Genomic DNA, 102,448 nt, shown 5'->3' with positions numbered 1-102,448 from the left:
TCCTGCTTCATCCTCCCAAAGTGCCTCCTTACAGGTGTAAGCTGCCACACCTTAATTTTTGGTCTGAATTTTTATTTTTAATTGTAAGATATACATTATAAACTCTACCATTTTACCCATTTTAAAGTGTCCTGTTGAGTATATTTATGTTGTTGTGTAACCAAGCTCCAGAACTCTGCCCTCATTAGGCCGGAACCCCACCCCCTCCCCAACCCCTGTTCCACTTTTTGTCCTTCTGACCTTTACTACTACAAAGTGACTCACAGAAGTGGAATCCCACAGTGCTTGTCCTCTCAGCTGCAGACAGGTACTTGGGTGGCTTCCACTTTTGGGGGACTGTGGTGGTTTCATATGACCTGCACACTGCCCAGGGCAAAGGGCTGGACCAGCCCAGTGGGCACCTTTTTCCTTTTTGGCCTGGGAGTGCCCTGGGGTTGAGGGAGGTTGTGGTCAGTGGGGTCCAGCCTCCCACTGCTACTGGGCCATCTGGCCTCATGTGTCCACCATGAGTTTCGAGCACCGGGTGGCTGGAGGTTTGGGGGCAGGGGACAGAATGTTCAGATCTGCAGGCTGCACAGTCTCTGCTGGTCCTTGCAGGCCCCAGCGAAAGCTTCTCTTGTCTTTAAGGGGTTCAGAGTGCAGTTGGATTCTTTGGCTGTGCCTTAGGTCTTCTGTGATCTGACCTGCTGTCCCCGCCCACCACCCATGCCCTGGGGTTTCACCAGGCTGCCAAGAGCTCCTTCCTCAGGGCCTTGGCCCAGGCTGTCTGCTCTCTCTGATTCTCTGGCCAGCCACTGCCCACTCCCACCCACCAGGCCAAACTCAGCGGTTGGGATGTTGGGAATCCCTCCCTGCCCCAGCCTGAGGCTAGAGTGTGTGTGAGAATCGCCCGTTTCTGCTTGCTTCGCCTTGGTGGGGGCTGTTCCTATGTCTCCCCGTGCTGCAGGCCTGCAGGGGTGCCTGTGGCTGCCCCATTCACGTCTGGCCCGGTGTCAGTCATCCGGCAACCATGGGGTACCACTAGGTCTCAGTAAAGGGGCCCAAGCCTGCGGGCTGCTCGCTCCACAGCAAGACCCCGTCCTGCGGACGGCCTTACCAAAACCCAAGGCCTGGCCCAGCTCCAAGGTGCAGCCCCAGGCCAGGCCCTCCCCACCCCTGGAGTCAAGACCTCTCTCCTCAGGGGCACCAAATGCCACTGGGGAGGGGTCAGCAGGACCGTAGCAGGTTGGGAGGGATGTGGGCAACAGGCCCAGGTCCCAGTGTTAGGAAGGACGAGACCCCGCCGCCCAATCAGAGGGCGTGGCAGAGCCACCAGGTGGGCTTCCTTCCCTAGCACCCCCAGATTCCAGTGGACCTGAAAACCCCGGCTCCATCACGGGCTCCAGGGCTCCGATCTGGACGGCGCGGAGGGCGAGGCCAGGGTGAGGGCGCGGGGAGGGGCGACGCACAGCGCGGGGCGGGCAAGGAGCCTCCCTCGCGCGCCGAGGCCCCTGGCAGCGCTGGGGCCGTGGGATCGTCCTCTCGCGGCGCCCGGGCTCCGGCCCCGCCCCCTCCCCGCCCCCTCCCCGCTCCGCCCCTGCTATTGGCGGAAAGTTCCGGGCCGCGCCGCGATTGGCCGGGACGCCACCTGCCCCGCCCCTTCCCGGCCCCCTCCAAGGCGGCCTTGGCGCGGGAGTCGCGCTGCGGGCGGAGCGGCGGAGGGCTTGGGGGCTTCGCCGGGGCCGGGCGGCCGGCGCCCGGGGCTGCTCCCGCCGCCGCCCGGACCCGCGCCCGGCCGGGGCAGCGGTTGTGGGAACCCCGAGCCTCCGGACGCCGCCCGCCGCGCCATGGCCTTCCCGGCCCCCGCGCTGCTCTGTGCGCTGTGCCGCGGCCGCCCGCGTCGGCTACTCCGAGGAGCGCTGCAGCTGGAGGGGCAGGTACGGCCCAGGCGGGGCGCTGTCCCCGAACTTGGGACGGGGTGCGCTGAGGCCTGGACCCCCCCATGCGCCTCCCGGAGCGCGCAGAGCGCTGGGCGGGTTTCCCCCTCCGGGAGGGTGAGGGGGCTGCGCCCAGTGGGGACCCGCCCCCGCCTCACCGCCGTCCGGTCCCCAGCGGCCTGACCCAGGAGCCCGGCAGCGTCGGGCAGCTGTCGCTGGCCTGTGCGGACGGCGCGGTCCCGTGGCTCTACCCGTCTGGGGCGCTGCGCCTGACCCTGGGCGGCTCCGACCCCGGCGCGCGGCCCGGCATCGTCTGTCTGCGGCCGGCGCGGCCCTTCGCGGGCGCCCAGGTCTTCGCGGAGCGCGCGGGCGGCGCCCTGGAGCTGGTGCTGGCCGAGGGCGCGGGCCCGGCAGGGGGCCGTTGCGTGCGCTGGGGTCCCCGCGAGCGCCGGGCCCTCTTCCTGCAGGCCACGCCGCACCGGGACATCAGCCGCCGCGTGGCCGCCTTCCGCTTTGAGCTGCGCGAGGACGGGCGCCCCAAGCTGCCCCCGCAGGCCCATGATCTCGGCGTGGACGGTGAGTGGTGGTCTGGGTGGGACTTAGGGTTGGCGTGAATGTGTCTTGTCGGCCCCACTGCAGACGGAAAGAGAGATCCAAGGGTTCAATGGGCTTGTCAGAGGTCACACAGCTGGGGACCGCCAGGGTGGGGTGGCCTTCCCGCCCTCCCTTTCCGATTGATCTCGGGAAAGAGCTGGCAGGGGCACAGCGGAGGAGGGAGGCCAGGCAGTGCAGCCTTGGACCTCTGGTCCCTGAAGGGTTGCGGGAGGAGACGGTAGGGGCAGAATGAAAGCCTTGAGCCAAAGCTGTCCGGGCTCCCTGGCCCGGCGGTGACCTCTCTCCCCTCCCGCAGCCCAACCCACGGAAGTCCTGTGTGCAGCCCAGACACCATGGAGACGCTGCCCACCTCTCTGCAGGGCACTAGGCTGAGGTCTTGGCTCTCCTGGAGCTTCGTGCCTGAGCCTGCAAAGGATAGGCTCTCATGATTCTGCCCCCTGGCCCTAGGCCAGGGACCCCAGAACCTCCCCTCCGCTGCCCCCACCTCCTATGACCCTAACTAGGCTGCTGCTCTTCAGGTCCCAGATCCGGGAAACTAGAGGGGTCCCAGATGCTGGGGTACATATGTCAGATGGGGGTTAGGAGGGCAGCCTGGGACAGCTGATCACCAGGCACCGCCTCCAGGCCCATGTCTGTGTGCCTGCAAGCGTGTTTCCCGAGTACTGGTGTCGCCGAGGGTGTGTGCATCTGCCGTGTGGCTCCCTGGGATCCCCAGGTGCCACCAGGCTGTGAGCACGGGCTCTGCTGCCTCCTGCCACCTGTGGAGCGATGGGGCCTGGGGTGCTGCCGGGAGAGGGCAGGGCCTGTCCTCACCACCCCCTCCGTATGCCAGGTGCCTGCAGGCCCTGCAGCGATGCTGAGCTGCTCCTGGCGGCGTGCACCAGCGACTTCGGTGAGTGTCCCGCCATTGGGGAGCCTGGAGCCGGCCTTCCTCTGAATGCCCACCCCAGCCAACATGCCCCCTGCAGTAATTCACGGGACCATCCACGGGGTCACCCACGACACAGAGCTGCAGGAGTCCATCATCACCGTGGTGGCCGCCCGTGTCCTCCTCCAGACACTGCCGCTGTTCCAGGTGGTGCTCCGGGGACGAGAGGCTGACCTCCATTCGTACCCCACTGCACTGCGGCGTCCACCCGGGCCCAGGCACCTTCCTCTTCATGGGCTGGAGCCGCTTCGGGGAGGCCTGGCTGGGCTGTGCCCCACGATTCCAGGAGTTCCGCTGTGCCTACGAGGCTACCCATACTGCCCACCACCGCCACCCCTGCGAGGTGGTGCTTCACTGAGGGACCAGACGCAGCGCCAGCTGGAGCTCCTGTGGGGCAGGGTGTTGGGGAGGGGCTGGTAGGAGGGAGGATGGGGGCCCACTGCTTCGGAAGTGGCGGGGACGATCAATAAGAACTCTGGTGACATGAGCTGCTGTGGATCTGGTCTTGTGTGTCCAGCCCAGGCCTGGGCCTGCCTTGCAGCTGTGAGGACAGCTCCAGTTCCTGCCTTCTGGTGGGATACTCGGGGAATGGTACCTTGTTCAAGACCATTTGGCAACTGAGAGGGAGAGCAGATGTGAGGAGGAGCTACAGGCGCATCCCCGGGAGGGGCTGTGGCTGGCTGGGGGCCACACGGAGACCCCCACTCACACAAACTTCTGCTCTGCTGTGCCCACCTGCCCCGTCCTAGCCCGGCCCTCAGCTGCTACCCTGGCAGGCTTCCACTTGCCTCCTGGGCCAGGTGCTTCCAGGGCTCAGCAGGAGAGGGACAGGGCTGTGGGGCCAAGGGTCCCTCAGGTGTGGTGGAGGCAGGTGGGTGCATGGCGCCCTGGCTCTGAGCCAGGCCTGTGAGGGAAAGGGCTGCAGTCTGGCCGGGTGCCCACGTCCCTCCGTGACCGCTATGAGCCCGCAGTCATCCTTGGCCCCGTCCCGCCCTTGGGGAAGAATGGGCCCCTCTGTCCACAGGCCCCTCCAACGTGCCAAGCATCCAGACCTGGCGAGGAGCCTGAAGGGTGTGGGGTCCCCTCTGCAGGGTCCTGCTTGTTGCCTGTTTCCGGCGGGCAGGGCGCACAATGAGGTCTCCAAGGACTGTTTCCCGCCACGGGCCCCATTGGCACCATCTCCGCCTTCCTCATCAGCCGTTCAGCCACATAAAGGGCCAGTGAGGTTTGGGACAGCCACGGCTCGAGGCCCGAAGGCTAAAAGCCTCTGGGTGGGGGTGTTCCAGGCCCCTTGGCCCTGCTCAAGCTGCCTCCTCTCACCCCTACCCCTTATATCCTGGGAAAGAGACAGCCACGGCTCAAGGGCCAGGGGACCCCTGGGCTGAGCCCCAGAACCAGTTGGCTTTCCATTCTCACCTGGGCCAGGGGTTGGGTAGAGGCCAGAGGCCCTGCCCAGGCAGGTGAAGTCCCCAAGCATCCAGGGAGCAAAGTGAGGCTGGGTGAGGGACACAGCTGTGCAGGGCCCACAAACAAGGCCCTTCCTCCACATCCGTGGATGTAGGTGCCTGGTGGGTGCATGCCCTCTGTGGACACCTGGGTGGGGCGATCACCTCCAGCACCACCCTGGGACTTCCTCGGGGCAGGTTGTCTGAAAGCTGCACATGCAAGGGGCTTATTGTTTCACACAGATCGCCTGCCTGCCGTGGGGCTGAGGAGAAGGATGGGTGAGGGGCACAGCTGCCTGTGTGTCAGTCACTGGGGCGGGGGAGGCGGGGCTCAGGGGTCATCCCACCTTCTGCTCCTCCTCAGGCTCTTGCTTCTCTCCTCTCCCAGCCAGCCAACTGGGGCATGCTGCAGGCTCAGGGACAGGACCACTCCTCTGGGCAAGCCTCCAATAATACTTGGACAACCTCCACATTTTCATCCAGCTCCGACCATTCCCTGGGCCCCATAGCCTTACACCCGTCTGGCCCCAGCCCAGACACTTCTGCAAAGACTAGAGAAAGAAGGAGCCTATGTGCCCTCCCTTGAAGCCTTCTCCACTCCTGTCTCGGGAGGCTTTCCCACGGGCTGAGCAAGCCCCTCACCTTTGGCACCTGCCTTGATTCTGTGGCCAGCTTCCTACAGCCTCTTCTGTTGGCCACACCCAAGTCCACCTGTTCACAGACAGCCTGGGCTGGGCCCTGGCTGCACCCTGCCTTCTACCCACCTGTCCCAGGAAGTACCTAAGCCTTGCGCCTACAGACCCTCCGAGAGAAAGCACTGGCTTTGCAACCAGCCGTCTTTTCATGAAACACAGGGCCACAGGAGGACCACAGGTCTTGGAGCCTTAGACCAGAGGCTTCATGCCTGCCCTGGGGATGACTGGCCAAAGTCGGTGTGGGTGAGCACATGGGCGGAGCTACGGGAGCCTGGGGCCTTGTGGATCACATACTTCTAGGCAAGTGCCAACTCACATGGGCACAGGGGCTGCAGAGTGCCCAAAGACCAAGGAGCAGCATGCCCAGTGTGGACGTGAGTGGGGAGTGCACGCCGGAGTCCAGTTAGGTGCATTTATCCAAGAAGCTTTTCCCGAGAGCCTTCTAGGTACTGTTACTGCTTCAGGTGCAGGTCAGGAATGGATGCTGTCGGCTCTCCCTCAGAGCTCAGTGCACACCCTTCCTTTCTTGGGAGGGCCGTTCCAGGCCCCCGGGACACAGGACACACTGCACTGGATGGGGCTGGGGCCAGCATGTGGGCAGCCTGAGAAACACTGCACTTGGAGGTTGGGGGCAGTGGTCTGGGGCATACCCATGCTGTCTGGAAGCAGCCTCTGTCCCTGCAGGGGCTCCCTACCCCAGCCATGGATGGCTAAGGAGCCACACCAGGGCAGGCAGAGGCAACCCCTTACATTCATGGGTGTCCAGCCCTACCCTGGGTGTGGAGGTCGCAGCCCTGCTGCCTGACCCAGAGCTCAGCTCTTCCACATGCACCTCCACCCCTGGCTTCACAAGGTCACCTCCAGAACTCAATTTTTTTTTTTTTTTTTTAAAGATTAGTTTCACTCTTTCACCCAGGCAGGAGTGCAGTGGCACCATCTCAGCTCACTGCAACCTCTGCCTTCCGGTTTCAAGCGATTCTCCTGCCTCAGTCTCTCAGGTAACTGGGATTACAGGTGCCCACCACCACGCCTAATTTTGGTATTTCTAGTAGAGACAGGATTTCACCATGTCGGGCAGGCTGGTCTCGAACTCCTGACCTTGTGATCTGCCCCACCTCGGCCTCCCAAAGTGCTGGTATTACAGGCGTGAGCCACCGCGACCGGCCAGGAACTCAATCTTTTTGTGTGTTTTGTTTTCTGGAGAAGGACGGTGATCTCTCAACGGGGGCTGCTTGCCTCCGCTGCAGCTGGGCAGGCGCCAGAGGCCCCGGCCTGTGACCTCGGCTTTCCTCCCACCGGGCTCACTGGAAGCCAGCCCCTCTCTCTCCTCTTCCTTCCACGCCGCAGATGCGCGGCACCGTCTCCCTGGGGCTCTAGCTCGAGACCGCCGGGACGTGCGCTCCCCGGGGCGGGACCTGCTTGTCCCCTTGCGCGGGTCGCCAGGACCCAGCGCAGGACCAACAGCGCTCCAGAGCGCACCAACGGAGCCGACCCTCGCAGGCCTGGGGCGGGCCAGGCGGGGCAGCGGCCGCGAGGCTGCCGTGCGCCGGAACCCGCGGGAGGGCAGCCGGGCCAGGCGGAGCGCAGAGCGCAACGGACCGACCGCGCGCGCTCTGCCGGCCACTTCCGGCGTCTAGCAGCGGCGCCCAGCGGGAGTGGGAGGGCGCAGCGTCAGCTCCCGGCCCGGCTGTGAGTGCCGCTGGGCAGGCGACCCTGAGCTGCGCATCCCGCAGCCATGGAGCAGGACGACCCGGCGGAGGCGCTGACGGAGCTGCGCGAGCGGCGGCTGGGCGCGCTGGAGCTGCTGCAGGCGGCGGCCGGCTCCGGCTTGGCGGCCTACGCCGTGTGGGCGCTGGTGCTCCAGCCCGGCTTCCGGCGCGTGCCGCTGCGGCTGCAGGTTCGGGGCGGGGCCAGCGGCTGCCGCTCAGGGGCTGGGCGGGGCCAGAGCGAGCCCCGCCCCTCGCTGGGGGTCAGGGGCGGGAGCGGCCAGCGGACTCCCACCGCCTCCCTGTCCAGGTGCCCTACGTCGGCGCGAGCGCGCGGCAGGTGGAGCACGTGTTGTCGCTGCTGCGAGGCCGTCCTGGAAAAACGGTGGATCTGGGCTCTGGCGACGGCAGGATCGTAAGTGCCCGCGCCTGGGTCTTGGCCGTCCCACGCCCCCCACCTGCCGGCGGGCGCCCTTGCCCCATCCCGTTTCCCACGCTCTCGGTGCCCACAGGTGCTGGCGGCCCACAGGTGCGGACTCCGCCCCGCCGTGGGCTACGAGCTGAACCCGTGGCTGGTGGCGCTGGCCCGGCTGCACGCCTGGAGGGCCGGCTGTGCCGGCAGCATTTGCTATCACCGTGAGGATCTCTGGAAGGTAACCTGGGGAGCCCTGGCCACCCACCGACACCTGCGAGGGCTGGGGGCCGGGACTTGGAAGCTGCTGGGACCCCGTGCCCACCAGGCCTCTCCCCGGCTGGGGCAACTCCTCTTCCTGCAGGTGAGCCTGAGGGACTGCCGAAACGTGTCTGTGTTCCTGGCTCCTAGCGTGGTAGGTCCGGGGTTGCCAGCCCGCTGGGAAGTCCCGGCCACACCCCAGGGTATTCACTGCTCTGAGGCCTGGGCCAGCCTGGGGGATGCTAGGCTTAGGGCTGGGAAGGGAGAGTGGGGGTGCTGTTTTCCGCTGGCCTCACGCTCTGTACTCTGCTCTTCTCTCCTTCAGCTCCCACTGCTGGAGGACAAGCTGCGGGCAGAGCTGCCTGCCGGGGCCCGCGTGGTGTCTGGGCGCTTCCCGCTCCCCACCTGGCAGCCGGTGGCCATGCTTGGCGAGGGCCTCGACCGAGTCTGGGCGTATGAGGTTCCTGGGGACGGAGGAAACTCCTCCTGGGAGGCTGTCTCCTCTCGGCTGCCCCTGGACCAGGCTGCTCCAGGATCTACTTCTGCCTCTGTCCCAGGGACCCCCGTTTCTCAGCCAGGCTAAATGTTGAGACACGATAAAGACTCTGTGGGTTCTATTCTTATTCATGTTTTGGTGGGGGGGCTGGCTGTGATGTGATCTGCTCTGCTTCTTGGGAGACGAGCTAGTAGCTGCCGGTCCTTGGATCCTGGGGCTTGGCTGGAGGCACAGCTCCCACTTTCCAGGGGTCCCCTGCACTGGCCAGCTTCCTCAGCCTCAGGATTTCCTGCTTGTACCTGCCCAGAGGGACCAGGCTTAAGTGACCTGCCCAGCTGTGGACGGGTCTGCCTCTAGCCCCCGAGATGGCCATCATCTTCCGTTCCAGCCAGACCAGGGCCCTTGGGTCACACCCAGCTCCCCTCCCAAGCGCCCACCTGCCCAGGTGCTGATCCACGTACTCCTGCAGCTCAGAAAGTTGCTCTTCAGCCATCGTGGCCCGGACCAGCAGCTGTGCCCGCTCCTGTTCCAGCTCTGCCTGGCATGGGAGTGTAGGGCATGAGCCGGGGCGTGGTGGGAGAGGGGCCCAGGCCAGCCCTTGCCTCCTACCTGGGTGCTGCGGGAAAAGTCCCGTAGTTTCTGGTGAATCTGGGCCCAGGATTCAGCGTGCAGGCCTCTGAGGGGAGGAGGAGGAGGAGGAGTGGTTTCGAGAGCTAGTATGGTGACACTAGGGCAGACCTGTGACTGTGCTAAGGTTCCCAAAGCTTGGAGGGGACACCTCCTGGGAGTGAATGAGAGACGGCATGGCCCCCTGTGCTCCTGTGGGCCAGCCGAGACGTTGGAGCCGTCTGTGCATGGGGGTGGCCTGGGCCCGGGGGTCTGCTGGCTGCTCAGGGAGGGCTAAATCACGGGCCAGTCCAGACAGTACCCCAGCGTCAGCGGGATGCCGCCCCACAGTGTGCCCTAAATCCTGGGAGATGGTCCTTTGGGAGCTCTGCCCCTTGTACAGCTGCAAACATGGAGGCCCAGAGGCACGGGCTGGCTGGGGCAGCAGGCACCCTACTCCTGTCCCTCAGGTCCTCCAGGTCTCAGGGGAAACGTCTCTGACATGTGCCCTCCCAACCCTCCATGTACAAGGCCCACAGCAGGCCCGTTTTCCCTCTCCTGTGATTATCAGTGTCTCTGGTACCACAGAGGGACCCAGGGGGTGGGGGCATGCCACTGAGTGCACTGCTGTGACCGGACCCTGGCCAGCAGGAGGCGTGGTGGAATAACGGGGGGACTGGGGCCCAGGTGTGGCGCACTCTGCCCTCTCCCTGCAGGCCTCCCCACACTTGTGAGGGCACTCACTGTGGCTCTGACGCTCCCCTCTGGGAGGCATCACTGGGTCCCTTCTGTGGGGATGAGAGCAGTGCCCCAGGCCAGCTGTGCTGCAGAGGTTTGTGGTGGGGACGCCTCAGTTGGCTGGACAAGGCAGGCCCCTCAGATGCCCGGGCCTGGGGTCTCTGGAGCCCAGGATGAAGTCTGGGGCAAGTTCTGGGGCTCTGTGCCCCTAGGCCAGTGTGGGGCAGCAGGTGGGCGGGAGACACCTGGGCCTGGAGTTTCTGGGGGTCTCTGGCCTCACCTGGTCCTCCTGCTGGCTGAAGTCAGTGACCAGCAGCATGGGCAGTGGTTCCAGGTCCGAGCCAACTGTATTGAAAGTAGCTTTGGGGTTCCCAGGTGCCCTGTTGGGGTAGGCCAGTGTCTGTGTGGGGCCATTCCTGCTGCACACTCAGCTTTACGGCACAGAGGCTGAGAGATGCCTCCCAGCCCAGGCGCCGGTGTCAGGGCGCGGCCCACCTGTAGGCACCCAGCAGCTCCTCATGCCTGCGGCTCAGCTCTGCCAGCCGCTTTTGATAGGTTCGGGCGGCCCGGGCCAGCTGCTGCTCACGGCCGCGGTGTGCCACCCGGATGTCCTCCAGAGTGGCTTCCAGGAACATCCGGAGGGTCGTGCTGGCTGGTCCCTGGCCTGCACTGTCTGTGCGCTCCTGGAGGTGGTGCGCTGGTTCCGCACGGGCCCATCCCCATCTTTTCCAGCCATACCCCCCACCCCAGCAGGCTGACCAGTGGGTGGGAGGGGGGCCCACGGGATGTCCCTGAAGTTGTCCAACATGCCCAGGCCAGACCGGGCTCCCCAGGCCTCAGGGTGCTCCTGCAGGGCTCACCACCGCCTCCCGGGCGCAGCGCTGCAGCCGCAGGACGTACTCCTCCTTCAGCTTCTTGAGCTGCAGTTGCAGCCGGGCATTCTCAGCCTCTGCCTGGCGGAGCTGGCCCTGGCAGCTGCATAGCACCTGGGGCAGAGGCAGCCCTCAACTTGTGTCCCCGGAATGGACCTGGATGGGCTTGTGGGGCCCCACCCTCTGGGTCTCCAAGCAGGCAGGGCAGGGCCTCACCACAGCCTGTGTGGCCAGTTGCTGCCCGGCTGCCCTGGCCTCCTCTCGGGCTCCCTGCAGCTGCTGGCCCAGGGCTGCCCTGAGGACATGGGGTGAGGCTCAGCAGGCCCGCGGTGGCTGAGGGGTTCTCTGCTCTGCAGTGGGGCCCTGCTGAGCTGTCCAGGCCCCAGGTAAGACGGCCACTCACACACGAGTCTCCAGTGCCTGCTGCCGGGCCTCCTGACGCACCAGTGCCCACTTTACTTCTTCTTGAAGCTGCCCCTGGGCCCCCAGCAGCTGTGGGGCACATAGGGCTGGTGGATAAGAGCCTAGGCTTGGGGGTCCCCTATGCTGCCCTCTCCCCTGAGCTAGGTGGCTGCACACTTACGCCGCTCCCCAGCCTCTGCTGCTTGTTCTGGGGGCTCGTGAAGTCCTTGGGCTGCACCTGAATAGAAGGGAGGGCAGGAAGGGCTGAGGGGTGGGTGAACCCCGGTTTTACTGAGCCCCCTGCTGAGGCTTCCATCTGGCCTCTCCCAGCCAGGCTCTCCATGTGCTCATGGTGACCTGTAGTCTGCGTTCATCAGAGTGTCCAGGCTCCTGGGCTTTGTCTCTGCGCCTTTGGGCTGGTGCCCAGCAGTGCCTGGGGTCAGCCTCCAGCTCCAGCACCCGGCTCTCCAGCCGAAGGATCTGTGGGACAACTGGCATGAGCAGGTACACCTGTCTGCAGGCTGCTGGGGGAGGTGAGCATTGGCTCAGCACACGTCTGGGCACGAAACACTCATGGGGCAGGCTGAGACCCACAGATGCCACTCTCATGCATTCCCACACAGGGCACATGTCTGGGGCCTGCAACCCTCTGTTTCCTTTGCACTGAGGTTGGCACATGGCTGCTCACCTCACTCTTCAGCTGGAAGATTTCAGCCTCGTGCTGCTCCTGCAGGCGGTGGGTTGTGATTTGAATGTCGATGAGCTCCTTGGAGATCTGTGGGTGGCCGGTGGGTGGCCAGGTGAGAGGTGGCATCTGCGGGGTCTGCCAGCACCTTCCCTCCTCACAGCACCCTGGCACCCACACCCACCTGCAGCTGCTGCTCCTCACTCGGCGCTAGACCTGGTGGGACCTCTGCCCCCAGGCTGGTGGCCCAGGCTGTGGTGCCCCCAGGAGCTCCTGGCAGCCCGTCCTTGGCTCGTGGCACAACCTGGAGAGGCACCACCACCCATTCCCCAGGTTGGGCTGTGGCCCCACTCCCATGCAGTCACCAGCCCTGCTCCCCGCCTGGCTGAGCTGTAAAAGTCCTTCCCCTAGCTGAGATCAGACCCACAGTACAGGGACCTGCACCCTCCTGGCCTCTGCAGGAAAGGGCAGACTCCAGCCCCATGGAAGGAGCTGCGGCTTCCCCGAGGACTCACATTCTCCACCCGCCGAAGGGGAGGTCCTGGCCTGGGGCCTGTGGTGGCTGCATGCTCCATAGTCGGGGTAGTCGGGGGGACCCTGGCCTGCTCCGAGCTGCGTATTGCCTCCACGCCTGGCCTCCCTGTGGCTGCCGCCGCCACCACAAGCACTGTTGCACGCGTTGCCAAGGCCTCTGTTGGTCCCAGGAAACTGCCAGGGCCCTGCCCACAGGGGCAGGGCGAGACCCACGGTTGTGGAGGGGAAGGACAGCTCTTCCTCTCCATGCCTCCGTTTCCCTCTCTGGGGAATGCGGCCCAGCGCTCCCTGCACATTCCCTGTGCAGATGGAACAAGGTGCGTGAAAGCACTCAACCTGGACGCGGCGACAAGCACGTGGGACGGAGCGCGCTACCCGCACGCAGGGTGCCCTGGGCCACACTCGTTGGACACCTTCTGTGAACCTTGCAGTGCTGGCTGAGCCCTGGGACGCGCAGGTGAACAAACTGGACAGATCTCTGCACCTCCGGCCTGAGAAGTGGGGGCACGGACGTCCCCATTGGTGACAGAGAACTCGGAACCGACTGGCCCAGCCCGGGCTCCTGGGGGCTTCCTGGAGGAGACGTCAGCGCCGGGCCCGGCGCCTCACTGGGCACGCGCGCACCCCTGGCTGGCCTTGTGGTCTCACAGCGGGCAGGATCCCGGCCCGGCGGAGGCGAGGCGCGTCCGCGGATCGGGGCGGTTGGCGGCTCTCGAGCCCAACGCAGCACTCCGTCCGGACCCCGTGACCGGCGGCCGAGGCCCCGCCTCCATCTGTCCGTGCTTCGGGCCGTCCGCGCAGCCGTGAGGGTGAGGCGGGCGGCGGGGAAACGCGGCTGCCGGGGGTCGGGGTCTGGCGGCGGGGCGGGGGCCCGAGGGGCGGGGCCTGGGAGGAAGGCGGGGCCTTCGGGGGCCGGGGCGCGTTCGGGAGGGGCGGGGTTCCCCTCTCGAAGGAGCCCGGTGCGTGGAATTCCACGCGAGTGCCGGGGAGTTCCTGGGGAGCCTCCAGCCTCCTCCTCTCCCCCCGCCGCGTGTTGACTGACCCGCCTCGCACAGCCTTTCCCAAGGTGTGGAGAGCGGGCCCCGCCCTGAAGGGGCACCGTGGGCTGGGGGGCCTGTTTTGGAGCAGGCACTCGTGGCCGAGCTCCGCGGCCATGAAGGTCAAGGTCATCCCCGTGCTTGAGGACAACTACATGTACCTGGTCATCGAGGAGCTCACGCGCGAGGCGGTGGCCGTGGACGTGGCCGTGCCCAAGAGGGTGAGGGCAGGCCGCGGGCGGCAGGGATCCGGCCGTGCCCCCCGAGAGCCTCCCCGACCCCCTGGCATAAGCGGTCCCCACGTGCTCTACTCTCCGGGCGTCTCTGGCAGCTGGGGTTGCTCGATTATCTCGGGGGTCCCTAAAGTTAGGGCGCCTCTGGCCTCCGCCCTTCCCCTGCTGCCTAGCCGTCCCCGCACCGGCAGGGGTGCAGTCACCGCCTGCTGGGTCCCGGCTCTCCGGGGCTGCCCGGGGTCCTGGCCGACCTGGGGCGCTGAGCGCGGCGGACCTGGCGCCCCGATAAGGAGAAGGACGGAATGGCCCACTCGGACCGTCTGTGTCATCACCATTCCCGTCCCTTTCAGCTGCTGGAGATCGTGGGCCGGGAGGGGGTGTCCCTGACCGCCGTGCTGACCACCCACCATCACTGGTGAGCGCCGGCTGGGCGAGGGGAGGCGCGAGGACGCCGCCCCGCCCCACCCGGACCTGACCTGGCCCCGCCCGCCCGTCCGCAGGGACCACGCGCGGGGAAACCCGGAGCTGGCGCGGCTGCGTCCCGGGCTGGCGGTGCTGGGCGCGGACGAGCGCATCTTCTCGCTGACGCGCAGGCTGGCGCACGGCGAGGAGCTGCGGGTGAGCGCGCGCCCCCGGGAGGGCGGGGTGGGCGCCCCGGGACCGCCCTCCCTCACGCGTCCGCCTGCTCCTCCGCCGCAGTTTGGGGCCATCCACGTGCGCTGCCTCCTGACGCCCGGCCACACCTCCGGCCACATGAGCTACTTCCTGTGGGAGGACGATTGCCCGGACCCGCCCGCCCTGTTCTCGGGTACCCGCAGCGCAGAGCGCGCCCACCCCGCCTCCCGCCGGCCCCGCCCCCTGTGCTCTGACCCGCCCTCCCCCGCCAGGGGACGCGCTGTTGGTGGCCGGCTGCGGCTCGTGCCTGGAGGGCAGCGCCCAGCAGATGTACCAGAGCCTGGCCGAGCTGGGCACCCTGCCCCCCGAGACGGTGAGCGGGCCTGGGCCCACCCCTCCTTTCCCGTGGGCACAGCCCCCACGCTCTGCACCCGCGCTGCGCCGGGGTGCAGAGTGAACGCCCACCAGAGGGCAGACCGGGCCGGGGAGGCCAGGCGGCGGCGCGAGCACCTGCCCGGCTTCCCGGCCGCGTGCGCGCTCACCGAGGCTCTTCCTCCAGAAGGTGTTCTGCGGCCACGAGCACACGCTCAGTAACCTGGAGTTTGCGCAGAAAGTGGAGCCCTGCAACGACCACGTGAGAGCCAAGCTGTCCTGGGCTAAGGCACGGCCCCTTCCCGCCTCGGCAGGAGGGTGGGGGAGGACGGGCTTCGGGGGCTCTCAGACAAGCCCCAGTGATGACCAGAGCCTGTGGTCACTCCAGAAGAGGGACGAGGACGATGTGCCCACAGTGCCCTCGACTCTGGGCGAGGAGCGCCTCTACAACCCCTTCCTGCGGGTGGCGTGAGTATGGCCGTTGCCTGGGGCCTCGGTAGGCATTGGGACCCTTAGGAAGGCATCCGGGGGCCTCGTGGAGGGCTGAGGAGCCCGGGGGAGGATGCTCATTAAGTGCCTTCCTGCCCACCCTCCCGCGTCGGCGGTGGGCCCCACGCCTCACTGCACCCCTCCCGCAGAGAGGAGCCGGTGCGCAAGTTCACGGGCAAGGCGGTCCCCGCCGACGTGCTGGAGGCGCTCTGCAAGGAGCGGGCACGCTTCGAACAGGCAGGCGAGCCGCGGCAGCCACAGGCACGGGCCCTCCTTGCGCTGCAGTGGGGGCTCCTGAGTGCAGCCCCCAACAAGTGAGCGCCCCCGCCCCCAAACGGTCACAGGGCTCTTTGACCTCAGCCAGCTGGACTCACACAAGGGCCACCTCTGGAAGCTTCTTCGAGCCAGCTGTCCAGCCTCAGAGGGTGGACGTGCATGACCACTCTGTGGGGCCCATGTGGGCCTGGAGACCTGGGTGTTTGGGAAGTGGGGTGTACCGGGCTTCTGAACCTCAAATAAAGCCGTTCTCAGTGCTGGCACACGTGCCAGGAGAGTAGCTGTTTTCAGAGGTACATTTGCGGAGGGGTGCCTTTATTAGACGTAAGCGCTAGGAGACGGGCCTGGTGGGGACCCGGGTGGGGGATGTTGCAGCCAGTGATGCCTGCTGTTGTCCTCGGCTCGCACCTGCTTTCCAGGGGGCCCGGTGGGACCAGCTCTGTCTCTCACCTTCTTCGTAGGGCTTCAGGGGAAGCCTCTAGAACTTGAGGGTGAGAACCCATCTTGTTCTGTCTCAGGCAACCCCAGGACAGGCTGAAGGCTCTCACACACTTGGGTTCATCCGTGGGCCACAGCCCAGGGACAGCGGGAGAGGCTCTGGAACCTCAGGGAGCCTTCTGCTGCCTGGGCGGCCCCACACCACCTGGGCAGAGCCAGTGGGGAGCCCAGAGGCACCTGGACTGGAGGTGATGGGGCGGCCACAGTCCTGGCCAGTCCTGGCTCCTACTTGGGTCCCAGCACACCCTGCAGCTGACTGAGAATTCTGTGGGGAGCCCTGGGGTCTTGTGTCACGCATGCACAAGGCCTCCTGGGAGTCCGGGTCCCGCCGCCCCCTACCACCGGATGCCCAGGCCGGTGTTGGCCTTCTCCACGGCATGGTACTGCGTGTGCAGCAGGCGGCCCGCGCGCTCAGTGTCCGTGCCCTGCAACCACTGCGTGTACAGCTCCTGAACCCCAGCTGCGTCCTCGGGTGCCTCCACCCGGACCATGCTGTACAGTCTCTCCACGTGCTGGAGGAGCTCCCTGCTGGGCCCGTCTGGGGCCTGGAGCTGGCCCCCGCCGTTCAAGCAGCCTGTGGGAGAGCAGAGGGCACACGTGGGCCGCAGCACGCGCCCTGGCCGAGCCTCCTGACCACCGGGAGCAGGGAGGTGACTGGGTGCCCGTGCCCCACTTCTTCCCACTCCCAGCCTGCTGGATGGCGGCCCACAGCTCTGGTCCCAGGAGGGGCCCTCGTGTGCTGTCCCTCCCGGGAGCTACCTGAGGGGCAGGCCATGACCTCCACGTAGTGGTAGGGGCAGCGCCCACGCTTGAGCCTCTGCACCAGGTTCTGGATGTTGCGGAAGCCGTAGGCCATCGCAAAGTGCAGCAGCACCTGGCCCTCCTTCTCCAGCGTCACCTCCTGGAAGTCCTTGTTCCTAGGGGCACAGACGGGGTTTGTCTATGTGGCAGAGCCACCCGGCTCCGGCCCGCCTAGAAGGGGAGGCCTGCTGGGGCCGGGAGACGACCAGGCAGCTCCCAGTGCTCCCTCCCTCTCTGCTGGGCAGGGGGAAGGACAAAGACAGACAGAGTGGAAGGCTCACTTCCATGATCCCAGCAGGTGACCTCACCCCCAGCCTTGGGCTCCCTATCTGTTAGATGGGCCTCCCTCCCCTGGGATGTCTGTGAGGCCCCGGCCCTCCCTCCTGGGACATGGCCTTGCATGCCCCACGCCAGGTACCCACCACCCTTGCCCACGCTGGCCTCTTGGGCTCAGGGTCCCCATTTCCCACAATGGGCAGACTGAGGCCTGGAGCGCTTCAGTGCGTTCACAGCCAGGAAGGCCCTGCCTGTACCCAGGGTCCCCTCCAAACCCTGCAGGCCGTGCTCCAGCCAGCCCGCCTCTGCGGGAGGAAGGCAGTGGGCCGTGTGGCCCCTCTGCCCAGAGATCCGGCCCATCCCACTGACCTCAGGGGTTTGTAGGTAACCTCAGCCACTTGGATTCCAAAGAGCTCTCGGGCCGCGTGCCGGAACACGTGCTCCAGGTAGCCCCCTGAGCCCCCTCCCCGATGGCTAGTGGGCTCCTCTGCAGAGGCTCCGCTGCACCTGGCAAGGAGGGAGAGGCCTCAGCACAGCTGTGGCTGCTGTCTGCCGACCTCCCGAGCACGTGAGCGTTTGCATTTCCAGGTGGGAAACAAGTCACAGGCACAGAGGAACAGCTCTTGTGTCCCTGGCCGTCACGGGCGGCCAGCCACTTCCTGGCCCCCATGGGGTCTCAGCCACTACTTTTTTTTTTGAAGTGGAGTTTGCCTTTGTTGCAAGGCTGGAGTGCAGTGGCATGATCTTGGCTCACTGCAACCTTCGCCTCCCAGGTTCAAGAGATTCTCCTGCCTCAGCCTCCTAAGTAGCTGGGATTACAGGTGCTCACAACCACGCCCGGCTAAATTTTGTATTTGTGGTAGAGACAGGGTTTCAACGTGTTGGCCAAGCTGGTCTTGAACTCCTGACTTCAGGTGATCCACCCACCTTGGCCTCCCACAGTGCTGGGATTATAGGCATGAGCCACAGCTCCTGGCCACTCAGCCACTTCTGTGGACGGGCTGTGGGGAAGCAGGCCCAGAGCGGGGAGGGGGCAGGGAATGCTTCTCCAGAGGCAGCGTTAGAAGCTAAAATAATGTTTCTTGGTGCCAGACATACGTACAGGCTGTCCAGAGGGGCGGGCTCCAGGTCGGGCAGGGAGACGCCTTCTTCCTCCAGCAGCTTGAACACTTCTCCTGCAAGGAAGCCATAGCACAGATGCCCTTCCACTGAGATCCCGAAAGTCAGAGAACATGCAAGCTACCTGCCTCCCTAGCAGTGGTCTGCAGTTTGGCCCCAGAGGGTCCCAAGTGTCCACCCCAGCCCATGGTGGGAGGCCAGACCCGGTCACTTCTGAAGCCCCTCTGGAGGCTGCCTGGTCCTGCCCAGGGAGGTGTGGCGGCGGGCATGGCTGCTGTGCCCATCCAGTATCCGTCTGTCCAGCCTCTTGGGCAGTTTGCTTTTCTGCCTTATACTGGGGAGACTGGAGTTGCCCAGCTCCAGAATGGGTGAGTAATGGGAGCTGAAGGGGCTGCGCTGGAGAATCGCCTCCGCCTCCAAGGACTCATTTCAGAGCCAACAAAGAGGTGCTGCGGGGGCTGATCTGCACAGGTCCCCAAGACGGGCTCCAAGGGGAGAGAAGAGGGTACGTGAGCCCCCAAGCTCCAGCCAGGGCCCCTGCAGGCAGGATCTTGGGCAGTCGCCACCTGTGCCCGGGGCTCAGGAACCAGGCCAGGAGGCTGGAGGGCTGGCTCAGGGCCGCCCGGCGTGACCACACCTGTGGTGAGGACACAGTCCACGTCCCGTGTCTGGTGCTCCTGGTTGAAAAAGTCAGGTCTGGAGGCTTCCAGCTTCTTGTCGTAGCAGGGCATCACCGTGACGTGGTAGACCTTGTCGGGGGTCAAGTGCTACGAGGAGAAAGAGACCCGAGTCTCCCCAGTCCCAGCAGGGAGGTGGCCGAGGCGCGGCCTGGATCTCAGCCATCCTGTGGCCAGGCCAGACCCCGAGGGACCACCAGCCTCACCCTGTTTTCCAGCAAGCCTCCTGCTGGCTCTTCGGATGTGTCCCCAGACGGGACGGGCCCTGGCTGTCACAGAAAATGACACTGACCCGTTCCCAGCATGCCTGTGCTCCCTAACAGCCGAGGCCAATGGAGGAGAAGGGGCCTCCCGCGGCTCAGCTCAGGCCCTCTCACTGCGTGATGTCACGTGGAACCAACCAGCCCCGGGTGAAATTCTACGTCCAGATGGGCGGGAGGGGCTGCAGGGGACAAGGGCGCTCCAGGCCCAGGCACCCCGAGGGCCACCCTCGCCCTCTCCCGCCCCGATGGCTGAGTGGTGTCAGGCTCAGATCCTGCTGGGTGCCCTCATGGACCTGGTAGCCCAAGGGGTGGGCTCCTAGCCTGGGTTGCCTGGAGCCTCCTGCTCCCTCAGCCTCAGGCCTAGCTGCCTCTGGGTGAGCGGTGAGCACCTCTGGATCAGAGCGTGGTGCTCTGTTGCCCAGCCGGAGAGGAAGGGCCTGAACCAGGAAGGAAGGAGGGCGGAGGTGTGCCCAGGAAGGCAGAACCCCATGCAGAGGACTCTGTTTCTTGCAGCCTCGCAGCCGGCGGCCAGTGCGGTCACTTCTGGCTGCTCCCCAGCCTGAGCCTGGGGCTGACCCAACGCTGTTACCTGCTGCTGTGCAAAGAAGTCCTTGACCAGGGAGCCCATGACCTGCTGCGGCGACCGGGCGGTGCTGATGTGGGGCAGGATGAAGCTGCTGTGGGTCTTCTCGGCATAGCAGATCCAGCCTGAGGCGACAGGGGCACATGGCACTGGCGGGGGCGCACGGCAGCCTCTGCACCCACCGGCAGCAGCACCACGTTCCAGGGGCGGCCCGCTGGCACAGATCACGGTGATGTGAAAGAGCGCGGTTCCTGTTCTCTCCCACCCCCGTGTGGGGCTCGGGTACAGGCGGGCACTGCCGAGGGGACCTGAGGTGACTCAGGCGGCTCCCAAGGCAGGCAGCTCCTTCTCCAGAAAAGGCCATGCGAGCCGACGTTTCTAACCTGTCCCTCAGAACCGCCTGCGTCCCCAGCCCCCACCCCACCTTGTCATTGCTGTCCATGTCACCAACTGCACGTGAGCACACCTGGGCAGGCGGAGGCCAGCACGGGCAGGGCCTGTCCTCGGAATCGCCGCACGAACTCTCGCTGGCTCTCCAGGAGGCTGAAGTTCCTTGAGAAGGCTGTGTCGAAGACGAAGTGCACCCCTGGAAGGAGGTGCCTGTGTAACCCCACGCGGTACGCCCACTCACGTACGAGCTGGTGTGTGGACCCCCGTGGTGCTGCTGGGGGTCCGTGTGTGGTAGGTACCCGCTTCCCATGCCAAAGCATCAATGCCACCATGGTGACCTCCTGAAGCCACCCTCCCGGCTCCTCAGCGTAGCTGATCCAGGGAACTGCCATGTATGCTGCTCCTGGTGACCGTCCCTAGGGTACAGCAGGACACTGCCTGCTGGACTGGCCCCTCGGACTCTGCACAGCGTTGACCCCACACACAGCAGGACTCCTGGAGCACCTGCCGGCTCCAAGCCCAGCAATTAGAGCTGCTCAGTAAACCTGCTGAGAGTGCCCTGGATCCCAGCAGGCACCGGCCCAGGGCTCCCTCTTCCCTGTGTGACCCGCCATTCCTGCTTCAAGTAACCCCTGGTCGGAAGACTGGCCTTGGACTCGCTGTGCCCCACCTGCCTGTGATCTGGAGGTAAAAATCTTTGAACTCGTTTCCTATTCGGGTGGGGACTAAACCCACACCTTCCACCTGGAGAACCAGGGGCTGCCCCAGGCTGCCTTCTCCCTGGGACACCAGCTCCCAGAGCCGGAGCACTGTCAGGCAGCAGCTGCACGTGGGGTACCTGCCAGTGTAAACAGGTTTCCTGTGTGAGGGACCTGGCCACGGTGGATGCCAGGCAGGCTGCTGGGTGCCAGGCACACAGCCCTCCCTCACAGGAGTGAAGGGTTGGACACAGTGGTTCCGGTGAAAGACACAGCAAGCACGAGGCCCAGCCCCTTCGTTCCCAGTGAGGCAGGGCAGCCAGCACCGGGGTACTGCAGCCTGGTTGGCTGGGGCCTCTCAAGACACCCAGGGTCCTCCCCCAGCCCCACGCCAGGCACGCAGGCGAACTCAGCCGAAGCTGACCTGAGCTGAACCTGACAGAGCCCTGGAGACAGTGCTTTAATCGCAGCAGCTAAAAAGTACCAGGAGGCGGTGAGCCCAACTTAGAGAAAGTGCACAGCCACCATGCAGACGTTTTCTGTTCGAAGGCGCTGCTCTCAAATGTCAAATCAAAACTTCAGGCTGAGGTCACAGAGGGAATACATAGTTCCCGTGGCGCTGAAGTTCAGGGCAGGGTGGCGTGTCAGTGACTCAGATGCACGAGGAGCGTCGGCTCACTCAGACACCCCCTTGGTTTGGAGCTGCAGCGTGTACCCCAGGTTCAAAGCCTACCTATTTTTTTAAAGAACGAGGTTAATTTCCTGGCGGTGTCTGTAGGATTCAGCTGGAACCGTGCAGCCAGCGACGCTCTAGACTGTGGCGAGACAGAAACCACAACCAGCCTCTGCTGACCGGGCGCCGCCACCTGCAAAGCCAGGGGAGACGCAGCTCACTGTGCTGGCCTCACGCCGATTCCCGGGGCCAGAGCGGCATGGTGCGACGCCGTCGGCTGGGGAGAGGGCACGCGAGCTCCATCAAGAGTTTATTTTTTTAGAAAGAGTCTCTCTGTTGCCTAGGCTGGAATGCAGTGCTATGACCACAGCTCCCTGCAACCTCCGCTTCCCAGGTTCGAGATCTTGTGCCTTGGCCTCCTGGGTAGCTGGGATTACAGGCATGAACCACTGTACCTAGCCAGGGGTGTCATTTTGTGTGTGTGTTTTTAGAGTCTTACTCTGTCACCCAGGCTGGAGTGCAGTGGCATGATCTTGGCTCACTGCAACTTCTGTCTCCTGGGTTCAAGCACTTCTGCCTCAGCCTCCTGAGTAGCTGGGACTACAGCCATGCGCCACCACACCTGGCTAATTTTTGTATTTTTGGTAGAGATGGGGTTTTACCATATTGGCTAGGGCAGTCTTGAACTCCTGACCTCAGGTGATCCACCCGCCTCGGCCTCCCAAAGTGCTGGGATTACAGGCGTGAGCCACTGCACCCAGCGAGGGAGTCATTCTGATGAGACTTAGAACCAAAGTCTGGGTCCCGACATGTTACCACCGGAGCGGACTGATAAGTAAATCACAGAGGTGCCCGGCCTCAAGAAGGCAGGCGCCACCTGCAGACACAAGATGGCGACACCTGACGAGCTGCGCTTGGCAAAGCGCGTTGTCGTCGGCTGCTGGGGTGGATTTCAGGTTAAAGCAGAGTCCCGGGGCTGCCCACCGCTTACCCTGTTAGCATCTAGAACCTTCTTCAGCTCCTCGTGGCTCTGCTGGGTGATGAGCACAGTCTCTGCGGAGGTGACGCAGCCGCTGCACGCCAGGCAGTCGTTCAGGGAGACCTTGGCCTTCTCCAGCCTGCGGGTCCCGCCGTCCTGTGAGGGAACAGAACCGGGTGTGCAGGGGCCCCCTCCACGCGAGGATGGCGGAGTCCTTGCTCGTAACCAACAACCAGCACGACTGCTAGCTGGGCTCGTGTGCCGCTTAATTGTTAAAAATCAGATTATGAGGCCGGGCGCGGTGGCTCAAGCCTGTAATCCCGGCACTTTGGGAGGCCGAGGCAGGCGGATCACGAGGTCGAGAGATCAAGACCATCCTGGTCAACATGGTGAAACCCCATCTCTACTAAAATTACAAAAAATTAGTTGGGCATGGTGGCGCGTGCCTGTAATCCCAGCTACCCAGGAGGCTGAGGCAGGAGAATTGCCTGAACCCAGGAGGCGGAGGTTGCGGTGAGCCGAGATCACGCCATTGCACTCCAGCCTGGGTAACGAGCGAAACTCCATCTCAAAAAAAAAAAAAATCAGATTATGTATTAGAAAAATGCGCATCCACCGGGCGCAGTGGCTCACGCCTGTAATCCCAGCACTTTGGGAGGCTGAGGCAGGTGGATCACGAGGTCAAGAGATCAAGACCATCCTGGTCAACATGGTGAAACCCTGCCTCTACTACAAATACAAAAAATTAGCTGGGCATGGTGGCTCATGCCTGTAATCCCAGCTACTCAGGAGGCTGAGGCAGGAGAATTGCCTGAACCCAGGAGGCGGAGGTTGCGGTAGCCGAGATCGCGCCATTGCACTCCAGCCTGGGTAACGAGCGAAACTCCATCTTAAGAAAAAAGAAAAATGCGCATCCACGCTCTAGCTTTTCCTTATGCTGTCGAAGCCGACTTTCTGGGCCGACTTTCTGGTACGACTTGGTGAGTGCATCAGAATTGCATGAATAAGGCTCCATTGGTGTCCCAGTGGAGCAGCAGCCACCCCGCCCGCCCTCAGGGTCCTGGCGGGGGTGGGGGGTGCTGGCCCCGGGGCACACTGTCGGCGCTGCGGGGCAGGAAAATGCTGAAGGTGGGCTCTGAAAGGAGAAGGCGGGAAGGCTGAGGACACAGGAGGAAGGTGAGCAGAGAGGAAGTCTGGGAGCCTGGCCCCTGCGGACACAAACAGTCGTCAGACTCGGCCAAACAGATGCACGACTGTGGTGTTCGAGTGGGGGGCCTCCGGGACATCCCTCAGCAACTTTTCTTAGACGCAAAATGCACCCAGCTACAGCTCCCCCAGCTCCTCCTGCAAGGGCAGGAATGGTTTGAACAGGGCCAGGAGAGCTGCAGGGGCTGGGACCCCCTCGCAGCCCAGTTCTCTGCTAGGCTGGTGCATCACGCAGTCACAAGCCGAGCTCGCCCTATATTCCTGCGTTGGCTCTGCGTAAAGGCACAAAGCCTCGCCTGCCATGGGGTGCTGGGCAGGGGCTGGCAGGCTCCTCCAAACCAACTGCCACTGTGCTGACAGCAGGGCCCGCCCACACCCCAGCACCTTCCAGGTCCCTTCCGTTGTGGGCCCCGGTGCTGGGCTGGCAGTCATCTCTTGGTGCAGGGATTCAAGAGATCAGGGAGATGTGTTCTAGAGTCCAAATGGGTGAATGTTTTTTGAGATGGAGTCTCTGTCACCCAGGCGGAAGTGCAGTGGAGTGATCTCAGTTCACTGCAGTCTCCATGTTTTGGGTTCAAGTGATTCTCCTGCCTCAGCCTCCCAAGTAGCTGGGATTACAGGCACATGCCACAATGATTTTTGTATTTTTAGTAGAGACGGGGTTTTGCCATGTTGGCCAGGATGGTCTCGAACTCCTGACCTCAGGTGATCTGCACCCCCACTTTGATCCCCAAAGTGCTGGGATTACAAGCCTGAGCCACTGCACCTGGCCTGAATCTGAACAGTTTCATCAGGATCTTATCATTTAGAGAGGAATGACTACTCTTTGCGAGTGATGGGTCTGAACCAGAAAATCTTACACAATTAGAATCAGGGGAGTGGGCAGACAGGCTCCACCATCTCTGCAAAATAGCCCCTGTGCTGTACAGATCAAGCTCGCTGTTCCCCCTTGGTGCCACCCACTCACCTGCCCCAGGCACCCTGACCCCCAGCCTCCCAGACAGGAGGCGAATTTGACCAGTGGGAATGGACTCGGGTCAATGCTCCCAGCAGGGAGGAAGCAGAGAAAAGTGTTTCAGATCAGCCGAGCAGGCAGCCTCTGGTGCCTTACTTGGTTAACTTGGAAGTAGCTCCCGTCATCTTCAATGCGAATCTTGGCCACGCCACTTCCCAGCCTTTTTTCCACGTTCACAGGCTTGATGCACTCCTAGACCAGGAAGACACCCCAAGTCAGGGCCTGTGAGTGGGCAGAGGCTCTCGGGGAGGAGGGGCCTCAAGGATGGCTGGCCCGGACACACGGCCTGAAGGCTGTGCCGGGAGCAGTACACTCAGGGACTGAGGCTGGCGCCAGTGTCTTCCTCCTGCCCACCGCTCTCACACAGGGCACGGGTTTCCAACTTCCTGCGGCACTGAAGGTCCCAGTCTGCACGCAGGCCAGCGCTCATGGCGGCTACAAACTATCTGCCCACGGAGATACCACCCACGATGACCTTCACACCTTTCATGTGAACAGGAGGCATGACCAACACAGAGGCCAGAGTGTTGCACCGGCCACTAACAGGACGTGTGCTTGGATCTGTGTGGCGGTCACCTCTTGCCCAGTGCCCAGAAAACAAGTTCATTTCCCTCCCTTCTCCTTGATCCCAGAGAACCCTATCAGCCCAGAAAGCCGCCTCCCAGCTCATCCCTGCCGGAAGCGCCCCCAGCAGCCCGCCTCTGGCCCTGCTCCACTGTGGCCCGGCAGAGCTGTTGGTCACGGATAGGCAGGTGCACCGAGGTAAGGGCGCCTGCGGCCTCCCGGGTTCAAGGGTAGCTGTCCAGCCCACCCGGGCGACGTCAAGGACAGCTCTACTGAGGAGTCACGGCGGGGCGTCTAGCGGGCCCCCCCACCGCCCTCAACTGAGGTGGGGTCCCCGCCGCGTCCGTTTATGCGACGTAAAGGTTGTGTCGGGTTAGGGTTAGGGTTAGGGTTAGGGTTAGGGTTAGGGAGGGGTGGAGCCGCCTCCGTGCCTCCCCTGGGCCGGGCAGGCTGACGCGAGCCCGCGACCCCTGGACCCTCCCACGCAGCCCGCCCGGACACCGGGGGGCACAGGAGTGGGCTGGGGGACGCCGTCCTCCCTGGCCTCAGTTTCCCTGTCGGTAAGATGCGGGCCGCAGTGTCTGAGGTCCCGCGCCGGGGACGACGGCCCCTACCGGGCTCCCGGGATTCGGATCTCATTCCTCAGGAGAGGAAGTGGGGCGCAGAGCAATCTCCCTCCGTGCGAGAGGGCACCCGAGCGCAGCCTCGTTCCCGCCCGCCCAGGCCGGCCCACCTGAGACGGCCCGATGAAGTCATTCAGGTCCGTCAACTGCAGCGCCCCGCTGAAGGGCGACGCCATGACGGCCGCACTACCGCCGCTCGCAGGTGTCGCCAAGCGGCGTGAAACAACGGGTCTGTTCCGCCACGCTGCCGGAAAGCGCCCCCAGGGCGCATGCGCACCTTGCCGCGCGGCCGGCGCCCTCTGCTGACCGGCCCGGAGACGGCGGCTCCCGGCTCGCCCGCGGGAATCCGGGACGGACTCCTTCCTGCGCCGGCAGCGCGTTCCGGGCCCCGGGTCTGGGATGCAGGGGGCGGTCGGGCCAGCGCCGCAGCTCCGGCCCCGGAGCGTCTCTGCCTTGACCGGAAAGCGGAGGGGATCCTCGCTCGTCCACTTCGTCATCCGCTGCGTCCCTGCGGACCAGGTGCTCCCAGGTGCAAGCCAAGAACCCAGAGCGCGCCTAGCGCACAGTAGGCGCTCAGCTGGTCTGGGGAACTCGGGCAGGGAAGCAAGCAGGGGAGGGCGCGATGCCTCCGTTGCCCGGGGCGCCCGGGGCGCCGCTCCCAGGGCCGCTAGCCCCCTTTTCCGTTCTCTCGGAGACCAGCCAGGAAAAGTCCATGCCCCTGGGAGACCCTGAAACAGGACTCTGCGGGCCTACTCGCGTTTTTTTTTTTTTTTTTTTTTTTTTTTTTACCTTTTTTCCCCCCAGGAAGATTAGAAATGAGATTTCTTTCTTTCTTTCTTTTTCTTTCTCTCTCTCTCGCTTTTTCTTTCTTCTTTTTCTTTCTTTCTCTCTTTTTTTTAAGACAGAGTCTCGCTCTGTCGCTCAGGCTGGAGTGCAATGGCACCATCTCGGCTCACTGCAACCTCTGCCACCTGGGTTCAAGTGATTCTCCTGCCTCAGCCTCCCAAGTAGCTGTGACTATAGGCGCACACTTGGCTAATTTTTTTGCATTCTTTTTTTTTTGTTTTGAGACGAAGTTTCGCTCTTGTTACCCAGGCTGGAGTGCAATGGCACGATCTCGGCTCACCGCAACCTCTGCCTCCTGGGTTCAGACAATTCTCCTGCCTCAGCCTCCTGAGTAGCTGGGATTACAGGCACGCGCCACCATGCCCAGCTAATTTTTTGTATTTTTAGTAGAGACGGGGTTTCACCATGTTGACCAGGTTGGTCTCGATCTCTCAACCTTGTGATCCACCCGCCTCGGCCTCCCAAAGTGCTGGGATTACAGGCTTGAGCCACCGCGCCCGGCCTCTGCATTCTTAGTAGACACGGGGTTTCACCGTGTTGGCCAGGCTGGTCTTGAACCCCTAACCTCGTGATCCGCCCACCTCGCCCCCCCCCCCCCAGCAAAGTGCTGGGATTACAGGCGTGAGCCGCTGACTCGCTTTTTAAGCTGATGTTTGTCATATGTCTGGTTACACATCTAACGGCCTGTTTGATGGGGACTTCTCAGAAAACTCCTGGATGGAGGCTGGCATCTTTTTGGCCCGGGCAGGCTCAGCCTGTGGAGATCTCACAGTGGCCACATCCCATGCCCCAGCCTGCACCGCACCCTCCCGGGGCTTCTAGGCCCTGATTCCGACCGAGTGTCCCCTCAACCAAGAGACGGCCTGGGCACTCCTGCACTTGCCCGCACCTGCCCGTGGGGTCTGGGCCATCAGCCTGTGGGGTCTGGGCCATCCTCCATCACCTGCAGCTGCTCCTCTGGGTCAGACAGGACTTTCTTCCTCTGCTGCAGGGAGGAGCTTTCCACAGCACCTGGGCCAGGTGGGCTCCCAGGCCCCAGCCACCACGCCACCTGGCAGTACCTGGCCAAGCTTGGAGATGAGGCGCCTGAAATATGTTCTTTTAAAAATAGAGCAGGGGACCGGGCCCCATGGCTCACGCCTGTAATCCCAGCACTTTGGGGGACCGAGGTGGGTGGATCGATAGTTGAGACCACATCCTGGCTCTACTAAAAATACAAAAATTAGCTGGGCATGGTGGCGTGCGCATGTAGTCCCAGCTACTTGGGAGCCTGAGAGAGAATTGCTTGAACCCAGGAGGCGGAGGTTGCAGTGAGCTGAGATCACGCCATTGTACTGCAGCCTGGGTGACAGAGCGAGACTCCATTTCAAAAAAAAAGAAAGAAAAAAGAAAAGGCACACAAAAGAAGCTTAGTGCCCCTGCGGTGCCGTGGAGTGGGTTTGCGGAAGATGTGGGAGGAAGGAGTGCTGTCGAGGATCGGGAAGGGTCTTGAGGTGAGTTTCCTCCGCTGGTCTGGGTGGAGCTGGGTGGGGGCTCAGCCCCTGGCGGATTCTTCATTAACTCGCAGACATTTCCTGGGAACCCCTGGGTTCTAGTGGCAACCTTGTACCTCTGGGGCCCCTGCTCTCTCTTTTGCAAATTGTTTCATCATCATCATTAGCGAGTATTTACCACGCGCTTCCCATATGCTAGTCCCTGAGCCACAGCCTGGGAACCCGGGGCTTACGTGGGTTGGGGGGGCATGGGAGGACACGAGGGCCGGCTGGGGACACAGGGGGAGGCCGGCTGGAGTCCAGGTTGCCATGATGCCGTCCCGTGACTGTGTGTGACACCTCCTTTCCCTGGGCTGGGATGGGTGCCTGGTGGGGGCGTCTGCTCTGGGGCACCCACAGGACTCCCCTTTGCCTACAGCCGCCCCCTGTGTTTGGGTTGAGGTCCGTGCCAGCATCCGCTTGGAGGTCTGGGGTCATGAGACTGGTAGAGCCCCCTGGTACCCTCCCCTGGGTTGGTGTCAGAGTTTCAGCCTGAGAAGGGCTCACACGCCAGTGGCTAAAGTGATGTTCCCCTCCCAGGTCTGGAGGCCACACATCTGAGGTCACTGTCAGTCACCACACTCCCTCTGGAGGCTGCAGAAACTGCCTCCAGTTTCTAGGGGCTCCAGGCCTCCTTGGCCTTTGACTGCACCGCTCTCAATTTTTTTTCTTTAATGCAGCGTCTTACTCTTTTCCCAGGCTGGAGTGCAGTGGTGCGCTCACAGCTCGCTGCAGCCTCAACCTCCTGGGTTTAAGCGGTCCTCCTGCCTCAGCCTCCAAAGTAGCTGGAACTATAGGTGCGTGCCACCATGCCTGGCTAAGTTATCTTTACTGTTATATTTATTTTACTTTATTTTATTCTTATTATTTTGAGATGGATTTTTGCTGTTGTTGCCCAGGCTGGAGTGCAGTGGCAGGATCTCGGCTCACTGCAGCCTCTGCCTGCCATGTTCAAATGGCCTTCTGAGGCCACGTCCAGCCTCAGTCTTCTGAGTAGCAGCGAGTACAGGAGTCCCCCACCATGCCCAGCTAATTTTTTGTATTTTTAGTAGAGATGGGGTTTCACAATGTGGGCCAGGCTGGTCTTGAATTCCTGGCCTCAGGTGATCCACTGGCCTCAGCCTCCCGAAGTGCTGGGATTACAGGCATGAGTCAGTGCACCTGGCCTTATCTTTGCTTTTGAGACAGCGTCTTGCTCTGTCATTCAGGCTGGAGTGCAGTGGTGCTGAGACACCAGTCTCAGCTCACTGCAACCTCCACTTCCCATGTTCAAGAGATTCTCCTGCCTCAGCTTCCTGAGTAGCTGGGATTACAGTTGCACACCACTATGACCAGCTAATTTTTGTATTTTTAGCAGAGAAGGAGTTTCACCATGTTGCCCGGGCTGGTCTCAAACTCCTGACCTCATGATCTGCCCACCTTGGCCTCCCAAAGTGCTGGGATATACCAGCGTGAGCCACCATGCCTGGCCTTATGTTTGCTTTCATTAGAGACAGGGTTTCTCCGTGTTACCCAGGCTGGTCTCAAACTCCTGGGCTCAAGTGATCCTTCCCCCTGGGTCCCCAGTGCTGGGATTACAGCATGAGCCACTGGGCCTGGCCTGGGTGTATATTTTGGGAGGTCGCCCTTCAGTGCCCACAGCCCTCATTTCCAGGTTCTTGTGGGACTCTCAGAGGTTGAAGGACAGAGAGATGCTTTTCACCCCCTAACCAGGTTTAGGGAGGCTGTGCAGGGCTGGCCTGCGAGGGGCGGGCAGGGTGGAGGTGGGGCCTGTGAGCCCACGTGGGCCAACAGGTGTCACAACCTGGTACGGACCCCAGGGCAGGGGTGCCTGGAGAGACAGGGGAACAGGGGAGGGGAGCGGAGTTTTCCTGAATTCACTAATTTTCCCTGAATGTCTGATTTCAAAATGTTTACTCAGCTCTCTCCAGGAAGTGGGAAAGGAGAGGTAAGTTGACCTGTGGGTCTGCCTGCTGGGGCTTCAGGAGCGGAGGGGTGGCGTCTGCCTGCCTGGGCTTCGGGAGAGGATGTGATTCAGGCTTGGTCCGCGTGACTGTGGTCTCCAAGGCCCGAAGGACACACCAGGCCAGGTGCCCCCGTCACACACAGCCCACAGGGGTTCCCACCCCCCTCCCCACCCCTCAGGGCCGGCCTCCCTCGGATCTCATCATAGAACCCGGTTTTAGGTTTGGGGGCCCAGGGGCTGCCTGGTGGGTGGGTTGGCGGGGAGTGAGATGGCATGGCTCTGTGTCCCCACCCAAGTCTCGCCTCCAACTGTAATCCCCGTATCAAGGGAGGGAGGTGACTGGATCGTGGGGGCGGGGTTCACCGTGCTGTTCGCAGGATAGTGAGTTCTCACGAGGGCTGAGGGCTTGTAAGCGGCGGCTCCCCTTCTGTGCTCTCGCCTGCTGCCCCATGAGACGGACCTGCGTCCCCTTCGCCTTCCGCCATGGTCGTGTTTCCTGAGGCCTCCCCAGCCCTGTAGCACTGGGAGCGAATTCAACCTTTCAATTTTTGTGTTTTCTATTCGTTGAGACAGAGTCTTGCTCTGTCGCCCAGGCTGAAGTGCAGTGGTATGATCTCGGCCCACTACAAACTCCGCCTCCCGGGGTCGAGCGATTCTCCTGCCTCAGCCTCCCGAGTAGCTGGGACTACAGGCAGGCGCCACCACACCAGGCTAATTTTTGTATGTTGGCCAGGCTGGTCTTGAACTCCTGGCCTCAGGTGATCTGCCCACCGCAGCCTCCCAAAGGGCTGGGATTACAGGTGTGAGCCCATGCGCCTGGCCAAACCTCTTTTGTTTACAAATTACCCACTATCTGACAGTGACTTCCTAGCAGTGTGGGAATAGACTCGTACACGTGGGGAATGTGATGAATCCTCCAACTCCCCAACCCGTGTGATCCCCAACATGGAGGACACCAGGACCAGCTTCCAGGGGGCCAGGCCCAGGCAACAGAGCGCAGGGTAGGCCAGCGTGGCCGTGGGGCGACCTGGCACCCAGCAGGAATTCGGGGATGAGGCTGGGTGTGGTGGCTCACACCTGTAATGCCAACACTTTGGGAGGGTAAGGTGGGAGGATCGCTTGAGCCCAGGAGTCTGAGACCAGCCTGGGCAACATATTAAGACCTCGTCTCTACACAATAGTTGGGCGAGGTGAGGCAAGCCTGTGGTGCCAGCTAATGAGGAGGCTGAGGTAGGAGGACCACTTGGCCTCAGGAGGTCGAGGCTGTGGTGAGCTGTGATCGCACCACTGCGCTCCAGCCTGGGCAACAGAGCAAGACCCGGTCTCAAATAACAGCAAAAAAGTGTGGAGGTGCTGGATCCTGTGGGAAGCTGGCTGGACATGGGGGCACACCCTCCACCCTGCAGGACCTTCCCGCCCCTCTGGGGCTGAGGCGCTCCCACGGCCCCGCCTCCTGGGTGGCAGAGGGAACGTGGGAAAGGCTGCGGGCCCCAGGTTCCAGGGTAGCCCCGTGAGGCCTGTGATTCGTAAAACGTGGAGAGAAAACAGCCATTTGTAGGGAGACACGGGGCACTGGTGGCCATCTCCACCTGCAGTCAGATCTGGACAGCCTCCCGTTCCACGTGCACGCCGCCCTCTGTGAAGCAGGCCGCTGGCTCTCCCTTGGCAGTTGGCCAAGCGGAGGTTGTATTTGTTGAAGGGAATTGCTGTCTGGTTGGGCGTGGGTCATTAGCAGCGTAATCAACACACACGTCGTCCCTGGGGCCGCCACACCGTGTCAACAGGTGGAGGCCCTGACAGGCTGCAATTAGCAGCTAATGAGGACGCCTGTGGTGACTCTTGCCTCCAGCCACAGGCGCACAGTGGGTTGTGAAAAATAATGCTGTCAATTTAAAACAGTGGAGCAGGGCCAGGCGTGGTGGCTCACACCTGTCATTCCAGCACTTTGCTGAGGCGGGTAGATCATGAGGTCAGGAGTTCGAGACCAGCCTGGCCAACATGGTGATCCCTTGTCCCTACTAAAAATACAAAAATTATCCTGGTGTGGTGGTGCATTCCTGTAATCCCAGCTACGCGGGAGGCTGAGGCAGAATCATTTGAACCTGGGAGATGGAGGTTGCAGTGAGCCGAGATGGGACCACTGCACTCCAGCCTGGGTGACAGAGTGAGACTCCATGTCAAAAACAAAACAAAGAATGACTCTGTTGCAGAGTGGGTGTGCTCAGAAAGCAGGAGGAAGAACTCATGTCCCTTGTTAGCATCTCTGCTCCCAAGCAGCTGCGAGGAGCTGTGAATAGAGCTGAGTGTGCAGGTGTGGTGTCGTCGGTGACCCCTGAGCCTCAGCCTCAGCCTCAGCCTGCTCACTGAAGCGCCTAACAAAGTGGCCACACTCTCAGGAGGTCTGCACACTCTGAGGCCCGCTGGGAAATGTGCCACATGGCCAGAGCTACTTTTCAATTAACAGTTGGGGGTCAGCTTGGGAAGCAGCTGTTTTCAGCTCCTAAGCGTGAACTTTATACCTGCACATGCCCTGTGAGTACCAGGCTAGGCACTTCGAGATGGAGTCACTCTGGTCGTGTTTTATGAAGCTAGAGACCTGGTGAAAGGCGGGCTTCCTCCATCATAACCGTCCTGGTGCCCCTGTTCTGGCCCAGGTGTTGCCAGCGTCTCGGCCCCAGAGCCAAGTGCTGCTCCGTGCACTGATGCCGTTTTGCGGGACTGGAATCTTCGCTTTCAGAACTGCCGAGCCAGGACCACCCCGGAGTGCCTGGCTCCGAGCTGTGCCCATGCTCCTCTGCTGAAGCCAGGAGACCTGGTTCTCATGAGGGATGTGGCCCCTCATCCGAACCCTCGGGACCTCAGTTCTCTTCTCTGTAAATCAGGGATAGAAGGCCACCTTCCACAGCTCTGACTCGGCAGGACATCCTGCTCTGGCCTGGCTGGTGGAGGGGAGGTGCTGACCTCCCAGAGTCGGGAAGACTGGGCCAACCAGGAAGGCTTCCTGGAAGAGGTGACCTGGGGTAGAGACCCAGTGATGAATTTGCTCCAAGCCAGACCACATTAGGTGTGTGTGGGGGGTGGAATTTAGAATGATCAGAGCAGAAGCCAAGCTCTGAGCTCAGAGCACAGCTCCTGCTCTCTGTGAAGGGGCGCTGCTGCGGGAGCCCCCATGGGATTATCGGATTAGCGCGGGAGAACGAGGCTACACCACAGGCCGAGCCAGCAAAGCCAGAAGTCTCTGTTTACTCAACTTCTTAAAGGTGACTGCCGGTACTCTGACGGCTCAGCCGTGTGAAAATCAGAGAAAAGGTGCTATTTTTTTTTTTTTTTTTTTTTAATGTGCAGAACAAACAAGACCAAAGTTATTTTATTCATTCGAAGCGTGAAAAGGCCAACAATAGCCTGGGGTGGGTGGGGGCGCGGGCACCCTGGCTGCCATCATCCCTGGTGTCCCTGGCACGGAAACCCAGGTGCCTGTGAGTGCAGCCCCCAAAGCGCAGAGGAGACCAGAAAGAAAGCCACCCACGTGCCCGCCGTGATCGTGTGGCCAGCGGGAACCAGGGCAGCCGCGCTCTCCGGGCCTGTAGGCTCCGGCTCTCCTCCCCGCCACGTGGCGCTCCCGTCTGCTAATGCAAAGCTCCTTGTTCTAATTTGAGTTTCAGTGGATGTCCAGAGGTCAGACCTGAAAGCCCCCCTCGAGACCAGCCCCCACTCGCTTTTCCACTGTGCTGGCCGTCCCTGTTAACTTGCTGTGCCTTTGACGCTTGGGAAGTGTCTTCCGTCTGTTTGACATCTGCCTGGTGACTGCCGTTCGTTCATTCACTAGGAATCCTTCTTTCGGATGAAGTCACATTTACCAGGGCTTTGCAGTACTCTTCCGTTCTGGGGCCTCAGGGGTCCTGCTTCCTTCCCTTTATTCTTTGGTTCCTACCCGCCTTTCTTATGTTTTATTTTACTTTTTTTTTTTAAGAGATGGGGTTTCACCATGTTGGTCAGGCTGGTTATGAACGCCTTACCTCTTTTTTATTATTATTTTTTTTTTAGAGACAGGGTTTCACCATGTCGGCCAGACTGGTCTCGAACTTCTGACCTCAGGTGATCCGCCCGCATTGGCCTCCCAAAGTGCTGGGATTACAGGTGTGAGCCACGGAGCCCAGCCCTTTTTTTTTTTTTTTCTTTTTTTTTAGATGGAGTCTCCTGTCACCCAGGCTGGAGTGCAGTGGCATGATCTCAGCTCACTGCAGCCTCTGCCTCCTGGGTTCAAGCAGTTTCTGGCTAATTTTTGTATTTTTAGTAGAGACAGGTCTCACCGTGATGGCCAGGCTGGTCTCAAACTCCTGACCTCAAGTGAGCTGCCTGCCTCGGCCTCCCAAAGTGCTGGGATTACAGGTGTGAGCCACTGTGCCCGACTTTAGTCATTTTTTTTTTTTTGAGACAGAGTCTCACTGTACCACCCAGGCTGGAGTGCAGCGGCATGATCTCGGCTCACTGCAGCCTCCTCCCGGGTTCAAGGAATTCTCTGCGTCCTGAGTAGCTGGGATTACAGGCGTGTGCTACCATGCCTGGCTAATTTTTGTATTTTTATTTTTATTTTTATTTTTTTGAGATGGAGTTTTGCTCTTGTTACCCAGGCTGGAGTGCAATGGCGCGATCTCGGCTCACCGCAACCTCCGCCTCCTGGGTTCAGGCAATTCTCCTGCCTCAGCCTCCTGAGTAGCTGGGATTACAGGCACGCGCCACCATGCCCAGCTAATTTTTTTTTTGTGTGTGTGTATTTTTAGTAGAGACGGGGTTTCACCATGTTGACCAGGATGGTCTCCATCTCTTGACCTCGTGATCCACCCGCCTTGGCCTCCCAAAGTGCTGGGATTACAGGCTTGAGCCACCGCGCCTGGCCTAATTTTTGTATTTTTAGTAGAGACGAGGTTTCTCCATGTTGAACCAGCTGATCTCAAAACCCTGACCTCAGGTGATCTGCCTGCCTTGGCCTCCCAAAGTGCTGGGATTACAGGCGTGAGTCACTGAGCCTGGCCAAAATTTTTATTTATTGATTTATTATTTTAAAATTTATTTATTTTTGCAGTCTCACTGTTGCCCAGGCTGAAGTGCAGTGGTGTGATCTTGGCTCACTGGAACCTGTGCCTCCCAGGTTCAAGCGATTCTCCCACCTCAGCCTCCCGAGTAGCTGGGATTACAGGTGTGCATCACCATGCCCGGCTAATTTTCGTATATTTAGTAGACGGGGTTTCACCATGTTGGCAAAGCTGGTCTGGAACTCCTGACATCAGGTGATTCACCCGCCTCAGCCTCCCAAATTGCTGGGACTACAGGCATGAGCCACCGCGCCCGGCCAAGTTTAACTTCTTAAGAAAGTGCTAAATGCAAGTGCCTGTATCGATTTTCACTCCCAGCGGCAGCTTGCAAGAGTTCCGGTTGCTTCACATCCCTGCCAACACTTGTCAGTGTCAGTCCTCTTAAATTTAGGCACCGTAGTGGGTGTGTGATGAGCCGTGTCTCACTGTGGATTTCTCACTGGGTTGAATCTGCATTTCCTCAATGAGTCATGTCAAGTGGGTGTGTGACGGGCAGCGACTCATTTGGGATCTCATTTGCATTTGATGAGTCATGATGATGAGCACCTTTTCACATGTGGGCTGGTCGTGTGGCGTGTGTTTTTTGAGAGGAAGTTTTCACCCAGGGCGTGGTCACAGCTCGCTGTGGCCTCAAACTGGCCTCAAGTTCTTTTCCCACCGCAGCGTCCCAAGTAGATGGGAGTGCGGTGGTGTGGTCATAGCTTACTGCAGCCTCAAACTCCTGGGCTCGAGTGAGCCTCCCACCTCAGCCTCCTAAAGTGCTGGGATAACAGGCATGCACCACCACACCTGGCTTTTGTATGTTTTTTTTTGTGTGTGTAATGTATCTATTTAAATCTTTTGCTCTTTTTTTTTTTTTTTTTTTTTTTGAAACAGAGTTTCGCTCTTGTTACCCAGGCTGGAGTGCAATGGTGCGATCTCAGATCACCGAAACCTCCGCCTCCTGGGTTCAGGCAATTCTGCCTCAGCCTCCTGAGTAGCTGGGATTACAGGCACGCGCCACCATGCCCAGCTAATTTTTTGTATTTTTAGTAGAGACGGGGTTTCACCATGTTGACCAGGATGGTCTCGATCTCTTGACCTCGTGATCCACCCTCCTTGGCCTCCCACAGTGCTGGGATTACAGGCTTGAGCCACCGCGCCCGGCCCTATGTACGTTTTTAAATCATCTCATCAACTTCTTCAGAAAGGGCTGCCGGAATTGACTCCATCCCTGGGTCAGTGTGGGGGAACTGGAGTCGTCACGTTTGCCTTCCAATTCCTGAGTGGGGCATGGTTCTCTGCTGACTCATTCCGCTCTGTTTTCTCTCAGCAGCTCCCTGTATTTTCACAGAGGAAGTCTTGAACATGTTTTAGGTTTATTTCTAAGTATTTTATTTTTTGAGCGATTGCAACTGGATTTTAAAATTTTGCTTTCCAGTTGTTTTGCTGCTGGTACATACAAAGACACTTCATTTTCAGATATTAACCTTACATTCGGTGACCTTGCCAGCCTCGCCAGCAGTTCTAGTACTTAGAAACTTTATGTGTGAATAATCACGCCATCTGCGAATAAAGAGTTTGGCTCCTTTCTTTCTGATGCTCCTTGTTTCTTATATTTTTCTTGTCTCATTGGAATGAATGCCAGTGACCGTCAGTACAATTTGTTTTTTTAAAATTTTATTTTTATTTTTTATTTATTTTATTTATTTTTTTTTTTGAGACGGAGTTTCGCTCTTGTTACCCAGGCTGGAGTGCAATGGCACGATCTCGGCTCACCGCAACCTCCGCCTCCTGGGTTCAGGCAATTCTCCTGCCTCAGCCTCCTGAGTAGCTGGGATTACAGGCACCATGCCCAGCTAATATTTTTTATTTTTTGAGACGGAGTTTCGCTCTTGTTACCCAGGCTGGAGTGCAATGGCGTGATCTCGGCTCACCGCAGCCTCCGCCTCCTGGGTTCAGGCAGTTCTTCTGCCTCAGCCTCCCGAGTAGCTGGGATTACAGGCACGAGCCACCATGCCCAGCTAATTTTTTGTATTTTTAGTAGAGACGGGGTTTCACCATGTTGACCAGGATGATCTCGATCTCTTGACCTCGTGATCCACTCACCTCAGCCTCCCAAAGTGCTGGGATTACAGGCATGAGCCACCGCGCCCGGCTTTTTTTTTATTTTTTGAGCTGGAGTCTTGCTCTGTCACCCAGGCTGGAGTGCAGTGGTGCCATGTCGGCTCACTGGAACCTGTGCCTCCCGGGTTCAAGTGATTCTCCTGCCTCAGCCTCCTGAGTAGCTGGGACTACAGGCACGTGCCACCACACCTACTAATTTTTTGTATTTTTAGTAGAGACGGGTTTCACCTTGTTGGCTAGGATGGTCTCGATCTTCTGACCTCATGATCTGTCCACCTCAGCTTCCCAACGTGCTGGGATTACAGGTGTGAGACACCGCGCATGGCCTCATTTTTAAGTTCTTGATAGAGTCTCACTATGTTGCCCAGGCTGGTCTCGAACTTGTGGCCTCAACTGATCCTCACACCTCGGCCTCCCATGGTGCTGGTCGAAGGCCGAGTCCAGACTGGCCAGAGCAGGTTTTCTTCATTGTCGGCAGCTTGCAGTCTGCTGGTTCAGGGCTAAGCTAGGCACGTGGGCTCAGCCACGGCTCCTGCTGAGAGCTCAGCTGGGTCTGTGGCCCCTCCTTGGCGCCTCTGGTCCAGGCCTCTCCTTGAGCTCCGGGCCCTGGGTATTCTGGGCTCCTTCCTTGGTTTCCTTTGGCCGGGAAAGTGGTGGGTTTCGTGGGAGTCCGGGCCACTTCACAGCGCCACGGCAGACCTGCGGATCCTCCAGGGCAAAGCTTCGTGGACACGAAGGAGATGCCACTCCCAGCTGGTACCCGCCTTTACCTGTCAGTCTCCTCCCCAGAACCCTTGGGTAACTGGTTTTCTACAGTTGTTCTGGAATTTTTCAGTTGTTTTCTGTAGAAGGGATTTTTTTTTTTTTTTTTTTTTGAGACGGAGTTTCGCTCTTGTTACCCAGGCTGGAGTGCAATGGCGCGATCTCGGCTCACCGCAACCTCCGCCTCCTGGGTTCAGGCAATTCTCCTGTTTCAGCCTCCTGAGTATCTGGGATTACAGGCACGCGCCACCATGCCCAGCTAATATTTTGTATTTTTAGTAGAGACGGGGTTTCACCTTGTTGACCAGGATGGTCTCGATCTCTTGCCCTCGTGATCCACCCGCCTTGGCCTCCCAAAGAGCTGGGATTACAGGCGTGAGGGATTTTTTTTAAAAGGTCCTTCACCCGCTCTTGACATTTGTAAGTTGACGCTTAACACCTGGCAGCCCTGCTGAATTCTGTGTGCGTGAGGGTTGGGTTCCACCGAGAATCATCATAGAAAACTCACTTCATGGGAAATGATCAGAGACGACCCTGCGCACACCTCCCTTCAGCAAACAGAAACCTTCACAGGTGTTAATAGCCCAGGGGCGTTCCGCTCTGGGAACAGGCGCTCACGGCATTCTGGGAGGGGCTTCAGGGGCAGGGAGGGGCTTCTGGCTTCAAGGCCACCCACCCAGGCTGTGGTCCCAGTTCAGGGGAAGCAGCTCTTCCCCAGCAGCCTGCAGCCAGCCTGAACTGGAGGGGAACCCGGCCCCACTTCACCAGGCCAGCGAGTGCCCGGGGGCAGGTCCGTTCCAGTTGCCCCCGAGGGAAGGGGTAGGCGTGTGCCTGGAGCTGGCCCCCGCCCTGAGTGGGAGCTGCCTCCCCGACCTGTGTCTTCAGCCCCGAGAGGGACGGCTCACAGCCTCGTGAGGTCCACACTGCACCGCCCTGGGTCAGGAACGCGCTCCCAGGAGTCCTGTCTGGACTGTGTGGCCACCGTCCTGAGCATGCTGACCTGGGACTGCCACCTCTCCCCCTTCCGCCCCCGGTTTCACCACCCCAAAATCCAGAGAGGCATGAAGCGTGGGCCCGGGGCTCCCACCCACGCCCGCCAAGGGCAGCTTTGCCTTCCCGGCACCCCTTCTCCCCCAGGTGGGGGCCCTGGCCGGTGCCTGCCCTCTGCGGCTCCTGCTGGGGTCTCCACCCACACATTCCTGCGGCGTGAGGTGCAGCAGCCGCTCCCAGCCGCCCCAGGCAAAGCCATCATTTGTTCCCCTTGAGGGCCTGGGAGGCTGCCAGGCTCTCCACACCCACTTCCCAGTTGAGGAAACCGAGGCAGAGGAGGCTCAGGTGTGGCCAATCACGGTCTCGGTCAGCATTGCCCCAGGCAGGGCCCACGGAGACTCTGGGAGGGGCCCCTTGGGCGTGAGGGGATTCCCTCCCTACCCAACTGCGCAGAAGCCCTCGGCGGCCTGGGGGGTGCTGGGCTCCCCCTTTCCCACTGCCCTTTGGAGAACCACGTGGGCACTGGCCGGAGACCTGAAGGGGCCGTCCTGTTCGCCGTGGGTGCTGCTGGTGCCACGCTCTCCGGTCTCTGCCTGGCTGGCCACTCCCCACTGCTGTGACTCAAGGACAGACAGCTGCACACGGACCCACTGTGCCTCCTGCCCTGGGATCTGTAAGTAACAACCTTGGAGCGTTTCCTGCTGTGGTGTGGGTGGAATCCTCCTCGCCTTCCACCTGGAGAACTGGGCTGCCCCAGGTCAGCATGGAGCGATGGTCAGGCTTCAGCTGGACCTGATTTTACCCTGCAGGGTGCTCTCAGACTCCTTGGTTTGGAAGCGGCTCCCCGAAGGCCCCAGCCTCCCTGTAGGTGTGAAGGACTCGGATTCCAGGGCCCACAGAGGCCCCACAGAGCAGGAAGGGCCAGGCTCCAGGAGAGCCCCCACCCCAGCTGCTGAGGTCCTTGGTTCACCTGGGGCTGGGCTGGGGTGTGCCCAGGTCTCTTGTGATCTGATGGGCACGTTTTCTGCCTGGCCTCATGCACCCCAAGGACTGAGTCCCACCCCACCACTCATTTTCTGGCTGGGGGTCTGGTTTTCTTCCACCTTGTCAAGGTGTTCTTCCTCAGGGCTCCCCACTTCCTCTGGGGACTGTGGGGAATAGGGGCCTGGGGACCCTGGGGCTCCCTGTGACATTCCCCAGTGGCTGGGCTGACCAGGCGGGCTCTGCCCGTGGACAGAGCAGCTGAGTATGAGGGTGCTACCCCATTTCTGAGCTGTGGGTGGACCCGGGCCAGGGTTTTTGGGAGGCAGCTCTAATTCTCCCGAGCCACGCTGGCCTCCCTGAAAGGTGTGAGTGTCCAAGCTGGTTCCCTCTCCTATGGGCCCCACTCGTACCCCAGGAGGACAGTTCTTGTCCAGGGAGGGTCTACCCAGCCCCTTCCCTGTCCCACACTGGCCCACAGACCCCACCCTGGAGAGGACAAGGGATCCCCAGGCTGCTCACATGCCCAGCCCCCCTCACCCGGGCTGCACCTCCGAGAGGCGGGGGGTGGGGGGGGCACTGCTAGCAGGTGGGAAGGGGTGGTGCCCTCTGTCCCCACAGCGCCCCTCCTGCCTCAAGGGTGGTGTTTGCCTAGCAGGGCTCAGGGCATTCACAAAGCCCAGGCACCTGCAGCTGAGGGTAGGGGAGAGGGGAGGGGGGAGGGAGTCTCGTCCAGACGAGGGCGCCGCTGAGTACACCCCACACCTGCGATTTCCTCTTCACGATTGAGGGGACTGACACCAGCCTGAGCCAGCTGGGTGCTTGCTCTAAACTTTCCCCACCCTGCCCTGCCCTTCTGGGAGAGGGTGGGTGTCAACTGAGGCCTGGGCTGTCTGGGCTGAGGACCAGGCTCTTAGACCCAGCCCCTCCCCTGGGCAGGAGGAGCTAGTCAGGGCAGGGGGCAGAGGGCTCTGCGGCTGGAGGGCAGGGCCAAGGCTTGGACACAAACTGCAGGTGCCATGGAGGCTGGCCCTGGGAGCCCCTGCTGGGCCCACATGGCCCCAGGCTGGCCTGGGACAGAGGCATGGGGTGGGAACAGGCCGGGGGAGTCCCGTCCTAAGCCACTGCCCCCCACAGACACAGACCATGGCCTTGCCAACGGCTCGACCCCTGTGGCGGTCCTGCGGGAGCCCCGCCCTTGGCAGGCTGCCGTTCCTGCTCCTCAGCCTCGGTGGGTATTCAGCATCGCTGCTGGTGGACCAGGGGCCCTCGGCAAGGCTCGCCCGCCCCTGCCCTCTGCCCGAGGTGGGCGGGTGTCCCGAGCTCCAGCAGCTGTCTCTCCCCTGGTGGGGCTCAGGCGGCAGTGGGGATGTCGGGATGGGCATCTAACCGGACAAGCAGCGGGTCCCAGGGGTGATGTGGAAGGCCGGGCTCCGGTGCCTGGGGGACTGAAGTCCAGGGGCCTGAGCAACTGGCCTCCACCACTTTGGGGCATGCACAGGGCTGGTGGCTCTGGGAGTGGTCAGGCTCTGTTTCCTTCCTTCCCCGGGTCGGGGCACACTCCGGAGGCCCAGGCCCCCCTCCAAACTGTCCCCTCTGCTCCTTCAGGATGGGTGCAGCCCTGGAAGGCTTGGGCCGGAGAGACAGGGCAGGTAAGATCACCTCTGGGGACGCAGGGAGGGTCTCAGGTCCCGGGGGAGGGGTATGCCTTGCCGTGTTCTGTCTGTCATGTACACGGGAACACATATCCACGGTGCCTGCCCATCTCAGAGGTCCCCACTTACAAAGGGGCACCTGGACCTGCACATGCCTGGCCTGGGAGCAGCCCGGCCCCGGGGAGTAGCAGAGCCCACCTTGTAGCTGGGCGGAGGAAGTAGCTGGCCCAGAAGTAGCCAATAGCTAAGCCCATGGGTCCCGGACACTGGGCCTGGGAAGTAGCTAAATTCAGGGAGTACCTGGGACCAGGGGTGGGGAACCCTGGGAACACCTGCTCCAGGGAGCTGGGCGGAGCCACAGTCAGCAGGCCCTGTGCCCCCAGGAGGCTGCGCCCCTGGACCGAGTCCTGGCCAACACGCGTAACATTGCCAGGTGGGTCTGGAGTCCTCACAGCCCTGGAGGATGAGGCTCAAGGGGCCCTGGGGACTGAGGGTGGGTTGGGTGCCCTGCCCCCCAAGTCTTCTGTCTCCCAGCATCCCCTCTCCCCACATCTTCCCCTCTCCCCACAGCGTCCCCTCCCCCGTGTCCCCTCCCCCGTGTCCCTCCCCCACGTCCCTCCCCCTGCATACCCTCCCCCTGCATCCACTCCCCCTGCGTCCCCTTCCCGGCATCCCCTTCCCATCCCCTCCCTGATCCCTGCCCATCCCTCTCCCATGTCCCCTCCCTCATGTCCCCTCTCCCTCCCCCCTCCCTCCCCCTCCTCCCCCTCCCCCTCCCGTTCCCCTTTCCTTTCCCTCTCCTATCTTCTCCCCTCCCCTTCCCCTTCCCCATCCCCTCCCCCATCCCCTCACTCATGTCCCCTCTCCTATGTCTCCTCCTCTGTCCCCTCCCCCAAGTCCCCATGTCCCCTCTCCCTACATCCTCTCCCCTCTAATCCTCTCCCTCCCCCATCCCCTCCCCCTTCGTCCCCTCCCCGACCCCTCTCCTCCCCCTTTCTCCTCTGCTCCACTGCTGATCTCACTGGGCTCAGGACTGTGGGAGGGACTGACACCCCCTAGGTGATGGCAACGCCCAGCCCTTGAGGGTGTCCTGGCCTTGGGGGGTCTGCAGAGACCACCAGGATCCTTCGGGAAGTGGTGGGTCTACGGGGCTTGGGGAGCACCAGGTGGGCACTGACTGTGTGGGAGAGGGATCCTGGTGCCCAGCCCGGCCCCTCCTGCAGCCTCTCCCCTGGCGGCCTCCTTGGCTTCACGTGTGCGGAGGTGTCTGCCTTGAGCCCGGAGAGTGTCTGGGAGCTGGCTGTGTCCTTGGGACAGAAGAATGTCACGCTCTCAGCAGAGCAGGTCAGTCCCGTTGGGCTGCAGCAGGTGGGCAGAGCTGGGGCTAATGAATGCACAGGCAGCTCTCCCATGCCCACCTTGCCACCATGGTCCCTGCTGTCCCCACTGCCCCTGCTGCCCCCGCTGTCCCCACTGCCCCCGCTGTCCCCACTGTCCCCGCTGTCCCCACTGCCATCTCTCCCTGGCCAGTTCTTCCAAGAGTTCCTCTGGCCACCAAAGCTGACCATTAGGCTGCCTGTCCACGTCAGGGGCCGGCTCCCCAGGAGCAAGTCTGAGACGACCTTGTGTACTGGGCCTCCTCCTGGAGCCCCGTGCCAGCCCAAGGGTGAATCTTTTTCGGGGAGTAGGTAAGACCAGGGGAGGGGAGCGGCAGTCAGCTCCAGCCTGTGCGGCCCAGGCCAGGCACAGTCGCTGTCATCCCCTGGGTAGCGCCACGGGTAGCCAGAGACCCGCTGCCACGGATTCCCTCAGATTCCTGTGACCAGCGCTGGGGTGTGTCGTGGTGGGTGGACCGGCCGGGCAACCCTGGCCCTGTCACATGGACGGTGGCCTGGAACGCTCTGTGCTGGATGTCCTGATCCCTGCAGCTGCGCTGTCTGGCTCACCGTCTCTCTGAGCCCCCCGAGGACCTGGATGCCCTCCCACCGGACCTGCTGCTCTTCCTCAAGTAGGCCCTGCCCCCTGCCCCCTGCCCCCTGCCCCCTGCCCCCTGCCTCCTGCCTTGGACCCCAGGCCACAGCAGAGCCATGGAGGCCAGCCCAACCCCCTCTCAGGTGGGGACGGTGTGGTTAGTGCAGCCCGTCCCCGGCACCCTCTCTCCACAGCCCGGCCGCGTTCTCAGGGTCCCAGGCCTGCACCCGTTTCTTCTCCCGCGTCTCAAAGGCCAATGTGGACCTGCTCCCTCGGGGGGCTCCTGAGCGACGGCGACTGCTGCCCGCGGCCCTGGCCTGCCGGGTAAGGCCCGGCGCGGTGGGTGCGGGGTGGTGCAGGGGGAGACCTCTGCTGCTGCAAAGGCGCTGAGGCCACCTCTGTGCAGGGCGTGCGGGGGGCTCTGCTGAGCGAGGCCGACGTGCGTGCTCTGGGAGGCCTGGCGTGCGACCTGCCCGGGCGCTTTGTGGCCGAGTCGGCAGAGGCGGTGCTACCCCGGCTGGTGCACTGCCTGGGACCCCTGGACCAGGAGCAGCAGGAGGCGGCCCGGGCAGCTCTGCAGGGCGGAGGACCCCCCTACGGGTAAGCGAAAGTGTCTGGAACCTCGAAGGCTTGCCTGGTGGTGTGGCGTGAGCAGCCCTGAATGCGGACACCCACCGCCCCGCCTGGAGGCCCAGGCTCGCCACAACCCCTGCCAGTGCTTCCAGCGTCCCCTCCACAGCCGGAGGCACCGTGCGGCCTGGCTGTCTCCCCCCTCTCTGTCTGGGGCTGCATCTGGGGGTCCCTGAGCTGTGCCCCATGTCTGTGCAGCCCCCCGTCGACGTGGTCAGCCTCCACCCTGGACGCTCTGCGGGGCCTGCTCCCCGTGCTGGGCCAGCCCGTCGTCCGCAGCATCCCGCAGGTAAGACCCTGACCCCCAGCCCGAGGGTACACCCAGCCACCCGAGGCTCAGCCGGGGCCCTGCTCATCCTCAGGGCGTCGTGGCTGCATGGCGGAAACGCACCTCTCGAGACCCATCCTGGCGGCAGCCTGAACGGACCGCCCTCCGTCCGAGGCTCCGGCGGGACATGGAGAGTGAGAGCCGGGCCCCGTGCTGTCCAGCAGCAGGCTGGGCCGCACCCTGGGGGTGGGCAGCTGCAGTTGAGGGTCTCACCTGCCCGCTCCCTGGCTCCGCAGCACATCTCATTGTAACGACAAAGAGTGGACAGAATCCCGCTGTTTTGCCAGTGGGTAAACTGAGGCACAGAGAGGATCACAAATTGCCTAAGATCTCATCTCTCTGCGGGCGTGGGAGGAAGAAGGGGTCAAACAAAGTCCAGCCCCTGATCCCTGACCCCTGTACCCTCCAGAGAAGGCCTGTCCCCCAGGCAAGGAGGTCCTTGAGATAGATGAAAACCTCATCTTCTACAAGAATTGGGAGCTGGAAGCTTGTGTGAACGCGTCCCTGCTGGCCACCCAGATAGACCGCGTGGACGCCATCCCCTTCACCTATGAGCAGCTGGGCATCCTAAAGCACAAGTTGGACGAGGTAGCTCACGACCCGGGTTCCTGCCGCCCGCGGCGTCCAGGCCACCTCCAGTGTTGGAAACATGCTCGGTGCGCAGGAAAAACTAGCACTGAGACAGACAATCCTTCAGCAGCGCACCTTTTACTTCCTGGACTGCAGGAAGGGTACCTCACTGGCCACCTTGCCACGAGAGTATGGTGAACACAGGAAAACGCACACGTTTATCCCTCATGTGTTTGGGGTTGTCCTTTCTTTTTTTTTTTTTTTTTTTTTTTTTTGAGACGGAGTTTCGCTCTTGTTGCCCAGGCTGGAGTGCAATGGCGCGATCTTGGCTCACTGCAACCTCCGCCTCCTGGGTTCAGGCAATTCTCCTGCCTCAGCCTCCTGAGTAGCTGGGATTACAGGCACGCGCCACCATGCCCAGCTAATTTTTTGTATTTTCAGTAGAGACGGGGTTTCACCATGTTGACCAGGATGGTCTCGATCTCTTGACCTCGTGATCCACCCGCCTCGGCCTCCCAAAGTGCTGGGATTACAGGCTTGAGCCACCACGCCCGGCCTTTTTTTTTTTTTTTTTTTTTGAGACGGAGTTTTGCTCTTGTTACCCAGGCTGGAGTGCAATGGCGCGATCTCGGTTCACCGCAACCTCTGCCTCCTGGGTTCAGGCAATTCTCCTGCCTCAGCCTCCTGAGTAGCTGGGACTACAGGCATGCGCCACCATGCTCAGCTAATTTTTGTATTTTAGTAGAGACGGGGTTTCACTATGTTGACCAGGATGGCCTCGATCTCTTGCCCTCGTGATCCACCCGCCTCGGCCTCCCAAAGTGCTGGGATTACAGGCGTGAGCCACCGCGCCCGGCTGGGGTTGTCCTTTCTGCTGTGTCTGATCTCCGTCGGCTGAAGCCAGACCTCACAATCTAAACTAAAACTCGAAATTGGCTAACAACTTAAAACTTTTCTTTTTCTTTTTTTTTTTTCCTCTTGAGACGGAGTTTCGCTCTTGTTACCCAGGCTGGAGTGCAAATGGCGCGATCTCGGCTCACCACAACCTCCGCCTCCTGGGTTCAGGCAATTCTCCTGCCTCAGCCTCCTGAGTAGCTGGGATTATAGGCACGCACCACCATGCCCGGCTAATTTTTTGTATTTTTGTTAGAGACAGGGTTTCGCCATGTTGACCAGGATGGTCTCGATCTCTTGACCTCGTGATCCACCCACCTCAGCCTCCCAGAGTGCCGGGATTACAGGCGTGAGCCACTGCACCCGGCCCTACAACTTAAAACTTTTCTAAACAGATAAAAGCAAGGGAGAGCTGGGACAGGCCTGTGAGCACGTCCAGCACAGATATCCTGGTTAAAGTACAAGGACATAGAATGTACTACGTGCCTGTAAGCATGGCGTGTCTACCAGCTCCATAGGATAGGACTTAACAAAGAGTTATTAGCACACTTAACCTTTTAACAAGAAAGGCAACTGTAGAAAGGAGCTGTTCCGCTTCCCACCCCTGCCACCCTGGGGGTAACGTGGCCCTCCTGCTCTTGTGGTCTGCAGCTGTACCCACAGGGCTACCCCGAGCCTGTGATCCAGCACCTGGGCCAGTTCTTCCTCAAGATGAGCCCTGAGGACATTCGAAAGTGGAATGTGACCTCCCTGGAGACCTTGAAGGCTCTGCTCAAAGTCAGCAAGGGGCATGAAATGAGTGTTCAGGTGACCATCTGCCTCAGGGGGCACGTAGGATGACAGAGGGCTGTGGGGGGCAGAGCCTGAGGTTGTGCAGGCCTGGGGGTGGGACACAGTCTGAGGTTGTGCAGGCCTGGGTCGGGATACAGTCTGAGGTTGTGCAGGCCTGAGGGGCAGGGGGGAGATGAAGCCTGAGGTTGTGCAGGCCTGGTGGGGGCACAGCCTGAGGTGGTGCTGGTGGTGGAGGGCTCCATCTCTCCCTGCCACAAGGCTCCTCAGTGGCCTCCTCCCACAGGTGGCCACCCTGATTGACCATTTCCTGATGGGGAGGAGGCAGCTGGACAAAGACACCCTGGACACCCTGACTGCCTTCTACCCTGGGTACCTGTGCTCCCTCAGCCCTGAGCAGCTGGGCTCCGTGCCCCCCAGCCTCATCTGGTGAGTCCCCTGAGCTCTGTACGGCTAGGTGGGCCCATGTATTGGCACTCATTGCCCATGCACCCTGTCCCCAGGGCGGTCAGGCCCCAGGACCTGGACACGTGTGGCCCGAGGCAGCTAGAGGTCCTCTATCCCAAGGCTCGGCTCGCTTTCCAGAACGTGAATGGGTCCGAATACTTCTCGAAGATCCGGTCCTTCCTGGGTGAGCCGGGGAGCCCCTGGCCAGGGTGGCCACACAACATGGCGAGGGGCTACAGGCCTCACTCAGGCTGCCAGGGTAACTGGGTGGTCAGCCCCTGCTGCCCCCGGGGTATGGGTAGCCTTAGACGCTGTGGGTTCTGACCGCAGCTCTGGGCTTCAGCTACCTCCAGCATCTCCCATGTCTCAGAGGGTCAGGTGGCCAGGAAAACCCAGGCCTTGGAATCCCTAAGGAAACGGGGAACCCCTGTAATGCAAGTTTCCTGCAGCCTGGGGTCCAGGAGGGGCTGCAGGTGTGAGGTAAGGCCTCAGCTGGGGGCCTCTCACCCTGTGGGCAGGTGGAGCCCCCGCAGAGGACTTGAAGCTACTCAGTCAGCGGAATGTGAGCATGGACTTGGCCACGTTCATGAAGCTGCGGACGGAAGCGGTGCTGGTATGGCGGGCGTGACGAGGGGTGTGCACGGAGGAGCCCCGGGGAAGGGGCGCACGGAGGAGGGGGCAAGTGTGGGCTGGAGGGAATGGAAGGCAGGTCCGCAGGGGGCTCCACAGGGGTTGGATTCAAGGAGGGGGGTCCACAGGGGGCGGGGCCACAGGGGGCGGGGCCACAGGAAGGGCAGCCCCTGAGTCCAGAGGGGCTGCATTGGGCATCTGTGGGCGGGGCGGTTTGGACACAAGAGACCCTGGCAGCCCCTGGGGCGCTGTGGGAAGGATACCCTCTGTCTGGCAGCCCTTGGGGCGCCATGGGAAGGATACCCCCTGTCTGGCAGCCCTTGGGGCGCTGTGGGAAGGATGCCCTCTGTCTGGCAGCCCTTGGGGCGCCGTGGGAAGGATACCTTCTCTCTGGCAGCCATTGACCGTGGCTGAGGTGCAGAAACTTCTGGGACCCCACGTGGAGGGCCTGAAGGCCGAGGAGCGGCACAGCCCGGTACGGGACTGGATCCTACGGCAGCGGCAAGACGACCTGGACACGCTGGGGCTGGGGCTGCAGGGCGGCATCCCCAACGGCTACCTCATCCTGGACCGTGGCGTGCGAGGTGTGTGAGGTGGGCGGGTGGCCTGGGCGGGGCTGGGGGCGTGGAGGGGGGCGCTCTGAGGCTCCCCTGTCTCCGCAGAGGCTCTCTCGGGGACGCCCTGCCTGCTAGGGCCCGGACCTGTGCTCACCGTCTTGGCCTTGCTCCTGGCCCCCACCCTGGCCTGCTGAGACCCCCGCTCCGTTCCTGGCCCCAGCACCACTGGGGATCCCCGCCTGGCTGGTCCCTGTTCCACACCAGGAGAACTTGGCCTCAGTAAACGGGGATATGCCCCCTGCAGACATACCCTGTGGCCTCTGAGGACTTTGTGTGACCCCATCAGCATGGCCCCATCATCAGCCTGGCCCCATCAGCTTGGCTCCTCTCCCTCTGGTCTTTGGCCCCCAGGCCAGGTGGGGGCCCTTGGAGGCCTTCCTGACCCTGTTGTCCCCGGGCTGGGGGCCAGGCCAGTACACAGGGTGGCCCTAGCAGACAGTGGTGGGAGTCCTGTGCCCTTGTCCTCACAGGCTGGGCAGCTAGGACATCCCTGTACCCCCCCTGCTTAGGCCCCAAGCACAGACACAGGTGGGAACACCACCCTGGACTTTAATTCACATCCACCATCAAAGTCAGTGGCTCGAAGCCCCAGCCCCAGCTCCCGCACCCCTGCAGGGCCCGGACGGCGTCTTCTATGGGCAGTCTGGACCTGTGGATGTGTGTGTGTGAGCCACCTCCAGTTGGCCTGGCTCAGAGCCTGCCCCCTCAGCCCAAGTGGGCATCCTGCTGCACCCAGCAGCCCTGTTTTTCCTACCCCTGACCCCTGTGAACCCAGCCACCCCGAGGCAGGACCGTCCACAGAACCCAGGGTACAGGTGCCTGGGGAGCAGTGCAGGGCGGGTCCTCAGGCCCCCGAGTGCAGCAGCCACAGGAGGCTGGAGGGCAGGGCCACTGCCAGGGGCAGGTACCCCAGCGGGGCCCACAGGCCGCCTGTAGATGGAACAGGGGGGGCATCGTCAGTGGAGCCAGACAGGCCTGAGCAGCCCCTCCCTCTGGCTGGGGAGGGCGGGGACAGCCGGTGAGAACCCTGCCTGCAGCTGGGCTTCTGGGAACCAACAAGGGTCTCCCAGCTTTCCCACCCCCTCCTTTCTGCTGCACCGTGTTTTCGGGAGGCAGCTGCGTCTCTAAATAACTTGGTGGGCAACGCAGGGTGACGCCGGGGTCCGCCAGCGTCATCCCAGGGGGCAGTGGACAAAGCAGGTGCGTGGCGTGTGGGCGTGGCTGCGAGGCAGGGAACGGGGCCTGCGGGCCCCGGGCAGGGGTGGCCGAGAGCCAGAGGAGTGCGGGGCCCATACCTGAGGTGGAGGCCTGGGCAGCACTCCCAGGCAGGGCCAAGGTGAGGGCCAGATGGGGCGCCTGGGGTGTGGTGCCGGAGGGCCTGCTGGTGGTGTGGGCTGAGCCGGTGGGGCTGGTGGGGTCCATGTCCAGGCCCAGCTGGCCCAGGGCGGAGCTACTGAGGCTGCGGAGCCAGGACCTGACGGCGGGGTGGCTGCGTGCCTTCTGCAGGTCCCCCACGTTGGGACCCAGCAGCGCAATCACGGTGCCAACATCCAGGCTCTGCGGGGAGGGGCGGGGTCGGAGGGTCCATGGGGCACCTCCCGGGCCAGGGGAAGACCCACAGCCCCGGGATTGGGCAGATGGCAGGAATGAGGCCCAGAAACGGCCTGGAGCGGGCCTATGGGGGTGTGCCGGCCGTGACCTGTGACCTAGGGCTGCTCCGCCTGGGCCAGCCCTGACCCCCACCCCCATGGGGCAGCCAGGCCCCACCTGCAGCACACGAGGGTTCAGGCTGGTGAAGGTGTCAATGTCCATGGAGATGTTGGCCTGGGCCAGCTGCCGCAGCTCTTCCGCGGGTGCACCGCCTACGGGACAGGGGTGAGCAGGGGCGGGGCTTCCAGGGGGTGCCCACCCACGGCCAGGGCTCACCGAGGTAGGGGCGCATGAGGCGGTAGTAGGCTGCCGGGGTCCTGCTGCTGCCGAAGGCCTCCTGCGCCTTGGTGTAGAGCGCGTCCTTCCGGCTCTGGGGGCAGGAGGAGACGTCCAGGGCTCCGGCCAGCCTGTGGGAGGCAGGGGTCTGAAGAGTGGGCCACCAGCCCCGACCCTTCCCGAACCACCGCTTTCCTCTCACCCTCTGTCCCGGGGTGAACAGGGTTCCCCCGAATTCACATCCACCCAGAACCTGGCTGGGAAATAGTCTTTGCAGGTGGGGTAAGATGAGGTCATACTGGATTACCTGGGCCCGAAACCCATGCCAGGGGTCCAAATAAGAACAGGGAGATCTGAGGGCCAGGGGCAGGGCTCTCACCTGGAATCCCAGCACTTTGGGAGGCCGAGGCGGTCGAATCACCTGAGGTCAGGAGTTCGAGACCAGCCTGGCCAATATGGTGAAACTCAGTCTCTACTAAAAATACAAAAATTAGCTAGATGTGGTGGCAGGCGCCTGTAATCCCAACTAATTGGGAGGCAGAAGCAGGAGAATCACTTGAACCCAGGGGAAGAGATGGAGGTGGCAGTGAGCTGAGATCATGCCACTGAACTCCAGCCTGGAAACAGAGTGAGACTCCATCTCAGAAACAAAAACTAAAACAAAAAGGGAAATGCAGGCCGGGCGCCGTGGCTCAAGCCTGTAATCCCAGCACTTTGGGAGGCCGAGGCGGGTGGATCACGAGGTCAAGAGATCGAGACCATCCTGGTCAACATGGTGAAACCCCGTCTCTACTAAAAATACAAATAATTAGCTAGGCATGGTGGCACGTGCCTGTAATCCCAGCTACTCAGGAGGCTGAGGCAGGAGAATTGCCTGAACCCAGGGGGCGGAGGTTGCGGTGAGCCGAGATCGTGCCATTGCACTCCAGCCTGGGTAACGAGCGAAACTCCGTCTCAAAAAAAAAAAAAAAAAAAAGGGAAATGCGAGGGCCAGGTGTGGTGGCTCAGAGTTCGAGGCCAGCCTGGGCAACAGAGTGAGACCCTGTTTCTTAAAAAAAAAAAAAAGAATAGGAAGGCCAGGCGCAGTGGCTCACGCCTGTAATCCCAGCACTTTGGGAGGCCAAGGCGGGTGGATCATGAGGTCAAGAGATCGAGACCATCCTGGCCAACATGGTAAAACCCTGTCTCTACTAAAAATAAAAAATTAGCCGGGCGTTTGGCACGCGCCTGTAGTCCCAGCTACTTGGGAGGCTGAGGCGGAAGAATCGCTTGAACCTGGGAGTTGGAGGTTGCAGTGAGCTGAGACTGCGCTACTGGACTCCAGCTTGGCGACAGAGCAAGACTGTCTCAAAACAGTGTAGGAAATGTGGACTCCGATGGGGGAGAGTGCAGTGTGAGCACAGAGGCAGAGATGGCTCAGTGATGCGTCCATAAGCTGAGGGGCGACAAACCTCCAGACGCTGGAGGAGGTAGGAAGGTGCATCCTTGCGGGGTTCAGAGGGTGTGGGGCCCTGCCAGCACCCAGTTTCAGACCTCTGTTCTCCAGAACTGAGGGAGTGTATTTCTCTTTAAAATCACCCAATTCGGCCGGGTGTGGTGGCTCACACCTGTAATCCCAGCACTTTGGGAGGCTGAGGAGAGTGGACCGCTTGAGGTCGGGAGTTCAAGACCAGCCTGGCCAACGTGGTGAAACCCTGTCTCTACTAAAAATATAAATATTAGCTGGACATGGTGGCTACTCCTCCCAGCTACTCGGGAGGCTGAGGTGGGAGGATTCCTTGAACCCAGTGGGCAGGGGTTGCAGTGAGGTGAGATTGTGCCACTGCACTCCAGCCTGGGTGACACAGAGAGACTCTTACCTCAAAAAAAAAAAAAAAAAAAAAAAAAAATCACCCAGTTTGTGTACTTTGCTTGAAGCTAGAGTCCAGCCCAGGCACCCTCGATGGCCTGGCTGGACCGCCCTCCGTGGCCTCCGTTTCCCCTCATGGTCCTCCTGGGTCTGAGGTGGTGGGGGGTGGGGGCTGGCTCACCGGAGCTCCTGGGGACGGATGGTCTGGATCTGCTGAGGACTCATCCAGCACAGGCGGGCACCCCCAATGGCCAGCAGCAAGGCGCTGGAGACTGTGCCGTTGTGATCCAGAAACTTCTGCAGCACAGCCTGGGGGCAGGGGCAGGGCTAGTGGGGCAGACTGGGGCTTGGGCCGCCCGCCTGCCCACCCGTGCCCCCCTACCCCGGTGCCCTCACCTCCGTCTGGTTCTCCAGGGCCACGTCTGAGGCCAGCAGAGCCACAACCGTGTCCCTGGAGGTGATGTTCCACTGGCCAATCTCGGCGCCTGAGTACAGGTAGACCAGTGAGCTGATGAGCCGCAGCTGGTCCTCCGGGAGGCCTCCAGGGTAGATCTGAGCAGGGGGCAGGGCCAGGCAGGGTCAGCCGAGGCACGGCACCTGTGGCCTACCCGTCCCTGCAGCCCGGCCGTGCACCTGTGTGAGCTTGGCCTTGACCACACGCTGGCACTCGGTGGGGAGCGGGTGCTGCAGCAGGGGGTCCAGGTTGGCTGTGAGGACGCGGCTGTCCAGGCAGGACTCAAGCTGTGCACAGTCATAGTGCACCAGGAAGAGGTTGTCCTGCAGCGTTGCGGCTGTGATGCGGCCTCGGACGCACGCTCTCCCTGGGGGTGTGTGGGGCCCTGGCCGGTCACCGGGGCTGGGCGAATCGCCACAGCCAGCTTCGGGCCCCGTCATACTGTTTTTTTTTTTTTTTTTGAGACGGAGTCTTGCTCTGTCGCCCAGGCTGGAGTGCAGTGTTGCTGTCTCGGCTCACTGCAACCTCCATCTCCTGGGTTCAAGCGATTCTCCTGCCTCAGCCTCCCAAAAAGCTGGGATTACTTGCACCTGCCACTACACCCAGATAATTTTTGTATTTTTGGTAGAGGTGAGGTTTTGTTATGTTGGCCAGGCTGGTCTTGAACTCCTGACCACAGGTCATTCAGTGATTCACCCACCTGGGCCTCCCAAAGTGTGCTGGGATTACAGGAGTGAGCCACCACGCGCCGCCATTTTTTTTTGAGACAGAGTCTTGCTCTGTTGTCCAGGCTGGAGTGCAGTGGTGCAATCTCGCCTGACTGCAATCTCCGCCTCCAGGGTTCAAGCGATTCTCCCGCCTCAGCCTCCCAACTAGCTGGTATTACAGGCGCCTGCCAGCATGCCCGGTTAATTTTTGTATTTTTAGTAGAGACGGGGTTTCGCCTTGTTGGCCAGGCTGGTCTTGAATTCCAGACCTCAAGTGATTCACCTGCCTTGACCTCCCAAAGTGCTAGGATTACAGGCGTGAGCCACCATGCCTGGCCCAGGGTCCCTCTTTGACGCCTTCCTCCACTTCTGACCTTGGTCAGACCTTGCCTCTCCCTGACTTCTAACCAAGAACTTGGCCCAAACCACTTCTCTGAAGTCAGCCAGGCCCGAGGGAGGAGCCGGACTGGGGAAAAGCAGCATCCCAGGCCACGGGCGCCATACTGACCTCTGGGGAGCCTGCGCCTCGAGGACACTGGTTTGGCCTTGGACTCCAGGAAGCTGGAGACGAAGTGCCTGACCTCATGCCGGCTGAGCCTCCCCGACCGGCAAGCAGCCACCACGCTGTGGAAGAAGCCCAGGCCCACGGCCTGGCAGGGAAGGGGTGGGCTGAGGTGGGTGGCCTGGGCCCTGGTGCCACTGCCCGCTTGTGCCCACCCCAGGGACCCGTCCTACCTCCTGTACCTGCGCCCACAGGCGGGGGCTGATGTAAGTAGCCAGGGGGCCCAGGGCCTGCAGCTCCTCCACCGTCCAGGAGCCAGGGGGCCTGGTGCACAGAAAGGGGTGCTGTGTTGGGTCCAGGGCGAGGCCCCAGCCCCCGGGAGACCCTCGTTCTCCATTGACATCCAGCATGCAGGAGGAGCACCCAGTAGGTGCTTGACCACCCAGCCCCCTGACCGGCACCCACAGGAAGTGCACAGGGCCTGCTGGGACGCTCCCCCCACAGCCAGGTGGCAGCACCCCAACCCTCTGCCCCCTTGGCTGCAGGACCCGGCGAGGCTGAGGCCAGAGGTCACAAGTTAATGGGCTATGGACATCAGTGACCTCCTGGGCCCAACCCCAGGCTGCCTCCCATCTCGCCCCCCTCTCCTTGCCTGGCCCTGTGACCCCACCCACCCGAGCCGGGTCCTCCCGCCAGCCAGCAGGGAGTTGAGGGCAGTGCGCTGGTCGGCAGTGAGCTGGGGGCAGTGCTGCAGGTTCTCCAGCACACGGGGGTCTGTGGTGGCGATGCTGGATGCGTCCATGTCACACACCAGGACCCCGAGCAGCTGCAGGTCAGAGGCTCTGAGCCGAGGGAGGGGCCCCCCCTGCAGGGCCAGCAGGTCAGCACCCAGCGGGATCCATCCACCTCCAATGCACCCAGCCCACCCCACCCAGGTGCCACCAAGCAGGCCATGGCTGCCCCTTATGAGCCCCAGCCCACCCTACCCAACACCCACTAGGCAAGCCACAGCCCCTCCCCATGTGCCTCAGCCCACCCCACCCAGCACCCACAAAGCAGGCCACAGGTGCCCCCATGTGCATCGGCCCACATCACCCAGGCACCCACCAGGCAGGCCATGGCCACCCCAAAACATCCCAGCCCACCCCACCCACTACCCACCAAGCAGGCAAGGGCCACACGCCACAGGGCGACCCTCTGGTCAGGCAGATGGCCCAGCAGCTCCATGTCCCCCTGGGCGGCACGGCGGATGAAGGCCCTGCAGTCGGCTGCTCGCACCTGGCTCAGGCTGCAGGTGGGTGGGAGGCTGTCAGGCCATCATGGGGAACAGGGATGGACCTCCCAGCAGCCCTGAGGTGACCTGGGGGCGTTGGGGTCCCCAGGAGTCCTGTGCCCTGGCTGGGGGCAGGCACTCACTTGTAGAAGAGCAGCAGGCTGGGTGGGTGGAGCATGAAGTCGTCCTGGAGGCCACAGCGTGACGCCAAGTTGGCCAGGCAGCTGAGCTGGGCAGGAGGGTGCTGGTCACTCCCCCGTTCACACTGGACTCGCCATGGCAGCCCGTGGGCGCCCTTCCCCTCTGCCCAGGCCCTCAGGACCCAGTCCCACATGTTGGGTCCTCTCCACGGCCACCTGTGCTCACCCCTCTGCCTGGAGAGGAACCCGCACAGCAGAGCAGGCCTCCGAATGGCCGCGCCCAGCCCCAAAGCTGCCTCCCCGACACCAGGCCCCCCACTGACAGGGTATTAAATCACGTCTCCAGATGCTGAGTGTGTAGACCCTCACCCGTCCCCAGCAAGGAGGCCCCACGGTGCCCTGGCCGGCAGCCCTGTGGCAGCTTCCCAGCTGGACCCTGGGTGGTGCCCCTGCGCTCTGCCCGACAGCCTCCTCCTGGCACCGGGGCTCTGCCAGGTCTGGCCTCTGCCTCCCACGCTCCCGAGACAACTCACCCTCTCAGCCTGTGCAGGACGCTGCCTGCCTCACAGCCGCCCCTGCCTGGGTTTGACTAGCCTGGCTTTGAGGTCATTTCAAGGGTTTTTGGCCCATTTCTCGGAGGGCCCTTTCCCTGATTGTATGTCAGCCAAGCACCCAGGACTTCGGTGCCTGTGAGGAGGGGCCCGATTTCTGTGCAGTCCCTGAGGACCAGCCCACGGCCCATGCCTGTAATACCAGCACTTTGGGGGGCCGAGGGGGGGTCACTTGAGCTCAGGAGTTTGAGACCAGCCTGGCTGACACAGTGAGACCCCTGTTCCTACAAGCCAGGTGTTACGGCTCATGCGTGTAACCCCAACGGTTTGGGAGGCCAAGGCAGGCGGATCACTCAAGGTCTGTTGGAGAGCAGCCTGGCCAACGTGGTGAAACCTCATCTCTACTGAAAATGCAAAAATATTAACTGGGCCTGCTGGCGCTCTTGTAATCCCAGCTACCTGGGAGGCTGAGGCAGGAGAGTAGCTTGAACTCGGAAGGCGGAGGTTGCAGTGAGCTGAGATCGCACCACTGCACCCCAGCCTGGGCAACAGAGTGAGATCTTGTCTCAGTAGTCATAATACAATTTAAAATGTTTTTAAAAAGCGGAAGGTCAGGTGTGGTGGCTCACACCTGTAATCCCAGCACTTTGGGAGGCCGAGACGGGTGGGTCACAGGAGGCCAGGAGTTTGAGACCAGCCTGACCAACACGGTAAAAACCCATCTCTACTAAAAATACAAAAATTAGCTGGGCCTGGTGGTGCTTGCCTGTAATCCCAGCTACCTGGGAGGCTGAGGCAGGAGAATCGCTCGAACCCAGGAGGCGGAGGTTGCAGTGAGCAGAGATGTTGCCATTGCACCCAGCCTGGGTGACAGAGCGAGATTCTGTCTCAAAAATAAACAAGAGAGAAAAAAGAGACTCTGGCAGTAAGATAGCGAATTATAAACGCAACCTGCTGGCTATCCCGCCACCCCTCCGTCCTAAAGCTGTGGCCTCCCTGTCTGAACTGGAAGCATTCCCATCTGCTGACTCTAGGTTTTACACGACGCTTTATTCCTTTAACCGGTTACAAATGAGTCTGAGTCCACTGGTGGCTGATAAGCCCCCAGTTCGAGGTCTCCTGCCTTTTCCGGGGAACGGATTGATGTCTGCCGCCCCGTGCTCTCCACCTCTTTGCTTGTAACCCCTGCCTCCCCAGTGCCTACAAAAATGACCGGCAACCCGACTGACGGGGGTGCACTCGGTCCCTAGAGACTGTGTCCTCGGCCAGGGTCCCTCACGTTGCTCGGGATAAACCTCTTTAAAGGATTGCACTGTCTGGTTTTCCTGTTAAGGGGTGGGAGTCTTTCTGCCTTTCCTCATTTGCCTGGACAGCTCCTCTCACAGCCCAGGATCTGAAGCCCCAGGGCAGGGAGAGGCCAGTGGGCTGTGACATCCACGCTGGGGGCCCAGAGTCTGCACCCCAAGTCGGGCACTGTTCCCCGCGGCAGCGGGCGGGAGGGGAGGACGCACCCTCCTCCTCACTGGGAACACAGGTGGGAGCATCTACAGGCAGGTTGGCTAAGAAGCCCTGGAAGGGGACGAGAGTGGCTGCCCCTGAAAGCCACCCGCCTCGTGGGGACTCCTGTCCTTGGGTGCTCACAGACACACACTCTAGGTGGCTTTTTTTTTTTTGTTTTTTTTCTGAGGTGGAATCTTTCTCTGTCACCCAGGCTGGAGTGCAGTGGCCTGTTCTTGGCTCACTTGTTGCAGCCTCTGCCTCCCCTGTTCAAACAATTCTCCTGCCTCAGCCTCCTGAGTAGGTGGGACTACAGGCGCACACACAGCGCCCAGCTAATTTTTTTATTTTTTATTTTTTAGTAGAAACGGTGTTTCACCAGGTTAGCCAGGATGGTCTTGATTTCCTGATCTTGTGATCCGCCCACCTCGGCTTCCCAAAGTGCTGGGATTCCAGGCGTGAGCCCCTCCTGGTGGCTTTGAAGTTGGCTTCCACATGTTCCTCCTGCTCCGGGGGCCGAACACCCTGTCCTGGCTGTGGTTACCCCGGGGCCTGCCCCAGCTCTCCATTACCCATCCCCAACCTCTGACACCTGAGCCAATGTCCCCTTCCCTATCCAGGCCGGCCCCTCAGAGCCTCAGCCACCCACCCGCCTGCCTTCCTGCTCACCTGCCAGGCCTGGAGGGGCACCTGTAATGAGGCCAGCCTCCGGATCAGGGCTGAGAGCTGGTCCCGGGGCAGCTGGCTGGCCGGCTGGCACCAGAAGCCTTGCAGCTGGGAGCGGTTGGCACTGGGCAGAGAGGAGGAGATGGTGGCGGGGAGAGTCCAGGAAGGGTGGAGGTCGCTGAGGGGGGCTGCCCAGCGGAAGGGCGCAGGCCACACCCAGCCTGCAGGATCGAGGTCAGACTCTGCCACCCCCCAGCACGGAGGGAGGGAGAGCGGGACGTGGTGCCCCCAACGAAGTCAGGATCCTGCTTCATTCACTCATTCATTCTCCAGAGCACCCTGTGGGGCCCGGCTCTGCACAGCATGCACAACCCTGCCCAGACCTGGGGTGGCACTTCCTCTCGAGGCTGGGTCCCAGCCGGTTGGGAGCTCAGGAAGCTCCCCCACCACCCCACTGGCTGCCGAGGCATCTGAGGTTTGACACCTGCCGGGAGGCCCCGGGAAGCCATGTCCCCAGCCTTCCTTGTGGTGTGACTCTAATCCAGTCTGAACACAGGGGGCCTTGTGCCACTCAGGACCCCCGCCCTGCCTCGCAGCCCCCGATTAATCAACTGACCAGTCTGCACTGTCACTAACTCTGCGGGACGGGGAGGAAGGCCAAGCCCAGCACGAGCCTCCAGGCAGTGTGGGGAAGCGCAGAGTGTCCTCTGGGGTGGGCAGACGCGGCTGGGCCTGAGGGTTGAGGCGTCGGAGATGGCTAAGGGACCCACGCCCGGCTGTGTAGGTCTGAAGCTGGGCACTGGACACTGGGTCCTTGGAGGCTCTGGCTCCTGTCCAAGTGACAGCCAGTATATACTGGGGCCTACTGTGTGCCCTGGCACTGTCTGAGTCCCAGTTGCCTTGGGACGCAGGAGGGTGGAGCCTAGCCCACCTTCTGATGCCCTGGCCAGCGCTGCCCGCCGACCGTCCCCCACTCCTGGAGCCGGCTCCCTCATGGCCGTGGGCAGGCCGTGCTTGTTCCTGCGGGGGATTCCTGTTCAGGCCCGGCTGGGTTGGGAGCCCCAAGGCCTATAGCCTTGGAGTGGAGCAGGAGATCACAGCCCCAGCATGAAGACTGCTGGTGGCCACCCCCAGAGCCCTCCCACCCCCTCCTCAGACCTCTCCCCTGGCTGGGCTGAGAAGCCAACCCTGATTGCAGGAGGGTCGCACTCACCTGGCCCACAGGTCGGCCCTGCTGGCATCCGTCCCTCCTGGGCAAAGACCTTTGTCCTGGGGCCCAGAACAGTGGGCGGCGAGGGACAGGAGGAAGGTGAGGGCTGAGCTCCGCAGGACACCTGCAATACGGCTGGCCGTGAGGGGCCCGGCAGGAGCAGGAGCTGGGGCACCTGGGTCCTGGGGTGGACCTGTGACCCCCACTATGGGCCTTGAGGCCAGAGAACATGGAGGAACTTCTGGAGCCACACAGCACCGGCCACCTGTGCACAGCCTGGGCCAGAGTGCGGGGTATGTGGTGGTACAAGCACGGGCGTGATGCTGCGGACGTGCAGGCGTGTGTGTGTGTGCGTGTGCATGTGTGCGCATGTGTGACTGCATGTGTACGTGCGTGCATTTGTGTGTGCGTGTGCATGTGTGACCATGCACGTGTACAACGTTGTGTGCACACGTGTGAGAGGCAGGCGCACTGTGGGAGCTCCTTCTTCCTCAACCAGACGCCCCTGGCTCTGTGTCCTCACAGGGCAGCCCCGAGACCCCAAGGGCAGAGGAGCTGTGGGGGCGGAAGCCACCTTCGAGGCCCTCAGCTGCTCCGCTGTGCAGTGGGGTCACGGCACAGCCTGCCAGCAGGAACTGGGGGCCTAGCCCACGTCCCTGCTTCGGAAACCCAGCCCAGAAGGACCCCCTTATCTTGCTGCCCCTGGGGCGGGGGCGGGCAGACCACGCGACCGAGTTTCTTCTCCAGTGTCCAAGGGCTCTGCGGAGCTGGAGCCGGCGTCGCCACAGTCCGCACAGATCGGCCCACAGCCTCCTGGGCTGCTGGGCCCAGCCTGCCCCGCTCAGGGAGGGTGAGGCACTGGGTGACCGTGGGTGTGGCCAGGGTCCCTCTCCACCCTGGCCTCAGAGCTCAGCCCTGCCTGTGCTGGGCTGTCTCCACTTACACCCACGTTTCTCCAGAAGCCGCGTGCAGCTGTCTGGGCCAGGAGTCGCCCCTTCTTGCCAGGCTTGCCTGCCCTGCCTCACCCCCAACCGGGACCCCCAGGCCTGCTGTGGGGGGCGGGGCTTATTGTGCCCCGGCAGCCCCACCCCAGGCGGCTGCTGCTGGTGGGCGGGGCCCACCAATCCTCGGCTTGGCACAGACCCCGACTCGGGATGTGGGGTGGCCGGGGCCCTGGACTCGCCCACGTCCGCGGGATGGTTTTGCCATACGGGCCTGGTGCTCGGGAAGCCCCCCTTCCACATGGAGGTCTCGTCTCACCCACTCCGGGACCCACGTCTGTGCGGCGGTGAGCACTGGTCATCCTGGCTGAGACGTCCCGGGGCAGGTAGGTGCTGGGGCCACAGGCGGTGGGTCCAGGACTAGCTGGAGAGGCGAGACCAGGCTGGCCCCACTGCACCTCCCACCCCCTGGCCCGCAGAGATGGCGGGTGTAGTCCAGGCTTACGGGGTGGCCGGGCCAGAGCTGTGGCTCTCCCACCTTTGAGGGGAAAGGAGCCCATAAACAGCAGAAGGCAGCGGCGGGGAGTGGAGCTGGGGAAACCCTGGGGTCTTTCTCATCGTGGGTCGGGGCTCGGGGCCCACGGGCTGCGGTGTCTGCAATGAGCAGATCTCTCGAAAACAGCGAGTCCCCCAGGCAGCCTGGCGCAGCCCGGCTTCGTCCCCACACCCAGAGGCCCGGGCAGCTCCCTCTCTCTCGGCCCTACGTGTCCGGGTCTGTGGCTGACATCTGGCCCCCCGTGGCAGCCAGGGTCACTTGGCCCCACTAGAAATGGAAGCTGCAAGACCAGGGGCCCAGGAGGAGTTGGGGTCCCGGTACTGCTGTGGACCACTGTCTCCTCCTGGGCACAGCTTCGTGGCTTTTGGGCACCTCTGGGCCTCCTGACTGTGGCCCAAGAGGGCCATGCAGAGGCAGATACAGGGGCTCAGGCCCAGCCATGTGTCTGGACTGCCCTGTGGGTAGGCTGGTGGTGCTCACCTGAGCAGAAACCCTGGCTGCGGTGGGGCGATGGGGCGGCTGCCTCTGGCAGGGAGCTGCAGGCTAAGTGCTCCAGACGCAATCCCAGTCCGCCAAGTGCGTCAGCCGCTGCGCTGAGCACCCGGGTGCAGATGATGTGCGGGGGGCGGGGTGGGGTGTGGTGTCAGGGTCCCCGCTCGCGTCCATGCCTGGCCTGCAGGAGGTGTGAGACTGCCCTGCCCCGCCCAGCCCCAGTCCCACAGTGACGTCTGCCAGGCAGTCCCATGGGGGAGGCCCAGGCTGTGCCAGGCGATGCACCATGTCAGCCTCGGGGGGCCTCAGGCACAGCGGGCACCTGCTCCCTTCCCTGAGTGGGGGCTGAGCTCACAGCTGGCAGCTGCCCAGCTCACACCCCTCCCTACTCACTGGGGCCCTGATCTGCAGCGTCTGCACCCCAGGGGTTATGTTGTGCATCTGCATCTGAGTCCACCGTGTTTGCTGGTGCTCGTGTGTGCACAGGGGCACGTACGTCGGCATCTCGGCCCTCCTGGTCTGGGTGCCCGGAGCACGGACACGGATACGCCATGTGTCCCTGTGCAGGGATGTCATGCACATGGTGACGGCTGTGGCCATTCCATGGGTGCTCCCACATGTGCAGTGTAGGGCTCCACTAGGCAGGCCACGTCGGGAGGAGAGAGGAGGGACTTTCCAGCCCGCCTGCAGGGCACCTCCCCCCACCGGGACAGCCTGCTGGCTGCTCCCTGCTGAGCCCCAGCCTGGCCCACCCACCTCAGCTCTTATCTTGGGAGAGGCTCAGCCCCTGGGCCTGCAGCTCAGGTCAGCTGTGGCATGACCACCCCCAGCACCACCAAGCCAGCCCCACGGCCAAGCTAACTTGACCCTGATCCGGGTATTCGGGGGCTGACAGCAGGGGGCAGGTGGGTAACCGCTCCCCAGGCTGCACAGACCCACGGGAACCCAAGGTGCCCCTTGGAGAACTGACAGCGAGGTGCAGGCACCATGAGGCGCGGCGCTCACGCCTGGCTTGTTCAGGAGGGTCCAGCTCAGGACTGGCCTCGAAGGCTCCTTCGCTGGCCATTAGCTGGGCCAGCCCAGCTGGACACAGCAGCACTGACTGCTACAACCTGTCACAGTGAGCAGCAGTGAGGCCAGCAGCCCCCAGTCTAGAGGGTGGGGTCCAGTGGGGCGGGGTGGGGAGACCATCCCAGCTGGAGAGGGCAGCCATGCCTGGCTCCAACTTGGGCTGATTCAGAGGAGGACCAGGAGGAAGCCAGGAGACAAGACAGCATGGCGGGTTGGGAGGCTGGGGATGGGCACCCGAGGGTGACTTTGTCCTGGAGCCGGCCAGTGCGTGGCCTGGGAAGTGATGGGTATGCTGGCTGGGAGGCCCTCGCTGCTGCCGTCTGTTGGGGTGGCCCGACTGGTGCCACTTGAGGCTCAGGTGGCCTCTTTGGATCTGCTCCAGCCCCTCCCTTTATGGACGAGGAAACTGAGGCATGGGGCATGGCAGCAGTGAGCCCAGGGCAGTAGGCTGCATCTCGGCTCAGAGTCCTGGTGGGTAGCTGCCTTGGGTGCAGGCTCTGCTGCTGCCACTGCCGAGGTCCTAACCAGGGTTTCAGGGCTGGCCCCGGAGCTGAATGGTGGCAGGCAGGGGCCAGGCGGACCTCAGACCGGTGCTGGGGCATGAGACTCCCCTCTCGCAGACCTCTGACAGTTGGGGGCCCACGCCTGAGCTGACACGCGGGCGTGGGCTCCATGAGGGTCCCTGGCTTGGCGCAGCCAGGTGCTTCTGTGGTTCTGCTTGTGGGAGCTGGGGTTTGTCTGGGGCCTGCCCCAGGTCTGCCCAGGCCAAGGCTGCGGGTGCTTGCTGTGTAGGGGAGGGGCCGATGGCAGCCAGGACCACTGCGTCTCTCCCGGTTCCTGCTGGGTGGCCTCAGGGCAGGGACGTGCAGGAAGGCAGCTAAAACGGGTTTGGGGAGCCAGACCTGTCCCTTGGAACCCCCACTTTGGACACATTCACGGTCACCCTTGGGGCCAGTCACTGAGCATTTATTTGGAGTTCCTAGAACCCCACTGCAGCCAGGAACTGGGGCTGAGCATGGGGTACAGAAAAGGTGGGACCTGGCAGGCCCACGGAGGCAGAGTGGGAGCCAGGCAGGCGTTGACGTGGCAGGGACAGCAGCTGGGGCCTGGGAGACCCTGCAGCAGGGGCAGTGCTCATGGTGGATGTAAGGACAGGCGTGTGCCGCAGGGCCTCGGCCATGGCCCCCCGACCAACACCTGTGCAGCAAACACCACCCTAAGCTCAGAATCCGGGCGGAGGAGGGGGAGCCACGGGTACAGTGAGGCCAAGGCACATGCAGCCGGGCCTGCAGACCCCGGCCCAGCGGGGAGCGTTGGGTTTCAGGAGGCGGCGGCTGAGGGTGAGAGGTTCTGCACAGAGCGGTGAGGGGCAGTGCCTTCAGGACGCAGGGACCTTCAGGACGCAGGGTCTCCCAGGCCAGGTGAGACCAGAAAGGCCCTTCCCAGCCCCTCCAGTGGGTAGGTTGGGGCCAGCAGCTGACTGGGCCCAGGAGGGGCCCAACTGGAGGCAAAGGCTAGCCCTAAACCAGGCACTTCCTCTTATGGGAGTGACCTTGAGTCGATAAAACAGATACCCCGGGGGTGAAGCTTGGGAGCTGGAAGCTGTTCCAGGAGGTGGCAGCAGCCTTGGGGTTTCTCCTGGGGCACGTGGGGAGGGAGGCCCTCGGATTCCCCATCAGCCCCGCAGTCTCAGTGCCCTCTTTGCCGGCGACCAGGGATGCCTGGCGCCCCCTGCTGGCCCCTCCTCAGTCCTTCCCCGCAGTCCTGGCTGGGGCAGCTCAGCTGGCCCCGAGTTCCCTGGCACCTCCAGGCCCCAGAGCCGGTGACCATATGCTTGCTGGCCCAACCCCCATCCCCGCCCCGGCCCCACAGCTCTCAGCTGTCTGGCTCCAACGTCCACTCCGACAGCCACTGCAGGCAGGAGGCTCGCTGTGTTTCGGTCTCAGGGGGCTTGGTGGGGGGTGGCGGGGGCCGGCCGGGTCCAGGGGCCCCATCCTCGGGGTCAGGGTCAGGGGTGGCCCGTAAGGCCTGCACCAGCTGGTCCAGCGGCTGCAGCAGGGTGTCGGGGCTCCAGCAGGGGTCCAGGGAGGGCAGGAAGGGGTCGGGCGTGCAGGCCTCCACACACTCGCCATCCGTGGGAATGCGAAGGTAGAAGGCGTGCAGCATCATTCGGAACGGCCGGTCCTCCCGGCCCGAGGGCTCCCCATAGGTCAGGTCTCCCACCACAGGGTGTCCCAGAGCGCTGCAGTGTACACGCAGCTGGTGCGTCCGACCTGCGGGGAGAGCAGCGTGGTCAGCGGGGGGCGGCAGCGCCCCTCGGGGTAGAGCTCTCCCTGTCCCCTGCCGAGGGCCGGATGGCAGTGTTCTGGACAGATGACTAGGGTGGTACTCGGTCCTGGAGGATCCAGGCCAGCCAGACCCCATAGCACTGTCAGGAACCAGCAGGGAGCCCATGTCAGGTAAGAGGCTGAGAGGCTGCAGGGCGTGGAGCTGCGAACGGGGAGGTTTGCTGCCAACTCTGACTTGAGGCTCAGGGTGACCCAACACAGGCGACATGGGCTTGTGTCTCTGTTTCCCTTCCGTCACCATCGGGACACCACCCACCCCAGACACACCTGTGAGTGGCTTCAGCAGTACTTTGGAGACGGGATCGCCTGCGTACAGCCCGTGCTCCAGAACCACCAGCTCCGTCAGGCTTGGCTTTGGGTTCTCACAACCTGGGGTGTGCAGAAGGCAGGGGTGCGGTCAGCGGGGCCAGCCCGGGGACCAGGCCCACCCCAACCCACGATGCCTGCCCAGTTGATCCCTGCCCATCCAGGCCCACCCCAACCCAGCACGTCCACCGCTTGATCCCTGCCCATCCAGGCCCACCACAACCCATGATGCCCACCCACTTGGTCCCTGCCTGCCGCACCCTGCGTGCCCTCAATGCACATGGTGTGGGCCCGGCCTTCTGTGCTGTTCCTGCCGATGGCATGGCTGATGGTCACCCGGCTCTCTTGGATGTGCCCCCGAAGCTGCAGGGTGGGGAGGATCACACGCAGTTCACACGACAGCCCGCCACTGCTAGGGAGCCCACCTAACAACAGGCAGCCACGTATCGAGCAGTGGGATGCTCTGAGCCAGGGCCTGCCCAAGTGCGCTGGGAGGCCTGAGTCCCCGCGCCCCGCCTCCGGACCGACCAGGTCTTACCAGTGCCAGGTAAGCCTTGGTCACCCGCCGCTCCTTGAAGCACCTGTATGCGCTGCCGGCGGCTGCCTTGTTCAGGGCGACACACAGCGCCCCGCTGGTGGAGAAGTCCAGCTGGTGGCAGAACCTGGGGTGGGGCAGAGTCCAGCGTCTGAGCCACTTCCCTCCACAGACGCTGCGGTGGGGCTCCGGCCACCCGCGTACCTGAATCCATAGCAGGTGCCAGGGTCGGCCAGCTCCGGGAAGCGGTGCCGCAGCTGCTTCTGCAGGGTCAGGGTCTCCCGCCACGTCTTGCTGTCAATGCGAAGGTCCCAGTGCTTGTTCACCACCAGGAAATCGCGGCTGCGGTACACGATGGACAGGTTCTCCACGCTGCCCGGCTCCATGGCAGGCCTGCTGAGCCACGCGTGGGTGGGTGTGCCGTGAGCACGTGGGAGGCGCCCAACCCACAGACGTTCTCGCCCCCCGGGCTCCGGTGCAAAGCTACCGGGCCAGGCCCGGAGACCTACTGTGCACCTGCACCCACTCCCCGCGGTGAGGCCGGGGAGTCAGCCTGCTCGGGACCCACCAGAGGAGCCCTGACTGACACAAGCCCGGAGAAACGGCCGTTCCGAGCCTGCCCCGCAGAGTCCCCCCATAGACCCTCCTCTCCAGGGAATGCACGTGGCGGCCTCTGCCCGACGGCGGGGGCGGGGAGGGGCTGCAGCAACCCTGGGGCCGAGCAGCCAGGTCAGCCCGGGGCTCGGGGTAGGGCTGGGGCCTCCTCTCTCCCCGCAGCCCGTGAATACCCGCGCCCCGCACAGGCCCGGTGTGCGGGCAAACCCCGGCCCCGAGCCCCTCCCGCGCCCCCGCCCACGCCAAGGCCGACCTGCTGCGGGGCCGCGCCGTCCAAGCCCCCGATGCCGTGCCGGGCGCCGGCTCCAGCCCCGCGCCCGCGCGCTAGCTACCCAGGGATCCTGGAACCGCCGCTCCGGACGCCTGGCAGCGCCCCCGCCCTGCCCCGCTGCGCGCGCAGCCCCGCCCCCGACCCGCCCCCGCCGCGGAAGGGCGGCTGAGCCGGCCAATGGCAAGCTCCCCAGGGCCAGCCGCGGCGACTGGGAATCAGGTTCTCGCCCCGCCCACGACGCCCTCAGCCCCGCCTCCGCCCCGCCTACCAATGGCAAGCGCCGTTGGGCACGCCGGCCGCTGATTGGCGTCACTCGGCACGCTCGGGGCGGGCGGCGCACGGCGGCGGCGGCGGCGGCGGCGCGGGAGATTCGGAGCAGGAGCTGGGTGTCGCGGACGGCATGGAGGACTACGAGCGGGAGCTGTGCGGCGTGGAGGATGACTTCCACAGCCAGTTCGCGGCCGAGCTGGAGGTGCTGGCCGAGCTGGAAGGTGGGGCGCGGCCCCCGTCAGGGACGGCTCCGGAGGCGGCGAGGCCGCGCAGCCCCGGTTCGGAGCCGGGACGGAGACCACCTCGGGGGTGCGTGCCGGGGCCGAAGGGCTTCGTCGCCGCCGCTGGCGGGATCTGTCCCGGGGCGGCCGCCGAGAACCTCCTCTCCCAGCAGGGGCGTCGACGCCATCGCCCTCCGGAGTGCCCCCGCCCCCTGCCGGCCGGCCCCCGCGGACGTTCGAGGAGGCCCTCGCGGGAGGGGACGCGGCCTCCCGCCTCGCCGCAGCCGCCTCTCCGGGCAGCAGCCGGGGCCGCGCCCGGAAGAGGCAGGTGGACGCGGGCCCGCAGCCGGCCGGATCCCCGCCCCGCAGTAGGTCGCGGCGTGGCCCCAGGGCCTCGGGGTGGGCGCGAGGCTGGGAGGCCCCTGGTTCCTTGTCTGTGTCTCCCGCAGGCCCCAGGATCAAACGGCCCAGGCTGCAGGTGGTCAAGAAGCTGAACTTCAGGTCGGAGGAGTTGGAGGGGCCGCCGCCACCCGACACCCCACCAAGGGACGTCACCCCTCCGCCTAGCCCTGAGGACCTCGCCGAGCTGTGGGGCCGTGGTGTGGCTTGCATACCGGTGTCCCACCCCGTTTGTCTTGTGGGACTCAGATGGAGCCCTCCTGTTTCCTGGAAGGGCCTGGGGAATGGGAAGGGTTCCGTGGCTCAGGGTGGCATCGGACTCATGTGACCACTGGTGACCCAAGGCTTGAGTTTCTGCCACTGATTCCTGGTCTCTCCCCAGAGCCTCAGATGCTGCTGCTGACGTGGGTCTTACACAGGTCTCACCAGCCCCCCGAAATCCTGTCCTGAGACGACCCCCCATCTTCGAGGACTATGTCCACGTGACATCCACGGAGGGCGTCCGGGCCTTTCTGGTGCTGCGTACTGACCCCATGGGCACAGGGGTGCCGGTGCGTGCAGCGACAAGTCCATGGCCTGGGGCCGCCGGTGGCTGTGGGCTTCCCGAATGGTGGATGGGCTGGTGCTGCTCAGGAAAGGGTCCTGGCAGCCCTCACCTGTGCTGTTTGCTTAAGGCGGGTCCTGTGCACACCGCCAGGGGCTGTAGAGGGCAGGCTGCTTCGTGGGCTGCTGCAGGGTCCAGCCCCGAAGGGTCTAGCGGGTGTTCTTTTGTGTGCAGAGACAATAGATGGTAGAAAAGAGAGATGCCAGATGCAGAGATAAGAGACCTCAGCTGGTCCAGCAGTGGCCCCGAATGCTTGGACGCTGATGTTTATCGTCTCCGAGGCAGGGGGCAGGGTAGGAAGAGTGAATTATCTGACGTGATTGGTAGGGGTCAAGCAAATCACGTTCTTACAAGACTGGGCCCCGTGGGTACTGTGCAGAGGGGCCCTCCCTCTCAGGTAGCTGGTGCAAGGAGCGGAGGCGCATGTATTGGTTTCTTTCTATGCACTTATCAGAGAGATCAGAGGCTTTTTAGGATTCCTATATACCTGCTTCTCACAGCTTCTAAGAATTTACAAGGGCGCATCGGGTGGGAAGGTGAAACATGAAGGTGGACAAGGATGGTGACCGTCGGAGCACAGCTCCACGAAGAGGTGTTTAAGCCCCCGGATGTCTGCAGGCCGGCCTGGCTAGTGTCAGACCTTCCTCGAGAGCCAGACAGAGCAGTGTTCTCTGAACTCCCCAGTGAGAGGGAGACTCCCCCTCATGGCCTGCTAAGTAACAGGCGCCTTCCCAGGTGCCGGCACTACCGCAAGGCTCTAGCCTCCTGATCAGTTCTGACAACGTCCTTTTAGTTTCTAATTATGTTTCACTCGATTATGTCTCTTTTATAGGACTAAAAATCTTCTTACAGCAAAGATTAATAGAGAATAGTGATGTAGTAAGATTGATTACGTAATTGAAGTTAGCATCTAATTTGTGTCATTTCTGTGAGTAATCATTCGTTGTGTCGTAACTGATCAGCCAGTTTGTTTGGTGCGTTGCTATATCTGAGTAATCATTTATTACTGAAGGGACAGATTGTGCCTTCAGTGTCTTGCCGTGGCACCTGGGCAACTTTCTTCCCACAGCGTGCAGCCTTAGAGGACATATAGCCTCCCCACCCCGGGCTGCCGTCCAGCCTGTTTGCGTGGCCTGGGGGTGGAGAGGGCCTCCCTGCTTCCCTGTCCCACGTTTGCCATCCCTGTTCTCCTTCCTGGTGAAGCTGCCCCTCGTTTTCCCTCTGTAGATGCCCCATCTGGGTGGCTTCCTTTGGCCCCCCTGCCCAGTCTCCCACCCACCCCTTGGCCAGCTTCCTGGGGTGGTCCCACCTGGGTCCCTGAGCGCTGATGGGGGCTGAGGTGAACCGCTTGACCTGGGAAGGCTCCAGAGGCAACTGTGTCCCTTCCCTTCCCCACAGAGTCCTCTCCCCGATGTCCCATGGCGAGGTGATGGCCAGCTGGACCTGTTGGGTGTGTCCTTCGCCTCCCTGAAGGAGCAGGTCGACATCGAGGTTGGGGCTGAGGGTTTGCTGGGGAGTTGGGGGGGTGCTGGGGCCGCCTGAACTCTCCTGATCCCAGCCTGTGTTTGCACAGCGGCGCCGGCAGCTGCTCCAGGAGGCCCAGCAGCTCTCAGACACCCTGCACAGGTGACTTGGCCGGCCCTTCTGCCCAGGGCACCCTTTTGGGCTCTTGCATCAACTCCTAGCTCGTGTTTGTGGGGTGTGGGTCAGCATGGTTCCCTGTGAGGGGTTTGTGGCTCAGGACAGGGTCCTCTCCAGCCTCAGGTCAGGGGAGGAGGAGACAGCGCAGCCTCTGGGGGCCCCCGAGGAGGAGCTGGCTGCCAGCCAAGACGCCGCCCCCCACTGCCTCTGGGTGGATGAGTTTGCGCCCCGGCACTACACGGAGCTGCTCAGTGATGACGTGAGGTCTTATTCTCGCTCAAGTGTGACTGGCTCCCTCTGTTCCCACGAGGGAAGAACCTGGGCCTGCTGGTCTTTGCACGGCCAGTTCGCTGGGCCTCAGAGATGGAGTGGGGATGCTGGTCTGCCCCTAGAGCTGTAGGCGGGGAGCTGAGCACAGGGCTGTGCGCTGCTGGCCTCCCGTGACCTGTGAGCCGGGCCGGGGATCCAGGTTGTCCCTGGATCCAAGCCTCTGTCCCCTTTCCCACCTTCACAGCAGCCCACACTGGGGCGCCCCTGGGGAGGGCAGGGGCCTCCCAGACGGGTTGGGGATGGAGCGCCTGCTATGAGCCTCTCAGTCACTCACCTGCAATGGCCATTCATCCTGAGGCTGGGTGTCCCACTGGGGTCCCAGGGCTCACAGTGGCAGGCTGACTCCCCCTGCCTGGAGGCGGTGCCCTCAGGCTGTGCGTCCCCTCCCTCAGTTCACTAACCGCTGCCTGCTCAAGTGGCTGAAGCTGTGGGACCTGGTGGTGTTTGGCCACGAGAGGCCTGCCCGGAAGCCCAGGCCCAGTGTTGAGCCGGCCCGGGCCAGTAAGGAGGCCATAGCCCCAGGCAAGTGGAAGAGCCATGAGCAGGTGCTGGAGGAGATGCTGGAGGCCGGACTGGACTCGTGCCAGCGGCCGCGGCACAAGGTGAGTCCGGCCAGCCGTGCACCAGCACCAAGCCTGAGGCTTTGCACTTGATGTCTGGCACCCTCGCAGCCTTCGGGTTCCGGCTTTTTCTAGGAGGCTGGGTGTGGTGACTTGAGGGTCTTGGTGTGAAACACAATTAGTACCAGTTAGAACTGGAATCTGTTTCAGTGACAGCTCGAGGGAAGTCAGTGCCCCCGAAGGCTCTGCATCTGGCCAGGATGATCTAGGTGGACGGTGGGTGGTTTCTGGGGGCTGGGCACGTGGGTACAAGCTGTGTCTCGTCTGCACAAACCTTACTCTGCATGGGGTTTTTTCTGTTGCCTTCTTGGTGCGTGAACGTGGCCACTTTTGTTCTTGGTGGGCTGGGGAGCGCCCAGCCTGTGGGGCACTCGTTGCCGTTCCTGGCCGCTGGCCGGGCGCGTTCTGTGGGTGTGGGGCACACCACATCTCTGTCTCCCTGGGCTGCAGGTGGCACTGCTGTGTGGGCCCCCGGGGCTGGGGAAGACCACCCTGGCACACGTGATCGCGCGGCACGCGGGGTACTCTGTGGTGGAGATGAACGCCAGGTGGGTGGCCCTCACGTCCGTCCTGGTGTGTTTCAGTCCTGGTTGTGGAGCTGAGACCGAGGGTGGATGCTCCTGATGCTCCTGTCTTGAGGGCGGGGGTGGCCTGGGCCTGTGGGCTGGGGAAATGTGTCCTTCCTCGGGATTCACGGGGTCACCGCAGCCACGTCACATGGCAGCCTCAGCGTAGGGACATCAGCCCTGGTCTTGGGAGGCTCCCCTGCCCAGGACACTGGCCGCCCTGATCCCGTACCTCACCGTTCCAGTGACGACCGCAGCCCCGAGGTCTTCCGCACACGCATCGAGGCGGCGACGCAGATGGAGTCGGTGCTGGGTGCTAGCGGGAAGCCCAACTGCCTGGTCATCGATGAGATCGACGGGGCCCCCGTGGTGGGCTCCCTGACGCCAGGGTGGGAGGGTGGGCGGGCGTCGGGGCCTAGGCTCACTGTCTGCCTCACCTCCCCCAAGGCTGCCATCAGCGTCCTCCTGAGCATCCTGAACCGCAAGGGCCCGCAGGAGGCGGAGCTCCAGGGCCAGCCTGTGCCTTTGAGTGGTGGGCGGCGGCGCCGGGCGGAGGGGGGGCTCCTGATGAGGCCCATTATCTGCATTTGCAATGACCAGTGAGTGTGTGGGCGGGTGCTGCGGTCAGGAGAGGCCCCGGCCCGTGCTGTGCCCCGGGCTGTGGTGCCCACCCTGGGTCCCTGGCGCTGCTGCCTCTCCTCAGGTTCGTGCCATCCCTGCGGCAGCTGAAGCAGCAGGCCTTCCTGCTACACTTCCCGCCTACTCTGCCCTCCAGGCTGGTACAGCGTCTCCAGGAGGTCAGTGGGGCCCAGGGAGCCGCCGGGCCGACGCAGGGTTGGGGGCGTGGCCTCGTCCTAGCCCCGTTTCCCTGTCCCCCTCCCTGTGGAGCCCCCAGTATCCCCGGCAGGGTGGGGCAGACGCTGGCACCCTCCGCAGACGACTTCTCCCGCAGGTTTCCCTGCGGCGGGGCCTGAGGGCCGACCCTGGGGCGCTGGCCGCCCTCTGCGAGAAAACGGACAATGACATTCGGGCCTGCATCAACACCCTGCAGGTGGGGGCCGGGCAGGCGCCGGGCAGGGCGGGAAGGGAAGGGGTCGGGAGTTGGCTGCCTCTTATGCCTCCCCCGCTTGTCCAGTTTTTGCACAGCCAGGGCCAGCGGGAGCTGAGTGTGCGGGACGTGCGGGCCACACGCGTGGGCCTCAAGGACCAGCGCAGAGGGCTCTTCTCAGTGTGGCAGGAGGTCTTCCAGCTGCCTCGAGCCCAGAGGTAGGCGGCACGGCCTTGGCTCAGACAGCCATGGTGCCCAGGCCCCAGGATGTTGGCCCTCTGTGAGACCAGCACGGCCGAGCTGGGGACTCCGCGTCCTGAGCCTGTGCCTGCCTGCCACCCTCCAGGGCCCTCCTGGCCTTTCCCTGGCTTGTTCTCGTCATTCAGCCTTGGTGGCGCAGCCACGGAAGTCACCAGGGCCCCTGTGGGAAGGATGGCCCGATTCAGTGGGGCCCCCAGGGCACCCCGTGGCTTGGCTTCCGCCTCTGGCCCGGCTGCACCCTCAGTTTTGCCACGTTCTGTCTGGGCTGTGGCGTCCGTGCCCCTGCCTGCCCGTACCTCGAGGTCTCCTGTGGGTGGGAGCAGCCAGCATGTCTCTCTGTGGCCTGATGTGGGGCCCCAGGGGGTGCTGGTCTGGTGGTGCCTCGGGGCATGAGAGGTACCAGCCTGGGGCTGCGGGACGTGCTGCTCCTGGCCTGGACCCTGGGGTGGGGGGGGCTCACCCTGGGGTCTCTTGGACCCAGAGGGTCAGGACAGGGCTCCTCCTCACGTTTAGGGAGGTTTTCAGGGGGTTGAGGGCAGGTTGTGTCCCCAGCTGTCTCTACGTGAGCGAGGGAGTGAGGGCCCTGCTGAGAAGCGTGGAGTGGGGGCGCCTCTGCTTACACACGGGCCCATCCAGCTTCAGCCCCCACCATCTGCAGGCGCCGTGTGGGCCAGGACCCTGCCCTGCCTGCTGACACGCTCCTTCTGGGTGACGGGGACGCAGGCTCCCTGACCTCGGCCTCACAGCGATTCTACCACGTGCTGCACGCGGCTGCCTCTACGGGCGAGCACGAGAAGGTGGTCCAGGTAGCTGCCCTCCACCAGAATCCCTGCTGGGGGTCGCTTGGCCAGGACCTGGGCTGTGCCCTTGCCCCTGCTGGCCCTCCGTGAGGAGGGGAGATGCTTTGGGGTGCTGAGAGAGGGAGGCGGGCGTCGGGAGATGGGGCACCAGGAGGCCTCTGAGGTGGGGAGCCGGAGCCCGGAGGAGGGGGGCCTGCAGGGCATGGGCCTCGGCAGGCAAGGAGAGAGGTAGCCAGTGTCTGACTGGGGAGGCTTCGGTGGAGGCTGCTCGGGACTCAGCCAGTTGGGGTGGAGCCTCTGCGTGACCGCCTGGCCTGGGGCTGTGAGGGGCTGGCACGTGGGGCAGTGACAGCTTGGCCTGAGCAAGCGGTAGAGGCCTCCTGCCGCCCTGCCTCCGGGAGTCCCTGGCTAAGCTACCTACCAACTCTAAGCGGCTTTGGATTAGGGACTGGGGATCTGCGACCAATTCTTGAATCTGTGGTGTAGAGAGGTGGTGTCGGGGGGGCGGTGTGGAGCAGCGGGGGCGATGGACTCCCCTGCAGAATGTGCCCTGGATTCTGGTGGGTGGGGCTTCCTCAGGCCGTCTAAGGTGGGGTGAGTGAGGCTGGACCCCTTCAGCTCCTGGAGGCCCCCTGGTGGGCGGTCAACTCCCTTCAGCCTCTGTCAGCTGGAGTGGGGATGCTCAGGGTGGACCCTCCCCCAGCCCCTGGGCCCTGTGGCTCCTCGATGGTGTGTGCTGCTGCCCCAGACACCCGGCCTCCCGGGGCAGGCGGGAGGTGGGGGGCCGAGGTGGTGTGCCTTCCCTGGGGTGGGCAGGGGCGTGAGGGGCAGGAGCTCAGGGTTGCTGGCCTCCTGCAGGGCCTGTTTGACAACTTCCTGCGCCTGCGCCTGCGGGACTCCAGTCTGGGTGCCGTGTGCACGGCCCTCGACTGGCTGGCCTTCGATGACCTGCTGGCACGGGCTGCCCACCACAGCCAGAGCTTCCAGCTGCTGCGCTACCCACCCTTCCTGCCCGTGGCCTTCCATGTGCTGTTTGCCTCCAGCCACACGCCCAGGATCACCTTCCCCAGCAGCCAGCAGGAGGTGTGCCCGCCCCAGCCCCCTGTGCCGTCCGACTGTGTGGTTGCTTCCCTGCCCTTTCCCCACCTGGCCTGGGAGGCCCCTGTGACCAGGCCTTGGGTCACCCACTGCCCAGGCCCAGAGCCGGATGAGCCAGATGAGGAACCTGATCCAGACGCTGGTGTCCGGCATCGTGCCAGCCACGCGCAGCCGGGCCACGCCCCAGGCCCTGCTCCTGGATGCGCTCTGCCTGCTCCTCGACATTCTCGCACCCAAGCTGCGCCCTGTGAGTGTCCTTCCCGGGGTGGGGGACTCCCCACCTGCGGCTCCCCCACCCCAGGTGAGCACACAGCAGTACAGCCTGCTCAACCCCCCGCCTGCTGCCCCACCCAGGTCAGCACGCAGCTGTACAGCGTCCGCGAGAAGCAACAGCTGGCCAGCCTGGTGGGCACGATGCTCGCCTACAGCCTGACCTACCGCCAGGAGCGCACGCCCGACGGGCAGTACATCTACAGGCTTGAGCCGTGAGTCCGCCGGCGCCTGGGGTGGGGACTGGGGGCGGCGCTCCAGGTGCCAAGGCCCTCGTGGGACCAGGAGTCTGAGAGCACGGCCATAGGAGGGTGTCTGGGGGTGGTGGGTGCAGCCTTTGCCCAGATGTGACTATGGGAGGCTGGGCACAGCCGTGGGACCAGAGTTCTGCTGCAGAGCTGCTCCCTGCCTTAGTGTCCCCACATGGAGCTGGCAGCCAGGCGGCCTTGAGCGTGCCTTGCTGCCTAAGGCTCCGAGTCCCACTGTCGGTTGGCCACGGGGTGGCGGGGCTGAGGCACGGGGCAGTGGCCCCGGGGTCCCTGCTGCCCCGGCGACGGGACCGGCGTGCAGGATGTCTAGTCACTCTGTGAAACCCTCAGCAGGTTTCGTCATCCCGTGTATGCTTGCAGTTGGGGAAACTGAGGCTCGGGGTTGTTAAACCTGGCTGCTGCAGGGCTGGGGTGCAGTGGTGCCAGGATTCACCCCCACATTCCCACTCTGCTGTTGTGGCATTTGGAGTTCGCGGTTGGAGCGCCCGGTGGGTCTCTGGCCCTGGGCCTAGACCCACTGAGCGGTGCCCGGGTGCCTGCCCACCCTGAGCAGGAATGTGGAGGAGCTCTGCCGCTTCCCTGAGCTGCCTGCCCGCAAGCCCCTCACCTACCAGGCCAAGCAGCTCATTGCCCGAGAGATTGAGGTGGAGAAGATGCGGCGGGCAGAGGCTTCAGCCCGGGCAGGGAACAGCCCCCAGGTGAGCCCACCCAGGTTCTGAAGCAGGTTGGTCTTGGGCATGGACCATCCCCACTGTAGCCCTGTGTGGCCAACCCTGACAGTGCCTGCTCCCTGCAGGTGGACGGGAGCCCCCCAGGGCTCGAGGGTCTGCTGGGGGGCAGTGGGGAGAAAGGGGTGCGGCGACCTGCCCCACGCAACCACGAACAGCGGCTGGAGCACATCATGAGGCGCGCGGCCCCAGAGGAGCAGGTGCAAGAAGGGGCAGCAGCAGGGGCGGGACCCGGGTACTTCGGGGGGTGGGGCCGGGGCAGCCATGGGGCGGGGCCCGGGTACCTTTGGCGGTGGGGGTGGGAGAGCCGTGGGGCGGGGCCGGAGTCCCTTTGGGGTGGGGCTGGAGCAGCTATGGGGCCGGGCCCGGCTACCTTTGGGGGTGGGGCTGGGAGAGCCATGGGGCGGGGCCAGGGTCCCTTTGGGGTGGGGCTGGAGCCGCTATGGGGCGGGGCCCAGGTACCTTTGGGGGTGGGGCTGGGACTGCCATGGGCGGGGCCAAATCAACTTCGGGGTGGGGGGGTGGGCTGAGCCACAGGAGGAGTCTGGCTTGGGGTGGAGCTGGCTCAGTGCCCTAAGCGGGACTCTGAAGGTCCACCAGGGTTCCACCCGGGCCTGTCTCCTGCCTGGGCACAAGAGTGGCCCTATTGGCTTCCTGCCTGGTCCCTGTCTAAGGAGTAGATGGCAGTGAGGGGTGGGGGGTGCTGGCCTGGGCCAGGTTGGGAAAGGTGTCTCAGAGGTGCTCCGGTCCCTCCTCCCTGGAAAGGCCCTCGGTCCTCCCATCGTGGGCAGGGGCTGCATAGGGTGTCTGCCCTGCGGGGCTGACCAAACCCTCCCTCTTCCCGGTCAGCCTGAGAGGGACTTCTTTGGACGTGTGGTGGTCAGGAGCGTGGCAGCGCCGAGTGCAGGTGTGTGTGGGTTTGCAAGGTTGTGGGGGACCTGGGTACCGGGGTGCAGCTGAGGAGCAACACTGTGGCCCCACAGGGGACACGGCCCCGGAGCAGGACTCAGCGGAGCGGCGCATGGGCACGGCGGTGGGCAGGAGCCAGGTCTGGTTCCGCTTCAACGAGGGCGTCTCGAACGCGGTGCGGCGCAGCCTGTACATCCGAGACCTGCTCTAGTTTCCTCTGCCCCGTGAAACGCTCCGCGTTGCTCCCCGTGGACGGAGCGGAGGGACAGAACCCGGAAGCTCTTTATAAAGTCACACCTTTACAGACTGCAGTCACGCGCGAGTGGCGTGGGCTCGCGCGATGGTGGAGTGGGCTGGGCAGGGCTCGCTGGACGGTGGGAGTGGGCCGGGCGCGGGCTTGCGGGCCGGTGGGAGTGGGCCGGGCGGGGGCTCGCGGGCCGGTGGGAGTGGGCCGGGCAGAGCTCGCGGGCCGGTGGGAGTGGGCCCAGTGCGGGCTCACAGGATGGTGCACTTGCCCTTCTCCACCCACGGGTTGTTCTTCATCAGGTCGGGGTTCAGGAAAGGGTCTTTGGGGATCCCGTCCTCAATCCACTTCAGCAGCCTGTGGGTGGACAGGTGGGCGGCCGGCACGTGAGGGTGGCACCTGGCCCCCGAGGGCCTCCTGCTGCACCTGCCCGTGGGCGCTGGTCTTGGCTATGGAAATGAGCGGCCAGCGCGGGGCAGACAAACGAGAGGGAAATCAGGCGGGTGGGGCACTCACTCGGGGATGGTCTTGGAGGCCATCTCTCGCTGGTAGGACAGCTGGTACTTGAGGCTCTCCACCTCCTTCTTCATCTGTGGCACGTCCCACTCCTCCATGGCGTCGGGGGCTTCCGAAGCAGCCAGCCTGGGGCTGGAGAGAGCAGGAGGAAGCCGCAGGACCAGTGCCGCCAGCCTGCGGTCCCCACCCCTTAGCCGCTCCCTCCCCGCAGGCCTGAGCTGAGCCCCCCACGATGAACTGGTTAGAGTCCCCACCACTGCCTGGGCGAGCTCCCTGAGTCCTGCTCTCTCCACCCCTGTCGTCCCCCAGGTCCACAGGTGTTGCCAGGGTGCAGGGCACAGGGCGTGTTCCTACAAGGCTCCAGCCCACTCGCCCGGCGGGGTTAATTAACTGCAGGAGAAACTTTCCATCCTCAGCTACCCCCATCCCCCACACCTGACGAAGGTCCCTTGGAGACAACGGAATGGGTGCCCAGCATGGCAGGTCCCCAGCTCCCACCCTCCCAGTGAGGCCCTTGCAGGCTGACCCAGACCACGGTGTGGGGTGGGCCAGGTCCACTGGGTGCCCCCCTGTTTTGCATGGGCAGAGCCCAGCTCAGAGCTGGTGACTGCTGGGCAGGAAGGCTTTGCTGCAGTTTGCATTTTTGGCAGGTGGGGTGGGCTGGGCTGGGCTGGGGTGTGTGCTCAGGACCTTGGAGGCTCAGGCTACATGGCCTGAGTCTGGGATGTGTGCTGTGGGTGGCCCCTGGGTCCCCAGTGTGCTTGGCAGCCACACACAGGTCACCTGCAGGCTTTCTGCTTGTGGCCAGCGTGGGAAAAGCCACAGGTTGACACCTCTCAGAACTGTTGGAAGTTCAAGGCGAGGGGGGTTGGGAAGCCCCCTGCCTCTCCCACCCGCTGCACACTCCAGGGGCACAGGGAGTCTCACTCTGCCCCAACGCTGGCCCCAATCCCTGAGGTTAGGAGACGGGGCTGGCTTCCTCGACCTTGGGAGGGTGAGTAGGGAGCTGGCGCTGAGTTTAGGGGAGCTTTCCTCTGGCTGTCAAGGGGTCTCCTGGCCCAACAGGCTCCCCATCCCTTTAATCTCACAGCTGTGCCACCCACCTAGGGAGGGGCCCAAGGCCTGGTGCCGGTGGGATCTGGTTCGTTAATTGGACAGACTGTCAGAAGCTGGGGGAGGGTCTGCCAGGAGCTGGGTGGGAGCCCAGGGAGTGGGTGGGGGCAGGTTTCTGGGGGAACGATTAGGGTCATGCAGAAGATTCCCTCCCTCTGTGCGGGACTTTCCTCGGAGACCCCCACACATAGACAGCTACGAGGGTGTGGGGCTGGCTGCCAGGGGGTCCTCGCCCAGCCCGGCTGCCCGCTGCATGCACCCCGTGGACGCCCCCTGCCACGGCACTTGGCAGGCACTGCGGGTGCGCACGGTGCTCAGACCGACCACGGCTCCCACGAACCTCATAAGCCGCCACCCTGCTTGCAGCACCACCCGGGAGTTAGGGTGAACCCAGGGGACTGACTTGGGCAAGCCGAAAGCCACGGGCCCTCCCCAGCCCCAGGGACCTGTTCGTTGGCCCTACCTTGAAAGGTGACAGCGTAGGGACAGTGATGACAACGGCCAGGCGACCACGAGTGACAGCGAGGGCTAAGTGCTGTGCCGGGAGTCCGCCCGGCAGAGCCCCGCTGGGCCCCGCCCCTCCCGCCACCCGGGCCCTGGCGCCGCCCCCACCCCCTCCTCAGGGCTCATCTGACCCCAGAGACAGCCTGTGCTGCTGCCTCCCCGGGGCTCATCCAGCGCATGGACATACAGGCAGGGGCCAGTGTGGGGCTGGTCCAGCTTCCCCAAGGGGCCGGCTTGGGCACTGGTGGAGCAGTCTCCAACCTGGGGGGCGGGTTCCTGGGCTGCATACTAGGGGTGTTTAGCATCCTCTGGTCAGGGCCTTCCCCCTCCAGTGTGCTGGGCCAACCGGGAGGAGTGGGGATGGGGCCAGGACCCTTTGCTCTCTGGGGTCTCTGCAGCCTGCAGGGTTTGGGTGACCCTCAGCCATGTCCCCCACAGGGCGTCCTGTATGGGCCTTGTGGCTCACCCTGGGATGTGAGCCTCTTTCTGCTGAGGGCCTTGGGCCTCTGTGGAGCTCCCTGCTCCGTCCCAACTCCCCATTCCCAGGCCAGTGGTGGGCACAGTGGGCAGCTCATGAGGGCAGGAGGGTGCCACACTCTGGTCTGCCCTGAGCCGAGGGCGTCCTGAGGCGTCCCCGACACCAGGCCCATCGTGGGTGCTGTGGGGGTCACTGCCCCGGGAGAGGTGTGTCGGCTGTGGCACTCAGGCTGGGCCCGGGCGGCCTCGAGGCTCTGGGGAGGGGCTTCCCTCTGGGGCTCGCCACGCGTCAGCCTGTGGAGCTGAGACCGGCCCCTGTTTTTCCTCCAGGTTTCTCCGTGTATCCACCCCGCCCCTGGTGCACCCCTTGGGCTCCTATGGGAGCTGCACCCTGTACACACCGGGCTGCATCCGGGGTGGAGGTCCTCAGGCAGCAGCAGCCACCTCCGAGGGTGCAGGGCCAAGCTCCCCAAACTTAGTCCCTGCAGAGGCTGGGCCACCACGTCCCAGGGAGGCCTGGGCCAGGCCCTTCACAGGTGCTCCCAAGGCCAGGGGCCGGTGAGAGGTCACTCTGCCTCCGTCATGTCACAGGGAACTGCCTGGCCTGCCTCGAGTGGCCCAGAGCCCTGCAGGGGTGGTCGGGGGGAGGTGGGCCCCATCCCCCTCGGGCTCCCAGGCCCCTGAGGCCACTCAGCAGGCCTCCTGCTCTCTGTGACTCCAAGAATTGGGGCCACCTGCACCTCCCACCCTGATGTGGGTCGGCTGGTTCAGAGATGCTTCTGGAACTGGGGCACATCAGGGAAGGGATTATTTTTATTATGGATTTGGGGGTGGGGTGGGGGAGCTTAAAGCCCAGGGTGCCAGGCCACCTCCTCAGACAGATGGCTGCCCCTCTGGGCACGGTGGGGGCTGGACGAGAGTGCCCTGGTGCCTGCCCTCGCTGCCTGGGCCCTTGGGTGCTGTGATTCAGGATGTGCCTTGGTATCTGGGCTGCTGTGGGCAGTCCCTGTGGCTGGGAGTGCCGCTCCACCTGGGTGCCAGAGTGGAATGGCTGTTGGGGAAGGGGTGTGTACCACCCCAGGATGCGGGCAAGGGGGAGGGGACCCCAAGATGTGTCCCCATGTTCACAGGGACAGCAGGAGTCTTTGAGACCCAGGCATGTCCTCCAAGTTCACTGGGACAGCAGTGGCTTTGGGCTTCAGGAAGTGTCCCCTGAACTCACTGGGACAGCAGTGGCTTTGGGCCTCAGGAAGTGTCCCCTGAGCTCACTGGGACAGTAGGTGGCCTGGAGCCAGGGCCAGGGTAGGGACACCCTGAGCTCTGCGGCTGAGTTGTGAGAGCCAGGGGTTCTGCGGCCGTTCTTGGGACCCCAAGAGGCCTTTGCATCTGCTCATCTGGAAGGAGCTGGGGCGTCTCTTAACAGGGTTGCCAAGGCTCTGGGTTTTGGTTTTTGGGCAATTCACTGGACCCAAGTCACCGAGGGTGCCTGAGCTCTATCCAGCACTGCCAGTGTCGCCAGCAGGTCAGGACACGAGTTGGGGTGTGGTGTGGGCCACCAGGACAGCCAAGACGGGCCGTGGGGCCGCGTCCTGGAGAGAGACTGCCCCAGGGTCCAGGCAGTTCCTGCCAGACCTGAGCATCTCAGGAGAGAAGAGGCAGGTGTGCTACATGGAGGGCCTGGCCTGCCTACCTGAGCAGGGTCTGGGTGACCCGCAAGGCTGAGGGCAGGAGGAAGTTGAGGGAAGTGGGGTCAGGGCCTTGAGTCTGCTCCAGGCCCATGTCCCCGGCAGGTGGTGGGTCCCGTCTTTCACCCCACTTCTGGTTGCTTGGAGGGACACAAGTCACACCCCATGTCGTGTGGACCCCCAGGGTCAGAAGCAGGTCTTGTGCTGACCCAGTTGGGTGCAGTAACCTCCACTCCTGTGTGAGGGGCTGTGAGACCCCATCCTCAGTAAGACTGGAGTCTGAGACTCTGACATATCCCTTCCTACCAAGGCTGTGCTTGGGAGCCCCCAAATACATTCAGGTCCCCCTAGAGCTGGAGTCAGCCTTGGGGTGTACAGTCTGCCTCCCCCAGCCAACAGCATGACCCGGCTTCAGTGATTTCTGTCAGGAGGACTGTCAGGGAGGAATGGCAGCTGTTCCCCAACTGAGTGACCGCCACCTCGCAGCCTCCCAGGAGTTCAGGGGCGCTTTTCTGAAATCAGGCCACTAATTGGGCCGCTGGGTGAGAACACAGAAGGCTCTTTCCGCTGGCCTAGAAATGGCTGCCAGGGCCCCAGGGGCTTGTGACCTGCCGGGAACTGGCTGTGCAGCTGGGCCTGGCTTGGGGCAGGGGCGCTGAGAACCCCACCTATGGCCAGCCGAGACTGTGGGGGAGGCTCGTGCACCTGGGGCCCCTTCACACTGACTTAAGGGCTTGGTCCACCCCAGCATGGGGGCCCGGACCCCTTCTTAGTGGGAAGCTGTGGCAGGGTCTCCTGGGACTGGCCTCTGGCGGCAGCCACAACTCTGAGTGGGTGACGGAGGCAGCTTCTGACATCAGTCAGCTCTGCTGGGAACAGAAGGACCCAGGACCCGCCCCGTCCCCCACCTGCCTGTGTCCTGGGCTCTGCGGAGGAGGGCTCTGTCCCAGGGTACCCTGTGACCTGCAGGCCGACCTCCCTCCAGCCCCAGGGTCACAACAGGCTCTCCAGGTCTGGGAAGCGCTTTCCCCGGAGCCCTGAGACCCCGGGCAGCTGGAGGGTGGGAGCGATGATGGGTGAATGCGTGCGGGGCGTATGTTCACAGAGGCAACCACGGGGCCGTGGAAAATACCGAAGGCAGCGCCTCCTTGAGTTAAAAGGAGCTCATGGCAATGACTGTTGTATCATCTGTGGAAGGTTCTAAGTGATTTTCAAAAATAATTTAAGCTCTTAAATACAAGTGTAGAAAACCTGCAGGTAATCACGGGCGCGTGGCTGGGTCCACACCTGACCTCCGGCGTGTAGTAAGGGCCTGCTGGGGCTGGGCCACAGCCTCTCTCCCACCGAAGCCTCGGGGAAGCGTGCCCCCTTCGCTGGGCTTACTCTCAACAGCTGTGGGTCAGTGCGTGGTTTCAATTGCCCGAGGACGCCTGCTTAAAAGACGCCCATCTCCTGCAAACCCAGGTAGCTCTGTGTTAGCCAGAACCGCGGCTCAAGGCAGGAGGTCCTGGAGGGACAGAAGCAGGTGGGTCCCCATGGGCTTCGGATACCCTAACTCAGGCGTTCCCAAACTTTTTACACGGGGCCAGTTCACTGTCCCTCAGAGCGTTGGAGGGCTGTCACATACTGTGCTCCTCTCACTGACCACCAATGAAAGAGGTGCCCCTTCCTAAAGTGCGGCGGGGGGGCCAGATAAATGGCCTGAGGGGGCCGTATGCGGCCCGCGGGCCGTAGTTTGGGGACACCTGCCCTAACTCCTGGCCTGAGGACTGGAGGTCAGTGTGTCCCCGAAACAGTGCCAGCTGGGCTGTTGGGGGTGGGGTGCTGCTCCCAGATCTCAGAACTTAAGTGTGTTTGAGGGGAAGTGACAGGCAAAGTAACAGCCTTTGGGCTCAGAGGCCCCCACAGCTGACCACACCAAATTACTGTTTCAAGTGTGCCAGCTCAAAGCAGTCGCAGATTTTCCAAACTAGACACAAATTTGCTCAGCTGAGGATGCTGGGAGGTCCTGAGGTGTGCTTTTCCAAGGTCTGTGGGGGAATGTGAGTCAGGGCTTCTGCCCCAGGCAACACTCGGGTGTTGTGGTCCCTGGGGTGGCTGTTTTAGGAGCCTGTGGTCCGCAGGGTGGTGGCCAGCACCATGCAGCAGCCTGACAGGGTCTTTGGCTTTCGGAAGACTGGGAGGCTGGGTGCAGTGGCTCACACCTGTAATCCCAGCACTTTGGGAGGCTGAGGCTGAAGGATCCCTTGAGCCTGGAAGGGGGAGGCTGCTGTGAGCTGTGATCACACCATAGCTCACAACAGGGAGAACTTGTCTCAAAAAAAGATGACAAAGGTCCTGTTACCTTGTCCAAGGACACCCAGAAGTTAAGGTAGGCTGCCTTGGCTTTTGGCTGTCCCCATGGATTCTGGGCTGGATGGCCACTGCTGTAAGTGGGTCACGGCCCAAGGGCCTGCCTGTACCACTAACCACAGGACATGCTGTGAGTCCAGGTTGGCCTCTGAGACCCTGGATGGGTTCACACTGCACCCCATTAGGGATCCTGGGACCGCCACTGGGGGTGGCCCTTCTTCCAGGGCCAGGGAAACCACAGAGTGCCTAGTTTTCCAAATCTGATTGGTACATGAGTTTAGGATGGCCCAAGCTGACCAGGACCCCCATTCAGAGGGGGCTGCTTGTGGACAGCCGGGTTATCCCACCATGGGCGAGTCCCTGCACAGCCCACTTCCCACCCCATGGGTCACAGGCCTTGGGGGTGCATCCTGCTACGTGGACCCCAAACCCCAAGTTGGGCGGCTGGCTCACTTCCTGGCTATCGCCGCCACCATATGGGGTAGAAAGATGCCGGCCTGGATTTCTGAGCTCCTGAAGCTCAGGAACAGTGCAGCCACTTGCCAGCAGAGGATGTGAGGCACAGACCGTTCCAGGGCCTGGCCTGTGCCCACAGGGGACGCCTGCCACACAGGCCGCAAGGCCAACACTGTCCACCCTCAACCCGGGGCGGGTCCCAGTGTAGCCCCAGAACAGACACATGCACCCCAAGAAGGGAGTCAGTGGGGTAGATGCACACATCTGGGGAACTTTTGTGTTTGTGTGGCCCCAAGTGGGCCTTAGCCCTGGGCACCTGCCATTCAGCCCCAGGGCTTTGTCAGCAGCAGAAGCCTCCAGGTGTGCAGGGTCTGTGCTAGAGGCCTCGAACCTGCCACTATGGGCTCTGCACCTGGGTGCCAGCAGCCAGGTCCTGGCAGCGATGGAGAATCTTGCACTCAGTGGGTGGCAGAGAGCCCCTGAGCAGCCCAGGTGTGTGCAGGTGCATGCCTGTGGCCGGGATAGGAGCAAGGGGAGAGAGGAGCCCTGAGGAAGGCACCTGCATCCCCACAGATCAGTCACTTAATATTCGATGTGACCTACACACCTTTTATTTGCAAAACACAGAAAGTAGAAGGCAGGAAGTAGTGGCTTATGCCTGTAATCCCAGCACTTTCAGAGGCCAAGGTGGGAGGATCCCTTGAGCAGGCGTTGGAGACTAACCTGGGAAAGTCAGTGAGACCCAATCTCTACAAAGAATACAAGAATTCGCCAGGCATGGTGGTGTGTGCCTGTGGTCCCAGCTACTGGGGAGGCTGAGGTGGGAGGATCGCTTGAGCCTGGGAGGTGGAAGCTGCTGTGAGCTGAGATCCTGTCATTGCATTCCAGCCTGGCTGACACAGCAAGACTCAGCCTCAAAAGTTGAGGCTGGGCGCGGCGGCTCACGCCTGTAATCCTAGCACTTTGGGAGGCCGAGGCAGACGGATCACCTGAGGTCAGAAGTTCGAGACCAGCTTGGCCAACATGGCGAATCCCCGTCTCTACTAAAGATTCAAAAACTAGCTGGGTATGGTGGCACACGCATGTAGTTCCAGCTACTCGTGAGGCAGAGGCAGAAGAATCACTTGAACCCGGGAGGCGGAGATTGCAGTGAACTGAGATTGCACCATTGCACTTCGACCTGGGCGACAGAGCAAGACTGTCTCAAAAAAAAAAAAAAAAAAATTTTGGAGCCAAGTGGCCATGAGCCCCTTGAGGACACCTGGAGCTCCCAGAGCCTCCAGGAGCTGAAACAGGAAGGATCCTCCCTACAGCCTCTGGAGGGAGCATGGCCCCCGTTACTTGTCAGAATGTCACTTCTCCCTGCGGTGTGGCCCTGGAAAGCTCGATATGCCCAGGAGGCGGCAGCCCAGGCCCCGAGCCTTCCCTCCCGCTCCCTCCGGCTGCCGGGCCTCGGCCAGCGCTGCCCGCTGTCCCTCCCGTGCCCTCGCCGCCTACCCCCCGCTTCCTGAATCCAAAATCCTGGGCGCCAGCCCCGCGTGCAGGCGCCAGACCTGGGCTCCAGCGGCCGTCCAGCCAGGACCCATCGTCTGTCTCTGCATTTAGAGAAGGATGACGGCAAAGGCACCGCCCGCGGACCCCTCTTTCAGGTGGGGAAACTGAGGTAAGACAGTCGGGGCTGGCTGCAGGGTGTGGCGGGCCCTCGGGGAAGTCGCCCAGGCCACCCGGTCGGCCCTGCTCGCAGCCTTCGCCCGCCAACTTTTCAATTGACCGTCTTGTCGTTTACTTCCGCCTTGGCAGATCATTTCCGGTGCTAGCAGGAAGGGGCCGGGCGCGCACTGTGGTCGCCGCCATGACGTCAGCACGCGAGGCAGCCATCTTGGCTCCTGGCAGCGGCGGCCCGGGCGTCGGTTGTGGGCTGGGTGGCCATGTTGGAGTTGGGCAGAGGTGGATGGGTGATCACTGCCCGCTGGCGCTAATCGATTGTGGGGTGGTGGTCGAGAGTCGCTCGCATGGCCCCAACTTTTCTGCAGTTCCGCAACTGTAAAATATCTCGAAGGCAGAGAAAGGCGCAGGCCCCTGCAGAATCCGATGGACCGGAAGGATGCGGGTGTTTTTTTGGTCCGTTTTGGTTGTGAACCAAGAACTGCCCGCGACAGACCTGGGTCGGCTTTGGAGTGGGGAGGGTAGAGGTTGCGCCGGGGGGCAGGTCAATGCCTTTCTCCAGAGATGAGTTTTTTTTTTTTTTTTTAAGTAAATAACTTTTTTTTTTTTCTTCCTCGGTAAAGACGGGGTTTCACCATGTTGGTCAGGCTGGTCTTGAACTCCTGACCTCAGGTGATCCGCCTGCCTTGGCTTTCACAGTGCTTGGATTACAGGCGTGAGCCACCACGCCTGGCCAGGAAATAACCGTTTTTTATTATATTAGACTCTCAGTAGTGAAAGGCCAGATCATCTAGCAAGAATTTTTTTTAAAAAAATTATATTGCGCCGGGCGCGGTGGCTCAAGCCTGTAATCCCAGCACTTTGGGAGGCCGAGGCGGGTGGATCACAAGGTCGAGAGATCGAGACCATCCTGGTCAACATTGTGAAACCCCGTCTCTACCAAAAATACAAAAAAATTAGCTGGGCATGGTGGCGCGTGCCTGTAATCCCAGCTACTCAGGAGGCTGAGGCAGGAGAATTGCCTGACCCCAGGAGGCGGAGGTTGCGGTGAGCCGAGATCGCGCCATTGCACTCCAGCCTGGGTAACAAGGGCGAAACTCCGTCTAAAAAAAAAAAAAAAAAAAAAAAAAATTATATTGCAAGGATGGTTTTGAAGCCTCCGTATTTAAGGGGGAAAGCGAGGCTCCGGTCCTGCCTCGGAGCCTGCGGGTGGTGGGGGGAGAGAAAAGGAACAGGTGGGGTCGCCGGTGATGCCTCCCCAAGATGAGGGGACCCTGGAGTGAGCTCTGACCTTGCGTCTGTGGCCACCTGCCCAGGAACGCGGTGGGGGGCAGTAGCTTCTCCGTCTTCGGTTTCGTGTTGTCCTTTCGGCAGCCTGAACGGGGGTCCTGAGCTTGCGTTGTCCTTTCTCACCGTCCCCCAGTTTCCCAATGGGTTCTGGAAGGCTTACTCCCTGGTACGCCTGCGAGGTGAGAGGCAGAAGCGAGTGCACAGAAGCAGGTGTGGCGTTGGGAGGGATCCTCGGGGGCAGGTCAATGTACTGGAGACAGAGATGGAGAGACAGGCGAGGGGAGATGGCCCGTGGGGTTAGGGAGGCCGAAATGTCCGGGCCAGAGACCTGGGTTGCTGGCAGTCTGCCTGGGTCCAAGTCCAGAACCAGGGGAAGCTACAGGCCTGAGACTCAGGTGAGGGCTGAAGGCCCAGAGTCCAAGGAGCCCCTAGTGTTAAGTCCTGGAGTCCAAGGCTGGGGGCCCTGGGGTTCTGACGTCCAAGGGCAGGCGTAGGAGAGAGTCCCAGCGCCAGGAACAACAGCAGAACTCCCTTTTCGTTACTTTTTTTTAAAAAAAATTTCTTTGGGAGGCTGAGGTGGGTGGATCACAAGGTCAAGAGATTGAGACCATCCTGGTCAACATGGTGAAACCCCGTCTCTACTAAAAATACCAAACATTGGCTGGACATGGTGGCACGTGCCTGTGATCCCAGCTACTCAGGAGGCTGAGGCAGGAGAATTGCCTGAACCCAGGAGGCGGAGGTTCCGGGGAGCCGAGATCGCGCCATTGCACTCCAGCCTGGGTAACAAGAGCGAAACTCCGTCTCAAAAAAAAAAAAAAAAAATTATTATTATTTTTTTTAGAAACTCGATGTTTATTTTCCATGAATCTTGTATGTTAAGAGCCCACACAAGAACAGCTTAAGACCATTCAGTGGTTGCTCCTACCCATTCAGTGGCCTGAGCAGTGGGAGCTGCAGACCAGTCTTCCGTGGCAGGCTGGGCGCTCCAGTCTTCAGTAGGGAACTGCTGGATGGGCACAGAGGGCACCTGCACGCCTTCGGACCAGTCGGCAACCTCAGGCTGGGTAGCAGTGAACTCAGGAGCGGGAGCGGTCCATTCGCCCTGAAATTCCTCCTTGGTCACATCCTTTTCAGCAGCAGCCTGCTCTTCCTTTTCAATCTCTTCAGGATCTCTGTAGAAGTAGAGATCAGGCATGACCTCCCACGGGTGTTCACGGGAAATGGTGCCACGCATGCGCAAAACCTCCCGAGCCAGCATCCACCACATCAAACCCACCGAGTGAGCTCCCTGGTTGTTGCATGGGATGGCAACGTCCACATAGCGCAGAGGAGAATCTGTGTTACACAGAGCGATGGTAGGTAGGTGAACATAAGACGCCCCCGTGAGAGGCTGGTGGTCAGCCCTGGGGTCAGTAACCGCAAGCAGCCGTGGCTCCAGGAAGGCTGCCTGGATCTGGTTGGTGAAGGTTCCAGGAGTGAAGCGGCCAGCAATTGGAGTGGCTCCAGTGGCAGCAGCAAACTTCAGCACGGCCCTCTGGCCAGCATTCCTGGAGGATATGACACTGACATCAGCAGGGTTTTCAATGGCAACAATGGCACGAGCTGCCAGGAGAAGCTTCTCCCAGGTCCTCCTCAGATTTATGATGCAGATGCCATCACTTTTCCTTTTATAGATATACTGCTCCATCTGGAAGTCAAGGTTGGTGCCACCTAAATGGGTTCCTGCTGCCAGGAACTTAAGGACATCCTCCTCTTTCATTTGCAGGACATCAAGGGCTCCAGACATTGTGAAAGTTTCCCTTTAAGTTACGACGGGAATCGAGAACAACGCCGTTTGGAGCCCTCAGCGGGTAGCGCGGAAAAGGCTTTTTTTTTTTTTTTTGAGACAGTCTTGCTCAGTGGTGTGGTCTGAGCTCACTGCAACCTCCGCTTCCCAGGTTCAAGTGACTCTCCTGCCTCAGCCTCCTGAGTAGCTGGGATTACAGGTGGTGGCCACCATGCCCAGCTAATATATTTGCATTTTTAATAAAGACAGGGTTTCACCATGGCCAGGCTAGTCTCGAACTCCTGACCTCAAGTGATCTACCTGTCTTGTCCTCCCAAAGTGCTGGGATTACAGGCATGAGCCACCATGCCCAGCCCCTTTTTGTTCTATCTGGGCTCCAGGTGACTGCAGGTACCTGGCCACATGGAGGGTCTTCCCTCTCAGTCCCCTGACTCCCAGGCAGGCTCTTCTGGAAACCCCTTTGCAGACACAGCCAGAAGCAGCGCTTTACGAGGTCTCTAGGGATCCCTTAATCTAGTCAAGCAGGTGCCTAAGATGACCCACAGCAGGTGTCAGATACTTCCCTTCTCATCCTCCAGGACAGGGTCTCGTTTGTCCCCCTTCCCTCCTCCCAGCATGAGCTGATCCAGAGAATTGTCACAAGACAAAATTATAACAAATTTAGTTGAAAGTTCCTCATTGGCTTTTTGCGATGCTAGATTCCGCAATGCTTGGCTCTCTACAAAGTGCGGGGAGTGCTCCGAGGGGCTGAACAGGGGGCCGGTTTGCTGAATGGAAGGGGTGAGGAAAGCAGACACAAAGCACGGATGGGTCGCTTCAAAGCTGCCCTCCTCCTACGGATGAGAGCAGAGGAGAAAGCCTTGATGTGCCGGCCAGGACTGGCCTGTTTGGGGTTTTACTCCTGATTTTTCAGAAGTTCTGATAAACTACTTAGCTTCAGTTTGGGGACATGGAACTTTTTTTTTTTCCTTTTTGAGGCATTGTTTTGCTCTGTCGCCCAGGCTAGAGTGCAGTGGCGTGATCTCAGCTCACTGCAGCCTCCGCCTCTCTGGGTTCAAGTGATTCTCCTGCCTCCACCTGCCAAGTAGCTGAGACTACAGGTGCACAGCACCACGCCCAGCTAGTTTTTGTATTTTGAGTAGAGACAGGGTCTCACCACCTTGGCCAGGCTGGTCTCGAACTCCTGACCTCGGGTGATCGGCCTGCCTTGGCCTCCCAGAGTGCTGGGATTATAGATGTGAACCACCACTCCTGGCCACCAGTGGCTTCCTGTAGATTTCATTTTACAGACGAAAGGGAGGAGGAGGTAGGCTGTGGTAAAGACTAGATTTGAGTAGAGGCTGGGGAGGTTGCTGTGGGTGAGGAACGGGTCCCCTCCTATTCCTCAGGGAGGGCTTCTGGGAGAGCAGTGAGATATTTCTGGTTAGACTTTATAGGGAAATGCAGCCCACGTGGACCCTGTGGTCCCTGTACTTTGAGGGTTGACAGGGTCTTTGATGGTGGCCCACATGCATCCTGTGGAAGCCTCGTAGAGACGGAGCAGCGGGGAGGGTGTGGGACCCGTCTGGGGTGACTGGAACATGGAATCAGCAGGATAGGGCATCCCTGGCAGCTTCTCCCAATCAGGCCACATCAGGATGTCCCAGGGAAGTCGAACAACCCAAACTGTGTGCGTGTGTGCGTGTGTGCGTGCTCCCTCGGCCCGGGACCCCTCGGCTCGGGGTGGGTTTGGATCTCGGGGGGATTTTCCTTTGGAGCTCTCCTGGGTCGACCTGTGCACTCTGGACTGCTCCAGGCTGCTTTTTGCCCAGAAGGAGGCTCCTGCACTGAGGAGCCAGCGGACAGAAGACGGCCCTGTGGGGAGTAGGTTCTCTGGATGCTTGACATGGGTGGGGACTGGCTGGGCCCCCTCAGCAGGGAGGAGGTGTGGCGTGGAGGGACGGGGGTCGACGTTGCTGTGCTTGCCTTGGGCTCCTGCTTGGCTCTGCCACTTCCTGGGTGAGTGGCCCAACCTATCTGAGGTCTGCTTGTGAGAGGATGGGGAGAATGACGCTGCCCAGGGCTGTCGGGAAGGTTGGCTGAGACGCTGTGTAACGTGCTTGCCCAGTGCCTGTCGGGGCCATGGTGGGCGCCATTAAAAACCATACAGGCTGATGCTGTGTAGAAAGAGAAATAATACAGGCTGGGCGTGGTGGCTCATGCCTATGATTCTAGCACTTCGGGAGGCTGAGAAGGGAGGATTGCTTCAGCCCAGGAGTTCAAGGGCTGCCTGGACAACCTAGCAAAACCCCATCTCAAAAAAAAAAAAAAGCTGGTTGTGGTGGCTCACACCTATTGTCTGGGCTCCTCAGGAGGCCGAGGTGGGAGGATCACCTGAGCCCAGGAGTTGGAGGCTGCAGTGAACTGTGATTCCAGCCTGGGCCTTGTCTTTAAATAAAACCGAAAAACATAAATACTGGTGTATGCAGAGCACCTAGGTGAGCTTAGATGGACACTTTTTGTTTTGTTTTGTTTTGTTTTTTTGAGACGGAGTTGCGCTCTTGTTACCCAGGCTGGAGTGCAATGGCGCGATCTCGGCTCACCGCAACCTCTGCCTCCTGGGTTCAGGCAATTCTCCTGCCTCAGCCTCCTGAGTAGCTGGGATTACAGGCACGTGCCACCATGCCCGGCTAATTTTTTGTATTTTTAGTAGAGACAGGGTTTCGCCATGTTGACCAAGACGGTCTCGATCTCTTGACCTTGTGATCCACCCGCCTCGGCCTCCCAAAGTGCTGGGATTACAGGCGTGAGCCACCGCGCCCGGCCAGATGGACACTGTTAATTGGAATTGGGTTTGGCTGGGTGTGGCGGCTCACGCCTGGAATCCTCAGGCTCTGGGAGGCTGAGGCAGGCGGATTGTTAGAGGCCAGGATTCTGAGACCGGCTGAGGCATCATGGTGAAACCCTGCCTCTACCAAAAGTACAAAAATTAGCCAGTCTCATAACCTGGTCTCAAACACTAAAACTAAAAAAAAAAAAAAAAAAAAAAAAAAACCAAACTGGAGGTTACATGGTTCTGAATGCGATTTTTTTCTGTTGCCCAGAAATTGTAGCTAAGGCTTAAAGGTGAAAGCAGAGGCCGGGCGCGGTGGCTCCAGCCTGTAATCCCAGCACTTTGGGAGGCCGAGGCGGGTGGATCACGAGGTTGAGAGATCGAGACCATCCCGGTCAACACAGTGAAACCCCGTCTCTACTAAAAATACAAAAAAAAAAATTAGCTGGGCATGGTGGCACGTGCCTGTAATCCCAGGAGGCTGAGGCAGGAGAATTGCCTGAACCCGGGAGGTGGAGGTTGCAGTGAGCCGAGATCGCGCCATTGCACTCCAGCCTGGGTAACAAGAGCGAAACTCTGTCTCAAAAAAAAAAAAAAAAAAAAAAAAAAAAGGTGAAAGCAGAAAGTACCAGGTACCCCCATGGCCGAGGCTGGGACTTAGCCTCAGAGTGCTGGGGTCCGATACCTGCCCAGTCCTGATTCCTGTGAGAGGCTGAGAGAGGCTGGTGAGACTCCGTGGCTGGTGGGACTCAGGCTCTGGGGTGAGAATTCTCATCATGGTTTTCAGTTACCCCTGAAGATGCCTGCAGGTGGAGGACCGAGACAGCCTCTGCACCCAAGCCTGGGGTGGGACCCCCAGCTGCTCAGAAGCAGGCGGGCAGGCTGCTGGCCTGAGAAGGGACCACAGTCTCGCTGCTTCCAGGGTGGGGTGTGAACATCTCAGACTTGAGACACTCTTGTGAAGACCTGGTTCAGGGCTGGAGCATGTTGTGGTCAGAGACAATCCTCAACAATCCTCTGCCTGGGGCTCCCAACCCCCACCCCACCAGGGCAGGTGTGGTAAAGAACCACCAAATACATTCCAACACTGAGGGACATGCAGGCCACCCACAGGCGATCAGCCCACAGAGCAGCATGCAGGGGCTTTGCAGCCAAGGAACGAGGTGAAAGGGCCCTTGAAGGAGATGTGCTTGCAGTTCCCAAGGAGATAAATGAGGAAAGGGCAACAAAGAAACAAGAACAGGCAGACGTGCAAAAAGAACAGGCAGACGTGCAAAAAGAACAGGGAGCCACCTGCACAAGAGAGAAACAACTGTAGAAATAAAACCGACCCGATGAGCTGAGTGCCAGCGGAGTCCCTGCTCCGGAGTGAAGGAGTGAGGCTTAAGACAAAGCCAGGGAGATTTTCATGGAGAGAAACGATCGTTCACTCCATGAGGTGGGGGCTTGCCAAGGTTGATTTGTTTGCTGTTCTGTGCATACAAATTTGGCTACTTAAGACACAGAATAAAACTGTCATTTCTCATCCTACTAAAAGCCAGTTACCAAAAAATGCCACGGTGAACCTTTTCATTGATAGAACTGTGTGTGTGTGTGTGTGTGTGTGTGTGTGTATATATATCACAGATATATATATATATATATATATATATATATATATATATATATATATATATATGGGGGGAGAGGAAGAGGAGCCGACAGAGAAAAAGAGACTTTCAGGTTATTTATGTCAGCTACCTTCCCCAGAGTGGAATCCCTCTGTCCAATAAATTCCCTGGGCTCCAGCTGAATTTTGGCAAGTGACTTTTGGGGGCTAGACCCTTTCACCAGCAGTGTCTGTGAGTGCACAGGGCCATGGGACCCTGTTGTCAGGACACAGGGGGCAGAGCCAGGGCAGGGCTCCTACTAAGGTCTCCCCATCTTCTGCCATCTCTTTTCAAAGCAGTGGATACTTTTCTTCCCTCCAAAGAGATGGTTCTAGAAACCTAATGGCAGTGCCAGCGATAGGGTTACTTTCCTTTCCTTTTTTTTTGTTTTTTGTTTTGAGGAGAAGGAGTCTCGCTCTGTCTTCAGGCTGGAGTGTAGTGGGGAGATCTCGGCTCACTGCAACCTCCACCTCCCAGGTTTGAGTGATTCTCTGCCTCAGCCTCCCGAGTAGCTGGGATGATGGGCGTGCACCACCTCACCCGTCTGATTTTTGTATTTTTAGTAGAGACAGCGTTTCTCCATGCTGCCATGCTGGCCAGGCTGGTATTGATCTCCTGACCTTGTGATCCACCCGTCTCGGCCTCCCAAAGTGCTGGGATTGCAGGTGTGGGCCACGGTGCCCGGCCAACGGGCTCTTTTTTTTTTTGGTTTACTTGAATCACTGTCCACTTTCTGGGCTTTGCCTCCTATCTGTTTGCTCTGTTGCTGTTCAGAGAAGAACCGTTGTGTGGACTGAAGAACCTCTGCTCTCTGCTTTGCCTTCATGTCTTGTTCAGCCTTCAACGCAGCCTGGGCCTGATTACCTCTGACTCCAGATAGTGATCCACAAGGACCCCTGGCTACATGTGGCAAACGAGCATGGCTCATGAGGCCTGTGGTCAGCGGAGGAGGCATCTGACTGGCCAGTGCCATTGGTGGCCTCTGAACAGGCGCTGGGAAGGTGTTAGTATGTGGGGCTCTTACCAATGGAGGGACCAGGTTAGGCTGAGAGAGAATCTGGGGTGCAAACTGTGTAGGAAATGGTTGTGTCATTCTCACAGAGGCAGGGGCTGATTGGAACTGCTTCTGGTAGACAATGCTGTTCATTTTGCCAGACTGGCTGTTCGGACTTGTAGAAGTAGCCCGGAAGGGACTAGATGTTGGTGTGGTGCTTCTACCAGCGATTGGAGGTGTGCCTGGTTTCATATCAATGCCACTTCCAAAGGCTTTTAGTTCCATTTCAGACATTTTTCCTGCTGTTGCAATCATGCTATGCTGCGTTCCGGCAGGAATTAATCCTCGGAAAGGCTGGCTTACTTGTGCGGGACGGCTCAGACTCTGAGGTTGTGCTTGGGGAGTGGTATGCTGTAATGGGGGCTGAAGAGTCTGAGGCAAAGCAATTAGAGGTTGCCCTGTAGATCCAAAATTAGGCAAGGAGAGTTGGGGTGCTGGTAAAGGTACTGTAACCTGCTGGAGAGCATTTGGTGACTGGGCAGTGTTATAGAAGTTTGTCTGACCAGGCTGTTGTACTTGTCCAGAATAAAGATTTGAAGCCTGGGTAAGATTTGCTCTAGCCTGGAGAAGATGTGTGTCAATCAGCTGGGAACCTCCTAGTCCTGATGCCTGCCCCAGTTGATGTTCATACAATATAGGAATAGGCTGAGTATTTGATGTTTGCTGAAAACGGGCTCGTTTTTCAAATGAATCTGCGTCAAGTTCCTCTTGGAGCAGGACATCCGGCACTTGTGGGCGTGGGAATGGGTGGAAATCGGCAGAGCTCATCTTCCGGGGGACTCGGGTGAAGAGCTCGGACAGTGGCCTCAGGGGCGGCTCGGGCTCTAGGCCCTGATGACGTGCATTGTGACCACAGGTTTGTAGGCAGAGGGCTTTGCTTGAGAAGCTTGCAAAGAGCCTCCTCCCAGGAGCTGGCAGCTTCTGTGATGGGTGCCTCGGGGTGTGCTGAGCCTGAACCTGAGGACGGCTTGGAAGAGGCAGTGCTCCTCGGTGCGGCCGTGGCTTGGGGCTGCAAGGACCACATGTGAACCTCCAGAGCCTACAAGGCCAGCAGGAGGTGAGGGAAGGCTAAGACCCCGAGGGAGCGCCCGGGTCAGAACCCCTCCAGTGCCGCTGACCCTGCACCTGCTGGCGCGGGCGGTGACCACCCCGACGTCCCCTCTGCCATGGCCTCTGCCATTGCTGCTGGCCCATCGAGGACGCCTGGCGGACACAGCCTCACGCCTCCACCTCCCCGAGCTCCCCGAGTCCACCCCGACTCTGGCTGGGAGAGGCTGGGCTTGGAGTCCCCGTGGGACAGAGTGGAGGTGTCGTAAGTGCCCGGCGTCCTCGGCCGTCACCGTCACATGTGTGTTTCGCTCTGTGGCCATGCCTGCCTTGTCGCTGTCCCATCCGTGTTGTGGACTGGGCAGCTGTCACTGGGGGTGGCTTCGTTCTGCCCCCAGGGGACGCTGGCCGGCGTCTGGAGACGCTTTGGTCGTCTCTGCTGGGGGGCTGCCCGGGCCCCTGTGACCGCAGGATGGCCCCGCCGAGGAGGACCACCAGCCCCGAGCCCCCAGTGCCCCAGGGCCCAGGACACCCCTGCCGGGCACTAAGTGGGTCCTCGTGGCATTCAGGTTGAGCTCCGGCCCGCTGGAGTCTCCTGCCATCCTCGCCATCACCACTGGGGGGAGCTACAGGCCCGTGTGATGGTCCCTGTGGTCCTGGGTTCCGCAAGGATCCTCACCCGATGCTCAGCCCAGCCCAGCTCCCAAATTCGGGCCTCGGGACACTTTACGATCCTAAAGCCGTTTGCACTTTTGTTTCCGTGGGTGGTCTCTCTCGACCAGGCATCCCCAAACTTTTTACACAGGGGGCCAGTTCACTGTCCCTCAGACCGTTGGAGGGTCGCCACATACTGCGCTCATCTCACTGACCACCAATGAGAGGTGCCCCTTCCTGAAGTGCGGCAGGGGGCCGGATAAATGGCCTCGGGGGGCCGCATGCGACCCGCGGGCTGTAGTTTGGGGGCGCCTGCTCTGGACATTCACTCTACTAGAAATAGAGCATTTCAAAATGTTCACTCTTTCACATAAAAATAGCTATAAATCCATTGCACGTGAACATAACAGTTTAATGAAAAAGTGTTTCCCGGTAAAAAATGTAGTGGGAAGAGGAGGTGCGGTTTTCTTTTTGCGCTGTATTCTCATGTCTCTGCCTGCCTGTGAACCTGTGGCCCCCGGAACATTCCTCCCCACGCTTTGAGGAGAATGGGAAAGAGGCTGGGCACGGTGGCTAACGCCTGTAATCCCAGCACTTTGGGAGGCTGAGGCGGTTGGATCACCTGAGGTCACGAGTTCGAGACCAGCTTAGGCAACATGGTGAAACCCCATCTCTAGTAAAATGCGGAAAATATCCCAGGCTTGGTGGCATGAGCCTGTAATCCTTGTTGCTGGGGAGGGTGAGGCATGAGATTGCTTGAGCCTCAGAGGTGGATGTTGCAGTGAGTCGAGACCATGCCATGGTACTCCAGCCTGGGAGACAGAGTGAGACTCTGTGTCCCTCCCCCCGCAAAAAAGGGAAGGAAACTGTTCTTAGAAGCATCACGAAAACAGCTTTGACCTCAGGGACCCCCGGGAGGTTTCTGGACTGACGCTGAGAAGCATGTGCTGAGCACGGCTCTCGGGTGCCTGTTGAGGGGTCTTACCAACGTTGCTTTGCTGCTTTTAAATCTTTTTTGTTGAAGACGAGGAGGATCAGACATACATCATTAGAGTTTTCAGAGAAGAAGTCAGCTTGAGAAAATCATGTTTATAACCACAGTCACTCTGGAAGCAAGGCTCCTCCGTCCATTGTCACCGAGGTTGGGATGGAGGGGGAATTACTCACAGAAACCCAAAAAGCAGCTGAGGAGAAGAGGGGCTGAGGTGGGGTCTGCACGCGCAGCCTGGCTGTGCAGGAACGCGGAGAATGGGGCGTGGGGCGTAGCCAGGCCCATCCCTTTCCTTTCGGGGTCTGTGGAAATGCCCGGCTGATGTCATTATGGGGGAATCCTGCTACCTTAAAAAAATTTTTTTCTTGAGACAGAGTCTTGATCCGTTACCCAGGCTGGAGTGCGCTGGTACGATCAGCTCATTGCAACCTCCGCCTCCTGGGTTCAAGCGATTCTCCTGCCTCAGCTTCCTGAGTAGCTGGGACTACAGGTATGTGCCACCATGCCCGGCTAACTTTTATGGTTTTTTTTTTTTTTTTTTGGAGAAGGAGTCTTACTTTGTCACCAGGCTGGAGTGCTGTGGCACGATCTTGGCTCACTTCAACCTCTGTCTCCTGGGGTTCAAGCATTATCCAGCCTCAGCCTCTTGCGTACCTGGGACTACAGGCGCGTGCCACCATACCCAGCTAAATTTTTTGTATTTTTAGTAGTGATGGGGTTTCACCATGTTAGCCAAGATGGTCTTGATCTCCTGACCTTGTGCTCTGCTGTCCTGGCCTCCCAAAGTGCTAGGATTACAGGCACAGCCTGATGTTTGTATTTTTAGTGGAGACGGGGTTTTACCATGTTGGCCAGGCTGGTCTTGAACTCCTGACCTCAGGTGATCTGTCTGCCTCACCTTCCCAATGTGCTGGGATTACAGGTGTGAGCCACCACAGCCAGCCAAAAATGTATCCATCTTTGAGACCGGGCCTCCCTCAGTCACCTGGGCTGGAGTGCACTGGCTGATCCGAGCTCACTGTAGCCTTGACTGCTCCTGTGGTCTGGTGGTCCTCCTGCCCCTGTCTCCTGAGACCACAGGCAGGTACCACCATGCCCGCCTGATTTTTTTTAAAAGTGTTTATTTTTTTTTATAGAGACAGGGTCTCACTATGTTGTCCAGGCTGGTCTCAAACTTCTGAGCTCAAGCGATCCTCCCGCCTTGGCCTCCAAAGTGCTGGGATGACAGGAGTCTTAGTACTTTAAAGAAATAACAAGTGTTCCTTGGCGCAGCCGTGGGTTTTGAGAGACATGGAGCAGACTGAGCCGAGCCCCCTTCCGTGCCCGCCCTGCAGGGGTCCGTGGAGGTGACGCCCCACACTGGGCGAGCTCACCCATGCGGCTCACCCGGTCCTTGGCCTTCCCTTTCCCCACCCATCCCGGGGCAGTTCCCCTCCCACTGCCTGAGCCCCCCGGGCCGTGGCCGTTTCTTGGACTTCACTTGGTTTCTGTGATCTGGGCGGTTTTGAGGAGGGAGGTCGGGATTTCCTAGAAGGTCCCTCAACCGGGGCTTGCCATGCTTTTCTCGTGGCTGGAAGGGACCCATCGCCTTCCCTGTCGGTGCCTGTATCCCTCTCCTGGCACTGGGAGGAGGTGAGGGGAACCCAGGGAAGGGGTCACGTGGAGTTGGGCCTGGAAGCTGAGAAGGAATGGGCGGGGGGCGCGGGTGCCCTCGTTGGGGTGCAGGGGCCCCTGGAGACAGCTGAGCAGGAGGGGTGCAAGGCTGCCCCCACCACACCTGCCCCCGTGTGCGGACACCTGTACACCTGCTTCCTTGGGGGGCTCTGGGTCCCTGGTGGCTGGACTGGGTCCTGGTGTCCCCCTGGCCACTCGGCACAGGCCTCGGCTGTCAGGCAGCACCTTCCCTGCCGCCCGTCTGCTCCCTGCTCCAGGCAGTCTCGTGGGAAGGCGCGTTCCAGCCGCCTTTCGGGAACTGCTGCACGTTTTCTGGAGACTGGTCTTGGCGACTGTGGTTCCTCAGGGCCGTCCCCAGCCTCAGGCGGCTGCGTTGTACCTCAGGGCTCCAGGTGAGGATGGAAGACCCTGGTTCTGTTGCTAAAGACTCAGAGCCACCTGGCAAGGCAGAGCGAAAGGGCAGCTGGCACGGGGGCTCTGTCTGCGGCTGGGAGGGGTGTGCGTGGCTGGAGGTGCCCGGCTGGAGGGTGAGGATGAGGATGTGACCGAAGCCGAGGAGGGAGGCATGGGCAAGACGCAACCCTTCCCAGCCACGGCCGGCCGTGCCCTGCTGTGTGCCAGGCCCTCACACCGACCTGCTCCCGGTGACGGCCGGTGTGTGAAAAGCCTGTTTCCTCCCCTAGAAAAAGCATATGTGGTTCCCTTCTTCACTGACACGTCTTTAGCTGAGTGACGGTGGAGGCTCCTGGCTTTTAACAGACGTTCTTAACGAGCCCCTGCTCCCTGGTGTACTGCAGTCGCGGCTGACCGATGGTTTTACACACCCCGTCTGCACGGGGGCGGCCGGGTGGCCCCACGCGGCCCAGGCGGGAGGGGACGGCGGCAGATCTCGCTGCCTCTGCTGAGCGCGTCTCTCATCCCCTGTCTCCTGTCAACTCACAGCTTCCTGCAGCCCCTCGGCCTGTCTGCAGCCCCTCGCCCGCAGCCCCCCAGCTGAGGTTTCCTCCAGCATTAAGAGCAGGAAGGGACCGGCCCTGCTCCCCAGGAGTTGGACGTTTGTGGTTCGTCTCCAGAAAAGCAAATGTTGAGTCGGGCTCCTCGGAGCGCTGCAGCTTCGGGTGAAGGCACGAGCCGGGTCTTCCCTTTTTTCCCTCCTTGCTATTTTTTTTTTGAGACGGAGTGTCCCTCTTTTTGCCCAGGCTGGAGTGCAGTGGTGTGATCTCGGCTCACTGCAGCCCTTCACCTGTCGGGTTCAAGTGATTCTCCTGCCTCGGCCATCCAAGTAGCTGGGACTACAGTCGCATGCCACCATGCCTGGCTAATCTTTGCATTTTAAGTGGAGATGGGGTTTCACCATGTTGCCCAGGCTGATCTCCAGCTCCTGAGCTCATGCCCTCCTTGGCCTCCCAAAGTGCAAGGATTACAGGTGTGAGCCACCGCCCTGGGCCTGAGACCTTCCATTTTATACCCACTCACCGACTCCTTCCACCCTGGAGGGCCAGTGGGAGCTTTTGCTGTGCAGGACACGGTCTGAGGCAGAGGGAGGCAGAGGAAAGAAAGCAAGGCCTCCCCTGCCAACTGTGTGCCCTCGAGCCTGCTGTGCCTGGGCGCCGGCTCACTGAGACTCTGGGGATTCCGGGACAGGGCTAACTTTAGAACCAGACTGCCTGGGTTCACACTCCGGTGTTGTTACATTCTGTCTACCTGGTTTCAACCTCTCTGTGCTCTGGTTCCATCATGTGTGAATTGGAGTTAATGTCCTACTAAACAGGAGTGAGGATCACAAACGGATACATGGAGAGGGCCAGTGGGCAGTGCCAGGGAAGCATCGGCCAAAGATGATGGTGATGGAGACTAGAGTGACGATGATGGTGTTGGTGATCGTGCCCATCACCGTCTTGGCTGTACCATGTCAAGGCTGCTGTCAGGACACAGCCTGATGATGCCAGCCTCTGTCTTGCCAAACGACCTGACTTGCAGTATGTATTACACGTGGTCTGTGGTAAGATTCCTTTTCACCTACTTAGATCATTTCCCTTAGGAAATGGGTATTGAGAATGGCATGTACTTGGGGGGCCCACTTAAAATCAAACAAGTTGGCTGGGCATGGTGGCTCACGCCTGTAGTAACACCTCTTTGGGAGACCAAGACTGGTGGGTCATCTGAGGTCAGGAGTTCAAGACCTGCCTCGCCAACACAGTGAAAACGCCGTCTCTACAAAAATACAAAAATAGCCAGCTTGTTGGTGCACGCCTGTAGTCTCAGCTACCTAGGAGGCTGAGGCAGGAGAATCGCTTGATCTCAGGAGGTGGAGGCTGCAGTAAGCCGAAATTGCATGACTGCCCTCCCGCCTGGGCCATAAGAGCAAAACTGCATCTCGGGGAGGGTGGAGGCTGTGGTCAACCAAAATCACGCCACTCACTGCACTCTCGGTGACGGAGTGATACCCTGTCTCAAAAAAAAAAATTTCTGACATGGCAAGATGAGTCTTTCCACCTTCTGCAGTTCCTGGTCCTGGCTGGTCTGCAGGCGGCCCCAGCTGTTGGGGAGAGCCTCTTGTGACAGCCACAGGTGCAGTGCGGGGGCATGCACCACCCCAGGTTCTACATGAGACATTGTGAAACGAATTTGAAACATGCACAAGAAAAATCTAAAACATCCTTTTTTTTTTTTTTTTTTTTTTTTTAAACATTTCCCGGCCGGGCGCGGTGGCTCAAGCCTGTAATCCCAGCACTTTGGGAGGCCGAGGCGGGTGGATCCCAAGGTCAAGAGATCGAGACCATCCTGGTCAACATGGTGAAACCTCGTCTCTACTAAAAATAAAAAAAAAAATTAGCTGGGCATGGTGGCACGTGCCTGTAATCCCAGCTACTCAGGAGGCTGAGGCAGGAGAATTGCCTGAACCCAGGAGGCGGAGGTTGCGGTGAGCCGAGATCGTGCCATTGCACTCCAGCCTGGGTAACAAGAGCGAAACTCCGTCTCAAAAAAAAAAAAAAAAAAAAAAAAAAAAAATTCCCAATATCCACAGACCCTCAAGGCTGCAAGAGGTCGCTGCCCTATAGAGTATGCGTCCTCCCCTGCCACACAGGGCCGCTTCTCTCACCCACCTGCACAAGGTGACATTGTTCTGTTCTCATGAAGAGCCGCTACGTCTGTCTTCCCAGGGATCACACGCAACCCTCATCTCCCCCCGGTTTGCTGGCAAGTTCCATGAGTGTGTCACACGTAAGGTGACAGTCAGTAGGGCTGTGAGGCCCTCAGTCCCAGCTCCCACCCGCTGTGTCTGGCCAAGTTAGGGATCCTCTGTGGTAAAGGAGGCTGTTGGGAAGGAAAAGTGATTCTCCTATCCTGTTAAATTCTGTGACTGGGGCCTGCAAATTAAACTGACAAAAGACAGATCCATAGGAGGAAAAACTTGATTCACAAGCATACGGCAGCCAACAAAAAAAGCCTGGAGACAGAGGTGGACCCACCTCGTACCCTCACTAGGTTGCGGAAGCGGGCGGGCGAAAAGGCTTCTAAGGGGAGGAACAAACAGGTTTCTTCTGAAAAGACAGAAGGGGTTTTAGAAGGACAATAGATAAAGTTGGGCCGGGCGCGGTGGCTCACGCGTGTAATTCCAGCACTTTGGGAGGCTGAGGCGGGTGGATCACGAGGTCAAGAGATCGAGACCATCCTGGTCAACATGGTGAAACCCTGTCTCTAGTAAAAATACAAAAAATCAGCTGGGCACGGTGGCCCGTGCCTGTGATCCCAGCTACTCAGGAGGCTGAGACAGGAGAATTGCCTGAACCCAGGAGGTGGAGGTTGCGATGAGCAGAGATCGCGCCATCGCACTCCAGTCTGGACTGGGTAACAAGAGTAAAACTCCGTCTCAAAAAAAAAAAAAAAAAAAAAAAAAAAAAAAAAAAATTTGCTAGTGCAGGTGTGAGCATGTTTTGTGTTGCTGCCCCTAAGCAGAGACACTTGTGTCTGTTTTTGGGGAGGGAGTTTACTCATTATTCCAAGGGTAAGGCGTGTTGGTGTG

The 102,448-nt window shown here is 61.5% G+C and overlaps 11 protein-coding genes and 1 pseudogene across 19 annotated transcripts; 5 read left to right on the top strand and 7 right to left on the bottom strand.

Moving 5' to 3' along the window:
* Positions 1-1,759: 1,759 nt before the first annotated feature.
* Positions 1,760-3,946, top strand: METRN (meteorin, glial cell differentiation regulator). Its single transcript, XM_039478179.2, is given in 6 exon segments — positions 1,760-1,864; positions 1,866-1,916; positions 2,092-2,492; positions 3,364-3,423; positions 3,500-3,608; positions 3,610-3,946. Coding segments are annotated over 6 exon segments (867 nt in total). The 5' UTR covers positions 1,760-1,826; the 3' UTR covers positions 3,818-3,946.
* Positions 3,947-6,498: 2,552 nt separating this feature from the next.
* On the top strand, positions 6,499-8,601 carry ANTKMT (adenine nucleotide translocase lysine methyltransferase). Its single transcript, XM_039477992.2, has 5 exons — positions 6,499-7,496; positions 7,616-7,720; positions 7,818-7,958; positions 8,082-8,132; positions 8,304-8,601. Exons 1-5 carry the CDS (start codon positions 7,335-7,337, stop codon positions 8,559-8,561), a joined length of 717 nt encoding a protein of 238 aa, XP_039333926.1. The 5' UTR covers positions 6,499-7,334; the 3' UTR covers positions 8,562-8,601.
* A 60-nt stretch (positions 8,602-8,661) lies between these two features.
* Positions 8,662-12,607, bottom strand: CCDC78 (coiled-coil domain containing 78). 3 transcript variants are annotated; one of them, XM_039477983.2, is made up of 14 exons: positions 12,293-12,607; positions 11,962-12,081; positions 11,781-11,867; positions 11,450-11,572; positions 11,274-11,330; positions 11,094-11,182; positions 10,907-10,985; positions 10,679-10,804; positions 10,314-10,501; positions 10,099-10,198; positions 9,825-9,904; positions 9,084-9,150; positions 8,912-9,012; positions 8,662-8,773 (listed from the first exon to the last, which is right to left on the bottom strand). In XM_039477983.2, the coding sequence occupies exons 1-14, from the start codon at positions 12,605-12,607 to the stop codon at positions 8,662-8,664; spliced, it is 1,644 nt and encodes a 547-aa protein (XP_039333917.1). The 3 variants fall into 3 exon arrangements, with proteins under 3 accessions (XP_039333917.1, XP_010337279.1, XP_039333918.1); XM_010338977.3 differs by having other exon boundaries at positions 8,689-8,773; positions 8,912-9,008; XM_039477984.2 differs by lacking the exons at positions 8,662-8,773; positions 8,912-9,012; positions 9,084-9,150 and having other exon boundaries at positions 9,825-9,899.
* Positions 12,608-12,631: 24 nt separating this feature from the next.
* Positions 12,632-15,613, top strand: HAGHL (hydroxyacylglutathione hydrolase like). 3 transcript variants are annotated; one of them, XM_074381818.1, is made up of 9 exons: positions 12,632-13,120; positions 13,367-13,569; positions 13,932-13,996; positions 14,082-14,199; positions 14,281-14,389; positions 14,469-14,569; positions 14,756-14,852; positions 14,952-15,036; positions 15,207-15,613. In XM_074381818.1, exons 2-9 carry the CDS (start codon positions 13,465-13,467, stop codon positions 15,373-15,375), a joined length of 849 nt encoding a protein of 282 aa, XP_074237919.1. In that variant the 5' UTR covers positions 12,632-13,120; positions 13,367-13,464; the 3' UTR covers positions 15,376-15,613. The 3 variants fall into 3 exon arrangements, with proteins under 3 accessions (XP_074237919.1, XP_074237918.1, XP_039333921.1); XM_074381817.1 differs by having other exon boundaries at positions 14,759-15,036; XM_039477987.2 differs by having other exon boundaries at positions 14,756-15,036.
* A 14-nt stretch (positions 15,614-15,627) lies between these two features.
* On the bottom strand, positions 15,628-25,920 carry CIAO3 (cytosolic iron-sulfur assembly component 3). Its single transcript, XM_003928358.4, has 11 exons — positions 25,809-25,920; positions 24,608-24,703; positions 22,303-22,446; positions 21,372-21,504; positions 20,017-20,136; positions 19,557-19,675; positions 18,665-18,794; positions 18,011-18,083; positions 17,278-17,415; positions 16,591-16,748; positions 15,628-16,405 (listed from the first exon to the last, which is right to left on the bottom strand). Exons 1-11 carry the CDS (start codon positions 25,872-25,874, stop codon positions 16,167-16,169), a joined length of 1,416 nt encoding a protein of 471 aa, XP_003928407.2. The 5' UTR covers positions 25,875-25,920; the 3' UTR covers positions 15,628-16,166.
* A 12,751-nt stretch (positions 25,921-38,671) lies between these two features.
* On the top strand, positions 38,672-48,755 carry LOC101040460 (mesothelin). Of its 4 annotated transcripts, XM_010338980.3 has the most exons (18): positions 38,672-39,666; positions 39,803-39,857; positions 41,112-41,205; positions 41,583-41,626; positions 42,013-42,062; positions 42,853-42,973; positions 43,558-43,637; positions 43,795-43,924; positions 44,007-44,200; positions 44,429-44,519; positions 44,593-44,692; positions 44,968-45,146; positions 46,674-46,829; positions 47,098-47,240; positions 47,315-47,442; positions 47,777-47,871; positions 48,286-48,472; positions 48,551-48,755. In XM_010338980.3, the coding sequence occupies exons 3-18, from the start codon at positions 41,121-41,123 to the stop codon at positions 48,637-48,639; spliced, it is 1,872 nt and encodes a 623-aa protein (XP_010337282.1). In that variant the 5' UTR covers positions 38,672-39,666; positions 39,803-39,857; positions 41,112-41,120; the 3' UTR covers positions 48,640-48,755. The 4 variants fall into 4 exon arrangements, with proteins under 4 accessions (XP_010337282.1, XP_010337281.1, XP_039334105.1 ...); XM_010338979.3 differs by lacking the exon at positions 39,803-39,857 and having other exon boundaries at positions 38,673-39,666; XM_039478171.2 differs by lacking the exons at positions 38,672-39,666; positions 39,803-39,857 and adding an exon at positions 39,674-39,750.
* A 286-nt stretch (positions 48,756-49,041) lies between these two features.
* LOC101027752 (mesothelin-like protein) lies at positions 49,042-60,583 on the bottom strand. The gene is made up of 15 exons (XM_074383180.1): positions 60,541-60,583; positions 59,284-59,404; positions 58,074-58,194; positions 55,360-55,445; positions 55,105-55,231; positions 54,618-54,769; positions 54,177-54,267; positions 53,950-54,091; positions 52,914-53,101; positions 52,677-52,832; positions 52,462-52,589; positions 50,432-50,562; positions 50,273-50,367; positions 49,801-50,062; positions 49,042-49,435 (listed from the first exon to the last, which is right to left on the bottom strand). Exons 1-15 carry the CDS (start codon positions 60,581-60,583, stop codon positions 49,350-49,352), a joined length of 1,929 nt encoding a protein of 642 aa, XP_074239281.1. The 3' UTR covers positions 49,042-49,349.
* A 2,707-nt stretch (positions 60,584-63,290) lies between these two features.
* Positions 63,291-66,533, bottom strand: RPUSD1 (RNA pseudouridine synthase domain containing 1). 2 transcript variants are annotated; one of them, XM_039478058.2, is made up of 6 exons: positions 66,398-66,533; positions 65,734-65,922; positions 65,533-65,656; positions 65,255-65,357; positions 64,956-65,057; positions 63,291-64,613 (listed from the first exon to the last, which is right to left on the bottom strand). In XM_039478058.2, exons 2-6 carry the CDS (start codon positions 65,913-65,915, stop codon positions 64,216-64,218), a joined length of 909 nt encoding a protein of 302 aa, XP_039333992.1. In that variant the 5' UTR covers positions 65,916-65,922; positions 66,398-66,533; the 3' UTR covers positions 63,291-64,215. The 2 variants fall into 2 exon arrangements, with proteins under 2 accessions (XP_039333992.1, XP_039333993.1); XM_039478059.1 differs by having other exon boundaries at positions 65,734-65,871; positions 66,398-66,464.
* Positions 66,534-66,756: 223 nt separating this feature from the next.
* CHTF18 (chromosome transmission fidelity factor 18) lies at positions 66,757-76,753 on the top strand. Its single transcript, XM_074381816.1, has 22 exons — positions 66,757-66,906; positions 67,080-67,274; positions 67,356-67,514; positions 67,696-67,856; positions 69,308-69,400; positions 69,483-69,535; positions 69,668-69,809; positions 70,273-70,482; positions 70,951-71,048; positions 71,312-71,435; positions 71,514-71,665; positions 71,770-71,863; positions 72,019-72,117; positions 72,202-72,332; positions 73,034-73,181; positions 74,034-74,258; positions 74,371-74,520; positions 74,628-74,758; positions 75,366-75,510; positions 75,609-75,740; positions 76,390-76,447; positions 76,524-76,753. The coding sequence occupies exons 1-22, from the start codon at positions 66,816-66,818 to the stop codon at positions 76,658-76,660; spliced, it is 2,928 nt and encodes a 975-aa protein (XP_074237917.1). The 5' UTR covers positions 66,757-66,815; the 3' UTR covers positions 76,661-76,753.
* Positions 76,718-78,881, bottom strand: GNG13 (G protein subunit gamma 13). The gene is made up of 3 exons (XM_039478057.2): positions 78,786-78,881; positions 77,210-77,341; positions 76,718-77,050 (listed from the first exon to the last, which is right to left on the bottom strand). Exons 2-3 carry the CDS (start codon positions 77,305-77,307, stop codon positions 76,945-76,947), a joined length of 204 nt encoding a protein of 67 aa, XP_039333991.1. The 5' UTR covers positions 77,308-77,341; positions 78,786-78,881; the 3' UTR covers positions 76,718-76,944.
* Positions 78,882-87,604: 8,723 nt separating this feature from the next.
* LOC120367366 (small ribosomal subunit protein uS2-like) lies at positions 87,605-88,579 on the bottom strand. Its single transcript, XM_039478053.2, has one exon. It carries the CDS (start codon positions 88,538-88,540, stop codon positions 87,653-87,655), a length of 888 nt encoding a protein of 295 aa, XP_039333987.1. The 5' UTR covers positions 88,541-88,579; the 3' UTR covers positions 87,605-87,652.
* Positions 88,580-89,356: 777 nt separating this feature from the next.
* On the bottom strand, positions 89,357-94,823 carry LOC141580698 (protein PRRC2C pseudogene; annotated as a pseudogene).
* Positions 94,824-102,448: the final 7,625 nt, after the last annotated feature.

The sequence above is a fragment of the Saimiri boliviensis genome, chromosome 12 (genome assembly GCF_048565385.1).
Source record: "Saimiri boliviensis isolate mSaiBol1 chromosome 12, mSaiBol1.pri, whole genome shotgun sequence".
Classification (NCBI taxonomy): domain Eukaryota; kingdom Metazoa; phylum Chordata; class Mammalia; order Primates; family Cebidae; genus Saimiri; species Saimiri boliviensis.
Note: the sequence above shows the minus strand (reverse complement) of the source record. Positions and strands in the feature narration are given on the sequence as shown.

Excerpts from the sequence above, each read along its gene's own strand:
- ANTKMT (XM_039477992.2), top strand. The coding sequence starts at position 7,335 with ATGGAGCAGGACGACCCGGCGGAGGCGCTGACGGAGCTGCGCGAGCGG. Across the intron at positions 7,497-7,615 it reads GCGTGCCGCTGCGGCTGCAG|GTGCCCTACGTCGGCGCGAG; the intron begins GTTCGGGGCGGG and ends CTCCCTGTCCAG. Across the intron at positions 7,959-8,081 it reads ACCGTGAGGATCTCTGGAAG|GTGAGCCTGAGGGACTGCCG; the intron begins GTAACCTGGGGA and ends CTCTTCCTGCAG.
- CCDC78 (XM_039477983.2), bottom strand. The coding sequence starts at position 12,607 with ATGTGCAGGGAGCGCTGGGCCGCATTCCCCAGAGAGGGAAACGGAGGC. Across the intron at positions 11,573-11,780 it reads TCTTCCAGCTGAAGAGTGAG|ATCCTTCGGCTGGAGAGCCG; the intron begins GTGAGCAGCCAT and ends GTTGTCCCACAG. Across the intron at positions 11,331-11,449 it reads CTGATGAACGCAGACTACAG|GTGCAGCCCAAGGACTTCAC; the intron begins GTCACCATGAGC and ends CCTTCTATTCAG.
- HAGHL (XM_039477987.2), top strand. The coding sequence starts at position 13,465 with ATGAAGGTCAAGGTCATCCCCGTGCTTGAGGACAACTACATGTACCTG. Across the intron at positions 14,570-14,755 it reads GCACCCTGCCCCCCGAGACG|AAGGTGTTCTGCGGCCACGA; the intron begins GTGAGCGGGCCT and ends CTCTTCCTCCAG. Across the intron at positions 15,037-15,206 it reads AACCCCTTCCTGCGGGTGGC|AGAGGAGCCGGTGCGCAAGT; the intron begins GTGAGTATGGCC and ends CCCCTCCCGCAG.
- CIAO3 (XM_003928358.4), bottom strand. The coding sequence starts at position 25,874 with ATGGCGTCGCCCTTCAGCGGGGCGCTGCAGTTGACGGACCTGAATGAC. Across the intron at positions 18,084-18,664 it reads GGACTGTGTCCTCACCACAG|GAGAAGTGTTCAAGCTGCTG; the intron begins GTGTGGTCACGC and ends GCTTCCTTGCAG. Across the intron at positions 16,749-17,277 it reads GTTACCTACAAACCCCTGAG|GAACAAGGACTTCCAGGAGG; the intron begins GTCAGTGGGATG and ends CTGTGCCCCTAG.
- LOC101040460 (XM_010338980.3), top strand. The coding sequence starts at position 41,121 with ATGGCCTTGCCAACGGCTCGACCCCTGTGGCGGTCCTGCGGGAGCCCC. Across the intron at positions 43,638-43,794 it reads GACCTGCTGCTCTTCCTCAA|CCCGGCCGCGTTCTCAGGGT; the intron begins GTAGGCCCTGCC and ends CTCTCTCCACAG. Across the intron at positions 47,443-47,776 it reads GAAGATCCGGTCCTTCCTGG|GTGGAGCCCCCGCAGAGGAC; the intron begins GTGAGCCGGGGA and ends CCCTGTGGGCAG.
- LOC101027752 (XM_074383180.1), bottom strand. The coding sequence starts at position 60,583 with ATGACCAGTGCTCACCGCCGCACAGACGTGGGTCCCGGAGTGG. Across the intron at positions 54,092-54,176 it reads TGTGGGCGCAGGTACAGGAG|GCCGTGGGCCTGGGCTTCTT; the intron begins GTAGGACGGGTC and ends CTTCCCTGCCAG. Across the intron at positions 52,833-52,913 it reads TCAAGGCCAAGCTCACACAG|ATCTACCCTGGAGGCCTCCC; the intron begins GTGCACGGCCGG and ends CCCCCTGCTCAG.
- RPUSD1 (XM_039478058.2), bottom strand. The coding sequence starts at position 65,915 with ATGGAGCCGGGCAGCGTGGAGAACCTGTCCATCGTGTACCGCAGCCGC. Across the intron at positions 65,358-65,532 it reads CCAAGGCTTACCTGGCACTG|CTTCGGGGGCACATCCAAGA; the intron begins GTAAGACCTGGT and ends CCCACCCTGCAG. Across the intron at positions 65,058-65,254 it reads GTGCATTGAGGGCACGCAGG|GTTGTGAGAACCCAAAGCCA; the intron begins GTGCGGCAGGCA and ends TGCACACCCCAG.
- CHTF18 (XM_074381816.1), top strand. The coding sequence starts at position 66,816 with ATGGAGGACTACGAGCGGGAGCTGTGCGGCGTGGAGGATGACTTCCAC. Across the intron at positions 71,436-71,513 it reads AGATCGACGGGGCCCCCGTG|GCTGCCATCAGCGTCCTCCT; the intron begins GTGGGCTCCCTG and ends ACCTCCCCCAAG. Across the intron at positions 72,118-72,201 it reads CCTGCATCAACACCCTGCAG|TTTTTGCACAGCCAGGGCCA; the intron begins GTGGGGGCCGGG and ends CCGCTTGTCCAG.
- GNG13 (XM_039478057.2), bottom strand. The coding sequence starts at position 77,307 with ATGGAGGAGTGGGACGTGCCACAGATGAAGAAGGAGGTGGAGAGCCTC. Across the intron at positions 77,051-77,209 it reads GCCTCCAAGACCATCCCCGA|GCTGCTGAAGTGGATTGAGG; the intron begins GTGAGTGCCCCA and ends GTCCACCCACAG.
- LOC120367366 (XM_039478053.2), bottom strand. The coding sequence starts at position 88,540 with ATGTCTGGAGCCCTTGATGTCCTGCAAATGAAAGAGGAGGATGTCCTT.